General features: G+C 36.8%; 3 protein-coding genes across 3 annotated transcripts; 2 read left to right on the forward strand and 1 right to left on the reverse strand.

Moving 5' to 3' along the window:
- Positions 1 to 4503: 4503 nt before the first annotated feature.
- Positions 4504 to 90583, forward strand: LOC117332244 (solute carrier family 43 member 3-like). Its single transcript, XM_033891129.1, has 7 exons — positions 4504 to 4560; positions 25584 to 25776; positions 26265 to 26429; positions 68905 to 69006; positions 79053 to 79239; positions 89655 to 89781; positions 90407 to 90583. Exons 1-7 carry the CDS (start codon positions 4504 to 4506, stop codon positions 90581 to 90583), a joined length of 1008 nt encoding a protein of 335 aa, XP_033747020.1.
- A 15676-nt stretch (positions 90584 to 106259) lies between these two features.
- Positions 106260 to 115290, forward strand: LOC117333046 (fatty acid-binding protein, brain-like). Its single transcript, XM_033892164.1, has 4 exons — positions 106260 to 106430; positions 109583 to 109770; positions 113472 to 113570; positions 114183 to 115290. Exons 1-4 carry the CDS (start codon positions 106361 to 106363, stop codon positions 114231 to 114233), a joined length of 408 nt encoding a protein of 135 aa, XP_033748055.1. The 5' UTR covers positions 106260 to 106360; the 3' UTR covers positions 114234 to 115290.
- A 3310-nt stretch (positions 115291 to 118600) lies between these two features.
- On the reverse strand, positions 118601 to 120640 carry LOC117332245 (zinc finger MYM-type protein 1-like). The gene has a single exon (XM_033891130.1). The coding sequence runs from the start codon at positions 120638 to 120640 to the stop codon at positions 118601 to 118603; it is 2040 nt and encodes a 679-aa protein (XP_033747021.1).
- Positions 120641 to 130651: the final 10011 nt, after the last annotated feature.

The following is a 130651-nucleotide window of genomic DNA, read 5'->3' on the forward strand; positions in this document are numbered from 1 at the left end:
TCCATCCGCAATTTTTGTCATGGTAAGTTCTCGTACAATATTATCTTTTCTTTAGTAGACATTGCTTGTCTGTTTTCTCTCTTTTTTTCGCTTATCCAGTGGCAACTAATATTGTCTGGCGATATTGAAGTAAATCCTGGTCCTTCGTCTCTGAATTCATCTTCATCATCACTTTTTTCAAATATAAGTGATCAGCTTGATCTTGATCGTAACTTTTCTTTCGTCCATCTCAATGTTCAAAGTCTTAATAACAAAGTCGATATACTTTATACCGAACTTAACAAATACTCTATATTATCATTTACTGAGACTTGGCTAAAAGTCACTGATATCTCTCCGGAACTCAGCTTGCCTGGTTACTCTGACCCATTCTGTTACTGTAGGCCTGACCGTATTGGTGGTGGTATATCGGTCTACGTTAAAGATACGATATCTGCAAAACGAAGGCAAGATCTAGAATTACCAACCATAGAATGTGTATGGTTGGAAATAGTTCTTGGCACAGAGAAGTTTTTGTATGGTACTTTTTATAGACCTCCAAATTCTCCAATTATCACCTGGTCTCACATATCTCACTCTGTTGAACAAGCCTTTAACACGGGTATAACTAACATTGTATTTACAGGTGATTTCAACGCTAACTTGTTGGTCGAAAATCAGTCCTCTCACTTGCGAGATATGCTTATTCTCTATAACTTGTCTCAATTAGTAGAATCCTCAACATTTTTTACTGAATCCTCAAACTCACTTTTAGATATTGTGTGTGTTAGTGATAGTAGCATAATTAGTAAATGTATTGTCGGAGAGAGCTTCCTTGACCAACCGGTTAGATACCATTGTCCTACTTTCTGTTCTTTTAATATAACTAAACCGATCCAGCAAAGTTTTAAGCGTAACATTTGGCTCTTCGATGAGGGAAATTACGATTTATTTAGAGGGAAATTGAATGATTTAAACTGGAATACACTGATCGACGTTGATGATATTGATGATTCGGTCAAAAATTTTACAGTCACATTGCTTGCAATTGCTAAAACATGTATACCTAACAAAATTATCACTGTACGATCTAATGAACCACCCTGGATGTCAAATGAAATCAAAAGATTAATTTGTAAACGCAAACGTGCCCACAAAAGAGCCAAACGTTCTCCAACAGATGCTCACTGGACAAGTTTCCGCCAAATTCGTAATAAATGTATCAATTCTATTAAAAAGGCTAAAGTCGCATATGTCAATAACCTCTGTGAAAACCTTCGGAAACCTTCAAATCTCAGTGTGAAGAAGTGGTGGAAAACTGTATACTCATTATTTCCTAATCGTAAAAACTCTTCAATACCCCCACTTCTTCATAATGACACTTGCATCTCTGACGATTTCGAAAAAGCTTGTTTATTCAACGATTTTTTCTGTTCCCAATCTAATATTGATGATACTAACACTGCTTTGCCTAACATTGACTATGGACATAACTATAATCTATCTAATATTAACATAACTGCTACTGATGTTAAGGATGCAATACTGAATCTTGATTGTTCTAAAGCCATTGGTCCTGATCTTGTAAATGCTAGATTACTCAAGGAATCTGCTGATATTATATGTAAACCTCTTTGTTCTTTATTTAACAAATCTCTCGAATCTGGTATCTTTCCTACAGAATGGAAGTCAGCTAATGTCACGCCTGTGCACAAAAAAGAATGTAAATCCATCTTAACTAATTATAGACCTATTTCATTACTTTCCATTATTGGTAAACTCATGGAAAGATGTGTTTATAAATATGTTTACAATTTCTTACATACTCACTCTCTACTCTCCCCTTTCCAATCTGGATTCAGGCGTTGCGATTCACCCATTAATCAACTACTTGCTATCACTCATGATATTTACTCTGCTTTAGATAATGGTAAAGAAATAAGAATGGTATTTTTTGATGTTAGTAAAGCATTCGATCGTGTTTGGCATAAGGGACTTTTATGTAAATTGTCATGTATTGGGATAAGGGGTTCTCTACTAAATTGGTTCAAAAATTATCTTCTTTATCGAAAACAAAGAGTAGTAATTAATGGTAAATTCTCTAATTGGTCAAATGTAAAAGCCGGAGTTCCCCAAGGTTCAATTCTTGGCCCGTTGTTGTTTTTAATATTCATTAACGATATTGTGGAAGACATAAGAGCTAATATAAAGTTATTTGCAGACGATACATCCTTATACGTCATTGTCGATACAGTTAGAAACACTACAGATATTTTAAATCACGATTTAAATAAGATTCATGAATGGTCATCTAAGTGGTTGGTTAAATTTAATCCTGCAAAAACTGAAACCTTATTAATATCTAAAAAGACAAATAACCCACTACATCCTCCATTAACTATGACTAATACCTTACTTACTGCTGTTACCTCACATAAACATCTTGGTTTATTTCTTTCGGAAAATGGTGGGTGGACGGTTCACATAAATTTTCTAAAATCTAAAATTTCACCCAAATTAAATATGCTACGTAGATTTAAGTTTACTTTAGATCGTGCATCACTTCAAACTCTGTATTTTTCTATGATTCGTCCAATTTTTGAATATGGAGACATAATCTGGGACAATCTCTCCAAAGCCCAATCAGACATATTAGAAGATCTTCAATTAGAAGCAGCAAGGATTGTTACTGGTGGAACTAGACTTACTAGTAGGGTAAAACTTTATCTTGAAACAGGCTGGCTTCCACTAGAACAAAGACGCAAACATCACAAGATTATTCACTTTCATAAAATAGTTCATGGTTTCCTTCCCCAGTATCTTCAAGAATTACTTCCTCATCGAAATAATAATATTCATGATCATAACACTAGATTAGGTAATAATTTCCGTCCACCTCCCGGTCGCACAAGCCTTTTCATGAAATCCTTTCTGCCATCTGTAATTAGTCTTTGGAATGCACTTCCTGATGGAATAAAAACCAGTCCCTCAATAACAAAACTAAAATATCATCTAAACGCACAAAATCTTAAAGTCCCACCATATTTTCTTATCGGCAGTAGATTGGGTCAGATTCACCATGCAAGATTGAGGATGGAGTGCAGTTCACTAAAATATTATTTGTTTCGTAGGAATCTGGTAAATAGTCCACTTTGCTCCTACTGTCAAGTTGATGAAACTAACGAACATTTTTTATTACATTGTAGACTTTTTTCCGACCTTCGAAATCGTTCCCTCTTTGCCCTAAATCATCCTATTTCGACAGAAATATTACTTTTTGGCAGCAACAACTTAACTTTTGACGAAAATTCCTTGATTTTTAAATGTGTGCAACAATTCATTATCAGCTCCAAGAGATTCGATTAATTCCACGTTTCAACTCTGTATTTATCGTTTTCACAGTTGTATCAGCATGCAGTTCTTTTTAAATGAACAATGGTATCGGCAGTCTCCCTCTTTCTCTTTCCCTCTCATCTTATCATTTCCCACTACCTGTCTCTTTCCAATATAGAGTTATTTCAATATTCATATTCATTCTCCCACTTTGTTACCATGCTAAATTGATGAGTCAATAACGGAGACGGATTAATATAAGTTTTTAAAAAACTTGTTTCTGAATCCATTTCATGCTGTATTTTTTTTCTGATTGTGTCTACTTTTCATGTGTTACCAATGAATGAATAAAATAAAGTTTACATTAAATACTCGCTCATTTCCGCAATTTTCAGTTCATATTTTAAACAAAACATTCACTTGACATTAGCTTTTTGTACAGAGGTCATCGAATGACAGGAAAAAATGCTAAAATTGCGTAGATCAGTCCTTTGAAAATGGCGCCTTCTAGTTGACGTTCCGGTAACGTCACAAAGATACGACGTCATGATTATGTTACCAGTTCCCGCGCTTATTAATTCGCTGAGCCTTGTTTTACTGCTTTATGCTAATTTTAACGCAGTCAGAGTTTACTTAGCTGAAGAAGGGAGAGATGTGAATATATCGATTTTATATGTTAAAAAAGGTCACTGACCGACATATTACTGAAGAACATTTTGTTTTCTTTACAGTTTGACATTCGCAATCGGGACATTGGTCATGACATTCTCAAACGCATGTAAGTTAAGTAACTTTATTTACAAAAAAGACAGTTATAGAAATTAGAACATTGTGAAAAATAGTCATTATAAGAAGTTGTTTTTTTACAATTGGTATTACAAAATGTTTAATTATAATGCATGTAACAACTGATACACAGTTGAAATGAAAAGTGAGTGATAACATATATCAGGGATTTAAGGTTTCCATTTTTAAACCACAACATTATGTAGAATCGAATCTTAAACTCTATGGATAATTTACTTCTTGAATTGATAATAAATCGAATCGTTTTCTACCAACTGCTGTTCTATTTCAGCATTCCCCTGGTTAGTGATTCCGGCTTTTAGTTTAATTTCCCTTGCTGGACTGGTGATCCTCCTAACCAACATACAAGTGTCCAATCTCTTTGGATCCCGGCGGAATACCGTAATGGGTTCTCTCATCGGCGCCTACCATTCCAGTGCTATCATTCTGCTGGCTATGAAGGTAATTTCCTTTTTTATACTTCAAAGTGTTAAAATAGGTAAAATCAAACTTCAAAGAATGCCAAGTGCAAAACATACGGTAATCTTTTTAAAGCATATGTCGATAACAAAACCTACAGATCATTGATCATGCCAGTTTCATTAGTTTTCTGATAATAGATGTGTTTGCCAGAGCATATCCGTATAGCTACTACACTTAGACATACAATGTAGTAATATGTCATAGATGATGTTGATGGGAGTCGGGGCATTTTAAGAGACACTTATGATTAACCTGGACCAGTTCATATGTTGTTTGCGATCCGTCAATAGTAAATATCAATTCAAATAACTAAGCAGCATTTTCACCTAATAGTTATCTTAGCTGTTACGTAATATAATAATTTTAATTAATTTTCTCTTTTTTTTTTTTTTTTTTTTTGCAAATTTTCGTTGGTGAAAACGAGGTCACGTGACCACCTACAAGATCGCTGCTTCTAGAAAACATTTTACAAAAATAGTGTATTGCAATGATATTTAAAGGTATTTTTGACATCTAACTCACTATTGCGATTAATGCATCTGGCCCCTGGAAACAAACGTTGCACCGACCTGGACAAAGCGTAAAATAACAGAGATGTCAGACGAAGTTTCTAGGTCTCCAGATCTATCGCAGAGATGTTGACATTTTCGACAATGCAGGCATGGCAACTAAAATGACAAAGCGGACAACTAGTACAACTGTCAGGCCTGACGTCAGAAATATACACAGATATTTTGATAGTTACTCCTTTAAAGTTCAACCGCTCCACAGGCTTTTAACTAAGCATAATGTACGCGAAACGTAGGACCAGTCATAAATGTATAAAAAGGATATCGAGATATTAATCCTGGTTGATATAAAATGAGCAACACAATATCTCAAAAGTAAGTAAAATGGTGGTGCGGCAATGCTAGTCTGGAGTTTTGTATAAGGTAAAGAATAACATTATATTGAATCATTTTAATTTCGCTCGATATCAGAGGTCAACATTTTGTATATGTATCGACCTCATCAAAATGTTATATTTATAACATCCTAGGTCCATATTAATTATGGCCCGCGAAACGCGTTTGTGGGCGTTATTAAATTTGACTCCGTGCCAATATTTTCCGAAGCGTAACTCATTGCTCTGGTGTGCCTTTAAGTATGGAGTGCTTTGTATGTTCACCACCAAAAATATTACCGTTCCCGAAGCGTAACAAAACAAAACCGTTCAGGATACAAAACCTAGTATACGTATTGCTGTTGTGGTGCCTTTTGGTATGAAGTGCTTTGAATAAACTGTATGTGTATTATTCATAACTTTCCAAATTACTGCAAGTGTAAGAATTATACACCTGCTGCCCCCATTACATGATCGTAAGATTGACTAAATTTGAAATCGTATTTTTTCTCCTCTTACTAGCAACTGTATTCTTCGGAATATCTCCTTTGACACTGCCTCACCATTTGCCTTGAGCGTTCGTTCGCCCCAGTGAGGAATGTTTTGAGTTCTGTCTTCTGGCTGAGACACACCATGAGTCTATCAAGACAGCTGCTACTCCTGCTGAGCGCACATACGCACTCACCACACGCATACATGTCGCACGCATGGGAGGCCGTCCTTAAATGACCTTAGATGTTGATAGGACGTTAAACAAAATAAACCAAACCAAACCATCCTGCTGAGCGCGCAGCCTTTTTGGGATTGTGACGTGTGGTACGCTTGTTGTCAGTACAATGTGACCGAGTGGGGCGTAAACTTAAGTGAGGTAGCACTTTAAATTCGGCTACATATCGCGGCCTTCCAAAACACACAAACATTCAGCACACGCATGTATCTCGCATACAGGGGAAGCCGTCCTTAATTGACCTTTGTTATTAAAAATAATTCGTTTTCACTATTATGTCATTTGTACACTTCTGAATACATCCCGTTTGATGTAGGCAACTTAAAAAGCCTGCCTGTTGTGATAGGACCATGAACAAACAAGGTTGTAAATCCCTTAGCTGCCACGTCAAGACATGCAAACATCACCAAAATAAATCCAGAAAAAAATACTCTTTCAGATAAATGAGTGGGCTACATCAATGTTGGGGAAAACAAGATCATTAAAAACCGCAACAACATCGTGTATACAGAGAGTCTGGGGAAGCCTTCATTAGATATGTACCATCCTTTATAATATATTAACTTGCGTCTTGATTTCGATTAGTTCTAGCATATTAGCCAGGACGTAAACTGACTGTCTACATTTGTTAGTCCAAAAAAGGAACCTCGGGTAATTAGTTCATCCGGCTGGAATCATCATGTCCGTCTATTACTGTGTTAATGTAATCTCTTCCCCCTATATATCACCTTGTCTTACTAACGCTATCGGATTTTCCCCTCATCAATCGCGTCCAACTTGAACCAAACAAAGCTTGGAGTTGTTCTTACCATCACGATTTCAGCTATGTCGACTGGTGACCAAAACATTTGGCGATGTCGCATGGTTCTACGAAACTAACACCTTGGAATGTCTGAAATTAAAATCTTATATTGAAAATATCACAATTCCGTGTCCCGAAAACAGGGAAATCGTACTTTAATTTTTATTCAAAGCATTACATAAGCTTAACGAGGAGTTAAATTTCGGGTTCTAATCTATCTGCACGTGGTTTTTTTCCGGAGACGCCAACTTACGGACACGGATGCCAGCTTGTTTCTTGTCATAAACGTATACTTACAAAAAATGTATTAGTATCTTTATTGTTGAGCTATTCAAAACCGGCCTTCGTCCATTGTCCGTCATAGAAAATCTTACAATTCACGATTCGTTGAAAAGTACAGGTAGGGAAAGTGAGCTTATTATGTGACACGGCAATGTTAAATCCCCATAGGTTCGGCCTTAAGATTTTTTCAACAATTAGAGACCACTAACCGATACATTAATTGGTGCAATCAAAGTTGGTTCCCTTGGCTATACATTTAACCCAAATTAATAGATGATGCACTTGCCTAATTAACTAATTACTTCACTAAATAACTAAACTAAGAAGGCTGGCTGTCACAAAACAAATAAAATGTTATTTTTTGGCTTTGACGTATGTCACCCAAATGACTTGTTGAACGAGAGTGGGCATAACATACCACCCTGTAACACTCCAAACCTTAGTACACACACGTGCCTTTCCTAATACATGTACATAACAACCAGTAGCACGCTTACAGTTTTGGTTTGGTTTGGTTTATTATTGTTCAATGTCCTATCAACAGCTAAGGACATTTAACGACGGCCTCCCGTGCGTGTGGGGTGAGTGCGTAAGTGTGTTTTGGGAGGCTATGGTACAAGTTTCAAATAATGCCGACATGTGTAGGCCACGTACATAAATGACTATCACCAAATAAATCTGGCAACAATATACCCAAATCACATTATTCTATTGACATTGATGTTTGTATTTTCTTCAAGTAAATAGCTTCTATGTCCATGAAACATCTTCCATGTATACGACTTGGGCAATTAAAGCTACAATGTGGACATACTTGGCCAAACACATTCTTAGACGAGAAAGCCTTATTAGATTCCTGATTAGGTAGTTCTATGTGTAAAGTAACATAAATCAATCAACTAGGCTAATTGTTCTTGTCTGAAAATTGATTCGGCAGTGGTTATCAGGGCATATAGCGATTTTGAAACGTGGAAGTTTCACGTTAGTTGGTTTTTAGCATAGGTGTCAGTTCCTGTGTACTAATGGAACCAAGCATAAACATTTTATTTCAGTTCACTTTACAATATTTCAATGCAAAACAGATTCGCTCATTGGCCTGTTTTTCTTTTGAAAATTACATAGCAATATTGTCAATCAGTTTAAATTACTTTGCACAAAAATCTTCAGTACTATATTTGAGCATTTTAATACTGTTTGGAAATATTTTTAACATATAATTACGAATCTAATTTTTGACCTTCAGACAATTTCGCTTAATGTAAAAAAGAGCATGTTCTTACTCAAAATCCATCACATCAAAATTGTAACGTCTTGTTTTGCATATAGTATATGTAACATGTTATCGTCATGTCTATGTTATAAGAATTATTATTGAAGCATATCCCCCCCTATAAAAAACATTGTTTTCATTTTTGGCAGAAAAAGAGCGCTATAATCTTGCGTATTTACGTATTTGAACTTAAATGCCTATTTTCAAAGGTAGAATTAACGGAGGCTACCAAAGCACATACAAGCTATCGCATTTGCTTCGTATGTCATTTAAAAACCCTTTCCTTGGTCTGCATCATCCGTACATGAAGTGAAACCAATTTTCTTTAACCGGTGGAATTTTTTTTCACTGAGAGACGGGGCCCAATATTTGTTTCGGTGAAAGCGGGACATAATAACCTTGAGTTGGAATTAAACAAGAAGATACTTGACCAGAAGTTCAGGTCAAGGGTCATGTTTAGGTTTTAGTTTTGTTTCACTAATAAAATAATTGTAAGATTAGGAAGCAAAATTAATGGGAATCATACGACGGAACTGACCCAGGTAATAACTTTTGTTTCACTTTAAAACATTGGGTTAAGACATTATGAAGCAAAGTTAGCTAAGCTAAAGAGTCATCTGGTAAAAGGCCACTGTAGGTTGTAGATCAATGCAATCCAGGAAAAAGTGTTCGAATGTAAACGGTTTATTTCATGCATTATATATGTATGCCCTCTCCTAAGACGGGCATAGATTAATTACTTGTCTATCGATTGTGGCTGATGGCTTCTTGATAATTGCGGAGGTAGATATATATGAGGAATTGGTCGAAATAACATACGCACTCATCACACGCATACATTTTGCACGCACGGGAGGCCGTCCTTAAATGACCTTAGCTGTTAATAGGACGTTAAACAAAATAAACCAAACCAAACCCTGGGTGCAAGGTAATATGAATTTTGTTTACCCGAAGATATCATATTTTCCGAGGGCTTTACCCTGCATCCAGGGCCATAAATTGTTTATTATACCGAAAAATAATCAGTAATGAGTAATAATACTCAAAAATAAACTGAAGATATGAAATATCATTCCTATCACAATTCCCTGTGATCCCGGTCGCTCAATTGATACGATTTCAAGTCAAGGTGTTATTGGCAATGTTTCTTTTAGAAACTCTTTGAAACAGTTGGCGTGTACATTTGTTGATATTTTCGTGTTCTGAGAAATCTATTTCTGCTTCTTTGACAGCACGAAAACGTTTGCGATTCTGTTCGTCCATCATTTGTAAGCAACTGGAAGGGAGACAACTCCTCATAACAGAATGTGGGGGTATAATAATATTGAATGCATGCACTCGCGTGTGAGGAATTTGTGGTACGAGCCCTCAGTGAAAGTACATAAGAGTTGCATCACCTGTGGAAATCCTGACAAAACAGGCTACGAAAGTGGTGCTTGGCCTCGGTAAGAGCGACAAGAAGAAATTTTTTCAAAAAGAAGGTATCAAGACCCCTAATGTCTATATGAGTTCTCTAGAAACTGAACTGTGAATAAACATTTGTAACCGTGTTGTGAACTGTTTTGTGAGAAGAGCGGGGTCGTGTTTCATGACATGAACTATTTAGTACATTGTACAAACAAACTACTGTTACCATGTTAGACAGTTACACGCACACGCTTGTTTACTGGTTGTGTAATTGTTTGATACGCTGTTGTTAATAGTCTTGTTTAATTAAAACTTAATGCCTTTGTTATCACTCAACATCAGTGAAAACACAGATACGAAAGAAAGATATCATAAAAATGTAAATTCTCATTCTCACTTGTTGACCTGTCCGTATTTTAGTTTGCTATGAATTTTCGTTCGAACTGCGGTAAAAAAAAGTTTATTAAATGAAAACGTTTACAGAGTTATAAGTACCTGGAAGCAGATCGCTAAATATGTAATATGATTTCAACTCTTAAAGAGTGTTTTTCTTAAATTACAAAAATATCAAGGTTAGCGATACAGGCCCCATGGGTCACTTATTTAGAATTACTCAGAGATTATTGTTATTAAATCGTTTTATTGGAGTCAATCGTAGGGTCAAACAAAACCAGGTCAGGATGTTCACAGAAATAAACACATTTAACTCAATTTCAGATTTGAAAAGGTAACATTTTAAATCCAATCATTAACATTAAATTAACTGGTTGCAAAATACATTATATTTTTGAAAGTAGCTTGTCATATATAATCTATGTAGAGATTATTGAAAAAGCATTTCATAACCATTTCATAGAGAAAACGCTTAAAACTTTTTTTAAGTCTGAGCATTCAGTCGTAAAATGTTTTGTTACTCTGTAAAAATGCTGCCATATGAGCCTTATTTACGTTCTCGTTATTCCGACATGACCGCTTTCCTGCAGGTAGGGCGTAAAAATCGAGGTGATTGTATTCGGGATCTTCTATAAGTCCTCCGGATGAGGTGTCTACTGGGTGTCTTTGGCAGTATTCTTCAGCGAGGAAGCAAATCGACATCAGTTTCGGGCTATCACAGGGAGACAGACACGAATATACCACAGCCTCTCAAAACATGCACTCACCACCCGCATTCATCGCGTACACTGTTCTAGATTAACCTTAGCTGTCCATAGGACGTTAAGCAATACAAACAAAAACACAAGGAGCTCTTATATTGGACCGGAAGTATATGTATATTGTCTTTATGCTGTGGTAAATTTACATCAGCCTTCCGAATTGTCCATGTAAAAAAGGCATGAAATATCTTACTCTGAATGTTTGCAGAAGCTGTTGAGTCGAATGCCCCAATAGGTGAATGGATGTTCTCGCGGCACAGCCGTACAAGATCAATTTGCAAAATCTACGTCATACACTATCGAAGTAAATACAGTATTATTTTACAATTGGTCAGAACGTGTTTGTTTGCAATTATGCTGTTAAACCTGACAATCGGACTTCAAAATGCAAGACATACAGTATCGAGGTAAATCCAACAGGTTTTACGATTGGGCAGAACGTTTTTGTAACCTTAAAATACAGTGAGACCGATTTAATTAGACATCAATTCTCTCCTTATCTAGCTATTTTTTAAATACAGAGTAATCAAACGCTGATGGTTTATAGCTTGTTAATTTCAACAGATTCTGAAAAGTGTTTGCCTGTAACAGAACAGTTAAATCAATGCAGTCACTTTTTTCATTTTAAACTCCACGAGTGTACAGATATATATCTTCATTTTTACATGTTTCGTTCGTTTAATGTTGTTTCGATTCTGCCTAATCATCATTTTTGGCCACAATGATCTTTATGATGTAGATGATAATCTGAGATTATACTGATAATGACAAACTCACTTGTCCCATTAAAAAACAAAAATGTCCAGCGCCAAACAGGAGCAGCAAAATCTTTACCGATACTTGTTTGTTTAGGTCAGGAGAAAAAACCCAAACCTTTCCTCATAGGGACAGCGCACAAGGTAAGGCCAACAATAGGGCATTGTCGAAAGAAACATTAGGAAGAACAAACGTATAATTGAAAGAAGTGTCGCCTTTTGTTAATCATGCAATGATGGTAGCAGGTACATGTACCATTCTTGTTCTATATAAATACCTGGCAATTGAACATCTATGTGAATATATACAAATACAGGGGGTCATTTTGCAGTTACTATTTATCAAATGATGACCATTTTATGGATAAACCCTTCAGTCCTGCGCAATTATCACTTTACAGGCAAAATGCATTAGGCATATATCCATGAGATATATTTCTTAAGGCGTATGAATTTAAAACTTAGTTCGCTTGTTATATGTCTGAAAAGACGACCTGTCTGATCTATGATATAGAATGATGTACAGAGATTAACATTTGATGTGTTAAGAAATTGATTTCTCCAGAGGAGCCGAACAATCCAGACAGAAACATCAAACTCAGCATTTCGAGCATAAGAGACGTACGTTTATGTCAAGGAAGAAACGATTTGTTATCGTTTTTATGCACTTTGTGTAATTTAGATGTCATTTATTTATTATTTATTATGTCAAAAGTCATGCGAAATACATGCACACCGATATTTTTTTTATACACTTTTATACGCCTGTGAATTTTTGGGAATGTATCTGCTGTATCCTGCATCATTTCGAATGAGGCAACTGATGTGTGAACCCCTGTCGAATAATGGCCAGCTTCAGTATTCCTACCCAAATCCTTCGGAAGAGGGAACAAGATTTTGCATAAATAGTGAGACTGACCCCCTTGTGCAGAAAGAACGGAGCCCAATTGAGGAAATAGATTAAGTTCTTTTAATCGCTACTTGTGACAAAGTACCGAAAATCGCATAAAAAATGTCCAAAGTGCTTCAGATGCATTCACGGGGAGTTTAAAACACATTTTGCATAGGGAGCCTCATGGGTAGAGTAGTCCTTTAGATTGCTCGGGGAAATAAAGCAAATTCTTCAAAATGTTTTCTTCTTCTGTTGGAATGAGACTTTAGTCTGATGCATCCAAAGATGAAGATGAACCAAGTTTATATATATTGTTGGTCTGCCCCCAATGGCCTGAGGGATGGGTCCCAAAAGGAAAATATAGCAAATTCCTGAAATCCTAATTCTTCTGTAGAAATGTTGAGTGTTTTGCCATACAGCGATACAGGCCGTCTGAACCCTCTTGTTTATAGAAAGCGTTATTTGATTTAAAAGGAAATTGCGTTCCTTCTGTTAAATTTCTTTGAACCAATAATGCATTCCTGTTAAAAATTTTCAGTAAAGGAATGTGGATGAAGCCGGGACCTGGACTCGTGTCCCGTAGTAAATCCTTTCCGTCATAAATTATTGAGGCAGTTTTACGTATTGCGCCCGTTGTAGCATCTCAACGCTGGTGAACTCTGAACTATATCATCGATAATTGCCTATGAAACATTATGATTCCTCATTTATAAACATTTGTACTTAAATTACCCCTCATTTGAAATGTTTACAACCCGAAAAGACCCATGCAGGGGCTGTGCATATAATTGTTTACGTTTCGTAGTATAGCAGGAATCATTTCTCTATTGAGGTTCGACCAAACACGTGATGGTCATCATACATTGTTACGATATGTTTGTTTGAGGCACGAGATTTTCTTGTAGGGCACTAGGGAGTAGTGAACACGTGTATAGGGTGGTCTTTCTAGCATCGGAAATAACAGCATGCGGGCAATTTTATTTCAAAATTTTGATTTTGTTAAGAGCAGAGTAAACTGTTGTTCTGTGTCTTGGTTGACAGATCAATGGGGATTTTCTAAGCGTAAAACAAAAGAATTATTGTACATTTCATTATACATTGTTATACATGTAGATAACAATACCTTCTTCATAAGGTTTTCCAGAGCTTTTGCCTATCAGCTTTTTCTCTGGTTGGTAACCCTGAACATGAGAACATATTGATAGTTGGCATTGCAAGAGGAAAAAGACTTGTATGATAATGGCGAAATGGTTGACGGCTATACCTGAAATGGTGAAGGATTCAACACCGCTCCATCGAGGCGTTCAGTGATAGAGACATCATATTATAGTCGTTTATAGTGTCAAGATAAGCAGTCAGGTGGGAATATTGTCCAGTATGGGTCAGATAGATTATGCCTGCCATATATTTCGGTATGTCGTAAGGGACGACTTACTTACACCCCCCCCCCCCCCCCCCCCCCCCCCCCCCCACCCCCACCCCCCACCCCCCTCCACGGTGTGGTTTTTCTGTTGTGTTCTGTTAAGGGGTCATTGATTGTAGTGCATTGGGAATTGTCTGCCTCTATTACAACACTTCGAATCTGGAATCTATTATTTCTCTACTCGATGCTGCGTTGCTGTCCCTTGTAATCTTTCTTTAGGTGTCTCCTTTACACCCACCCTCATACGATCCTGGCTGTTGCGAGGGCGTTGAACACCTACAAAAAGCAAACAAAACCATCCGAACAGCCTTTTGCATTTCCAGGGTCTAATACCTTGTTGAAGTGTTGTGTTCATATTACGCGCACGCGAGAAGAGTTATTGTTCCAAGGCAAAGACAAACAAAAGATATTTGTCTGCCTTAGTCAGGAGACAGAAATCAGAACGTTCATTCGTGACCAAAGGCCTCCACATAATCACCACGCTCATGCATCCCGCAGACAGGTGAGGCCGTCCTCAATTCCATAGCTGTTGAACGGACGTAAATAGCCCAACTGGGAATATATGAGGTATCAATAAAGGAACAAAAAACACACAAGCACATGTCTTACAACTATAACACTTAGCTGTATTTCACGAAAGGAAGCCCCTCCTTTTTGTTATTCCTGTGGTCAAACTTTTTGAAGTCAATAATTTTGTGATTTTATGTTTTGACAGTCACGAAAATTAATTAAGGAATTGGGGTTAGGATTGAGAATAATATCAGAAAATATGTATGTAGGCATGAGGTATAACATTTCCACGCCCTTCCTGCGGAGCGAGCAATACGGTAATCAAAAGGGACTACCCGAAATGACCTTTATAGGTCGTTGGACAATAACGAGCAGAAAGATGTGATTCATATCTAAGTATGGACTCGCCTTTGAAGTACAAGACCAAGATTAATATAACGGGTCATTATTGTCTGATAATCTGAAACAATGTATAATTTCGCTTGAAGTTAATTAGTATCGCCTCGCGACGAGTAGGAAGGCGGATGTTGGGACAGGCTTTTGCGTACGTTACTAAACTGACTTCATTAATGTTCCCATTGTAATTTGAAACTTAATAGACTTATTTACAACCATCTTTCATACAAGTTCAATCGCCCAGGGACAAAAAATAGGTCACTGTCGCTTTAAATAGTTTTGGCGTCTTTGCTCTACCGACCTCGTTAATGATTTAATTTTCCTAAAACGTATGCCTTTACAACCATTATATATTTTACGGGATGTTCGCGCACCGGGGAGGCCGTCTTTTAGCAATACTTAGTCTTCTTATCGGTAGTAGACATTCCTAATGTTGGATGACTTGATCGTATTGAAGTACGAAATCAGTTTTATAATGTGTATTTGACAGATAAATAGAAGTATTCTGTATGATTGATATCATTTCGTGACACAGCATGTTGACGATGGCATGTAATACGTGTTATAACTATTGTTTAGCACATGGTATACTGTGCCGCCTGTCATTCATTGTCTTCCGAATCTTAAACTATTCTTCATATCGAAATATTGACACGTCAAAGTGGGTGGAAAAGGGGCATGGGATCCATATAAATACACAAAATCGCACGACACAAAAGAAGTCGAAACCTGCTATATGCGTTTACTGATCCTTCTGGACATATATAGGGAAATCTCATTTTTGACTATTATTTGTTTGATTTCTATTGGAATTCATTCTAATTTGGTTAACATTATCAGCTTTGGATGGCAGTTTGATGGTATGCACATGTTGGCCCTGACTGACCCCCAGGGGCTGATGGGCGGGGCTAAAAAGGGTCAAATAGACTGAAATTTCAAAGATCTTCTTCTCAAGACCCAATTAAGACAGAATCAAATACTCTTCATAGGTGGAAGGGTCTTATAGTGCTTTACTAATGTAATGAACTCCATGACCCTGGGGTCACAAGTTTGCCCCTGGGGAGGGGGTAGATTTTACTATAGTTTATATAGGGAAATCACATTTCTGACTATTATTTGTTTGATTTCTATCGGAATTCTTTCTAACTTTGTTAACATTATCAGCATTGGATGACAGTTTATTGGTATACACCTGTTGGCCCTGACTGACCCCTAGGGGCTGAATGGTGGGCTCAAAAAGGGTCAATTAAATTAACTGAAATATTCAAATCTCAGGTGACCGTTAAGGCCCATGGGCCTCTTGTTTATTATTCCAATCTATTCCTAGGTGTACCGATAACTTTTCATTTTTACACCTTTCTCGCCATTTTCTGGCCATAAAGACCTGTATAATGTTGATGAGCCATTAAGAATACAATACTTCTCGGTTATTACAGTTTCCCTCATATTTCATAATTATGATTATTCCATCACCAGTCATTTGGTATGTTGACGATGGCATGTAATACGTGTTATAACTATTGTTTAGCACATGGTATACTGTGCCGCCTGTCATTCATTGTCGTCCGAATCTTAAACTATTCTTCATATCGAAATATTGACACGTCAAACAAAGTGGGTGGAAAAGGAGCATGGAATCCATATAAATACACAAAATCGCACGACACAAAACGAAGTCGAAACCTGCTATATGCGTTTACTGATCCTTCTGGACATTTATGACGATACCCATGTCCGCTCTAGTGACGTCTTGTAGTATGTCAGCGAATTATAACGAGACATGGTGACTAAATCTTTCCCAATAGTTGTTACACAAATCTGCTTAATAGGAATCAAATCACGAAAACCACCGAACCTGTTTTCGGATATTTTATTCATCTCAATTAATTCAGTCTGCTTCTTTTGTCATTCATTAAACATATCCACACCATTCTATTTGTAATTTACGTATTAGTCGTAATAGATGTGACTGGATGATCCTCCAATGAATATCTTTTCCAGAAAGTTGTCTCGGTAATTAACATAACCGGTCTGAAAATTCTTTCAAAACTGTTAGCATTTGCAAATATTGAACGATCTGAAAGCTGTTGGTCTAACTATAGGCACATTTTTTTAGGTCACCTGAGACAAAGTCTCAAGTGACCTACATTGTATTTTAATCCCCTTTTGCCCGTTGTCGTGCGTCGTGCGTCGTCCGTTTCGACTTCTTCTCCAAAACCCCTAAACCAAATTCAATGAAATTTGGCGGGAACCTTCTATGGCTAAAGGTCAACCAAAATTGTGAATTATATGGTCCCCCACCCCCAAGGGGCCTGAGGGGCGGGGCTAAAAAGGTTCAAATTGACTTAATTGACTTGACCAAATCTCCGATATAGTGGAATCAAACACTCTTCATAGATGGAAGGGTCTTAAGGTGCTTTACCTAAATTGTGAATTTCATTACCCAGGGGTCTCGGGTTTGCCCTTGGGGAGGGGATAAACTTTACTATAGTTTATATAGGGAAATCACATTTTCGACTATTATTTGTTGGATTTCAATTGGAATTCATTCTAACATTGTTAACATTATCAGCTTGTGATGGCAGTTTGATACGTGTAGTTTACACATATTGGCCCTGACTGACCCCCAGGGGCTAATGGGCGGGGCTAAAAAGAGTCAAATTGACTGAAATTTCAAAAATCTTCTTCTCTAATCTCAGATATGATGGAATCAAAAACTCTTCATAGATGGAAGGGTCTTAAGGTGCTTTACAAAAATTGTGAATTTCCTGACCCTGGGGCCTTACGTTTGCCCCTGGGGAGGGGGTAAACTTTAATATAGTTTATATAGGGAAATCATATTTTTGACTATTATTTGTTTGATTTCTATTGGAATTCATTCTGATTTGGTTAACATTATCAGCTTGTGATGGCAGTTTGATGGTATACACATGTTGGCCCTGACTGACCACAGGGGCTGATGGGCGGGGCTAAAAAGGGTCAAATCGACTAAAACTTCAAAAATCTACTTCTCTACTCTCAGACATAGTGGACCCAAACACTCTTCATAGATGGAAGGGTCTTAATGTGCTTTACCAAAATTGTGAATTTCATGACCCTGGGGTCTCAGGTTTTCCCCTGGGGAGGGGGTAAACTTTACTATAGTTTATATAGGGAAATCACATTTTTGACTATTATTTGTTGGAATTCTATTGCAATTCATTCTAACTTTGTTAACATTATCAGCTTGTGATGGCAGCTTGATGGTTTACACATATTGGCCCTGACTGACCCCCAGGGGCTAATGGGCGGGGCTAAAAAGGGTCAAATTGACTGAAATTTAAAAAAATCTTCTTCTCTTATCTCAGATATGATGGAATCAAATACTCTTCATAGATTGAAGGGTCTTAAGGTGCTTTACCAAAATTGTGAATTTCCTGACCCTGGGGTCTCACATTTGCCCCTGTGGAGGGGGTAAAATTTACTATAGTTTATATAGGGAAATCTCCTTTTTGACTATCATTTCTTTGATTTCTATTGGAATTCATTCTAATTTGGTTAACATTATCAGCTTTGGATGGCAGTTTGATGGTATGCACATGTTGGCCCTGACTGACCCCCAGGGGCTGATGGGCGGGGCTAAAAAGGGTCAAATAGACTGAAATGTTAAAGATCTTCTTCTCAATACCCAATTAGGACATAATTAAATACTCTTCATAGGTGGAAGGGTCTTATAGTGCTTTACTAATGTAATGAACTTCATGACCCTGGGGTCACAAGTTTGCCCCTGGGGAGGGGGTATATTTTACTATAGTTTATATAGGGAAATCACATTTTTGACTATTATTTGTTTGATTTTTATCGGAATTCATTCTAACTTTGTTAACATTATCAGCATTGGATGACAGCTTAATGGTATACACCTGTTGGCCCTGACTGACCCCTAGGGGCTGATTGGTGGGTTCAAAAAGGGTCAATTAAATTAACTGAAATATTCAAATCTCAGGTGACCGTTAAGGCCCATGGACCTCTTGCAATCTATTCCTAGGTGTACCGATAAATATTTACATTTTTACACCTTTCTCGCCATTTTCTGGCAATAAAGACCTGTATAATGTTGATGAGCCATTAAGAATACAATACTTCTCGGTTATTACAGTTTCCCTCATATTTCATATATCCTGATTCTCGTTTCACCTTATTTATTTGCCCTAAAGTCACAGGGTCTACAATATTTATGCGAGAAATATATGTCCAGTTCACAGAAATTAAGTGAATTCTAGAATATCTGGTACTACTTTGTTTTCATTCTTATCATCATAGATAAACCGTCAACGTATTATTATCGTATTGATAATAAATAAATCGCCCTTATGAACATCTGGCTTCTCCCGTAAGGTTTCCAACACTTCTCGGTCGGATCTAATAAGAATAATGCTTCAAGATAAATCCAAATGAAAGGTCAGTGACCAAGTATCTCGCTGAACGGGTTTTCTCTATCGACTTGGCTATACTTTCTCTGACAATCAGATGTGGACGGACGGACGAAGGTTTAGTCTTTTAAACCTGGGCTGGGTGTGATACATGCGTGCAATGTTCGTGTGATATTGTTGATATGGTGCCGACTTAAATTTGGAAATATAGTATAACTTGTCAAAACTGGCCCCTGTCTTATCCGGATCCCTGTCTAGTCCGGCTTTATTTTGTTATCCTGGCATTTCCCCTATTAAATCATATAAGTTAAACTTGTATAATCCGGAACCTGTCTATTCTAAAAACTGGTGTTGTTTAACTGACCATGATATAAGTGTACCTCTAAAATCGACCTGCTCAAATCGGCCGTCATGTTGTGAGTAACGACCATGTCGCTGATTGATGTGTGATTTACCTGTACTTTTAATTGGCATCTCGTGGTGGTTGACAACTATTCACCACTTCGAAATGATTACCGTCACATATATTGTGAAATAGCCTACTTTTCAAATATATTCTTGGAAAATAAAGCACGTGCGTGCCTTTGGAGCGTCCAGTTGATACAGACCTAAGAATGCCCGGATGTTGGTACTGGGGATGACTCAGAATATGCAAACAGTTTTTGGTTACATGCCATGTGTGCCTCGCATTGACAGAAACTGAACCCACTTACTCTAGTGACTAGGAAAACGATTTGGTCAATGACTAATTAGATGGTAAAATCCTTATGGAAACATACCGACAACGACGACATTGCCGATTAATACACTGCAATTAAAGTTCCCGCACGGACATAGCCGAGATGTGTTCTCGCAGCTTCATTTGTTGTTATCGTTTGCAATGAATAAAGAGATTGTTATTTCCGATCTGTGTCGGACTTAAAAAAAACCTTTCTTTTTAATATGCACTTGTAGATAAAACACAAGATTGTGAAACGGCTGACTTCTCCTCGGCTGTAGTGAGTAACTGAATAGCTTGGGTGTACATTTTCTTTGTTACATTTTACATTTTTTTTTAATGTCTCAGATGTTTATTATTACCGATCGCTATAAACCGGATACCTGTGTAAATCGACCAAATAGTCTGGCTCCAGTGACATCCAGTTTAGAAAGGTTATACTTTAATACCACGAAACGAGCCTTCAACGACGGTTGTAAAGAGAGCTTACTTTTTGATGACAGTTGCTGTATGTAAAGCAGGAAATAATCACTCGTCTGGAACACTTTATCTCACCTTCAGATTTGCTTTTAGTTCACGATGTCCTTCTGTATGTTTGCTTTCATTTTTTATTTGTTAGCGTACCTGCTCCAATGAAAATTGAGCTTATACCTTGGTGCGGCGTTAACTTTTCCCTTAAAACAACATCTCAAGATACCCGATATTGCGCATGCTGGAGTGACGGACTTCCAAGTTCAAATAAATGACCTTGGCTACATTAAAAGTACAAAAAGGGTCAAATATGATAAAAAAAAAAAAAAACTTTAAATAATTTGCAATAACCAGGAGACCCAGGGTCCTGATATTTGGCGAGTATTATGCTGAAATAAGGGCTACCTGTATTTTTGTTAGTTTTCTTGTAAAAAATATAGTCTTAATAATACATATAAATATATGATCACAACGTAAATTTAATAGGAAAACCTATAAGAATTTGTAATCATGTTAATATCGTAGGCCACTTAATCAGACAATACAATTGTCCTACGCATTTGAAATACTCTCACAAAAGTGCCAACAATTGTGTCAATTAGTTCAGTATTGGTATACAACATGTCGCAAATATTATCCAATTCGCACTTAAAACCAAACAAAATTAATGATTTGCAATTTATTTCACATTTCCTTTATGTAACATAATTCGTTGACGAAAGGCAAGTTAAGCCCTGCAAGGAGGCTACCTCATTGAAGCATATTGCTGGAGATCTTCTGAAGGGTCAAGATGAACTTAAGGCATGGCGTTTCGTGAGTAAACATTTACTTTCAAATCGCTACTCCTCCTTAACGCCAAGGTGCATTTCAACTGCAATTGGTTTGAAACATCAATGGAGGAGGCAAATTATAATGTACCACTGAGGCTCGTTCAATCCATGAGGACAGTGGGACAGGGCAGAACATTTTGTTTAAAGTGCTACTGCTTAACGCATTATAAGATTACAATTAAATTTGATCAGAAACATCATACAGGAAGGTAATCTTGATTTATATAAATGAGGGTAATCTGACCCTTATGAGTAGAAAAGGGAGCCTGGCCGAAATTTGTTTTAAAGCGCTACTCGTCCTTAGTGGCTTAATGGATTACAACCAAATTTTGTCGGAAACATCAGAGAAGGATAACAAATAAGGCTGGTGTGACCCCTTTGGATCAAGGGGTGCGTCTGAGCTCTTAGGTTTTCTCAAATGGCCTTGTTATAGACGTTCGTACGTCTTGAATAGAGGACAGGGTCTAAGGCCTTCCTCAAATTGACTAATGTTGGGGGGGGGGGGGGGGGGGGGCAAAAAGGAGTCCAATTGAATAAATTTTCAAAAAGCTTCTTCCTAAGACTCAAATAAGATAGAATCAACAACTCTTCATAATTGGAATTGTTATCAATTAATTGATCAAAACTGCCCTGCATGTAGGGCGTAAGAATTGTACCTGCTGCCCCCATTGCATGATCGTAAGAGGCGACTGAATTTGGGATCTTATCTTTTCTTTTCTTTCTTACAAACTCTCTTCTTCCTAATGTCTCCTTGACAATGCCTCACTTTTGGCATATAGAGCGTTCGCCCCTGTGAGGAAGGCTTTGGGTTCTGTCCCCTGGCCGAGACATACCAGAGTCTTTAAAAATGGTAGTTGTTATTCCTGCTTAGCGCTCAGCATAAAAGGAGTGGGACGACTGGTTCGCCCGTTGTCAGTATAATGTGACTGGGTGGGGTGTGCTGCTGGGTGTCTTCGGCAGTATGCTCCAGTGAGGTAGCACTATAAATCGGCAAAAGTTCCGGCCTATCACAAGGAGACTTAACACGAACATACCGCAGCCTCCCAAAACACACATACGCACTCACCACAGGCATGCATGTCGCTCGCACGGGAGGCCGTCCTTAAATGACCTTAGCTGTTAATAGGACGTTAAACCAATAAAACCAAAACCAAACCAAACTTGATCAAAATGTTGAATTTCGTGACCCTGTGGAGGAAATGAACTAGTTTATATAGGCAAATCACATTTTAAAGTATCATCCTGTTTTATATTGGAGTTCATTTTAACATTCTACAAGTTTACAGTTTGATGGTATGCATATGTTTGCCTGACTGACCAACAGAGATCGATTGGCCGGGCAAAATGGGTCAAATAGACTGAACTATTTCAGAATTTGCTTACCATTAAGGCCCATGGACCTCTTGTAATAAATTGGCATTATAAAGGCTTTAAGTTTGTCAAATAATAATAACAACCATCATTTGGTAATCTTATTAGGTAATGCGAGGTAAACAAGAGCCAATCTTGCCGCTATGTATTTTATCTCGCAGACAGCAGCAGGTATCAAATTTAAGGTCTTCGGTCTCAGAGCAGACTCATTAATTGTTGACGCCAAGCTCTAGACTTGATTTGATATTGGCTTTTAGATACTTGCACCACATGCCTGGCTTATATGTCAATGTAGAATAAACGGACACCTTTTCCAATGCCAAACTCAGTTATAATTAATCGTATACAATATATCTGTATTTTCAGAACAACAATAAACTTCCGTAATGAAATATCAACACAGTATAAAATACACGGGAATTATCTTTCATACAACAGCATGCTGATCTTTGTAACATGATATTGATCATTCTTTGTCACGTAAATGGAAACACTGAGGTATATTGCACTGGCAAAGCTGCATGTAACCTGCAACCCGATGAAGTTAGGCTCTCTTTGCGCGATATGAAACACCCCTATGTATGATTAAAGGGCCATTCCTTCGTTTGAACGCCAGATGTGTGTTTACACAGTAATTTATAAGATTTATAAAGAAGCTAACATTCATATTTATGGAATACGTATCATATTTGTACAGAAAATCTGCATAGCCTTGCCTTTTGCCTTGTAAATGAAGGAAATGGCTAAAGATGAGACAAATAAATAGTATGCCGGTACTTGTTAAATCATTTATTGTGGTTCAATGAGGTAATATTTAGTTATAGTGTCCGTTATTTGTCAGAACTTTCCAGAAGCAATGCGAATTCTTCGTTCGACTCGACTGACGCGGCCTCCTTCGCACTCTTCCATCTTTCAAACTGGTTGCCAATATTTATACGATATTTTATGACGTTTGCCATCTTGTCGTGTCCTCATTTTCTCGTCGAATGACCTAATAGCTAGTCGCTAACTTGGGGAGCCGTGTATGCCATTTTCGTTTCTGTTTGTGAATGTGTCTGCGCATGCCCGTATTGATAGTCGTTGACGGCGATTAATTTTCGCACTTCGGGTCGAAGTGACATTCTCAACTACTTTTATTTTAAAGAACATTGGGTTAACTTCAGGCTTTGAGTGTTGTATTACGGTAAAGTTTATAACTTTTACTTGTTACGAAAAAAATGAAAAAAATGTCCGTTTAATTTTGATTGATAGCATAAACTCATTTCAAAAACGGAATGCCCATTTAAAGCGATTCGAAATTAAATAGGGAAGAACATTGATTTGGTTTTGTTTCAGGCTAATGTGATTCCATGTTTGCCAGATGTTAACAAACAACAATGTCCACGTATTCGTCGTTTTGTTACACTATACTCACTGAATGCTTACTTTTTAACGTCCCCGTGATTTATAAATTGTTAATCTCAGTATTACATATAAAGATGTGATAATATTTAATTATTGAAAATAGAAATAACTGAACGATTTAGTCATCCAATTTCAAGAAAAGAATATGTCCGAAATATTGCAAATGTTTACCTTAATGTCATAGTCAAGGCATCGCAATGTGATCAGTGTGATAAATGTGTGTTTGTTCATGGAGAGGGATATTCCAACCACAATGTACGAAGCTTGCCAAGTGCTGGCAAGTAGAGAGCCAAATTCTCTAACTAAGGTCAAAATATCCACATTCACGGGACAAACTCATGTTTATTTTTCTGAAATATTTTCAAATAAACAACTTTAAATCACAAAAAAAATCTAATTATCTAACAAAACACTATGTGTGAGAAGGGGCAATCATCTTTTACAACAATTGAATGACATCACGAAATAATTCGATGATCATCATGACGCATGTCGCAACACTTATTCAGTAAAGTGTCAGCTGTCTTTCCCTACCCCGTCTGAGATAGAAACATCTCTTTACAGGTGATCGACCTGTAAAGTGTTACGATTACATGAAACCAAAATCAGCCAAATACACTATTTAATGGTACGGGCTAGTCCTGTTGGCTCTTGACAGTATAATGTGACCGGGTCAGGTATCCTGCTGGGTATCTTTGGCAGTGTGCTTCAGTGAGGTAACACTTTAAAGTCGGCATCAGCTCCACACTATCACAATGAGACAAACACGAATATATGGCAGCCTCCCAAACAGACACCAAGACTTAAGGCAGGAATCTCGGACGGAGAGTAGGATATTCTCCTTTACTGACCATAACTCGTGATCGGAAATTAAACAACACAAAATCTCAGGATCTCATATTTTCTTTTACTTCTTAATATCTCCCTTGATACTGATTTTCTTTTGGCCTTTATTTGAAATTAAACCACCGTGATGAAGGTTCCTGCCGGAGGCATTCACATAGCTACTCCCTGTTTAACATTAATATTTTAGATTTTTGAAATGAATTCGAGCGCCTTTTGGCAGTATTTGATCGAATTTGGTGTCGCGCTGATTAATTCCAGTAGGATGTCAGTTGGCTCTGTACGTGTAGACAGTTTGGTTTGATTTGGTTTATTTTGTTAAACGTCCTATTAACAGCTAAGGTCATTTAAGGACGGCCTCCCGTGCGTGCGACATACACATTGTGTTATGGAATATGAAACAAAACTAATATCGTTCAATGATTTTTCTTTTCTATTTATTTTTGTTTCAGGAAACTCATTCGAGTCATATGGAGACGCAAACAAGCTTCATGTTTCTGACAATAGGGGTTGTTCCGATACTCGTTTCAACAATAGCTTTTCTACCCAAGTCACGGATTCCATGGCCACTTCCTGCAGGCTACGGAAAGCAAGGTGAAGCCTGGAAGGATTCCTCAGGATCAAGGAGAACAACAAATGGACAAGGTAGTATTACTCTCGATGTCAATACAAGATGAATATCCGGGATACGTATGTTCATTTTTAAAATTGCTTTACTCCTGTGTCACAATTAGCTAGTTTTTTGCCGGTTGTTAAAGGGACAAATTATTAACGGATACGTTTTCCATTTTCCCAAAACACGTAGTTTTATATCAACCGATACAATCCATTTAATACTTGAGCGACAAGAATGACAAACGCATGTATTTCCCGTGAAACATATTAGGCCTCTTCAATGCAAACATATATTTTAATTAATAGAAGATTCCTGGCTGAGCCGTCAATACTGAAAATCAAAAAGGTCCATTAAGCTGCTACGGCAGGAAAAATAGCAACGACAGAAAAAGTTTAAACCATCTTACTCTCTTATATGAAACCTGCATTCGAATCGATATTAAAAAAACTTTCTTAAATGGATTCGTCTCTTACATGACCAAGATTAAATGAAAACATCACTTCGGTTTTTTTATCAGGTCCTAGCAAATCCAGTTGTAGTTTTGCCACCTTCAGGATCATTGCCTGCTCCAGTGTCTACATATGGTCTGTCATATGGTTCGCGATTTACAACCTCCGCTCATTTACATACGATGGCAATGTCAGACTGATGCTGATAAGATATGGCGTTGCCAAAGAAAACGGTAAGTCAGCAACAATCAATATAAGTCAATATGACATACATTTCTCGTTTTATTTTGTGAACGAATCCCTTGAAGACTTTGGAAGCTGAGGGCGTAAGAATTGTACCTGCTGCCCCCATTGCATGATCGTAAGAGGCGACTAAATTTGGGATCTTATCTTTTCTGTTCTTTCTGAACAACTTTCTTTTTCCTAATGTCCCCCTTGACAATGCCTCACCTTTGGCCTTTAGTTGAGCGTTCGCCGCTGTGAGGAAGACTTTAGGTTCTGTCCCCTAGCCGAGACATACTAGAGTCATTAAAAATGGTAGTTGTTACTCCTTCTTAGCGCTCAGCATATTAGGAGTGGGACGACTGGTTCGCCCGTTGTCAGTATATTGTGACCGGGTGGGATGTCCTGCTTGGTGTCTTCGACAGTATGCTTCAGTGAGGTAGCACTATAAATCGGCAAAAGTTCCGGTTACATTATACTGACAAGGGGCGAACCAGTCGTCCCACTCCTAATATGCTGAGCGTTAAGCAGGAGCAGCAACTACCATTTTTAAAGACTGGTATGTCTCGGCAGAACCCAAAGCCTTCCTCACAGCGGCGAACGCTCAACTAAAGGCCAAAAGTGAGGCATTGTCAAAGGAGACATTAAGGAAGAAGAAAGTTGTTCAGAAAGAAGAGAAAAGATAAGATCCCAAATTTAGTCGCTTTTCTTACGATCATGCAATGGGGGCAGCAGGTACAATTCCTACGCTCTACCTGTAGTAGCCAAGACATTCGCTCTTCGAATGTAGCGTTTGGTATCGAGATATCAGGCATTGGAATTGATGTATGATGCCGGTAACTGAGAATGTCCAAATCGCTATGATGCGGGTATCTGCGGATGATGATGAGGGTAACTAGTTTATATAAATTCATTTAAATCGAAAAAAAAATTAAGAATCGATGTATGATTCAGTAAAATACTGGCTTAAAAATACTTTCAGAGAAAAAACATTTTTGATTTTTTACTCATACTGTCTCGTGACTTTCACTACATACATGTACATGTACCTTCGTAATTACGGCAGTCGTGGTTGCTAAGATAATATATTTCCAGTTAATCTACGTAAAGACACCAGTATTGTAAACAACATTTAAAAAAAAACTCAGTAGTTTTGTTTAATACATTAAACGTTGACAATAAATTGATATATTTACAATCGACAATATCCATCTATTAACAATGGTTGTCAAGCACAGCGGGTATTGACACAGATTAAGTGGTAACGTGGTCGAATGTACTATACGAACTAAACGCTTCAGCCATTTGTTGCTAGCTCACCTCGTGCAGAAGTTAAATATTCACTCATTTCCGCAATGTTCAGTTTAGTTTTTGACAAAATACTCACTTGGCCATAAGCTTTTGTAGAGATCATCGGGTAACAGGAGAAAATGCTAAAATTGCCTTGATCAGTTCTTTTCAAAATGGCGCCGTCTAGTTGACGTTCCGGTAACGTCACAAAGAGACGACGTCGTAATTATGTTACTAATTCTCGCGCTTATTCCTCAGCTGAGCCTTTGTTCACTGCGTTTACAATAATTTTAACGCAGCCGGGGTTTATTAAGTGTGGGAAAACAGGTCAATATGGCCTTACTATTACTTTTCAGTATCAGTGGTTATACCGTTATCACTGTGGGTCCCTTTAATTGCAACCAAATGGTACGGTAGGGCTATATATTCCGCGTATATTTCCGGTTGTGTATAAGTCGCTATCACCGGTGCTGTCTAGGTTTACAGGGGTGTTTACTTTGGAGACGACCGGATCTTGGTGAGTTGCCGGAAGAGGTTCCGACCTCACTACGCATATGCCATAGATTTGTCCAATCAGAATGGGTATGCGATGCAGGGTTGCATGTAGGACCAGGGGGCTGGGGTATATTTGGTTTATTTTGTTTAACGTCCTATTAACATCTAAGGTCATTTAAGGACGGCCTCCCGTGCGTGCGACATGTATGAGTGTGGTGAGTGCGTATGTGTGTTTTGGGAGGCTGCGGTATGTTCGTGTTAAGTCTCCTTGTGATAGGCCGGAACTTTTGCCGATTTAAAGTGCTATCTCACTGAAGCATACTGCCGAAGACACCCAGCAGCACACCCCACCCGGTCACATTATACTGACAACGGGCCAACCAGTCGTCCCACTCCAAATATGCCGAGCGCTAAGCAGGAGTAGCAACTACCATTTTTAAAGACTGTGGTATGTCTCGGCTAGGGGACAGAACCCACAACCTTCCTCACAGCGGCGAACGCTCAACTAAAGGCCAAAAGTGAGGCATTGTCAAGGGAGACATTAGGAAGAAGAAAGTTATCAGGAAAGAAGAGAAAAGATAAGATCCCAAGTTTAGTCGCCTCTTACGATCATGCAATGGGGGCAGCAGGTACAATTCTTACGCCCTACCTGCAGGGTACGGCTGGGGTATAAAAGGGGCTGCACAGTGATACAAGGGGACTTGCATGGCCGGTAATAACCCCTCAGGAGAGGATGCCCTCTCTATCAGGCACTGACAACAGTTGCCACTCAGTGCTGCTATCACCACGCGTACATTGCGTACGCACGTTAGGGCACTTACGGTGTGTATACGTAGGGAGTGGGGCTGGTGCATTGTTAGCGGGGAAGTAGGAGAATGATGATAAAACACAATGGTGCAGAGTTCCTTCTTACGTTTATTCCATATGTATATATAGTCTCAGTGGGACACCTTAAAACAGTAGAAACAAATACTATAATTTTACAGTAGATATGGACACCATAGTCCCCTGGCCGAGACATACCAGAGTCTTTAAAAATGGTAGTTGCTGCTCCTGCTTAGCGCTCAGCATATTAGGAGTGGGACGACTGGTTCGCCCGTTGTCAGTATAATGTGACCGGGTGGGGTGTGCTGCTGGGTGTCTTCGGCAGTATGCTTCAGTGAGGTAGCACTATAAATCGGCAAAAGTTCCGGTCTATCACAAGGAGACTTAACACGAACATACCGCAGCCTCCCAAAACACACATACGCACTCGCTACACGCATGCATGTCGCACGCACGGGAGGCCGTCCTTAAATGACCTTAGCTGTTAATAGGACGTTAAACAAAATAAACCAAACCAAACCAAATCATCCCGAATTACATCGATAATAATATGGATGATAGACAAAATGACCTTATAGATAATTTGACATATATTAATAACAACACTTACTCTATCAATGTGACAGATGTTGAGTCCAAATACAAATTCCGTCCTTTTTTGACAATAAACCTGACAAAATGAAAAGACCACCATATACCACTATACTTTATACAGTGACAAATATATATATACTGTATATCTATAAAATACTTCATAGATAATTGATATACAACTTAAAAGTGCTATATTGGATGCATGACCTGAAGTTAGGAATAATTAGGAATAATTAAGAATTATTTTCAATATGGCCGCCAGGCCCAACACCTTACATATTTTTACAGATAGAGTTAATACTGAACCTAATTAGGGGATAGTATGTTGTTTTGAGTGGCTATACTGGCGATTAGAACATGAAATTTGGTTTGAACTCGAGACCGATAGGTCGAGAGTTTAAACCAAATTTCATGTTCTAATCGTCAGTATAGCCACGAAAAACAACGTACTATCCCCATTCTAACACGTTTACTATCGCATATATTTAGATACATTGTTTTACATCGCTACAAGTACGCTGTTAAGTACTCTGTGACCTCCGCTAGTTACGTGTCATACTGTGGCGGATTGACCAATCAGAGAGAAGCTTTCAAAGTCGGTCAATTGGCCACGCCCATACTGGCGAGAGTTCGATCTGTATGTTGACGAAGCGGTGTATTTGGATTGTTGTGAAAGTCCTGTTACAGAAGATTTAACGACATATTTGGATTTATGCAGTATGCATAACGACATGGGCGTTTTGACAAAGTCAGAGTTGATGTGTTTCTATAGGCTCAATCGTTATGTGAAAGTTATGTGCACTTGTTCCATTTCATTTCGGATTTTACTTGACCTTAGATGCTTACACACGGACGAAATGAACGTTTCAATCGATAAATGACGGTAAGAATGAAGTTAACGATTTTTGTTAAATTTATTAAGTTAATTCATTCTATTCGATTTCTTCACTTTCGATTCCAATATCACGGGTCATCAATCATAAATGGTGCAGAGTGTTGAATTTCGCTACGAGTCGAACTTGACGCCATATTGTTTTGATTAGAAACGGGGCGTGGCTTAACACGATATGTCATGGTTCTATCGCAGATTAGAAGTCGGTCCGCAACCAATCAAAAAACGCGTTGCAAACGAATCGTGTTAGAATGACAATTAATTACCAGGTAATATGTAATTGGCTACAATTGTATATACAAATACAATTTCTAATTGAATAACAATACTTAAAACTAAATTAAAGAATTGTATGCATGTAATTAAAAATACCTTATCATGGCTCTTTGTATCCCCTGGTGGCCTCACTATTGCTATACACATTGTTTAAAATATTATATGAAAAATGTATCAAAATATTGATTTTGATTTCGAAGACTTGATTTCTCCGCCAAATACACCCCCTCAAGGTTGAATGACGTCCCGGAATTCTACTTTATTTCTGCTGCTACAAGAAAATAAAATCATGCTTATCAAACTGCTATTTCATACTAAATGAAAAACAACTTACCCGCTACTAAACACCCGGTCTAGAGTCCGAACATTGGCCAGGCTACCATTGTTCATCAACCTTTCGAGGATCTCTGCCGTTTGCTTCCACTCGGGCTCCAAAACCTGCTGAGCCAAGACATAACGGTAAAAACAACTATACGATCACACAATTGGGATCTATCTCTCCGACGCTGGTCGGGATTGACGCTTCCCGGAGGGAACCCTATTACAATAAACAAAAGAAGGGAGATATGTAAATATATTGAGATAACTATTGATACGGTTACTCAGAATGCCATAGTAAGCTGAAAAACATTAATAATTTACAGCAGTTAATACTCACCATTTCCACCCTCCGCCATATTGGATACGCGTAACTACAGTTACCCGTATCCGGTTATCCCCCATGACATTGGAGAACCCAACAATAAGACCCGCTGTATCCCACTGCATGTTGATTGTAGAAGGCGACTTAAAGTTGAACTACAGATATCGGTGATTTTCTTTTGTGTCCTCTACTTAGGAGACATTGAAAAGACCAAAATAGATCTTCAGACCCCATGGCAACACCTGGTATCTTGAATCTTTCTCTCCATTCCCCACTGATCTGTTCAACGATGCTTTGTTTCCATGCTCTTGGTATCTCCTTGATACCTTCCTTATATGAGCCTGGCTGTTGCGAGAACGTTAGCCCATCAAACACAATCTTGTGTATGGACAGACGAGAAAAACGTATGGTTAGCCCTTCCTGTTGATCACATATATAATTTGGTACAAGAGTGAGAATAAATATAACTTTTTTCATAATTCTGAACTAACTTTAAGTTATCAAATAACATTAAGGTCCGGAATATCACAAGGTGGTTAGTTTAGTCTTGTCCTCTGTGTTATAATATAATAAATCTTATATGGTCATATGGTACATGGTACATTACATGTTTATAAGACATTTTACGTGTATATGTTCATAAGATGTTATATATGCTTATAAGTTATCTTATATAGTTGAAGAGATATCAGGCCCTGCAGATAGGGCGTAAGAATTGTACCTGCTGCCCCCATTGCATGATCGTAAGAGGCGACTAAATTTGGGATCTTATCTTTCCTCTTCTTTCTTAACAACTTTCTTCTTCCTAATGTCTCCCTTGACAATGCCTCACTTTTGGTCTTCAGTTGAGCGTTCGCTCCTGTGAGCCCTGTGAAGAAGGCTTTGGGTTCTGTCCCCTAGCCGAGACATACCAGAGTCATTAAAAATGGTAGTTGCTACTCCTGCTTAGCGCTCAGCATTTTGGGAGTGGGACGACTGGTTTGCCCGTTGTCAGTATGTGACCGGGTGTGGTGTCCTGCTGGTTGTATTCGGCAGTATGCTTCAGTGAAGTAGCACTATAAATCGGCAAAAGTTCCGGCCTATCCAAAGGAGACTTAACACGAACATAACGCAGCCTTCCAAAACACATACGCACTCACCCACACATGCATGCCGCAAACACGGGTGGCCGTCCTTAAGTGACCTTAGCTGTTAATAGGACGTTAAACAAATAAAACCAAACCAAACCGAGACATACCAGAGTCTTTAAAATGGTAGTCGCTACTCCTGCTTAGCGCTCAGCATATTTGGAGTGATTTGGTTTGTTTTCGTTTGTTTTTGTTTAACGTCCTATTAACAGCCAGGGTCATTTAAGGACGTGCCAGGTTTTGGAGGTGGAGGAAAGCCGGAGTACCCGGAGAAAAACCACCGGCCTACGGTCAGTACCTGGCATCTGCCTCACGTAGGTTTCGAACTCGCAACCCAGAGGGGAGGGCTCGTGTTAAAGTGTCGGGACACCTTAACCACTCGGCCACCGCGGCCCCTTATTTGGAGTGAGACGACTGGTTCCCCGTTGTCAGTATAATGTGACCGGTCTGGGTGTCTTGCTGGGTGTCTTTGGCAGTATGCTTCAGTGAGGTAGCACTATAAATCGGCAAAAGTTCCGGCCTATCACAAGGAGACGTTTACGAATATACCACAGCCTCCCAAAACGCATACGAACTCACCACAGGCATGCATGTCGCACGCACTGGAGGCCGTCCTTAAATGACCTTAGCTGTAAATAGGACCTTAAACAAAATCAACCAAACACCACCAAACCACAAGGAGGCTGAACACGAAAATACCACAGCCTCCCAGAACACGCATGCATGTAGCACGCACGGGACACCGTCCTTAAACTACCTGAGCTTGTTGATAGGACGCTTAACAAATAAAACCCAGCGAAACATTTGCTACAAATATAACCAAATCCGATATCGAATAGCATATGTTTCTATACACTGTCTCCGCATACATCGTTTGTTCCTGGCCCTGCAGGTAGGGCGTAAGAATTGTACCTGCTGCCCCCATTGCATGATCGTAAGAGGCGACTGAATTTGGGATCTTATCTGTTCTTTTCTTTCTTACAAACTTTCTTCTTCCTAATGTCTCCATTGACAATGCCTCACTTTTGGAGCGTTCGCCCCTGTGAGGAAGGCTTTGGGTTCTGTCCCCTGGCCGAGACATACCAGAGTCTTTAAAAATGGTAGTTGCTACTCCTGCTTAGCGCTCAGCATGAAATGAGTTGGACGAGTGGTTCGCCCGTTGTCAGTATAATGTGACCGGGTGGGGTGTGCTGCTGGGTGTCTTCGGCAGTATGCTCCAGTGAGGTAGCACTATACATTGGCAAAAGTTCCGGCCTATCACAAGGAGACTTAACACGAACATACTGCAGCCTCCCAAAACACACATACGCACTCACCACCTACATGCATGTTGCACGCAGGGGAGGCCGTCCTTAAATGACCTTAGCTGTTAATAGGACGTTAAGCAAAATAAACCAAACCAATCGTTTGTTCCTGTTTTTGAACGCTGCCTTATTTTTAGCCCACCATCATCAGATGGTGGGCTATTCAAATCGCCTTACGTCCGTGGTCCGTGGTCCGTCCGTCCCTCCGTCCGTAAACAATTCTTGTTATCGCTATTTCTGAGAAAGTCCTGAAGGGATCTTTCTCAAATTTCATATTTAGGTTCCCCTTGGTGCCTAGTTATGCATATTGCATTTTGAGACCAATCTGAAAACAACATGGCCGACAGGCAGCCATCTTGGATTTTGACAATTGAAGTTTGTTATCGCTATTTCTCAGAAACTAATAAGGGGATCTTTCTGAAATTTCATATTTAGGTTCCCCTTGGTGCCTAGTTATGCATATTGCATTTTGAGACCAATCTGAAAACAACATCGCCAACAGGCAGCCATCTTGGATTTTGACAATTGAAGTTTGTTATCGCTATTTCTCAGAAAGTACTGAAGGGATCTTTCTGAAATTTCATATAAAGGTTCCTCTTGGTGCCTAGTTATGCATATTGCATTATGAGACCAATTGGAAAACAACATGGCCGACAGGCAGTCATCTTGGATTTTGACAATTGAAGTTTGTTATTGCTATTTCTGAGAAACTTATGAAGGGATCTTTCTGAAATTTCTGATTTAGGTTCCCCTCTGTGCCTAGTTATCCATATTGCATTTTGAGACTATTCGGAAAAAAACATGGCCGACAGGCAGCCATCTTGGATTTTGACAATTGAAGTTTGTTATTGCTATTTCTCAGAAACTAATAAGGGGATCTTTCTGAAATTTCATATGTAGTTCTCCCTTAGTGCCTAGTTATGCATATTGAATTTTGAGACTAATCGGAAAAAAACATGGCCGACAGGCAGCCATCTTGGATTTTGACAATTGAAGTTTGTTATCGCTATTTCTGAGAAAGCCCTGAAGGGATCTTTCTCAAATTTCATATAAAGGTTCCTCTTGGTGCCTAGTTATGCATATTGCATTTTGAGACCAATTGGAAAACAACATCGCCAACAGGCAGCCATCTTGGATTTTGACAATTGAAGTTTGTTATCGCTATTTCTCAGAAACTAATGAAGGGATCTTTCTGAAATTTCATATGTAGTTCCCCTCGGTGCCTTGTTATGCATATTGAATTTTGAGACTAATCGGAAAACAACATGGCCGACAGGCAGCCATCTTGGATTTTGACAATTGAAGTTTGTTATCGCTATTTCTCAGAAAGTACTGAAGGGATCTTTCTGAAATTTCATATAAAGGTTCCTCTTGGTGCCTAGTTATGCATATTGCATTTTGAGACCAATTGGAAAACAACATGGCCGACAGGCAGCCATCTTGGATTTTGACAATTGAAGTTTGTTATTGCTATTTCTGAGAAACTTATGAAGGGATCTTTCTGAAATTTCTGATGTAGGTTCCCCTCTGTGCCTAGTTATCCATATTGCATTTTGAGACTATTCGGAAAAAAACATGGCCGACAGGCAGCCATCTTGGATTTTGACAATTGAAGTTTGTTATCGCTATTTCTGAGAAAGCACTGAAGGGATCTTTCTCAAATTTCATATAAAGGTTCCTCTTGGTGCCTAGTTATGCATATTGCATTTTGAGACCAATTGGAAAACAACATGGCCAACAGGCAGCCATCTTGGATTTTGGCAATTGAAGTTTGTTATCGCTATTTCTCAGAAACTAATGAAGGGATCTTTCTGAAATTTCATTGTAGGTTCCCCTCGGTGCCTTGTTATGCATATTGAATTTTGAGACTAATCGGAAAACAACATGGCCGACAGGCAGCCATCTTGGATTTTGACAATTGAAGTTTGTTATCGCTATTTCTCAGAAAGTACTGAAGGGATCTTTCTCAAATTTCATATGTAGGTTTCCCTCAGTGCGTAGTTATGCATATTGCATTTTGAGACCAATCGAAAAACATCTTGGATTTTGACAATTGAAGATTGTTATCGCTATTTATCAGGAATTGCTGAAAGGATCTTTCTGAATTTCATTTGTAGGTTGCCCTCTGTGTCTAGTTATGCATATTGGATTTTGAGACCAGTCAGAAAACAACCTGGCTGACAGGCAGCCATCTTGTATTTTGAAAATTGAAGTTTGTTATCGCTATTGTACAGAAGGCACTGAAGGGATTTTTCTCAAATTTCATATGTAGGTTCCCCTTGGTCCCTGGTATTGCATTTTGGGACGAATTTGAAAACAACATGGCCGACAGACAGCCATTATCGCTAAATCTTAAATTTTATATATAGGTTCCCCTTGTTTGAAAAGTACTAGAGGGCTGTTTCTGAATTTACACAGATTAGTAAGACTTAGAGGAAGGGAAAAGTAGAGAAAAGATCAATCTGACATGGAACCTATAAAGATCATTCAATGGTGGGCGCCAAGATCCCTCTGGGATCTCTTGTTCAAAACGGTTTCGCTATATTATTAGCGCAAACAATGAGAGGGGTTTCCCGAGTAAATCAAATGATAAAGATGGACATTGAAAATCGATGTGAATATCGGTGTAACACATAAACGTAATTGGAAATGTATAAAACACATACAATCAATAAACAAGAGGCCCAAAGGGCCTTAACGGTCACGTGAGATTTGAAATATTTCGGTCAACTAAATTGACCCTTTTTGGCCCCACCCATCAGTCCTAATGGGGTCAGTCTATGAAGAGTATTTGATTCGAACATATAGTAGATAAGAAGATTTTTGAAATTTCAGTCAATTTGACCCTTTTTGGCCCCTCCCACCAACCCCTGGGGGTCAACCAGGGCCAACATGCACAAAACATCAAACTGTAAGCCCATGCTGATAACTTGAACCAAGTTAGAATGAATTCCAATACAAATCCAACAAATAATAGTCAAAAATGTGATTTCCCTATATAAACTATAGTAAAGTTTACCCCCTCCCCAGGGGCAAACGTGAGACCCCGGGGTCATGAAATTCACAATTTTGGTAAAGCACCTGAAGAGCCTTCCATCTATGAAGAGTATTTGATTCTAACATATCTGAGAGTAGAGAAGAAGATTTTTGAAATTTCAATCAATTTGACCCTTTTTGGCCCCGCCCACCAGCCCCTGGGGGTCAACCAGGGCCAACATGTACATACCATCAAAGTGTCATCCCATGTTGATAATTTGATACAAGTTAGAATGAACTCCAATACAAATCCAACAAATAATAGTCAAAAATGTGATTTCCCTATATAAACTATAGTAAAGTTTACCCCCTCCCCAGGGGCAAACGTGAGACCCAAGGGTAATGAAATTCACAATTTTGGTAAAGCACCTTAAGACCCTTCCATCTATGAAGTGTATTTGATTCTACCATATCTGAGAGTAGAGAAGAAGATTGTTGAAATTTTAGTCAATTTGACCCTTTTTGGCCCTGCCCACCAGCCCCTGGGGGTCAATTAGGGCCAACATGTACAAACCATCAAAGTGTCATCCCATGTTGATAATTTGATACAAGTTAGAATGAATTCCAATACAAATCCAACAAATAATAGTCAAAAATGTGATTTCCCTATATAAACTATAGTAAAGTTTACCCCCTCCCCAAGGGTAAACGTGAGACCCCAGGGTCATGAAATTCACAATTTTGGTAAAGCACCTTAAGACCCTTCCATCTATGAAGAGTGTTTGATTCCACCTTATCTGAGAGTAGAGAAGATTTTTGAAGTTTTAGTCAATTTGACCCTTTTGGCCCCGCCCCTCAGGCCCCTGGGGGATGGGGACCATATAATTCACAATTTTAGTTGAACTTTAGCCATAGAAGCTCCCTGCCAAATTTCATTGAATTTGGTTCAGTGGTTTTGGAGAAGAAGTCGAAAAGGTAAAAAGTTTACGGACGCACGACGCACGACGACGGACAAAAGGCGATTAGAATAGGTCACTTGAGACTTCGTCTCAGGTGACCTAAAAAAGTGATGATTAACTTATTTCCCTTAAACTGTTAAATGTAATGACAAATTCCCATCAAACCAAATGAGAAATTATACAATATCCTTCAACGAGGTTTATAATTTGGCAACTTTGCATGACACAAAGCTTGGCACAAAAGTGAATAGCACACCAAAGGGCCAAAATAGCTTTCAAATAGTTCTCAAGATATAGAGAAAATAAACATCAACTGGCGAAATCCCAAGACGGCTGTCTCGGCCATTTTAGTTTCCATGCCGAACTCAAAATTGAATGGGCACAACTAAGGATTTAGTGGAACATACAGAAATTTTAAAATATCCTTATGTAGATTATTGGAATTAGCAATAACAATGATGTTTACGGACGGACGAAGTGCAGATAATAAAGATTGTTTACAGATGGACGAAGTGCCGATAACAAAGATTGTTTACAGATGAACGGATTGCAATTTGAACATCACAATGGTTGGCTAAAACAGTAATGCAACACGAAACTTGCAATAAACATAATATCACAACCAGGACGTATATCCACGAGCTAGCTCAGTTTAGTATTGTTCCACGTCCTATTAACAGCTGAAGTCATTTAAGGGCGGCCTGTCTTGTGTCCCATATGCATGTAGTGAATGAGTTTGTTTCCTTGTGATAGCGCAGAACTGATGCCATCTTTATAGTGCTACCTCACTGAAACAGACTGCCGAAGAAACCCAGCAGGACATCCCATCCGGTCCCATGATACTAACAACTTAAGTCGCCTTTTGCGATTATGCGATGAGGGCAGCAGTTACAATAGATTCTTACACCCTACCTGCAGGGTATCACCGAGCATGGAACATGTCAATCGTCATATCTCACAAGTAGTTGTTAAGTTATAAATGGTCCATCAACACTATAAACGTCATTTGGGCTAACAAGGCAACATCAAATCAACATGTTTCACAATGTAAATGGTTGTTAATATCCTAAAAGACCGACAATCTGTGGATAGTAAAAAAAAATATCTATGTTGACAGTTTCGAGAATAAGCTACAGACTATAAAGTATATCGCTTTTAGGTTGAAGATCAATACAATCCATATTATTTCCCAAGAGGATCGTGTTGACAAGACATTAATGTCTCGTATATTCTTCAGCAGCTTTCATCACTCAAAACTGGTGTAACAATCGAGAGCATTCTACGTTCTACGTCGGCGTAGAACACATATGAATACATTGCCACAGGGAATGATGATGGAGCAATTTTTTTCAATTTCAAATCCATACGGACTAGTAATTTGTTTCTTAGTATTCATTCTATATAGAGGAATACATACATATTTGCCTGGGTTCAGATGACAGCAGCGACATGTTCCTGCCTGACTTTGATAAGATGCATCTTACCAGTCGTTTGTATCACTACATATTTTCAACGATGCTTACATCAAGGGACTGCAATTGCCAATTTGTTTGGGTGATATGATATTACGCTTTCGTTAGAATTTTCTAAACGTAAAACAATAGTGAATAGTCATATTTCCTCTGAAAATTACTTCTTAAAATCTCAGACATCGTCATTATATAAATATAATATATCAGAACATGAATCATTGAATTTAAATCACTACCTCCGCTAGGGGATCGAACCTGGGACCTCTGGTCTGGCCGCTGAATATTGCGTCGAGTACATGTATTTACATACTCCCCCTCCAGGAAAGAACTCGTCCAGAGGTTAAAGCGATGAGTATCATACCCGAGTCCCTACATGGGCGCCATTGTAACAGAGCGCATGATTAATTAAATTTAAATCACTGCCTCCGCTAGGGATCGAACCCGGGACCTCTGGCTTACTAGTCTTACACTCGACCGATCGAGCTAAAGAGAAGATCCCTCTAGCCGAGCGGTATATTGCGACTAGTATTTACCAGGGTTACAATAATGCATCATCCAAACGCAAATTTATTGTTACCAGTGTCTTCTAGGTGGTTACTGAAGACCTTGAGTTTGCTTTCAAAGCGCGTTTAATCTTGATCGAAAATATCCATAATGTTTTTGTTTAATCGGAACCATTGAGTGGAATTTTCGATTTTGTCATATAGTTTTCTATGTATTTTATGATGCGTTTAGGCTGCCTTTGGATCTATTGTATTGAATATAAACCGAACCCATCGAAAGACTGAAACGATTTTTAAAGATCCAAAAGATATTCGCCAATGATATCAGGTATTGTTATTGCGACTTCATCTCGCTCGCCTTTAGTACTCCCTGAAAGAATCGTGTTGATGCATCTTAAACTTTTCTTATTCAATAACCTACATCAATCAAAACTTAAAATAGTGAAAGCATCCGACATCCAACGAAACCTTGAAAACAAAATCAGCTGTGACAGGTTAGGGAATTCAGGGATGTGCGTTCTGTAACAGCGTTGTAATGTATGAAAACATGGTTGCATCGAATAGTGCGGTGGCAAGTTTTTCAATTTGAAATGCCTACGGAGTAAATTATAGCTACTAGATTTTTTTTTGTATTCATATGTTAGTTAATTAATCTTGGAGTGGGGGGATAGGATTCGGTTATTTATACATTTTATTATATACTCAATGATACACCTTCTTTCCCGAGGGGAAACGCGAAACCACGGGGTAATAAAATAAAAAATGTTTCTAAATAAACCTAAATCCCTCCATTTTTGAAGAGTACTTGATTATTATATTTGATTGATGAAATTTCAGTCAATTTGACCCAGAGGGCAAATTATTCAATCGGTAACCAAGTATGATATTTAAGCATAGTTCGATTTGTTTGACCTTTGGCCATTAAGGTTTTTACATTTCACTGAAATTAATTAAGAGGTTTCGAGGAGAACATTCGAAAATGTAGCTTTAACGGTCGCACGGCGAATGACAAAAGGCAATTATGATATACCAATTGCGACTTCTTTGGGGACGGAGATTTTTTTTGATTGTCTGTCATTTTTATTTTGGGAAATAATTGGTAATATGCATATAATACAGTGTATAAATAACCAAATTATTAATACAAATGATAGGCAATTCAAGAGTTTTAACCTTTCACAGTACTGTAGAAAACAATACCAGTTTTGTTATTCTTCTGCTCAAATAGGCACCTTGCCGTCACATTAATCAACGACGTACATCGAGTCATTTTAAAAGCTTGAATCTATAGAACACTCGTTTATTTTCTTGTTAATGACGCGCAAAAGATGTTTCTATCAGTAACTGTAATTAACAATTATTACGTCGATATATATGAGGACACCGCATGTTAAGTTTATGATTGGACGTGTGGGTTGTTTCTGCAATCTGTTTGTAATTTGAGCGTCTGTATTTTGATTTGTAGATGTTTTTTGTTTTGTCTTTATGTACTCGTAATGGCCAAGGTCATCTGAGTACTTGTCTCTAGAGATACATTAACAGTCAATGGCACCGTATGTGAAATAAGAGTATGGCCAAACACGAAGCGATGATGTCCTCTCCGATGTCTGCTTTACTGCCTATATACTGATATGACGCACTAACAATGCCCCCTTAGTGATCAATATACAACGTATGTCTAACTGCAGCCGTTGCGAGACTACGATTGTTTCGGTAGTGTTATATAAAAATACACTCAAGTCACATAGAGACGGGTATTGGTACCACTAATGGACGCTTTACAGCTTTTATAGTGTTATCAGGCTGAAATGACGCATGGACACAGTATCGTGATATTGCATCAGTTTTATATATTTTTTGTTTTATCTCGGCTAGACGACATGAACCAAAACGTACTTATTAGTTTGGTTAGGTTAAGTATTAGAAACGACTGTTTTTCTAAAGACCAAAACCGATGCAGATTCAAGATTGTTTTGTTCATTGTGCCCTAAGGACAACATACACACATTTTGCCCCACATACAGGGCAGCAGCAGGTCTTGCTAGGACATGTTTGTTAATTTGTTTGATTTCTTTGTTGTTTTACGTAGCATTTACACAATGATATTAGGCAGCTGTTATCATTTAATGTCATTTAAACACCATAATTAGATTAATATATGGCGCCAACATGATAGTGCTATAACACTGAAATATCATTTCGCAGATATTTGTTGTCCTAGTCACATAATCAGTAAAATGGTAGTTTCTGCTCCTGCTTAGCGCTCAACATTATTGGGATTAGAACGACTAGTTCGCCCTTGTCAGTACAATGCGACCGGGTGTGGTGTCCTGCTGGATGCCTTCGACAATATATTTCAGTGAGGTAGCACTATCAAGGTGGCAACAGTTCCAAGCATACCGCAGACTCAAAGCATACAAACATTCACCACACGCATGCATCTCGCAGACAGAGAAGCCCGTCGTTAAATCAATCTAATTAAAATCGTTAAATGACCTAAAGAACCTTTAATTTAATTATTTGGGCAAGTCATTCTCTAGAAAGAGAGCCCATAGCATTCTTTATACTAGCGAATGCTTAACTGCAATGCAAGGACGAAAGACAAGTGATCAAGGTACATGTGTATAAGAGGAAATGGTGAATGTCCAACATTAAGTCGCCTTTTCCGAACATACGTTCGGTGTCAAACCACAAACAGACCAAAACTTGATATTTCACTTTACTTGTTTGTTTTTTAATATCAGTTTATGGTGACAAATAATATTTTTGTTATGTTTTTAACCTTAGCTGTTAATATGATTTTTAAAATCGTTTGTTTTAATTGCTATATTAGACTGGCTATCTGTCTCTAGAATATCCCAGGGAACGGTCCTATCTGCTTGCTGTTTGTCCGGTCACCATGCTGGTGGGCATTCAGCTGGAGATATCAGTCTCTTGGAGAGTTTCAGGTTTATATGCTTATTGACTCATGCTGCTGCCATCTGGTTCATAAATCTGTGGCCTTCTCCCAGTTTGGTGTTTGAGTTGTTTGTATGTATGGAACAGGGGTCTTGATATAAAAGTAAAATTGACCTTTTTGGTTTTGATCGCTATAATATGTCTGATTATAGAAGCAGAGAGAGATAATCAAGTGTTAGAATTTAACTGAGCAATTCTTAACATAAAAATTAGGGGATGTGACCAGTCTATTGCTATTACTGTATAAAGGCAGGTGTAAGGCAAACATGCAAGAATCTTACTTCAACCTCGAATATTACGTGAAAAATGTGAAATTCGTCAGTTGAGAATCGATAGGTATTTATTATCGGCGTTTCTGGATAATCAATAGACATTTAAATCCGTTTGGGTTAATGACTTGTTGTATAAGTTATCGAATCAAGGCTTCTCCGGCAAGATATGGCGCTGACTCTGCAAGCGGTAATTTTGCGAATCCTTTTCAGAGGACGCCTATACATTCCTATGACGTCATACAATGTGTCGGTCCAGACCCAGTGTTATCTGTGTGTTTAGTTTTATAGTTATGATAAACGACCTTGTCACAGCACTTGACCTTGCTATAAATGGTTTGCGTGTAGTCGATTTCCATACACCTGGACTATTTTATGCTAATGATACTCTTGCTTCTGCTGCATATGCTACTCACCTGCAACGCGAACTAGATATCGTATATAGCTACTCATTGAAATTGCAAATGAAATACAACGGTGAAAAAGTGGAGTCGTTATTTTTTTTTAAACATATCTTGGATAGAACAAAATTCAGAGGAAAATCAGTTTTGTTTATAGTGGTTTACTTTTGACTATGATGCTGACACGTGACGAATGTGTACCCCAACATATTGAAAAAGGTTATGATAATCATTAAATTCGATTATAGGATTAGGGATAATTACAATGGTATGTCCTTAGCTCTTAGTGTCACAATTTGTAAGAGCATTTTACTGTAACAACATGGACCGATGCTGAAATACTACAGCGAAAAATGACAAGAATATACGTCAAGGTTGCGTTCGTGTGTAACAATTTAATCTTTAGGATTATGGGATTTAAGCCTATGTAAACTATTGTTTTGGAACGGCTTGTGCATGGAGGTTAAGAAAATCCTTAATGTTCGTATGTGTTATTTCATTGTCGACTAAACCATCACGACAGTCTTTATTCCCGGTATCGTCAGGATCGATAAAAAGTCCAATTCAGCAGCTTCTTTTTGTTTTGTTATGGGTACACTATTGGTTTGGTTTGAGTTGTTTAAACGTCCTATCAACAGATTAGATCATCAAAAGCTTTGCTACAAGTGTTATCTACTTCAACAAAGAAGAAAAGTGGAAATCGTACTAAATGAGAGACGAGAACTCAGTTTTTATTCGATATCCATACCTATATAACGTTTAATCCACTGTAGAAAACGGGTTCTTACCATAGGCGGTGACATTATACCAAATACAGATCTCGTCCATTTCTCAAGACTACTACATAAATATTTTAACGCTGGGGGAGTCAAAGTGATTAGATGGGAATTCGATCTTGTATAAGGCATTACACATTTATTCTACATGATCAGTTCAGTAAATGCAGCTACATGCCTGCTGAATTGTGTCAGTATTCGCTACACTAGACATATTACACTTAAGCCTGTCCATTGCCCTGACGTCTATGGTAAATCAGACATGTGTTGGTAGCCTATCCGTAGCCTATCCGTTATGTTTATTGTAACACTTTTGGAAAGGGATGAAAAATATCGGGTCGGTGTGTATTGTTTTTATTTCTTTCTGGTGACGCAACATTAATTATAGACTACCATAAAGGTTGTTGGTCTTTACCACAATATATAACTAACAATAGCCATTTGTATCTTTTTATAGTATTTCCATATTTTTAAACTGTTTTGTTTTATACTCAATTTGCTCACCATTTTTGGCTTAAATGACCTGTTGATGCACTGATGAGCCATTAAGAATATAATATCAATAATAATGCCGGTAACGCTGCAAGTCAAAATATATATTGCAAATATTCTGAGACCCCCAACAGAGCATATATCATTTGTGTTGCTGTTAAGTAGTTATTAGTAAAACAATAGTCGATCTGCTGCACCCGTTTCAACACTAGTACGTACATCAGTCCAAAAAGGTGTTTTTAGCGAATGATGTGTTGTTTTTCGTGTTATTTCCTTTTAAAACCTTTTTATCTATTGAAGCTAATGATGTTTTTGAGTAAATGGGCTGTAAAAGATATATAATAATATATCATGTACACGTACACTAACCCTTTACGAGAACAAACCTAATTACATTAGAGTGTTACGGAGTGTTAAATCCATTATAATTTTTTTACAATGATGGGAGATAATTAGACCTCTTGAAACCAATGTTGAGAGTTTCCATATGGATACAACGGATGAATACTGTTATGTAGTTTACAAATTTTGCCTAGAGCACTGCCGGTTTCGAATGTGAAAATAGAACTCATTGGTGGTAATTAAACTTCATCAGAGTGCATTTCGGATTATGTGCCACAATGACAAAACAAGTAACTCAAGCTTAATACATTAATTATCACAGATAATTTAAGAAGCAAGACAAGATTGCAGTGCATGGGGCTAAGCTTACTATAATTGAGTCAATTCTGTTGTATTTCGCAAGACATTGCATAACTGTTTATTTCACAATTCTTAAGCACTCGTGCTGGCATTCAACTGAACAAGTCGCTTTTCTGATGCCATCATATGCCATGAAGGGGAAAATTTTGCGCATGTACATCGATCGACCTGTATTACCGACGCTTTTTCAGATGCATGTTTGTATTAGGATTTGCATTGGTGAACGTCTTATCGATAGTTATGGTCATTTGATGACGGCCTCCGTTTTGTGCAAGATGCTTGCGTGTGTTGTGTAGTGGTCATTTAAGATTGCCATCCCGTTTTGCACGATGCACGCGAGTAGCGAGTCTATGTACTGGTCATTTGAAGCAGCATCGCCTGTATGCGAGATGCATGCGTTTGGTGAGCTCGAAAGTGTTCTAGGTGCCTACGATTGCATGTATTGGTGTCATATTCTACATCTGTGCATTGTCTGTCGCCTACAATTGCTTAATTTGATTTGATTAACGGCTTATAGGTAAGAATCATTTAGGACCAAAACCAGATAACACATTCGTCAAAATAAATTTATCAAACTGAAACTGAAAAGGCAAAATTCTAACAGTCGGTCATAGCAAATACACGGCCTATAAAGCATATTTTTATCTCCTAGCAAAATACGTATGTAATCAACGTGATACAGAATGGTATCAGCTAAACAGTCTTTACAAGGAATATTTAAAAAAAAAAAAAAAAAAATACATGTCGTTTAGGTATGAAACATAGGTGTCTACTGTTAATAATTATCAAACAGTGATAAGCGATTTACTCTTTCAACTCCGCATTTTATCCGAAAAGAAATAACTGTTTTTTATTGCGGTTATTAAAATATATTGATTAATCTGGATGATCAATGTTATTGCTATGCTTTCACAACTCGAAAAAGACTCATTGTATTTAATGATCTTAAAAGTCGTAAAGGTGTCCTGTATGTCTGCGCATGCGTGTGGAAGTGTACACTATAGGCTTGAAGGATGTACGCAAATGAAATCTTAAATCCTATAGAGAAAGTTCGGTGTTAATCTCTGACGTTATCACGTCACGTTTTATACCAAGTTTCAACATGTTCGAATAATTATATAGACACGCAAAATGTATTGACGGTGTTATCAAAGTTTAAATTTTATGTAATCAAGAGCGAGGAAGTTCATTCGTTGTTAACCATAATGTTTCCAATATAGATGATTCAGTCGTCTTCCGAGGCCATATAACGTTTAATATCACGGGAATCCCAATAGAATATTTCAAATGAGTCGAGATCAATTGGATTCCATCACCTTAAAAGTGAAATTGAACCGCCTTTGCTCGTGCGGTGAATACCTTTAGGTGACAATGCGTTTCTCGGCGGCTTTAATGGCATTAGGCAGTATAAATAACCTGACACTTCACAGAACAATTCCGTGATTAGATTTTTTAAACAACTCTTTATTTTCCTTTCCCATTACTGATTTTCAGTGAAAACCTTCGGGGGTTGAATTCGATTATTATAACTTCACCTAGAGCTTCCCTTAACATCCCAAAAATTGATTTTTAGAGATGAAAAACCATTAAATGATCTATTCGGATTAAATTATATTGATCAACATCATAAGTACTGACGTATATACGAGTATTCCGCTTGTCATCTGGTATATACGTATGTTAATGCGATGACTTAATGCTGGTAGTTACAGTGACAGATTTATCATCAATTTTGTCAGTATGAGAAGCTGGTGATAAGAAGGAAGACCCAAAATCCCCCATTGCATATAATAAAGATTCCTTATAACACCCATCAGACAACGAGGCCTTAATGGAAAAGTGTATATATATCAGGATCACGCGGCTTCTTCGTTTTGGAGAATCAGTCACTTATTGGCCTGTTGTCAATTTGACATATCAGTGATGTCACTCCAAAGGTTTGTACGGTCTTACCAGTCCTAATATCCAACTTACTCAGTATACGCTCATCACTCGTGATCTGCCATCACTCGCTGGGGAACATATGTCTTACAAATGTCGAGTTCAAATCCTTCAAACTTAGTAACTGAATTCTATGAACTGAATCATTACGCGACAAGGTATAGTCCGTTAAGAAGGAAAGTTTATTATCCATTTGTGATGCACAAGCAATATAATTTATAGTTTAAGTTTATTTATAAATGATATATATTTTTTCTTAAATGAAATATGAGATGGACAAAAAAATACCTTAAGAGTTGATAGAAAGCCGAAACCCGTAGGCTATGTTTGTCATACTACAATCTCTTAAGGTAAAAAAATAAATCCATATATATCGAAAATATAAACTATTATGCATTATATTTTTTACACCAAAACATGCCAGCTAATTAACTGCTCATGACGGCCGTGTTTTGTCCATATGTACATGTATATACTGTAGATACAAACGAAATGCATTTCTTGATATTGTGAAGGTTGATATCCAAGTTCTTTTGTATAAAGGTTTATTTGTGTCACGTTTCTTCCTAGTATTGCTACCCTCTGCTATACAGATTATAGCTCTGTAGTATGACTTATTCGTTCATTGTCCAAATCATATGTAACAATCGAATCCCCTATATCGTTTGGCCATTATTTATGAGCAAAAACCTTGGCATTCTTGTTTTTGTGTTTTGCACTGAATATACAATGCGCTAACTTACGTGATACTGCTGTTACCGAAAATGTATTAATTGTTTGTTATAACATATGTGCAAACATAACAATAGATGCAATTTTGTAAGATATTCGGTCTAAGGTTTCAAGACGCTGCTATTTTTAATCCTCATCTTAGTTAATATTGAACATGTTGTTTTGTCTTAAGGCTATAAATGATGTATTATTATTAGTTTGCCTAATGGCGACATCGATCTCGTTATTAACTAAAACGGGATATAAAAAAACCTTCTTATACAGAGATGAAAGAGTCGATTTATAGAAGCCAATCCATTGTTCGCTGTCACATCAAACGATATAGTTTACTGTACTTGATAACAATGATGTTCCACAGGCTAATATATCTGCATTTCCAGCGAGATGTTTTATTCGTACTACAAGACATTCATTTTCTTATTCCTTGGGGAAAACTATATGCTTTTGCGATCGTTTTATTATTTCGTTTTTGGAACGTCTTTTTTTACAATTTTTGTTCGCCGAAAATATCTTTGATTGTCAAACAATACAAAACCGAAAGCCATTATTAATCTTGAACACGAATGTTTTGTCTCGTAACACTCATTGTAAACATTTCAAACAACAGCTACAAAACATGTTTCGCACTTAATGCTTGTCGTTTAGTTTGCGATGGTTGTACAGCAGGTAGGGCGTAAGAATTGTACCTGTGTCCCCGTTGCGTAATGAAAACGTATCGTTCTTCAGTGAAAATTATACAATAATACAAGATATCAAGCTTACGACCGTCATTAAATGACCATTGATGTTGATAGGACATTAAACAATACAAAACCAAGACCTCAAAGTTACGACCGCCATTAATTAATAAATGACCATTGATGTTGATATGACGTTAAACAATACCAAACCTCGTGGTCACGACCGTCCTTCAATAACTAATGTTGTTGATAGGACATTAAACAATACAAAACCAAGACCTCGAAATTACGACCGTCATTAATTAATAAATGACCATTGATGTTGATAGGACGTTAAACAATACAAAACCTCGTGGTCACGACCGTCCTTCAATAACCATAGCTGATGATAGGACGTTCAACAATACAAAACCAAGTGATTCCCTTTTTACTTTTTATATGGTTAGTTTGAGTTTGTTTTTCTTTTTGTGAATGGCGTTACACTGTACATGTCTCATGAACATAACAGCCACTATACCCAAGTAAATTTTAAAAGGGTCCTTGAAAAGGATCACTTGAACCATCTTCAGAAAATTCAATGAAATCGAGTACAGTCAGTTGGCGGAACAAGAAAGCAGTAAATGTAGGTAGGTGCATGCAGCATCATAGAAACGGTTAAGAACAAAACATTCCCATTTTCGCCATGCTCGTGTGACCAACACACATGTACTGGCATTATATGATTGAATGCCCGTTTAAAGCTGACAGTGCAAGTTAAAAAGCATCCAATTGAGATTTAAAAAAAAAATAACACATGTACAGATTTCCAAAAATCGTTTTCGAGACATCCCCCAGTTATAGTAGTGTCGTATCTAAGGACGGGCAGACATTTTTCTTTTTCGTTATGCATGTATACGAACCGCTATAAAAGCGCGTGCGTTCATTGAGACAAGGATCAGTCTATCGATACATGCGCAAAGCGACACATCTCTCCATTATTATATAGTATACGTTCTCAATACACACGCCAACGGGTTTTTGTTTTCATTGTACGCAATTGTAGAACTTGGATATGGAATTAAAAGAGGTAATTATATATATATATAAATTTTATTTTACAATAAAAGAAAGAAAAGAAAATTTTGACAATACAATAAATTTTGGCCTAAAAAAAACCATGCACCTAATAAAATTATAAACAGAGTATATATGAGTAAACTCCTACCTGAGTCTTTACAACTGTTACAGTATTATATCCATAGTTTCCATCGATGTTTTCCTTGTCTTCGTATTATTTGTGCACGTGTCATAACGCAAGTAAAGCGTGACAAAACTGCACTATTGCACTACAACAGCCCTAGTGTAGTGTAGATAATATGAATATATCCGAGGAGTTCCGAGTGCTAGACGCGAGTAAAAACTGGAACTCCTCAGACTGTTTACGTCTTATTGAAATGGCTGCACCCACGAAAAACACGTGAGAAAATGGATATAGTATTTCGGATTAATTCGTTATGCATTTTCAGCATTTATTTGGAGATTTTATTTTGAACAAGATTTGAAAGATAAACTGAGAGACACTGACCATCTTTCTGCTCAGGTTACAGGTAAGTGCTTCGTCTGTTTATATGGTGTCGTTCGCGAATACAGTTGTAGGTCACGTGGTGTACAGATGTAGTGTAGGTGATACAGGTGTGTCACAGTGAACACTTGAGGTTAGAGTGAATGCGAGTGTGACGAAGCACGTTCTTTTTATAGCAGCGGCGGCTTGGTTGTATCCATGCATAACAAAAAAGAAAAATGTCTGCCCGTCCTTAGATACGACACTACCATAACTGGGGAATGTCTCGGAAACGATTTTTGGAAATCTTTACATGTATTATTTTTTTTAAATCTCAATTAGATGCTTTTTAACTTGCACTGTCAGCTTTAAGGTCAGTTGAGTGAAGACTCATTAAAATAACTACAGTAAATATTCACGGATTTTCATGATTATTTCATGCAGCCTTATTTCATTTAGCGCTCTAACGAGTTTAACAATCGGGTTAATTAAATTGTAACTTAAAGAGTTATGGGCCTTGTAAACACGAAAACTTAAATAAATATCAATGAAATTTAGTTTTCACTTTTATATCACTCTGGAAGTTGTTTCAAACTAACATGGATACACTTGTCCAAAACGATACAAATCCTAACAACATTCTCCAGTTGAGTGGACTGCGCCTGACCCTCCATGTCCTAGGAAGAGGGAATGAACAAGAAGCCGAGCAGTCCTACTTTTGCTTGCAGTTATTGAAACTGATCGACCTGGAGCGACTGGTGAAAAATCAAAAATTGTCGGAATTGCACCTGGTTTTAATGATTTTCTTCCTGGCGTAAAACCGATTGATTGAAGCAGACGACGATCATGTGTAAAACTGTCTTCTTCAAAATGTCTCTCGCACAATCTACTATGGTCACTAGGAGAAAAGTTTGCTCTCTTCAGTTTCGTAATCCATATATTCCGCAGTTTTTTGTCTCGTGGAAAAGCAAATAAACTAATCTTCTGTCCGCGGTTACTGCTGTTATTGCAGTTGATGGCCGCACACTGCACCATTTTGACAGACGTTTGTTTACATCGCCTGACAGGTGGCGCGGAAGCGTTTGTCATCAATGACGTCACAGTCAGGGGAGATAAATCGGATAATACTTTGAGATTTACGAGATTGACTTGACAACGGTGTTTTTTAATAAAAGCAATTAACATGACTAACATTTTTTTTTTTTTTACATTTTACATATTGTTGACTCCTTAGAATTCGCCCTCGTATGATCCTGTAATATATATTGATGTCTCCTTCGAATTCGCCCTCGTATGATCCTGTAATATATATTGGTGTCTTTGAGTCCGCCCTCGTATGACCCTGTAATATGTTGTATCACCTTTAAAGCCGTCCTCGTACATAGCGTTGTCAACTTTGACACTGCCTTTATGAACCCGTATGTTGGTATCTCCATCACATCCGATCTCATATATCATTGTGTTAGTATTAACTAAGCCATTAGCTGTTTATCTGATACCCGTTGTCCTCATCTGACCCTGTATGTTGGTGTTACCTCGACACCATCGTCCTCTTTAGACCATGTTGGTGTTTATTTGATACCCGTTGTCCTCATGTTACCCTGTATGTTGGTGTTACCTCGACACCATCGTCCTCTTTAGACCATGTTGGTGTTAATTTGATACCCGTTGTCCTCATGTTACCCTGTATGTCGGTGTTACCTCGACACTATCGTCCTCTTTAGACCATGTTGGTGTTTATTTTATACCCGTTGTCCCCATGTTACCCTGTATGCTGATGTTACCTCGACACCATCGTCCTCTTTAGACCATGTTGGTGTTTATTTGATATGTTACCCTGTATGTTGGTGTTACCTCGACACCATCGTCCTCTTTAGACCATGTTGGTGTTTATTTGATACCCGTTGTCCCCATGTTACCCTGTATGTTGGTGTTACCTCGACACCATCGTCCTCTTTAGATCATGTTGGTGTTTATTTGATACCCGTTGTCCCCATGTTACCCTGTATGTCGGTGTTACCTCGACACCATCGTCCTCTTTAGATCATGTTGGTGTTTATTTGATACCCGTTGTCCTCATGTTACCCTGTATGTCGGTGTTACCTCGACACCATCGTCCTCTTTAGACCATGTTGGTGTTTATTTGATACCCGTTGTCCCCATGTTACCCTGTATGCTGGTGTTACCTCGACACTATCATCCTCTTTAGACCATGTTGGTGTTAATTTGATACCCGTTGTCCCCATGTTACCCTGTATGTTGGTGTTACCTCGACACCATTGTCCTCTTTAGATCATGTTGGTGTTTATTTGATACCCGTTGTCCCCATGTTACCCTGTATGTCGGTGTTACCTCGACACCATCGTCCTCTTTAGACCATGTTGGTGTTTATTTGATACCCATTGTCCCCATGTTACCCTGTATGTTGGTGTTACCTCGACACCATCGTCCTCTTTAGACCATGTTGGTGTTTATTTGATACCCATTGTCCCCATGTTACCCTGTATGTTGGTGTTACCTCGACACTATCGTCCTCTTTAGACCATGTTGGTGTTTATTTGATACCCGTTGTCCCCATGTTACCCTGTATGTTGGTATTACCTCGACACCATCGTCCTCTTTAGACCATGTTGGTGTTTATTTGATACCTGTTGTCCTCGTGTTACCCTGTATGTCGGTGTTACCTCGACACTATCGTCCTCTTTAGACCATGTTGCTGTTTATTTGATACCCGTTGTCCCCATGTTACCCTGTATGTTGGTGTTACCTCGACACCATCGTCCTCTTTAGACCATGTTGGTGTTTATTTGATACCCGTTGTCCCCATGTTACCCTGTATGTTGGTGTTACCTCGACACCATCGTCCTCTTTAGACCATGTTGGTGTTTATTTGATACCCGTTGTCCTCATGTTACCCTGTATGCTGGTGTCTTTATACGTCTCGGTACATTGCGATAACGTAGAACAGTTAAAAATAAAACATATTATTATACCTCGTGTTTATAACAGTGCCAGTGATTAGCCGAAACGCATCACGTGGAAGGGGGAAAAACATCATATCTCCCTGAGGCGCGTGAACCAGGGAGACAGATATCATATCTCCCTGGACCGCGTGCCCCCATGGCGACCCCCACATTCTGTTGCGAGGAGTTGTCTCCCTTACAGTTATTTACAAATGGCAGACAAACAGAAACGTAAACGTTTTCGTGCAGTCGAGGAAGAAGAAATAGATAAAATTCTGCAAAACAAGATTGCTCAGAACACGAAAATATCAACAAATGTACAGGCCAACTGTTTCCAAGAGTTTCTAAAAGAAACTGTCAATAACACATTGACTTGGAATCGTATCAATTGAGCGACCGGGATATCACAGGGGTGTGATAACAGTTTATTTTTGAGTATCATCATTACTGATTATTTTTCGGTATAATAAACAATTTATGGCCCTGGATGCAGGGTAATACAAATAACAAACCTTCATATTACCCTGCATCCAGAGCCATAAATGCATATTGTTAAAATGTAATAAATAGAGAATATTACAAAAAAAATCCATATCACATGCCATATCAGCCACCGACCAATATCAGACCTCGGGCTAAAGCCCTCAGTCTGATATTTGGTCCTCGGGCTGATATGGTTGTATTCTGTTTATCATATACTTCAATACTGAAAGTAATTACGTCAACACCAAAAGTTCAACTCAACATATTTTTTATTAAACAAAATATGTTTTTAATTGGATGACATGACTTTTTTGCTTTTATCATACAATACAATAAACTATATGTAAGGACATGTACAGACTCATCAACAAAAGTACGAGGAAACTCCTCCTCCGATCTGTCATTTGGTTCATTTGTAGCTTCACTGGACATGTTCCGTTTATATATTAAATAATCAAGTTCCATTATGCGATCTGCAAATGAGTTTAGGACCTTTTCTCCCTCACTTTCTCAGGTCGACATAATGACAGCTGAGTTGTGCGCGTCTCTATGTACACACTGTCGTCTGCGGCGTGCTACATCCTAGAGGCGTTCTGAACTTAAACAGTAAAGAGGAATTCCGAAAATCGTGATATGCATTTTCCGACCGGCGGTCTGATATGGGCCTCGTGAATTTAGCCGTATTACACAGGGCGGGAATGCAGTATGTAGTAGGAAGTATATGATAAATGATTATAGACGTAAAACAAACCCTTAAAATGTGTATGTATTGTCAACAATTCAAACCGTGTTTGGTTACACAAGTATCCACTTGTAAGAATCGTACCTGCTGCCCCAATTGCATGATAGTAAGAGGCGACTGAATTTTGAATCTTACATATTTTCTTATTTCTAAAGAACTTTCTTCTTCGTACTATCACCCATGACGCTTCCTCACTTTTGGCCTTAGTTGAGCGTTCGTCCCTCTGAGGAAGACTTTTTGGTTCTGTTTCCTAGCCAAGACATACCAGAGTCTGTAAAAATGGTAGTTGCTACTCTGTTTAACGCTCAGCATATAAGCAGTGGGATAACTGGTTCGCCTGTTGTCAATATAAAGTGACTGGGTAGAAGTTAGAATGTCCTGCAGAGTGTCTTCAGCAATATTTTTCAGTGATATAGCACTATAAATCGGCGAAAGTTCCGGACTATCACAAGGAGACTTAACACGAACATACCACAGCCTATCAAATTACACACAACACGCATGCATGTCGCACGCACGGGAGGTCGTCCTTGAATTACCTTAGCTATTAGGAGAACGTTAAACAATAATCCAAACCAAATTACAGATTATTTATCATTCATTTGACCACAAAAAACTACCAATCTTGAACATTGAAGGGTTTTATCAAATAAGTCCTTAAATGGCCTATAGCATGTGGTGTCCAAGGGGCAGTACTAAAAAAGATATTATTTAACATAACATCTCCAAAACTTCAATGGTGACGGATACATAGAGACAAGTATTATCTGTGGTATGCTGAAGCGGTAATAAGTATCATTGATAATTCAGCTCCTTTATCTACAATATTGATTACCATTTAACAGCATATTGTACAAAAAGAATGTTATTAATTATCTGCAGGATTTTTTTGATTTACGAGGTACAAAACTCTTAAGACTATATTGATTTTGCTAATGAGCAGGCAATATGACTTTACACAAGAGGATCAAGACATTGTACAGGCGGCAGTTATTAACTATGATTGTTCAATCAGATCACGCAGTCATACACTTTACGTGGGATGAATCATCGAAACCATTACAGTAATCGCAGTTGGTTAGTTCTCGGGATACAATGCAATTGTACAATGATGTGCGATTTCACATCAAGTTTACTTCAACTCGCTCGCTAATACTGTTCGGGGATAAAGATATAAAGGGCTTTACAATGAATGTACATCATGACCACTAGAGATGACACCAATACCACATGTAGAGCAGAAACGGGGATTTACTAAAGTGACCTGTACTCAAGTAAACAAACACCACATAAAGTCAGTCTTATCTTCTGTCTAACTACTTTTATACACATTTGTAATTAATATGGTTTAAGTTTAAAATTAAAATCGTTTGAAAAAAACACTACATTGTCTGAGATAAAACGTTACTATGGACTGAGATAAAACGTTACTATGGACTGAGATAAAACGTAACTATGGACTGAGAAAACGTAACTATGGTCTGAGATAAAACGTTACTATGGCGTGAGATAAAACGTAACTATGGACTGAGATAAAACGTAACTATGGTCTGAGATTAAAGGTTTTATGGTGTGAGATACAACGTTACTATGGTCTGAGATAAAACATTACTATGGTCTGAGACAAAACGTAACTATGGACTGAGATAAAACGTAACTATGGACTGAGATAAAACGTAACTATGGTCTGAGATTAAAGGTTTTATGGTGTGAGATACAACGTTACTATGGTCTGAGATAAAACATTACTATGGTCTGAGACAAAACGTTACTATGGTCTGAGATAAAACGTAACTATGGTCTGAGATAAAACGTAACTATGGACTGAGATAAAACGTTACTATGGTCTGAGATAAAACGTTACTATGGACTGAGATAAAACGTAACTATGGACTGAGATAAAACGTAACTATGGACTGAGATAAAACGTTAATATGGTCTGAGATAAAACGTAACTATGGTCTGAGATAAACGTATCTATGGACTGAGATAAAACGTTACTATGGACTGAGATAAAACGTTACTATGGACTGAGATAAAACGTAACTATGGTCTGAGATAATACGTAACTATGGTCTGAGATAATACGTAACTATGGTCTGAGATAAAACATTACTATGGACTGAGATAAAACGTAACTATGGTCCGAGATAAAACGTTACTATGGTCTGAGATAATACGTAACTATGGTCTGAGATAAAACGTAACTATGGACTGAGATAAAACGTAACTATGGTCTGAGATAAAACGTTACTATGGACTGAGATAAAACGTTACTATGGTCTGAGACAAAACGTTACTATGGTCTGAGATAAAACGTCACAATGGTCTGAGATAAAACGTTACTATGGTCTGAGACAAAACGTTACTATGGACTGAGATAAAACGTTACTATGGTCTGAGACAAAACGTTACTATGGTGTGAGATAAAACGTAACTATGGACTGAGATAAAACGTTACTATGGTCTGAGACAAAACGTTACTATGGTGTGAGATAAAACGTAACTATCGACTGAGATAAAACGTAACTATGGTCTGAGATAAAACGTTACAATGGTCTGAGATAAAACATAACAATTGTCTAATATGAAACGTTACAACGGTCTGATATAAAACGTCACAATGGTCTGAGATAAAACGTCACACAATGGTCTGAGATAAAACGTTACAGTGGTCTGAGATAAAACATTATAATGCTCTGAGATAAAAACGTCACAATAGTCTTAGATATAACATCACAATGGTCCGAGATAAAACATCACAATGCTCTGAGATAAAAGGTTACAATGGTCCGAGATAAAACATTATAATGGTCCGAGATAAAACGTCACAATGGTCTGAGATAAAACGTCATAATGATCCGAGATAAAACATTATAATGGTCGGAGATAAAAGGTTACAATGGTCTGAGATAAAAGGTTACAATGGTCTGAGATAAAAACATTACAATGGTCTGAGATAAAAACATTACAATGGTCTGAGATAAAAGGTTACAATGGTCTGAGATACAAACTTTACAATGGTCCGAGATAAAACGTCACAATGGTCTGAACGAACAGGTTACAATGGTCTGTGATAAAAACGTTACAATGGTCTGAGATAAAACGCCACGATGGTCTGATATAAAACGTCACTATGGTCTGAGATAAAAGGTTACAATGATCTGAGATAAAGAGTCACAATAGTCTTAGATAAAAGGTCTCAATGATCCGAGATATAACATCACAATGGTCTGAGATAAAAGGTTACAATGGTCCGAGATAAAACATTATAATGGTATGAGATAAAACGTCACAATGATCCGAGATAAAACTTTTTTTTTTTTAACAAATTTTTTATTCAATTTTAATTTTATCAACAACACATTACAAATACAATACATGTCCATTCAAACTTACAAGCATACATCATATTCATTTAGATATAATGTGATATATATTCATACATGTAGCCATTCTATATGTCTTTACTCACTCACTCACACACATAAAGACACCAAATCAAACTTACACATTACAAACATACTGGTGGGGGGGGGGGGGGGGGGGGGATTTTCTTTTGCAGCCTCAGACTAATTGTTTGATTACACAGATGGTAAATAGTGTATACAATGTACACGTAAAAGTATAGACCTGAACTTTAAATTGTCAGCACAAAACTGTTACATTAAATAAAACCACATCATAGATATATTAAAATCATTAAAATCATATGTTAAGCCAGTTTTCAAGATTATTTTGTCTTATGCTTAACTATCATCAGCTTATGAGCTTTCAGTTCAAACAGTATATGGTTTTTTAAACTTATCAAATTGATATCTTTTTCTAAACATTTCATTTTAAACAAATATTGTTTAATCAATAGTAAAATAAGGTTATCTAATACCAAATCTGCATCACTGAAACTAAATTTTCCAAGTATAAATTCCTGTTTAATAAAATTGACAAAAAAAGTGTTCAATGGTTTCTGGAAAATTTCTACAGAATGTACATAAATTATCTTGTTTTATACCCATTTTATGTAGAATTGTATTCGTAGTTAAAATTCTATGATTGATTCTGTATTGAAGCCATCTTAGTTTTGTACTATTAGTGGTTTTAAAAACATTTGTATAAACTTCTTTCCATTGGTTTTCCTGGATATTAAAAATTAAGCTCCATTTTCTTTGTGATGTAGGCTTTGTGTGATTATGACACAAGATTCTATAGATGTCATGTGTCCCTTTTTTATTTCTTAGTATAACTTTCAAATTTAAAGGTATGTTTGGTAAACAGATTGCTGAAGAGAAAGTTTCCTGTTTACTATTGATAAAATGTTTTACAGCTCTAATAATACCATGAAATGTTAAAAAGTTGGATCTTATACCATATTTTTGTTGAAATTCTTCAAAATTATAAAATGAGCCATCTTTTTTAACAATATCATATATATACATTACCCCTTTCCTGAACCATTCTTTGCAGAAAGCAGGTTTGTTGTTTATTTTGATGTTATAATTATACCACAAAGGATTTTCCCATATTTTTTCATTGTAAGTATTGGACCCATCTATTGTTATATACCAAGCTTTCAGAACATCTTTCCAAAACAAATTTGTACATTCTTCCAAAGTAATTTTGAGTTTTTGAAGTCCACAATTTGCCAAAGCAAATGTATCCATATATTTATCTGTAATATACATCTAACTAGCATCATCTTTATAAATCCGCCTTACCCATGTTGTCTTAAGACCTGTTATAAAAGATTTTAAATTAATCATCTTTAAACCACCTTCAATATATGACTTAATTATAACATCACTTTTAATTTTGTCTGTTTTACCACACCAAAGAAATTCATATAATATATTGTTGACTTTTTTATATACGATTCGTTTGGGTTCGGGAGAGCTATAAAGAGATGATTGAATTGTGAAATAAGTAGTATTTTTATAATAGTTATTTTCCCTATTGGAGTAAGATTTCCTCGGCTCCACGAGTTAATGAGGGATTTCAGTTTAATAAGTTTCTTGTCAAAATTCAATTTTACTATTTTATGCAAATCAACATCATATTCTATTCCTAAAAGATTAAACTTTGTGCTTCCCCATGAAAGATTGTGTGCTGTTGTATATTTATCATTACTATACTTTTTGCTACCTATCCAAATTACCTGGGTCTTGGTGAAATTCATTTTGAGTCCAGATAAAACATTATAATGGTATGAGATAAAAGGTTACAATGGTCTGAGATAAAACATTACAATAGTCTGAGATAAAAGGTTACAATGGTCTGAGATAAAAACGTTACAATGGTCCGAGATAAAACGTCACAATGGTCTGAACTAACAGGTTACAATGGTCTGTAATAAAAACGTTACAATGGTCTGAGATAAAACGTTACGATGGTCTGATATAAAACGTCACTATGGTCTGAGATAAAAGGTTACAATGGTCTGTGATAAAAACGTTACAATGGTCTGAGATAAAAGGTTACAAAAGCGATTATTTATTGGGCTGCATAGTAGTAGTTCAGCGTGTCAATACGAGCCACAATGCGCTTAATATGTATTTAAACTATGAGTTAACCTCGACATTCAGGGGTTAAATTTGAGCATGTTCAATTCAGTGATTAATTTAATTCGTATTTCAGACTCTTACTTATTTGTCACTAAATCTTTTTTTTTTTGCGCGCGCGTACAGGTTATATTGAAAGTACATGAACTGAGAAAGGAGTGCTTAAGATATATTTGACATAAAAAAGCAACACAAAAAGGATTCCCTTTTTCCTAGCATCATCTATTGCTAGAACGTGATATTGAATCAAACTGGCACACCATTTGCCTTGGGGAATTATAATTCACAAGAAATTCAATAAACTTTGTATTTCTTCCAGTAAAACTTGCCATCGATCACCTGCTCTTTTCTTTTTTCTCATCATCCCGACGTTTGTTAAGGTTGTTTTCAATACAATTACTAATGATAGTGACTTCTGCTTAGCGCTCATTATTTAGGGTGGGGCCAATGGTTTGCCGTTATCTATATAATGTGGCCCGGAGGGGTCTCCTGCTGGGTGTCTGCTGCAAGGCTTCTGTGAGGTATACCTAAATAATCAGTTTCGCCCTATAACACGAGCACAAAACACGCATATACCTTGATACCTTGACCATGATAGGAGTTATACATAACAAAACAAAACACCAGGATTCCTGTATGGCAAAATACTCTTAATTTAAATTATGTTTCAAATATTTTCCTTCTTCTGTACTGCCTCACTTAAAACGGTTTAAACCACAGGCGATCAGTTTCTGCCTTTCTTGGGGAAAAAAACGGATTTTAAAGTGTGTTATACCTATTTGGCCCACTTTCGCCCTCCCTGAGAGTGCAACATCATTAGTTTACACCACAGTAGATCTCATTTGCCAAATTATGTTCCAGACCAAATTTCATCAAGACAAGTAACGATTTAAATGATTTACCCATATTTGCCATATTTGGCCCAGTCCCTCTTGTCCCATGGGAATGAAATGCTCCATTTCTACAGCATTATATTTCCTTTACTCAATTATGTTCCAGCCAAATTTCATCAAAATCCATTCTAATATTCAGGTTTAGTAGGGATTTAAATGATTTAGCTTTTAATTTCCCTATTGGGGCCCGCCCCTCTGGTCACCTGCTCACAAGAAATCCATGAAAATGAAAACAGATTTTGAAAGTGTTTCATTATTGGGCCCCCTTTCGCCCGCCCTAATAGAGCAACATTCTTCATTATACCTCATATTTCATTTGCAAAATCATGGTCCAGAACGAATGTTAAGGATTTAAAGGAAATGTGGACGACATTAAGCCATCGCATCTGCTCACTTGCCCTTCAGGCCTGGTGAAGGGACAGAATCTGTCATATCAATCACACAATGTTAGGTATTCTACACAATGTACATCTCTTGGACATTTGAGTAAATGGATATTTTCTTATAAGACCAAAGAGCCATTTGGGTCATCACATCATAAGGATATCATAACGCCGGCAGTGTATTAACATCTCTTTACAAAATGATTTCAAGATTATATCTCGGGTATAATAAGATATCTTATTAGCACTAAATATGAGGGGGAAAAGCTTTGGATGAAGATGGTTTCAAATAAAAAAAAAATACAAAAGTTTTTCTTCAACTTTATCGACCACACCCGCACTGAAAATCTATGTCCAGTGTGGGTTCAGCTACACCTTTAAAATGAGAATAAAAGTGACAACAGCATTATCAAAGACCACCAAACATGTTCGAATTGGTAGTGTGAACGTCCTATCAAAAACTACCGGAACGGTTTCTTCCGTGTTGGAGCTGCATGCGTGTGGTGATAGTGCGGATGTGTAATTGGAAAATCACTGATTCTTCAGGGGGTCCACTTTTAATCGCCTTCTACGATTAACATGTAGTGGGATATAGTGTGCCTTACTCTAGTGCTCTCTAATACCATCCCCTCCATCCGAACAGAAGCCAATGGAGAAAGTCCCCCATTACATGTGATACATTGAGGTCATCTTTATACCGGCAGAAAATTTCGTCTCGACGAGTGTCTCTTTGGCAAGGAGACAATTTACCAATATAATGTTACCTTAATCGAGTGTTTGTTCTCAACATATTGATTCCATTCATTTTGATATGTCAAATTTACGAATTTAGTTACGAATAGTTTAATATTCGTAAAATAACCTGTTAAATAAAAAGGTGGAAGTCATAATGCCGTTTTTTGCGGTTTGATCTAATTGTCCAAGAACCCTAGCAGAATATGACAATTTGAGTTAAGATTATGTAATAAACATCGTATTTGTTTATATTGTGATGCGAAGACAGAGAGTCAGAGTAGATAATTGCTTTCGGTATATTATATTGTTTGCTTAATATGTTCAAGTATAACGTAGATAACATGGATTTCAGCACAGAATATTGAAACTTGATTTAAGCCGATATCCCAAGGCTACATTTGTCACCAGAGTGGCTGCGGCTGCCTTATGATTGACTTAGAACCATTAGTGTAGAATGATTGAAAGTCATTGTATTTGTACTTAAGACGTAAGAGATCAGCGAAAAATAAAGAAGGCGTTGCCATATTTCTTTCTTTCATGGAATGACAGATTTTTTTCATTATTTTAAAATATTTTAGATGACCTCACGTTAATTTAACGTCAATATGAGATACGTCAGATGGCAAAAAAAGATTAGGAGAAATAATAATAATAATAATAATAATAATAGTGTGAGGGCCATCTTGATCTTCATCGTAAGTGGAGAAATAATGTGACAGCCATGATGATCTGCAAAATCAAAATTTTTCACTTCCGTTTTAGATCAGTGCAAAGATTCCAAAACCTACTGGAATAATTGTAAGAAGTTATGTCCAAAAAAGTCTTCTAGTGTGCCAAGTTTTATAAAAGATCTAGATGGCAATGATATTACTGATGAAAATGAAATAGGAAATTGTTTTAACAAGTATTTTACCAATATAGCAAGCCAATGTGTAAGAGAAGTTGGTGATAATGAATCTTCAGATTTGTTTTTAAAGCTTAAATTATTCACAGAAAGCAAATTGGAAGGTAAGGTTTTTGACATACCAAAAGTTGACATTCCTTTTACTGAAAAGTTTTTATTAAACTTAGATGTCAACAATGCCGCTGGGCTTGATAATATTAGTGCAAAATTTCTGAAATACTGTGCTAAACTTGAATTGTATGTATGTTCATCCAGAACAGTGCATTTTTTTAATAGTTATTTCAGCGGGAGATTTCAAGTTCTAAATTTTAAGAATACACTTAGTGATTATCTCCCCCTTTCAGTTGGGGTCACTCAGGGATCAATATTGGGGCCTTAGTTGTTTATTTTGTATGTAAACGATCTCCCCCTAGTTACTAATCAGAGTGATATATATATGTAGAAATGTAGAAACATTATCATTCACCCACAGAACCACCAAACGTGGAAAATTAAGTTGACAAACACGAGACATACGTTGTCTCGCACCAAGTAGAGAGAGTATGAGTTGCAATTAGTTTACCCTTTCCATCTTAGGATGAGTGATACTACCTTACCCGTTATTACCTACTGGAACACAATGACCAGTCTCGGCGTATATAATGATAATAATGATATTGATAACATTCCTCCGGAGAAAACGTATAATGTGCTTTACAGGTATTTTGTTGTAATACCCATATACCTACATACAATTCTATAGCTTTAACTCATAGTTTTCTGTACCTTTTTCCTATTAGAACTGCCGCAAGTTGAACTCATTGAAAGTTATTGTTTTAATATCATCTAATGAAACAAATATTGAAAAAAGAACAATAGACCGAAATTCTACTTATTATTGAGTACGCCCAAAATTACCTGAATTGCTCCAAATCCTATAACGAATTTCTGATGTAATGAACTATTTCCTCTGGCCCCCCTTTGAATGTCAAATAAAAACAACTTTACTGTATTGATTTTATAAGGTATTGATTTTATAAGGACATTTTCGCAAGTTTTGGACCTCCTGGTTGTGAGATCGTGTCTATCTGATGAAGAATCTCACGAAATCATATTACTTATAAGAACGCCATTGCCTGAGTACGCTTCATATCGATTAATTCCAATTTCCCTGTGTTTTTATTGAATACCTGTTAGTTTCTATGTTATATATCTTTAAGCGGTTTATACCGTTTGTCTGGCCATCGTTATATAATCCGCCACAAACCTAACGCTTTCCTATTTGGCGTTGTAGGAAGCGAAGTGAGTAAGAACTGTTAGTTGGGTTCACAACTGCTCTGACAACACTCAGACAGTAGCCAAATACTTCCGGTATATGTCAGAACAACTATTTATTTGGCGATTTGCGGTACACATACCTAGCTGTCTGCGACTCTGTTATTGTTACAATCACATAGTTCATTTGAAGCAGACAAGAACAAGAAGCAATTACTTCTTTGATGGAAACGTGAGGTTACTGTCAGACAGATACAGTATATTTGGTGTGTAGATTTCAAACCTGTCATGTTGATGTAGTAAGCTTTCTATCTCCATCTTATTTTTACTTTAACAATGCTTTGAATCATTCATTTTTGACTCGTCACTACCGGTCAGGAATTAATCAAAAGTACACATATTGTAAAAAGCACGATATGCTTATGAACACGAAACTGACCAACGAAAGAGACGCTTAAGAAACGGGCTCTGGAAATCTTTTCTATTATCTTAAAAATATTGGAGAATAAATTTTATATTATTCTATAATATGCATTTTATGTTGTTTTTTTTTGTTTGTTTTTTGTATTTATTTAGTTGGAATAATCTCATGGCAATACCTCGTTTCGCCTTACTTTTGACAGCAGGTCGACGCAATGACACAAACTATTTCTTAAATAATTGAGATATAGAGAATAACGCCGAAACGAGGTGGTCCTCGCCCGTCATCGAATGAATCATTCTTACATTACACATACATGTTTACTGAAGCGGGAGAATCAGTCACAGTACATAACATCAGACAAACCATTTGCGATAATTACCAGTAATTGGACTCCAACAAACTTTTTTTACCAAAACATCAAAAGCAAGATTTTAGATTTCTTGAAATCTACTCCGTTTGTGTGATAATGTTTGTACTGGTGTTTACATTTTTGTTTGCTTGGTGCTTCTGTTTTACCTACCTCAACCACCATTTATTGACCATAGTCACCCTATGTCTGTAAATGGAATGGAATGAGTCTTCCGGAGAGTACTCAGAGGTTTATGTTGCTCTCTTTATAACTTTGAAACAATTTCCTGGTTGAATCTTAACTGGACAACCATACTCCTTTTTACAATTTTGGTTTGCATACTCTTCGCTATGGCTATAGTTTTTAACATTTAAAGATAAATGCTAAAAAAATCATCTTTAAGTTATATTTTTCATTTTCTTACCTGTCAAATTAAAAATGAAATAGCATGCTGATTTAGTGATGAATTCATTAGAATTCGAAGCCTAAAACATTTCCCTACTAATTCAGGATGCAATATATATCTTATATATATGAATATGAAGGTTATACGATATAATAATAGTGTGTGAAAAAAAAACAACAACAACAGATGAAAGCAGGTTGGGCTACATACTCATTTTACCTTATGAATATGTTCATTCATATATTTGTAAAAATTGGGAGCTGAATTACCTCCCTGATGTGCAATCTATTATATAGCATCTTAAAACATTGCAACCACGAGGAAGGAAATTCAGACAGGGCTTGAAATAGAAAGAAGTACTTGGTAGTAAAGAACTTATGTCGATCCTGGCGATCCCCAATTGTAGTGACCGTCGTCAGTATTAGGACATGTGATGTTGTGTTTTCCAAAATATTATATCCTACAGCATTGCCTGATAACTGCACAAATAAACGCACAAATAAACCGCTTAACCTTACAATACGCCAATATTAAAAAGCAATGTGTAAATTCAACCAATACAATCTTAAGGTGGCCATCCTGGATAAAATGTTATCGCACACGTTTAATGTTAATTGCATACATATTCCTAGCATATTTGACAATTTAAAAAAAATCCAACAAACTTCATTAAATCCCAATTTCAAATACGTAGTCCCACTTACATTTTGATATTCCATTCATTCTATTATCAATATATCATTATGTAACCATTACTAGATCAAATATTTTGTGCCTCCAACGCTTGGCGAGAAACTCATATTTTTTGTTTCAAAGTGATTAAAATGACTTCGTATTTGTTCTCTCGAATTTCATGATAGAATTGTTTATCACATGCTGTTGCCTTGAATGTGAATTCGTCGTTGCGCATCATTGGATCAGATTACCTTTTTTTCCAAAAAAAAACATTTTCTGGTGTGTGTCGCTTTAATGTGCCATTAAGAAAAAAAAAAGAAAGAAAGAAAAACGTATTGGTCACATATTTTAAACATATCTAAGTTGTTGCTACAACGTTAGGAGTAGACTGGCTACCTGTCTGTAGAATATTAAAATCATAAATTGAATTGAGCGTTATATTTTGGTCTCGAGGATGTGCTCTGAAAGCTCCAAATTAAAGGGAGATAATCTAGTGGAGCAATTCTAACAAACATCTTTGGAGTGGGTGGCCAGTCTTCGGAAGGGGTAACACACCACCAATAGAAAATTCAAAACAAGCTAAGGGCTATTTTGGAAACCCACCCTTTACTTTGACTTCTGTTGTTAAATAGAATATATTAGGAAATAAACTTGTCATTTCTCATCAAGGAATAGCTTCTTTTGATGGAAATGCATTCCGTAGGCACCAGGTAACTAAGTAAACTAGTTACAACATACCAACAATTATGGTCATTGAAGAAATCGCGTGGTGAATATCTACGTGTGGGTGTGCTGCGTGGTTTTGGCCATTGGCTCATTTAATTTAGCATTCATATCGATTTGAATCACATGGCGTTGTATAATAAATAAATATATCATTTACATCTGCTAAATGTTACAACACGACAGTTAAACAGTTAAATTATTGGTTTGGGTTTATTTGTTTAACGTCCTATTAACAGCTAAGGTCAAAATGAGGGATATGTTGCTATGTCTTTTTAAACCATGTAACTATGCTATTAAACAATGCTTCATTACGAAGACGTAAAATGGGAAGCAAGCAAAAGGATTTCTGCTGACGGTTCAGCACTATTGCATTATAATGTGTTTTGTGAGTTCCTTCTACATAAGTAACATATAGTTTGAGTTTGATGGGCTTTTTCTTCGAATGGCATATTAATCTGGTGTTGTTTGGCCCTAAATGACTCCTATCCCCGAGGAGCTGCAAAGTAGTACATTGCCTGGCATTATATACATATTTCAAGTAATTAAACTTATGTAACCATATGTTTTTTAGAACACGAATTCCTGATATATAGAGAATATTACATGGTAAAATCCATATAACATGCCATCAGCCCGAAGACCCAATATCAGACCGAGGTTTGGTTTGGTTTGGTTTGGTTTATTTTGTTTAACGTCCTATTAACATCTAAGGTCATTTAAGGACGGCCTCCCGTGCGTGCGACATGCATGCGTGTGGCGAGTGCGTATGTGTGTTTTGGGAGGCTGCGGTATGTTCTTGTTAGGTCTCCTTGTGATATGCCGGGACTTTTGCCGATTTATAGTGCTACCTCACTAGAGCATACTGCAGGCTTTTGCAGGAGGTCTGTGATATTGGTCGAGGGTTGATATGGCATGTGATATGGATTTTACCATGTTTTATTCTGTTTATCATATACTTCAATACTGAATGTAAGTACGTCAACACCAAAAGTTCAACTCAACTTATTCTTCATTAAACAAAATATGTTTTTAATTGGATGACATGTCTTTTTTGCTTTTATCATACAATACAATAAACGATATGTAAGGACATGTACAGAGCAATGAAATGGAACCCACAACAAACAATTTACAATTACCAGTAATTATATATAAATAACTTATTAAAATGTATGACACTCAAGTTCAAAAGTGATGTTTTGCTTAAGCTACAGATATACAAATACATTTGTATGTATATTAACCAGATTTACCAAGTGTCAGGTTGCCTACACAGATAAACATGATAATTTGCTTGTTAAAAATAACAACTGTTCAATCACATGCTCATTGTACATGTTCAATCAGAATCAGAATCTATTACACACACCCTTTTCCTTTTGGTTCCAATGTTAATGATGAAATTGCCATTAATGGTGGCACCAGAGAACATGCTGCTACCCGCTGACTGGATTCCTCTGGTCGACATAATGACAGCTGAGCTGTGCGCGTCTCTAATGTAAACACTGTCGACTACTACATGATACATACTAGAGGCGTTCTGAACTTAAACAGTGAAGAGGAGTTCCGAAAATCGTGATATGCATTTTCCGACCGGCGGTCTTATATGGGCCACGTGAATTTAGCCGTATTACACAGGGCGGGAATGCAGTATTTAGTAGGAAGTATATGATAAATAATATTTGATAACGACATATCTTATTTTACAGAAGTGGCACATTCACATCAACTCGTCGGTATCCTAAATTAGACATGCTATTGGTACAACATCAACTCCACCATCCGTTTTTGTTTTGTACATTTTATCTGCACTATATTAACCCACCTTTTATGCGTACTTTACATAGAGACATTGTCTTCATGATTTGACCCCAACGGATTTAATGTTACATATACCCCGTTGTGAAATTCCTTATCCTCCAGTTCAATATTCGTTTGCCATAAATGACCATGGCTGTCGACGAACCGTTAAACACGATCAAACAATCAATCAAACCGCAAGCACTTGCTTGTGTGTGATTTCAGAGTATTAGCAGAAGAAACCATTGTAACTAAACTAAGCCCAGAAAGCAGCTTGTCTTCCATTATTTCCTATATAACTTTTATTTACAGTTGGTCTTGAACCAGGTTTTGTTTCATATTTTCAGTTTACACTTACACAGAATTATATGCGCTGCTGCAGCTCACCGCCTTACCATTTGGACCGTGTATTGGTGCTATTTTGGATTGGCGTAGGAAGTCTACAGCATGTGAGTATAAAAGCAGTATTTCTTCTATTTATTCGAAAACATGGCATATTCATTAATTTTTCCAGTTATCGAATTGCCTTCATTGTTTAGGCCGCTGTAACGTTACATTATATATTCTAACACAACAATAATAATGCGAGAGACATACACTGTAGTGGCATGGCTATAAGATTGTATGAGCGTCCTGGACGCTAAACGAGGAGGTGAAACGGTATCCTACGACGTCCCAGACGTATTAAGAGGTCCTTTTCACATGAAAAGCCGAAGACATCTCCTCGTGGTGATGGCACCAGTCGCGAGCCGGCGAACGTCTTTCAGACGTTTTCTATGAGGCGATTAATGTGTGGAATGCCACAAAGTCGCTTTGCGGTGCAGCAGTAACCGTTGAAGTGTCATTCTGTATAAGATTTCGAATGTATTGAGAGGTTGAATAACTAAGAGCCGACATCGTTTACGTAAAAGTTTCAATCACTCACTCTCCCAGTTTGTAGGTAGGCGACTAGCAATAGATTGAAATGGAATGCAGTAGACTACTTATAAGTATATTTTATTTGATTATTAATTTACATGTCAAATACGAATTTATAGATGAAATATAAGCTATGTATCAATTTATATCAACAGAATAGGTATAATCACTATAAACCAATCAGACGGGTGTTTAAGTCACCAATTGAAATCCTGCAATATTTCTGTTCATGCTCAAACGATAGCATGAACTTTGCTGCAATTATTGCCAATTTTAATCTTTTAACAGTTATGGTTCATCTGGTAGCAAATTCATATTACATTATTGTAGCCCAACCTGCCATTAGAATATGTGGTCAAATGTTTTGCTCCTGATTCCTGCGTTTTTATGCAGACGTGTTTTTTTAGGTCATTTAACCTACCTGTATAGTTGTTGTGGCGTAGCGTAAACTTTCCATGCGTCCTCTCGAGTTGCATCACTGTGATTCAGCCTTAACATGTCCGAAATGATCACGCTTAACACTCGTTTGGCTGTCATGGCCGCCATCTTTAAAAAACTTAATTTCTTAAGTTTTACAGGTCGCTGAGCTTATAATTGGGGAGAATAATCAGGAAAAGAAGCAGACAAAGAGTTTTTATTTTTCTGCTTCAAGACAATCACGGCGGTCATTTTGTAAATAGTAAATTGATTGCGCAATCATTGTTTTTTTGGAAAAGAAAACTATTTTTATTTTCCACTCAAGTCCTACCGTTGGGATTCAGCTCAATCCTATCTGAAATGAGTGTTATTTTCCGGGTAAGTCAGAAATCAGAAATAGATGAAATGGCCAACGTTACCACTAAACGTGCTAATGCTAAAGACAGATTACCGTTAAGAACTATTCGCTTCTTCGGCATATTTATTTTGTTCACGTTTTTTGGGTTGTTTTTCTTCGTTTGCGTTCTCTTAACAGGAAATCAAACGGAAACCATTAAAAATCTATATACAGTTGAGTGTAGACTAAAGGTTACACCCAAGTGCACTCCGAGTGCACTCCATTTGGACTTGGAGTGCACTCCGTTTGGACTCCAGGTAAACTTGGAGTGCACTCCAAGTGGACTCCGAGTCTACCTGGAGTCCTATAAGACACCATGTCTGCCCCGGGTCTATAATCAGACTATATTATCATATATAAATACTTTGATGCTTTTAATATAATTTATATATAAATAAATAGATTATTACAAATCACTTTTGTTCTGTTAATATTACTATTAACATTTGTTTAGTCTACTAGGAATATTTATTTTATTGTTAATACATGGTAATAATGCCTACATGTTAAATTTTATTTATTAAGATCCATAAAAGACAGTTATATATTTTATGCTATAATCAGGTTTCTATGAAAGTTAATTGCTCATTATTTCATATTTTATTAACGAGTAAGTAAATCGTATTTCATTTTATTAAGGAATTGGAAATTATTTCAATTAGAATATTTATTACAGTAACTGTACATATATCATGACTGTAAAGGAAGTTTAGATAATGTATCTATATTATGTTATTGATTATTCAAAATATTAAAAGTTTACAGTATTTAATGAATTATGTTTTTCTAATAAAACATTCTCTACATATATGTACTCAGTTCAGGCAAATAATTATCAAATAAACATAATCATTTTAGTTTATATAGGATATATATTTAAATGTATCATTAGAAAAATATACATTTACATCTGTACATATTTACGAACATTAACTGGTTAAATTAATGTTCTGACATAATGTACACACAGGTACATGTATGTAGTGCTGGACTACCCGTAATGAATGACAGTATCTGTTTAATTGCTATTATTATTGGTCATGCATGACTGACTCTGGCCTGACACACCTGAGAACTGTGCCAGGTGAGTTTTAGGAGCCAGCTACAGGTACTGCCCTGGGTTCACAGAAATATCTGTCAATTTTGTCGAAGCTGTGCAAAGCAGGGTGTGTTATACCCTCAGGCCAATTAACAGAACAGTAAGATTATCTCCTGACTTGAAGGAAAGGATTGTAGATCTCCATCTGAGAGGCCTTCATCAGACCAAAATTACATGTATAAACGAAATACCAGTGCAATTAAGGTGGAAATGTCAAGATAAGCTGTAAAACCATTAACAGATTGGTTAACAGGTTTAAGAAGACCAACTATTGAAATGAAGTCATTCTATACTGAAATAAGAAAGTAAAATAAGCTGTTTCATATTACATTTTAACCTGTCGACTAAACCGTAAGTCATTGAGACCAAACATATTTGCCGGTTTATGGAGGTGTCCGGTATGTAGAGGTACAATGTTGAGTGATATATATATAAGTTCAGAAAAATTAATGCAAATCAAATTAAGAAATGATGTAGTTCTTATCTTGTTATATTAAAAATTAATTGTAAAGAAAGAGATTAAAGAAAATTAAAAATCAGTGTAATTCCGAATGGTATAATAAATGTAAATTCACCATTTCCCAGAACCAACCTACAGCCTTATACCCATAATTAGTTCATATTGTTCTCGTCTAGGAAATAAGATTATAGAGCCTGAGGTACAATTTGCCTCAGGGCAGTTGGACACAGCAACCTATATACCATTTACCTGTAAAACTGACCTGTTGGAACTACATCGTTTTCTATTCCCATTCAGTCAATATCTATCATAATATGTGTCACTCATACATTTTGAATTGAAATGACCTGCCAAACATTTTACGTAACAGATACAGGTCATGAATGTACAATGGTTGTTCAAGTTAAATGTTCAAACTTAAAAAAAAATGACATAAGGCCAGCTGCAGCTGGTGTATGGAATGTTTGATAAGAATTTACTTAACTCAAACATGAAAATTATATTAATCTATGTTGAATTACATATTGCCTTCTTATACCCTATACATACTTCCATTATAATATCAAAGACAAAGTAATAGTACCAGTTTGAAATAAAATATCTTTTTTTTTCAAATATTTCTTTTTTAAATAATGACTTATAACTGTTGTAAAAATACTGTAATAGGAATGGACAATCATATCATTTCAAAAGTGTCAGATATAGACAGTCACAAGTCTGTACCTATATTCTATATGAGTTCTATATGACCTTGGTATATACATGTAGGTTAGCCTGAGTTTCCTCTGGCCCTGACACCATATACACCAGATATGGTGTCAGGGCCAGAGGAAACTGGGGCTAGGTAAAGGTAAGGTGTGATGACCAGTTTCCATCTAACAATTAAGGGGGTCTTTATCTAGTTAGATGACCATGTGTACACCTGTCCAGATCTTCACACCTTACGAGGTAAACTGGGAGGAAGGGGTCATTATTGGGGTCAGTGTAAGTCTGTCTTTCTCCACACCCCTGTAATCACGCTTGATATACAGGTAAATATTGACCTGGAAGTTGGGGGGGGGGGAGGGGGGGGGGGGAGGAGATTGTATCTTATATAACTGTTAAAAGAACTCCATGTATGACCAGGATTTAATGAGCCAGGTATAACAAAAAAAGGTGGTTTACCAAATGGAAATTTAAGACTGATGTTAAACTGTATATCAAAATTAGACATTTGATCCGGAATATGCTATCAAGGTGATAAAAAACAACAACTTTTTTTTGTAATGTATGTTAAGATAAATATAAACTGTTGGAAGAAAAGAATTTGAAACATTAAAACCGGTAGTACTTCGAGTACAAGATATTTCCAGTACACAATCAGACTTTCCATTTTGAGAGACCACAAACAACTTGCCAAATACATTTTTGTTTATTACCAATTTCTATTCATTTACGTGGCTTGTTAAAACTCTTCGAATCAAAGGAATGCTATCATATGATACATTTTTCAACGAAGTGCCAGATCTATTCATTTATATAGTGTTTACCGACCAATTGTTGTTTCATAGACTTTAGTGTTAACGTTTGGCAGTATTAAAGTTAAAAATATTAAAATCATTAAAATTCTTTGATTACAAAAGTTAAGGGTCTCATATATCATTTAATCAAACAAAAGTTGGGTCCTTCCCCTCAAACGTTTTGCAGGGTAGCCATTTTTGAAACTGAGTGAATTCCGCAGTTAAAATTTTAAGAAATCTAAAATTCCCCCCTTTTAATTTGATGATCTGAACTTTCGAAAACAATGTTCAATCTGACACACCAAATTCAAATCAACATAACCAATTATTTTAGAACTTAATAATATACTTGCCAATCAGTGGCTGCCAAACATTTTATCCATGGCTCAAACGCATTCCCCACACGCACGGGAGGCCGTCCTAAATGACCTTAGCTGTTGAAAGGACGTTAAACAAATAAAGCCAAACCAAACCAAACCCTGGCTCAACTGTATATGCACAGAGGAAAGTTTAAAAGTCTATTTTTCAATTGGTTTGTTGTTCCCTATAACGCTACCGTCTAAGCATTATACTCCATACTGATTTGCATGGGTTATAGACCATACATGTCCACGTCCTATCGTATACGAAAACAATGATAAATAAAATGAAATATTAATATTGACTGTACACACGTGAATTTAATATAAACAAATAATGTAAATCACGCTTAACACTTGTTTGGACGAGAAGTAACAGAAAACAATTGTAACGTTTCCACGTTGGTAAATAAGGATGAATACACCACTCAACTTCTTCAATAACTATCCTTTAATGCCACAGCAAGAAATAAACATTACATATTGGCACATTTGCACGATGTGGTATCTGTGTCTGCTCAAACACTTAACATAACGATGAGAAAACATGGCATATTCATTAATTTTTCCAGTTATCGAATTGCCTTCATTGTTTAGGCCGCTGTAACGTTACATTATATATTCTAACACAACAATACTAATGCGAGAGACATACACTGTAGTGGCATGGCTATAAGATTGTATGAGCGTCCTGGACGCTAAACGAGGAGGTGAAACGGTATCCTACGACGTCCCAGACGTATTAAGAGGTCCTTTTCACATGAAAAGCCGAGGACATCTCCTCGTGGTGGTCTTTCAGACGTTTTCTATGAGGCGATTAATGTGTGGAATGCCACAAAGTCGCTTTGCGGTGCAGCAGTAACCGTTGAAGTGTCATTCTGTATACATGATGTAAGATTTCGAATGTATTGACAAATTTTATTGAGAGGTTGAATAACTAAGAGCCGACATCGTTTACGTAAAAGTTTCAATCACTCACGCTCCCAGTATGTAGGTAGGCGACTCGTAATAGATTGAAATGGAATGCAGTAGACTACTTATAAGTATATTTTATTTGATTATTAATTTACATGTCAAATACGAATTTATAGATGAAATATAAGCTATGTATCAATTTATATCAACAGAATAGGTATAATCACTATAAACCAATCAGACGGGTGTTTAAGTCACCAATTGAAATCCTGCAATATTTCTGTTCATGCTCAAACGATAGCATGAACTTTGCTGCAATTATTGCCAATTTTAATCTTTTAACAGTTATGGTTCATCTGGTAGCAAATTCATATTACATTATTGTAGCCCAACATGCCATTAGAATATGTGGTCAAATGTTTTGCTCCTGATTCCTGCGTTTTTATGCAGACGTGTTTTTTTAGGTCATTTAACCTACCTGTATAGTTGTTGTGGCGTAGCGTAAACTTTCCATGCGTCTTCTCGAGTTGCATCACTGTGATTCAGCCTTAACATGACCGAAATGATCACGCTTAACACTCGTTTGGCTGTCATGGCCGCAATCTTTAAAAAAATTAATTTCTTAAGTTTTACAGGTCGCTGACCTTATAATTGGGGAGAATAATCAGGAAAAGAAGCAGACAAAGAGTTTTTATTTTTCTGCTTCAAGACAATCACGGCGGTCATTTTGTAAATAGTAAATTTATTGCGCAATCATTGTTTTTTTGGAAAAGAAAACTATTTTTATTTTCCACTCAAGTCCTACCGTTGGGATTCAGCTCAATCCTATCTGAAATGAGTGTTATTTTCCGGGTAAGTCAGAAATCAGAAATAGATGAAATGGCCAACGTTACCACTAAGCGTGCTAATGCTAAAGACAGATTACCGTTAAGAACTATTCGCTTCTTCGGCATATTTATTTTGTTCACGTTTTTTGGGTTGTTTTTCTTCGTTTGCGTTGTCTTAACAGGAAATCAAACGGAAACCATTAAAAATCTATATAGTAGCAAACCTGGAACTATCAGTAGTACCTTTAAAAGTTTACGTATTACAGTTATGAAACTAACTTAACACATAATCGCCTTAAATACCCTACAGTAGTTTAATTGGTAAAACTTCACTTAGTCTGTGCTAAAGTAGACACAAAATAATGATATAAATACACCATGAACTTTAATTCAATTTTGGTTTTCGGGGTAAAACACTAAACAGCGAAGGTAATTGAATATCTAATTAAATTGCATATTTCTGAAGCCATTATTTATTTAAACGTTCGGGTGTAAATATTCGTCTGCATCCTATTCGTTATCGTATATTGTACTGGTTCGACAAATTTGGCTCCCTATAGTATTGAGTAAGTTCTACTCTGTCCCTAGTAAATCGCACTTTAGAAATTCGTTAGTGATATTTCACCCGCGTTACAACTGCAAATACCCCCAGCTTCAATTACCGGCGCCATTTCCTCGGTATCTTTGGTTAGCCCGTTCGTTTGATGAGTCTCTAGGGTGGCCCAGATATCATTTGTCCCTATCTGGTTCGAGGTTATAAAATATAAAGCAAATAAAGGAGAAATCCTATAAGATTGTGCGTAATCCCAATCGACAGTTTGATATTTACGTCTTCCCAACGTCTATGGTACTGAAGACGGCATCTAGGATGATGGTGTCACTTGGGGACCTTTTAAAGTGGTAGCCCGTGTGACAGTGAGCTTGTGACAGTGAGTTAGCGTCATACGACCATGTGTTTCAGTGGGATTACACTGTCTTCAGTACCTTAATTGCGAAGTAATAAATGCAAACAATTTGTAACTTTTCGATAACCTTGATTTCCATGTTCAAAGTAATTTTAATGTTCCTTGTTGTTTTATTATAGAGGACGCCTCCGACATACATTTTGTATAACAATCATATGATATTAGATAGTGTTGTATATAGGTTGAGAAGGAAATCAAATCAATATTAGCGGACAATGTGTACCCTGGTATTTGAGAGATCAGACGGTCCTTTCTTATTTTTGAGGTGTACTCCATTCGGGTACCTTCTTTTTTGGTATATAACGGTCTTTTAACGTAGAACGTGCCATAGCCTGATCATTTAATGAATTATTGGGAAACAGTTAAAAGTTTCGTCCCGAGGTACGGGGAAGCCCTGGGGAGCAGTAATATGATCGTCCCGAGAAAAGCCCTGGAAATGTTCGTCGGAAACCGCAATTGTTTATTAACCAAATACATATTAGTATCAATGCTGCATGTAGCGATGTTAATTTGTTTTAGAATAACGAAACAAGTCAAGTAAAGTAGTTTTGAAATTAGTATTTGTTTCAATGTCAGTATTTTTTTTTTCTTGAAGGCGTATATGTAAATTTAGTGGCACGTTTTTGTCATCACACATTTTTTGAAAATGTTCACTGCACCTTTGTTTACGTTATTTTAACTTGGTGAATCCCTTTAAAAGCAAATCCACTATATCGTCTTCCATTATTTCTTCAAACCTCGTACTTGCCAGTGTGTTGTCTGCGTAATCGACGGCGATTCGCGATCACCTAAAATCCTTAAAAGAGAAATTTCTGCCTATCGAATTTGCGCCGGGTAACAGTTTGCTCTGAAACAGTCAAAATAACTAAGTAGCATCTACAAAGTGTATACGGTAATAATTAAAAAAAAATTCCAGGTTACTGACAATATGCATTCTTATGTGAAGAGTGTTATTTGATAATTCAATCAACTATAAATATCTTAGACGCTAAAGATAATCTTCATTTGTCTAATTACATTTTGGTTAAGTTATTGATCTAACCTATGAAGATGAATGGAGAAAGCGTTCGTTTTAAAATAATCTACATTTTAAAAAAAGTAATAAGGGTTTTTGAAAGTCTTTCCCTATCGGAATGGCGACTTTATTTGTGTGCGGTCCATATCTCGGTTCCTCTCCCGAAAAATAAATCAGTTCCTGATTAAATGCGTTTTCGCCAATACACGTAGGCTTAGCTTGCTATTGCTCTAGTCCCGTGCTGGTTATCAACATTGGAATCTCATTGAAAAGATAACTTGCATCTTATATAGGTCGTGGTTAATTCGATGCATGTTCGATTGTAACGAAATGGTGTGTTACTCGATATCATGTCGGCGATGTTTTTGAATATGTCGATAATTGCTATGTTTATTGAAAGTAATTGTAAACGTATTAAAAGTTATCGGTATTTGCAATCCTGACAGAACAGAACAGAAACGTTAAAAACGGTTGCAGATAAACCCAACAAATATTCATTTCGGGCGGTTAACTGCAGTAAATCTTTCGTTTTGCATTTTATCAACCGACGCGCCATGCGTGCTCACGTTCAGATAACGTTTTCGTTGGCGATATGTACACGTGTATGAACAACAAGTGTTAAGAGATATAGCAAATGCATTTCCGCCATTCAGACCAATAGATCATAAGCTGTATAAGAAATGATCACGGCATTGATCTGTTTTTGAAGAGCATGCGTACAAGAGGATGATGAATTACAACATATACACACAGTAAATTTGACAATAGGCCGATGATTTGTATACATGTTCAGAACACGTCAAAACAACCCACAAGTGTATTGTTTTGTTTTACGGTCAATCGACGATTTGAGTTATTTAGAGTCAAACAACACCACATTAAAGAACATACACAGAAAGAAAACACATTAAACTCTGACTGAAATGTTAAGGTATTAAAATAATCTAAAACTCTCTTAAATCAACTGGTTTCAAAACTCATTGTAATTGGTTGTACTCTAAACATGATTGTACACATGTATACATCCGACTTGTTTGCCATTAGAACACTTACAATTGTATATGTAAATTGTGTGTATAGATTCTTAATAAAAAGTTTAAAATGTATGATAGAACAATAATAAGATGAAACCAAGGAGCGCATGCGCTGAAATTAATTTCATTGACCTTAAACAGGAGGCCAGGAAGTGAATATACGCTTATAAAATGTCGTTAACTGCTATTGCTATTGCTATAGTTCTATTTTATGTAAATGATTAAAAATGAAATACTCACTGGTGAAGATTGTTTTCGTATCAATTGCCATGCTTGACACTTTGGTAAATTCTAATATGTATTGAACTGTTGTCTAGATAACAACTTTTACCAATTCATTCAGAAACGCCGTGCCACAATTAGGAATATTGAAATGTGATGCTTGTATAATTGGACCCACTTCTAGAGACCTTTCCGGTGTAGATAGTGCGCACGAACGTTAGTAAATTGATGCCGATAATATTAGATCGATCCAATATATATTGGTCCTAGCGTGGTGTGGTAGCACGAGCAAATTTCCTCTCTTTAATCATGTTTATTTATATAGCATCGGTATTGAATTACTTCTATCAAATATCTTTCTATTTCAGCTTATGATCCACCGATCCAACAAATGCAGAATATTCTATTTGCATTAGTGTTGACGTTTCTGTTTGCCCTGGCTAACAACATCCTTCCAACCATACCATCACTGTTTTTCCAAGTGTTGGGATTCGTACTGCAGACTGTCGAGAGAGTAGCTGTTGTTACTTGTCTTTGTGCATTCGTATCCCATGTGTAAGTATTGTAATATTGCCTGTACCAAATGTTCGTTCAAACAGCAATGATCTGTATATTGTCCTTACTACAAAGTATTTAAAATTCAGCATATTATCAGTAAATCGGTAGGCATGTGAATATAGTACTTGTTTCTGTTTTTTTCTACTGTTTTACTGTCCAGCACAATAAGAGTCTAACAAAGAGTGAAAAATATCAGAGCATTAAATCGTCAAATATCAGTCAGTATATGTTGCCGGCATGACGAAAGAAGTTATTTGATATAATGCACCAGAGGGACTGCAATGACAGAGGTATTTGTGACGGCATATCAGTGAAATAGTACTTCAAACAGGGTTACAAGTCGGCGTTATCTCAAAAGGAAATATGTTGAAAGGGAGATGGTAGTAAGTTTGTTAGCTATGAATTCTTAACGAAGAATCAACACTTTTTAATAAGAATTAGGTAATTAGGACCAAATAATGGTGAGTAAAAATGGGCTAAACAAACGAAACAACATCAAACAAATGAAACAGGATATGAGGAAAAACCAATCAGCAACATATCGGTAAAGATGTTTGCCTTTCTTTGAATCCAGATACCGCTAACGAAGGCGACTAGAACCGATTATGCAGTTAAGAGTGTAAAATACATTTTTTTCCACAGAAAGGTTTTTTAGAAGCAGATGTTTAAGATTGTTAAAATAATTGTTTGATAGTTTGAAAATTCCGGGAAATCAAAATTATGACTTAAATGGGGCACCAATCTAGCTAATAAATAGGATAATGGATAGCGCCTTTGTCTAAAATACTGATTAGATTACATATTTTGCAAGAAATTATACATGAACACACACACCCACACCCTCACACACACACACACACACACTCTCTCTCTCTCACTTTCTCGTTTGTATTCTCTCTCTCTCTCTCTCTCTCTCTCTCTCTCTCTCACTTTCTCGTTTCTATTAGTTATTAGTTGATTAGTGGAAATATAAATGGATGACGAAAAAATATCAGTGTAACCTTCACTCTAAAATCAATCACATTTAAATCTTGTTTTGACCATGCATGTGACATCACTCACAGTAATGATATTACAGTCTCTTGTCAGTAACGGATGCAGTTTGTCCTGTCGTTCCTGGCAGTTGACAAGTTATTTTCACCATCTGGCCTTTGAGTTTAAAACAAAAAATCTATAATTGCCAAGAAGTTGGGATTGCATGACTATCACAGTAGCTTTAAAACTTGATATGGATTCCATGTTCCGAAATAAATATTCAAGTCCTAGCTGAATTATTGATTCAGGATTTCTGTTAAATAAATTATTGTTATCTTGAACTACCAACCATTCGAAAATAATGATACATTATCTGCAACAGTATCATCTACTACAATGTACATAAGCCTTGTTTACGAGGAATACCACTTACCCAAACAGTATCGCACGTAGAGTGGTCTGGACCTCAAATAGGACAAAAAATGTATTTGTCCCCGGGAATTTCGCCAATCATGAAAAGCTTTCAAAATAGATTTTTAAAAACAGAATCGAGACTATTGTTCTGAGCCATTTTTTACTAATGAACGTCGAGTAACTATGGCATCGTTAATGATGAGAGTTTATTGAAAAGAGCTGTAATAAGATTAGCCTTAAGCGGATTCGGCGAATGTGAGAATTGTGTGCATCTTATGACAATCATAGTGCAAGATTTGTGTACTCAACGCTTTCATTATGGAAAGCGTTTGCATTTTTTTTTTCTTCTGAACGCTGTTAAGATAATCCATATCTGAATTATTGAAGCACTAGATTGTGATCTCCTTAAGCCTGGGGAATTCTCTGAGCTGATCAATAAACCGTGTACCCAGTAATTTGAGTGTTGTGAAAAGAACACGCCTTCTGTGTACTCGATGAATGTTGCGGGAGGCGACATAGTTAAGGAACCTCTGCTGAATAGAAAATCTTATTTCTACTCTCTTTCTGCAGAACAATTTTCTGTTCCTATTACATAATTGTGTTCTTTACTTCATTCCTTTTTAGTTTCTTATATTCTACCGATGTACTCTCATATTACGTATTTGAGGTCAAATGTAGTCACAACTGTTATGCTGATACAAAATAAGTATGGACATATAAACGAAGCCTTTCTCAAAATCGATGGTAATGTTTTACAGCAAATTAGCACAAGGACATCTTAAAGTGTCATCACACTGGAACATCTGCACATGGTAGCGTAGCATCACTCCCTGGTGACACATCGACAACTTAACTGCAAAGCTGAACGTTAAACTAAACGGGGCAATTAATAGTTTACTATTTTTATAGTATCCATAAGATGCAGTGCTTCTCTCACAAGGACAAACGCGAACAAAAGGCTAAATGTAAAGAAATGCAAAGATGGATATTTTGGATAACTTAATTTGAAATCTTTATTTCTTTTCTTTTTTCTAAACAACAGGTTTTGTTCAAATCCCCTTTATACTGTCGCACTCTTGCCTTCAGTTGTGTCCTCGTCCCGTTGGGGAATATTTTGCTTCTCTCCAAGACTATGCCATACGAAATATCTGCCCCATCTGTGTATAGTAAGATGGAGATTACCACGCTAGATCCCAGGGTTCGATTTCTACCTTGTGTAAGAGCGGGAAAGAATATGCCGGCTGTATCTCACTGCAGGTCGTAAGAGGCAGGGTCGGGGTGGTTTTGCCTTTGTTTTCTGTTCAGGGGACATGTGAGAGCCCAAGATAAGGTTCGCTGATTCCTACTGCAAATTGATCATTTGGTTTGGTTGGTTGATTGTTTAACGTCCTATCGATAGCTAAGCAAGAGGCGACAAAGTAGGCCACCTGAAGAATCGGTAATTTTCTTCTTTGTCTTCTATCGCTATCTACATTTTTGTATATCGAAGAGATCAAAATTAATCTTATGCCCCCATTGCAAATCATGTGACTCAGGGTCCTTTAAAAAGTAAAATCGGGCATAAAACTTCGAATCAGAACACAACTTTTAGTTGTTTTAACGTTTGGTTCGTACAAGTTGATTGAACTTAATGTAGATAATTGTACCTTCTGTCCCTATTTGATGATTGGTAAAAGCGACTACATTTGGGATCTTACATGTACAGTACTTCACTCTTCCAAAATATCATCATCAGCCTCACATTTGTATTTTTCGTCACCCTAGTGTGACCATGGCATATTGGTCCGCACTTCGTCACCCTAGTGTGACCATGGCATATTGGTCCGCACTTCGTCACCTTAGTGTGACCAGGGCATATTGGTCCGCACTTTGTCATTCTAGTGTGACCAGGGCATATTGGTCCGCACTTTGTAAACCTAATATTACTAGGGCCTATTGGTCCGCACTTTGTCATTCTAGTATGACCAGGTCATATTGGTCCGCACTTCGTCACCCTAGTATGACCAGGGCATATTGGTCCACACTTTGTCACCCCTGTATTACTAGGGCAGATTAGTCCGCACTTTGTCACCCTAGTATTACTAGGGCATATTGGTCCGCACTTTGTCACCCTAGTATGACCACGGCCTATTGGTCCGCACTTTTTGTCACCCTAGTATGACCAGAGGAGACGAGTGCCCGCGTTATTAGGTACAATGATATTACCTCGGGACAAAAATGCATGTACTAGTTAGCTGATATAATGGATAAGGAGATATATTACTGATGTGCCTGCGACATGACAGTTTGGCAATAACACATACATATATCAGGGATATACGAACGGTACCGTTCAACCGCCCGTCTGTCCGAGGCAGTTTCTGTGATATATTTGTAGTGAAAATAAGCTGTTCCAAATAATTGAGCGTCTCTTGGCAAAATCACATTTCTTTTTCTCCGCATTATGTTTAATAGGCAAACGTTCTAAAATTGTTGTTTCTCGTTCAAACAGACATTCTTACCCGATATTCCTGTATAGCTGTAGAAAGGTATCTTGAGCGGCCGAACATTCAAAATCAGAATGTCGTATGTCGAGCCGCTTAACATTCAAAAGTTCCCTCGTTGGCTAGTAAAACACAAGATATGATTTTTTTTAATGTTGAATGTCGTATGTTGAGCTAATTTCACACAGCCAAGGACATTAGTTTTATAGCCAAAATTATAGACTACGATAGGAATCTATGGATGCTCTCTTCACATGATATCAAGCTGATGTCAGCAAGTAAACTTGGAGAAAAACATCAAGCAAAATAGGGCTACAGTATATAAATAAGAAATATTTTAAAGTATGAGTTGATTGAGTTGATTGATCACGCCTAATAGGCTAAAATGAAGAAAAAAATAACAAGTTTGTTTTACATCCATTTCCTTGTAACGCCCATTTTAGATGTGCAAAACATGTTAACTTCTCTTAGATCAGCAGGCTTTCAATGCATTCTATTGATGCATAATGGTTTACTACGTATATCGTTTGTATAAGCCTGCATATGTACAGAAGCGTCTGCTTTAAAACACATTATGCGTTCCTAATCATTAAATATGTGTTGCCATCGTTATGAATTTACCGTTTCAACTCTACAGTTATATATATAATTTTATGATTAATAACTGAAATGAAATCGACAAGGCAAACCTTTGAAAATCCAATTGTTTATACACTTGTTTCACTTGGCGATAATTACATCTGTCGTCAACTAATGGAAAACCGGTGTCTTTCATATCAGAAATAGAACAATAATGCCATATAATTGGTTGTGACTAATAACGTACGGAGACCATATATGTATTCAAGGTGGATAGGATAATTAGTGTGGCGGTGAGACTTTCGAGCGATTTTCCCTTTGTAAGACATAATGCAGAGGAAAGCACTCGACTCTATCTTTGTAACAGTCACATGAATTCCTCTGGGGCGGTTTTCCTTTTTAAAATTGTGATTGGGGGTTGACGACTCTAGGTATGTATGTAGATTCACACTATGACAAGTTATGCTTTATCGCAGCACTCCAGTGATAACACACCACGACATTGCCTGTACCATCAATGAAAGTGGCACTTTTCAGCTGCGCGAACGGTTTAAACCAATTATATTTTACCATATATAACGAGTCAGACAAAATAAAAGAAAGACAATACTAAATAGTGATGGCTTGCTAGGATTAACGTTCCGGGTCATATGAGTACGGGTGTAAGGGGGACGGGAACAGCACGGGTCGTATGAATGGGTAAGTCAAGGAGACACTAACAACTACGGTTATATGAAGACGATAGTTATAAAGGAGACTACAACCACCAAGATGATATGAGTGTAGGTGTCAAGGAGACTGTCTGCAACATCATTGGGCTAAGGGAAATTGATTTATAAACAGTCGGTATAGGACACCTGAGGAGTAGCCACATAGGAAAATGTAACTGATTATTTAAAAAAAAACTTTATTGAGTAGATATGACAGTATTGTGTCTTATTTAAGGTCACAATATTGGAGATACGAGTGCCCTTTAGCAGACATTATGTATGTCCACTCGTCCGTCCATCCGTCTGTCCTTCCGTCTGTCCATCGAAAAATGTAATTCCCGGCTGTTAATTGTAGTATCTATTTGCTGATTTACATGAAAGTTGGTAAGATGTTCAATACATTCTGACGTCAAATATCAAGGGCATTAGACTAAAAGGTCGACACCAAGTTTTGTTTTCATTTCACTGGGTCAAAGGTCATTTGGTTCGAGTGGGAAGTGTTTTGATATAACCACTGAAATATCCAGGTAAACGATACAGGCCCTCTGGGTCCTTGTTTTCAACTACTGTAGTGTCATGAGTGAACTCGTGTGTTCATTGCAGTATGCATCGATGGTAAGGGATCGATATGCGTAATATAGAAATATTACTGATGTCACATGTACATGTACAATGAATTTATTTAACGTATTTATATAACGAAAAATCAAACAAACAAAAAAACAGCTAAATACTGTGAACGTTTAATACCTTGCGGTTGACACATTGACATGAAGTAAACATTTTATGTTTGGATGTACATATTTATAGTTTAAATTTGGAAAAATCAAATAAGAATTTAGGTTCGATCATGAAAGTCAGCATCGATTTGTTATAAGATTTCTAACCACTATTATTGGTATTGGTAATGATGTGTTACCGATGGGACGTAATCAAGTCAGTGGTTTACATCATTTACAACACCGCGATTTTTTCAAGTCACCTACACGTGTATGCTAAAAGAAATGTCAGTAAATTTTGCCGACAAAGTTTTAGGCACATTTTTAAAGAACGGATAACAGGTGGCGGTAAAACTGCTACTAAAATTAATTAGAGAGATACCGACGGGGATGAATGAATCCTCAGTCGATCGATATGTGAAGGTAAGGTAGTCCATAAAGACTACAATTTTATTTAGGAAATCAAAGTTCCTATTTCTTTCCTCACTGCTAAGTCTTTCTGTGCTTTGTCTGTCTCTAAAGGTGTCTCCTTGACACCCGTCCTTATATGACCCTGGCATTTGAGAAGATATGAAAATCACAAAAAAGTCGCGTCGCCTCTGATGCTCTCTACCGTCATTCCATCGAATTCTTGCCAATAGGCGGCGGAAAATATTGTCAGTAATATCTACCGTTCGACTGTACCACAATCTAATTAAAATTAGATTTGTAATCTCCACTCCGCTAAAATACTCCACGATACACTGCAACACAAGATCTATCGATGCCCTATAAGAGGTCATCTGAGGCATGACCTTTGAACTCAGCCAATCAACACAATTTCATAGGCGGTGTGATTTCATTCTTCGGAATATAAATACTTACACAACGTCTCCGAGGTAGTCCGACGGTCGATAGCAAACGGTTAACAATTTGCAACGGTAAACAACATGGCTTCGCCCACTCCGGCTCACAAAGAAACCTCAACGAATTGATGATTTAACAAACATGTGCTGTCCGCTTGTTTTTTCCATCGTCTTACGAGAGACAGTTAAGGCAACAGCGTCGTGAAAAATAGTTTGAAAGGGAATATGATTACAACGTGTACGGTAATGATTTTCGAAATTCAGCTGGCAACACAATCCGTCCTGTCGACGAGATATTGTTTAATCGTTTATGTTCATCTTTCAATATAACGTCCAGGGGATTAATAATACATGTTTTTGTTGTATTTTAATTACCGTGACCATTAACATAATGCAGTTAGAAATATTACGTACATGTACATGTATTTCAAATCAAGCGCTGAATTGAGTCGTAAATACTAACGCGACGCAACCGAAGGCTCTTTTTGTCATTGGTTGATTAATGACGTCATTAACCAGTTTTCATTGGCTTATATTTGAAGCTCAAATGTCATGCCGAGATGACCACCTACGGGGTATCGTTAGATCTTGTATTGAAGTGTTTCGTAGAGTATTGTAGAGGAGCGGAAATTACAAGTCTAATTTTAACTAGATTGGACTGTACCATAGAATTCCTACCGAACACCGAGTACAGTCGATAAGACGAAACCTATCAGTGGGCGGAATCATGTAGGCGGTAACCTAAAGTATGAAGGATTCAAACGCACTCTTGACCAATGTTCGGTATCATTTATTTGTATTAATGTTGTTAGCACACCAATTAGATATGATATATTCACAACCAGTTCATTAAGTAGGCTTGCAATGTATTTCGTCTTCTTCTCTTATTTCCTTAAAGTGACTTCAATTGGATATATACCAATTCAGATCAAGATACACTGGTGTGTGCAGTCTTTACTTTACACTAGTGGTGTATGCATTAGCAATGTGGTAGTATTAAAAAGTTACAAAATATTATTTTTTCTGAGGCTACACATGTTTAACCATAGCTAACCTACTATATGGTATTCCTGTTTTCATTGTGAGTATTTTACAGTTAGGTTTCTCCCATTAGGGCACATACAGGGTGTTTGTTAATATCCTTATAAGTTCAGTTCAATGATTCAGAAACAAAATGTGTTTCCTAAAAGAATCGGGGTTTAGTATATTATATAAACAACAAAACATGTTCGTTATCATTTATTTTTATTAATGTTCTTACCACACCAATCAGCTGTGATCTATTTACAACCAGTTCATTAAGTTGGCGTTCAATGTATTTCGTCTTCTGTTTTTCTTCTTTTCTTAGGGTGACTTTAATTGGATATATACCTATTCAGATCAAGATACACTGGTGTGTGCACAGTCTTTACTTTACACTAGTGTTGTATGCATTAGCAATGTGGTAGTATTAAAAAGTTACAAAGCTGTATTTTCTTAAGGCTACACATGTTTAACCATAGCTTACCTACTATATGGTATTTCTGTTTTCATTTTGAGTATTTTACAGTTAGGTTTCTCCCATTAGGGCACATACAGGGTGTTTGTTAATATCCTTATAAAGTGGAAACCGCTTATGTAAGGCCGCAATCAACTCATTTCTCGTTTCATTTCTGTGTACAGCCGAGACATACCAGAGTTTGGTTTGGTTTGGTTTGGTTTATTTTGTTTAACGTCCTATTAACATCTAAGTTCATTTAAGGACGGCCTCCCGTGCGTGCGACATGTATGCGTGTGGTGAGTGCGTATGTGTGTTTTGGGAGGCTGCGGTATGTTCGTGTTAAGTCTCCTTGTGATAGGCCGGAATTTTTGCCGATTTAAAGTGCTATCTCACTGAAGCATACAGTGTACTGCCGAAGACACCTAGCAGCACATCCCACCCGGTCACATTATACTGACAACGGGCCAACCAGTCGTCCCACTCAAAATATGCTGAGCGCTAAGCAGGAGTAGCAACTACCATTTTTAAAGACTCTGGTATGTCTCGGCTAGGGGACAGAACCCAAAACCTTCCTCACAGCGGCGAACGCTCAACTAAAGGCAAAAAGTGAGGCATTGTCAAGGGAGACATTAGGAAGAAGAAAGTTGTTAAGAAAGAAGAGAAAAGATAAGATCCCAAGTTTAGTCGCCTCTTACGATCATGCAATGGGGGCAGCAGGTACAATTCTTACGCCCTACCTGCAGGGCATACATACCAGAGTCTTTAAAAATGGTAGTTGCTACTCCTGCTTAGCGCTCATCATATTTGGAGTGGGACGGGTGGGGTGTGCTGCTGGGTGTCTTCGGCAGTATGCTTCAGTGAGGTAGCACTATAAATCGGCAAAAGTTCCGGCCTATCACAAGGAGACTTAACACGAACCTACCGCAGCCTCCCAAAACACACATACGCTCTCACCACACGCATGCATGTCGCACGCACGGGAGGCCGTCCTTAAATGACCTTAGCTGTTAATAGGACGTTAAACAAAATAAACCAAACCAAATTATGTGTACTGATGAATTCCTTTAATATTGGCGTCTTCTCTCATGATCGAAGTTTTCTTGCGTAGATGATTATCAGAATTGTTTAAATGAATTACCCTACCTTTTGTTGCTCATCGTTACAAAGTAGTTAGTCTTTAATTGAAAAACGGGTAAGGGAAGGTTAGAATAATCACATCGATCCAACGGAAACCAAAGTAATGAAAATTGATATTTATAGAAAAGGGATAGAACAACTATAGCATTTAAATGACTATATGTTTTTGTCATCCTCCACATAGAGAGAAAAATTACAAAAGCAGTGTTAAACTGGTGTGCAGTGATTTGTCTCTACTATTGAACTATCCTTAACGTTGTATGAAAGGAAGTCTAATGTCAGCCTCCGATAACAATGTATAAATCATCTGGAGCCACAGCAGGCGTCGCGGAGACACGTTCTATACACATAGCATATGTAGTGGCGGCACATTCTAAAATTAATCGTGTGTGTTGGCGTCACTGGGGATCTTGGTGGAGTAATTTACCAGCTCACCAGCAATACCTTTATACCAACATGAACACAAATGCAAGATGCATGGGACAAGCTTTTGATTAAATGCTTCAGGGATTTTATTATATTTATGTTTTTCTTTGATATTCTTCTAGTCCAATACATATTAAAATAAATTCTTGAGAAGATATATATGATTGTGTAAGAAAACAAATCGTGCCAGGGACAAGTCGGTATCCCTATGTTGTGTTTTTCTTTGATATTCTTCTAGTCCAATACATATTAAAATAAATTCTTGAGAAGATATATATGATTGTGTAAGAAAACAAATCGTGCCAGGGACAAGTCGGTATCCCTATGTTGATCAATTTGTGGCAATGCTTTCGAGGTGAAATACATTCAATAATGTTTTGGCCTTTTGCAAATGTCCATGGAATGCTCGTTGTCACTGGTGATTTGTAATTAAGACGTCCGGGAGGCTTTGTGAGCGATGATAATGACATCCCCTGTTCCATTAAATGTTTCATAGGTCAAGATCTGGTTGATTGCCATTATTTGAATACATAGCTTCCTTAAATTAGTCCTGGAAAACTACTCACTTTCGAGTTCAAAATTGGCATGACCCGATATTAGTTTTGAAAATATCTAACTAACGATTGCTATTTTCTCTTCCACAGAAATTTTCCTATAGAACATTTTGGGAAGCTTATTGGTCTGCACTTCGCTGTAGCAAGCGCCGTTAGTTTTCTTCGGTTTCCATTCCAGTCCTTCATTACCAGTTCGCTACATGGAGATCCATTTTATGTAAGTACTAAGGAAGACGATGGCCACACTACTCGTATATTAATTGGCCATGCGGTATATTTATGTTATCAGAGCTCAGTCCTTAGTTATATACAAACGGCATGTGCGAGTTAAGATATCCGTACTAGAAAACGGAACGCACTCAGTCTTTCTTGGACACTATTGATGAGTATTTAGTTTATAATAATATACTCGCGAGTCCCAGAAACAAACCTTTTGTCTTAGCGTCAGTATATGTGTACTATAAGTCACGTTTCTGGAAATCGCGAGAGCGAGGCTCGCCAGGGCGTGTCTAAATTCCGGAGGCGGCGGACCTGATATCCGGACTTATACATGTCCTCACACAACATTATCAATCATTTCCCGCCATCAATTAAACACAATTAGATACAATTTATAGGACTATAAGTTACTTCCTCGTGTTAGAGTTTTAAGGCGCACAATTTTAAAGTAATTGTATTTCTCCTTCTGTAAAACACCATACACAATGAAACTAACAATGAAATGTGTGTTCGCCGGAATAGAAATGACCATATAGCAGTGCAGGACAATTATACATGTCAACACAGACGGCAGTATTTTTTTGTAGAATTCTGATTAAATGTAATTTCTGTTTGTATTTCAGATAAACCTTCTACTCCTCGTGCTTCTGTTGGTGTCGTGTGGTCACCCGATCAACGTGTGGTACCACTGCAGATTGGGTCTCATCCGGGACACCAGTAACTCAGAACGAGACCGGACCTCGGCAAACGAGCAACTCGTCTCGGAGGATCTCGTCATAGCAGCGGAAGGTACACCTTAGTTTCTTGGCCTAGAAACTGCCAGCGCTGGGATTACTCATTTCCGCTACATAATAATGTCCATACGATACTTATTTACCCCTTATTTGTGATCTTCGTAGAAAGTCGTCATGGTTGCCAGGCTATTGTTCCCTAGTCATTTTAAATTGAAATCGATCAAACGCCGACTTCGCTGAGATTATGTACTCTTTGCACGTCATGAATATTAGAATAAGAAAAGTGATTGCGTGTCAGCATGTTAGGATTAAGATCAGGACAATCATGGCCTTCGGTATTGAATACACGTAATATAAATAGAATGTGATTTTCTGTCAGGAGGACTGAATGTTAAGAGTTCTTATTATTACAGAAATATGCGCGAGTTTGACAAATGTTTATCATGTTTACATGGACATGTGAGGATGAAATCACGCACACTTTTGAAAGTAAACAAATACAAATAGACACACTGTACCTGTTATATTTTTGTATATATTTTCGAAAAGTAATATAATTTGTATAATATAAGCGGCTCATGTTTCTTGAAACTCAAGAGACATTTCTAGATTTGTCTTCAAATTATTGCAGTAACCGTTAGTACGTTACTGATATACATTGTATATTGTAATGTTGAAAAGGATCTGTGGAATGGTACATGTATATAAATTCCAAACGCATTGTACATTTTGTATTACGAGTATAAAGGGGGATAAATATATCCCTTAGCCTTTTACACGGTTTAAAGAAAGACGCCGTGGAAATGAGGTTACTTAGGAGGTAAGCAGGATCGGCGTTATTGATTTGGATCCCTCTCCTATGCGAGATAGGCGCCCGCATAAACCGTTGGCTTTCCCTTGAAACTAAATTGGCCAGACTTGTGTGTCTTCCTGTGGCTTTACATCAATGTCTCGCGAACAGGATATTAGGACGATCAATGCTGTGTACAAATTCCGAAATCCACATCAATTATTGTTAATCCTGGAATATTAACATTAATTGTTTTAAGATTTGTAAAAATCTTTTGATTGCGATTTAAATCATTTGTTCTGGTAGGAAAACACCAAACCTAACTACCGTACAATTATATCTTTGAGTTTGATTTTTAAGAAGAACTCTCATCCCTCTCTCCATAACCTACTTCTTATGATTTATATTAGAGCAAAGAATGTTGATTTGTTTCTATTTAACCGCAGACAAAGGAGGTTAATTCAGAAATGTATGTTAAAAAACACGTGATTAATGGGTTGTAAAATACTATTTGATAGACGTGAAATCGTGATATGAATTATATTTTTATTTAATTTCAACACAGAAGTTTTGTGTGTATACTGTATATTATAAAATAAAACAAAACAAACACGTGTAACAAAGTAGTGATATTATTACCCATACCGGAGTAAAGGCATGGCACATTATTATGCCGTTTTTTATAAGAAAATTCCATATACCTAAACGGTTTCTAGCGCCACATATCATATAAAATGGCTTATAACACTTTGGTGTTTTTGTGGAAACGTAATTGTCGAATTTATAAGCGTTGTGTCGTGGGTTTATTGTTAAATATATATCAGGGTTGAATAGGCGTGTATAGAAGTTTGTCATATCGACGTTATTTCATCAATGCTGCAAAGTATGTCAGTCCTCGAGTTTACTGCAACTTTTATGATATCTGAAAGTAATGAGAGATTTGGTCATGGGGGTTTCTGAAAACTGTAATCAATCTTTGATAACAGTTTTTCGTTTCAGAGAATACACCATTACATGTATTAGAGATCAAGTATAATGTGGGTTTCTCACGACACCTTATCAGCGGTGTATAGTGTGATAAAGTGTGATGTCGGTTTTACAAGACACCTTATCAGCGGTATATAGTGTAATACAGTGTGATGTTGGTTTTACACGACACCTTATCAGCGTGGTATAGTGTAATACAGTGTGATGTGGGTTTTACACGACACCTTATCAGCGGTGTATAGTGTGACCCAGTGTGATGTGGGTTTCTCACGACACCTTATCAGCGTGGTATAGTGTAATACAGTGTGATGTGGGTTTTACACGACACCTTATCAGCGGTGTACAGTGTGATGTGGGTTACCCACGACACCTTATCAGCGTGGTATAGTGTGATACAGTGTGATGTGGGTTTTACACGACACCTTATCAGCGGTGTATAGTGTAATACAGTGTGATGTGGGTTTTACACGACACCTTATCAGCGGTGTATAGTGTGATGGTGTGTGATGTGGGTTTCTCACGACACCTTATCAGCGGTGTATAGTGTAATACAGTGTGATGTCGGTTTTACACGACACCTTATCAGCGGTGTATAGTGTGATACAGTGTGATGTGGGTTTTACACGACACCTTATCAGCGTGGTATAGTGTGATGTCGGTTTCCCACGACACCTTATCAGCGGTGTATAGTGTGATGGTGTGTGATGTGGGTTTCTCACGACACCTTATCAGCGTGGTATAGTGTAATACAGTGTGATGTCGGTTTTACACGAAACCTTATCAGCGGCGTATAGTGTGACACAGTGTGATGTAGGTTTCCCACGATACCTTATCAGCGGTATATAGTGCGACGCAAAGTAGGGACAGATATAATGACTGTATCCCAGTAACAATCGATACTATTCGACAGCACCTGTCATAGTACTTGACATGCCAGATTTTGTTTTTTGTTTTTGTTTTACGACCCTCGACAATCAGAGTCATTGAGAGGCTATGTTCTATCAGAGTTTGTAGTGATCATATTATGAGTAAAAGGTTGCTTTAGTAAGCGTATATTATTCAGCGAAGATTGATTCATAATTATTTCTTCTTTTATGTTATCTGTGTAAAGTATTAACCAATTTGTATTTAACCGAATGAGAGCTATCCATGGGATTGCTTTTTGTTGAAATGCTCAATTTGTCTGTTTTATATATGATATTACATGTATTTAATATACTCAGATTGTACGATATAAGTATTATAGAAACTTGTTATATATAAAACGTGAATATGATATACATGTGTTTTCATGAAGATTTGTATTTGAATGGTTGATTTTAAACTGATGTATTAAGAATTTATTAGAGTAAGCAGGAATCAATGTTCTGTAAATTAATGTGGACGAGTGTGTTACATATTGAATAGAGCAGGCCAGTAGTATATTAGGAGCATTTGACATGTAGTACTAGCTAATTGCAGAATGCGGGATGCATCTTAAACTGGTTTCGGGGGACCCCCAATGGCCTCAGCCTACAAAGAACATTTTGCTTTGATCAATTAATATATATCAATGTATGTGAAGTCATTCTAAATATGTAAATTCTATATATAACAAGGGATGTCTCTAATTCTAACGGTAGATTGATATCACTATAGATCCCATGACTATTTTTAAATACACCCGACACCCTGCAATTTGCTGGTATTTGTAAAAAATTTACAAGGTGTGATACGTCCCTACTGTACTACATATCGAGCAGGTTTTTAAAATGGAGACCGGTAAAAGTATCATGTTAGCTTAAACGCTTCCTTTGTTATAGTTTCTTTGTTTTGATATCATGTTGTGTGTAATTGGTTGACCTCTAATCATTGTATCTTACTTTTGTAGTTACATTTTCCTGTCCAGATAAGATAACTCTAGAACATTATTTATGCGCTCGTAAATATGGTTAAGTAACAGTAATGAACTTTGCAAAATAATTCGTGATTATTTTTTTTTTTTTTTCCAAAAAATACTTCTCAACTACATTATACATGTATATCAAGCACAATTTACAGATGTTCGTTTGTTATTGTTTCTGACCGTGTGTTGCATTAATTGTTGTAACTTCATTTCAAGGCCACCAAAATACAAACTTTCTCGAATCAAACCCATAGCCTTTAATGTTGATAAATTGATACACTGTAACAATTTGATTTCTTTAAACATGACAGTTCATGAAGGTATATCCTATTGGGCATTTTTGTGATATTAGCAGATACAAGATATTAAAAATCAATGTTTCGCTCTTTTTGCTGATTGCTTCGTTTTTATTTCCCTTTCAGTTAATGATCGATCAATGATCCGTCAGTCCTCGTGTGAGAAATGGTGATGCTGATTGTTTAATTGTGGTTATCATCACCTTATACTGATCTTCCTTTGTCGGGCACTGACTTAAGACATAACGACACACGCCCTGTTTTAGCATGCATGTATAACGACTTTCGTTGCAAATAAAGTTTAGACCAAATCTTTCTAGTTGTGTTCCTTGTCGTTAATGGATTCTGACTGAGATAATGTCCAGTTTTAAAGGCTTCTGCCAATTTTGGGTATCAGAAGTAAATGTTTTCCGTTGTATCTCTGTATCTTGGCTGATATCAATATAAACAGTTTCTTCAGTGTACGTTTTTGTGATTTAGCTGTCGATAAGACGATAAACAATACAACCAAACCAGCGTTGATGTTCAATGCATTACATCACGGTCAAACGTACACTTCAAAAGACCGAGTTGGTGGATTTGTATCCATTTCTTTCTTTCCTGTCTATTTGACCTTTAGTTTTGGTCTTCTGTTAGGTTCTGACACACCCAACAGACAACATTTACTGTTTCGATTAAGGTGGACCCGTAACAATCAATTATACCCACACACGATGGTTCTAGCCTAGGAAACAAACGGCCTGATGTATCGACTGTATGTTAACAGATGACTTGATGTTAAACTCGACCGACTCGGTTATCTGTTTTGTTCCCGGTCGTGTCATAGAAGAAACGAAATATATGCATAATATTCTCAGGACATTTTTTTATCCTATAAATTCTCCAGGATTTTCCGAGGTAGTCATTCATTCTATCATCTTGCCCTGACTTTCTGTTTCACATAAAATGTCACTTCCTGTTATGACAAAACATATAATGTGGGAAAGTCCGCATCTAGTTAATTGTGTAATGGCGTGTACAGATAAAATACGTGACGAATTACGTCGCCTTCCATGGTGAAATATTTGCAAAAGTGTTATTTGTTTTTATAACACAATACATAAACAACACAATTACACTTCATATTCCCACTGATCATTAATACATAGAGATTTCCCAACGAGTGGAGATTGCTTATCATTTTATCCAACACGAGTTAGTTAATTTTCTAATTTTGAGAAGACACGAGCGTTAGCGAGATACGAGTCGGGTAACTTGTTTATCCCATAACTTCTTTACTTACAAATGTAAACTTGTCAAATTCAAATTTTCCCAACGTAGCAACTAAATTCTGGGAACCAAATCACTACGCAGCAAAATAAAGTTCGTTATGAACGAAAGCTTAACATCTATTTTAGATGCACGACTCATATCTTCTGTACTATATTTGTAAATGATATAATTTTACAAAACGATATATTAGTTTGGCAATCCTTGTGTCTGTGTGATTTATTAATAGGTAACTTGTTAAAATGACTCCGCTCAAATATATATTCGAAGACGACACCGTTATTGCGAAGTCGAACGTCACGGCTATTGTCAGATTCGATTATCGGCCTTTTTCTGGATTTCGTAGGTATGATATTGCTGGTTAATGTGATGTTTGTTTGTTGTTGTTTTTTTTGTACAATATCCGTATCTGTACTGAATGGCACCGAACTACTAATGTACCAGGAAAAGGGAAGATCTAGGCTTAGGCCTACGTTAGTGGCCGCGACCGTTTCATTCAAATGACTACGTTTGAACAGCGATTTAACCATTTTGTATTACATTTGTTCATTGTTTTGATAATTCATTCATGGCTATCGGTGTCCACTGCATATCGAAAATCAAGGGGGTGGTGGGGTGTCAGTTTTGGTTCGCTGTAATCGATTCAATATCTGGCTTCTGTGCGTCGTCTATTTACCAACATCAAATAATATTTCGTACGACTTAAACCCCATATTAACCGACATTTCCATGAAGACACCCCTCTCATCCAGTTATGCTAATGTTGACTACTGGCAAATCCACAAAACGTGTCCATGTTGATCTAGTGAGAGTAGTAAAATGAGTGCTCGGTGAAAGGCCAGAGTTTAGCCAGTCATATTTGTTGGGGTCACAAATGACCAATCGGGGGCTTAGAAAGTGGTTACACACCGCGGTGTGTAAACAAAAACAATAACACACTGCTACGAATTTTAGCATGTGCCATATCAGTTGTGAAACAAGTGTAGTTATAGGATAAAATAGTTATGGGATAAATAGCGCTATCATCATCATAATAAACATTACGTCAGCTTTGCAGTAACGAAGTCCACTCCATTGTCATCGTTGTCATTTCTAACTTTCATATGATGTTTAATTCCATGCTTTATCGAATCTTAACAGTTAAAAATATATTTTGTAATAGGAAAAAGTAGTGTGCACCACCCGCGCTACCAACTGACCTAAATAAAATCCTCCCTGGTGCGAAGCTAGAAGGCGATCGCATCACTATGAACACTATTTACAATTAGAATCTGCCGCAATACTACCTCTCCCTTTTTCAAATATGACCCCCCCCCCCCCCCCAATTGGTTGGTTGATTGGTGAATCCTTAAAATTCTTAGATGGTTAGTTTGTTGTCTGTTTCTATAGGTCAGTCTGCTTCGTCGTGCGTCAGGGTATCACTCTCAAGTCCCCCTGCAGTGGGTTACCGTGTTTATATATCTGTTTGCAAACCCAAATTCATGACATAGGAAATCTCTCGGTCTCTATTGATATATATATCTTAATTAGCTGGACATGGCTGGTGGCTAGTTATATTGCATTTATATCACCCCCAGATCATTACTCTCCCATCAAGCTATCGTCATTAATTTCTAGCCTCGGATATAACCATTAATTGGATATTTGCTTTGGTTTGGTTTATTTTGTTTAATGTCCTATTAACAGCTAAGGTCATTTAAGGACGGCCTCCACTGCGTGCAACATGCATGCGTGTGGTGAGTGCGTATGTGTGTTTGGGAGGCTGCGGTATGTTCGTGTTGAGTCTCCTTGTGATAGGCCGGAACTTTTGCCGATTTATAGTGCTATCTCACTGAAGCATACTGCCGAAGACACCCAGGAGGACACCCCACCCGGTCACATTATACTGACAACGAGCGAACCAGTCGTCCCACTCCCAATATGCTGAGCGCTAAGCAGGAGTAGCAACTACCCTTTTTAAAGACTCTGGTATGTCTCGGCTAGGGGACAGAACCCAAAGCCTTCATCACAGGGCGCGAACGCTCAACTAAAGGCCAAAAGTGAGGCATTGTCAAGGGAGACATTAGGAAGAAGAAAATTGTTAAGAAAGAAGAGAAAAGATAAGATCCCAAATTTAGTCGCCTCTTACGATCATGCAATGGAGGCAGCAGGTACAATTCTTACGCCCTACCTGCAGGGCAGAATATAAATAATTATCCATCAAGAAATAAACTATACGTAGTAGAATTGTTTTCACAAGTCAGATTTATATCAAGTAAATCCCTGAACACTTATTTTAATTTCCTGATCTTATATAAATGCACTAGTCATTTTGTAACAGGAGACGATCTATCGTCTTACGAAGCTCAGCATTATACACATTATATTTTAATGCATACACTTTTTTATATCGGTATATATTGTTTATATGCTTTTCAAGCTGCAGCCGTTGTGGAGTTATCCTATTGTTATCCTATTGTTATCTCAAACAAAAACACAATAAACATGCAGTGACGCTTGTGAGAACAGTTCCAACTAAAGGAATATACAAGCAATCAACCTTTTAATGCCAAGCGTTTTATGATTGAGTGCTCCGACTGCAAACAAACTCGTAAGATCTTTTATAACGTTACGTTCTTAAAATGTTTTGGTTTTTTTCGAAACAATTTTTCTGCATTGCTTATTTTTTATTATCTAAGTAGAATATAACTTTACCATCAATCGAAACCCGTCCTTTTAATATCATTGTTTTTTTTCCGGTGTATGTTCTTCTGAAAAGTTGATGGGCCGAGCAGATTTTGATAATAATAACGTCCTTCTAATCTGTTGACGTTTGCCCTTAAATGACTCGAATTGTCGATTGGCCGTAAATCATACCATAGAATCGTCTTTTTACAAGAACATCAAAAATGGAAACTTAATACACTATTCTGTCCCTATTCAATGATTATTTACAAATGTATTTTGTTTGTTAGTCCGGGATATTTCTGGAGTTCGCGATAAACACACCCGATGGTCCACACACACCATTCACATGGTCTAGTTGTAGATTCCACAAGCCTGTTACCCAACAAGGGACATAACTTGCACAGACTTGACGATTTTTTTATCATCAATCGTAACAGCTGTTTCTTCATCAACGTGAAAAAAGGTTTCCCTGTTGATCAAAACATCTCCATAATTCCTAAGCTACCACAACTGGTAATAATATCAAGCAGATGACATCCCCAGAGATAACATGTACAATTGTAGATATCCATGATTCTGACGCACCATTGTAATATTCAAGGTTTTTAGATCTCAATTCAGATGTGAACATGATGATTATGATAATTGGGTCGTCATACACAAATTATGGCGTCATTTAGGCGTGGACGAAATGTCCTTGCGGGGTCCACAATATATCAAGCTAATATTTAAAAGACATATTATAGACTGCAAGTGCTTCAAGTGATTGTCTTTTAACCTTGGGACTGATGTAACTGTTCTTTTGTCAAAAAACTAATACAGGCATTGCTCTTTCTCTCTATCTATCTATCAAGTAATGAAAACGGCCTTTTCTGTTCTTGAAACTGTATCTATAAAACGTTACAAAACAAACAAATTCCTGAAGCACAGCACAGGTTATATCGGCCCCATCGGTAAACACTTGTCAAAGTAATGCCGATCTATAAAAATGAAGCTCGGTTGGTCAAAATCGAACGGCAAAATAGAAAGAAGACCATTTATGTTAGACTTTGCTATGTATGTACCCTGACCTAATTCTTAAATCATATTAATCGCATCGTCAATTTTCGTATATTGAACGGAACAAAATTCTTGCTCAATGTAAGAATTAACCAGTTCACCTCGGGGGTATGAAAAGTAGTGAATGACCCTGAAATTGACATCCAAAATATTGATTAAATGTATTTTGTTGGGCGGACACGTTCATTTTCAGCATCAACATTGATTCATGATAAATTATCACCATAACGACTGAGGGTACCGTGATCTCCTGAATCTAAATTCAAAGTTCTAGTTCACCGACCCTCCGGGAGTCCCATTTCTCTCGTCGGTTTCACATCGTGGATATATTTGAGTACTTCTGTTGCCGTATTGTTGTATTTGATTGATACAACAAAATGCTGCCGTTATGAACGATCAAATTTCCCTCTGAAGTGTCCTGAATCAATTCACGTACCGTTTTCAAAAGCAGCGACAAATCAACAAGTTCTCCCTTCCATTTGGGGTCTGAGCCCTCCGCAGAAAATGAACTCGAGATCATAGGCCTTGCACTCGCCTTCTGCGCCTTTTGGTAAAACTTGCCATTTTCCGTTTCGCTGTAGGTCTCATAGCATCAAACATGCAAACAACCAACTAATTTTTCGAGCACTAAACTATACTTGCTCTGCCTCGTGTTTGCGGCAAATACAAAAAGGTGAGAAGACAAAAAGGTGTACGCTGCCTCACTTAAATTATACTGTAACCACTCAGATTTGAAGCGCTATACGGAACCAAAGCAATAGGCTTGAGGCCAAGGTCATGAGGATCTTGAAAGACAAAGCTTTGAGCAGTATATCTGGGTTTTTGTTTATTCTTTTATTCGCTAATACATAAGTTATACGATATGCACAGTGCGCAGTTTACATGTTTTAGTGTCAAATCCTTCGAAAATGTGTTTTCGAGCTTTTGGAAAATGAACAATGACTAGACCGCATGGCATGTATTAACCACGCGCCAAGTATACTATACGTGTACTTAGCAGATTGTGTAGGTAATCGTGTGCGTGGTGAACTTTTAAAACATAGGTAAAACTGGAGTGAGTGATTCGAGTTACAGTGGCACTAAAACAACTGAGGAAAGACTGTAGTATATGCTATGTACATGGACATTAATCAGGGTGGGAATCTTTCGATTTTTTTCAAGGTCAGACGCGGCTGTCGTAAAGGCGGCCCCTTATGTATTATTTTGTTTACTAAAATACATGTATTAGGATAAACAATATTATAAAAGACATAAATGTTTATGATGTTCCAATGCTTCTTTTTCGATGTGTGGATGACAATTATTTAATTCTTGATGTTAATGAAATTTCAATGCAGGAATCGATTGTCGAACTAAATTTATTTGCTAAAATCTCTAGTTTGAAAATCAACATAAACAAAAAGTAATTAAGATTGGCAGAAATATAGTAATGACAACTTCTTACCTTATTAAAATTTACATTGGGGAGAAAAAAATAACATTGCTATAAATAGATTTCAGTATGGACGTAAATGGAATACCTAAACCAAACTTTGATAGAAAGTAGATTAAGCTTAAGTCTTTAATTTATGTTTGGGAATAGAAGAATTTTAATTTCGAAAGGTAAGATACAAATTTACAGGTTCCTTTTTAATTTCATAATTGCATCACTTATTCATTAGATCTCCAAATCTTAGTACCATAGTTCAATTGAATACAACTATCTATAACTGTTTATGGAATGGCGAAACTACATGTATTAAAGCCACATACTCACGAAGAATCATATATCAATGTTTACCTTTTGAGCTTTTTACAGTTTTCGGACTTGATACATGCTGTAAATCACTTATATTTCGCGTGGGATTTATTTTAACACACTATCGTAAATCAGAAACTAAAAGAAAATGTGAATTTATTAAAGTATACGGGGCATTCCAAAAAATAATAACTGTGGCTGCCGGGACCAAGTTTCTCTGAAAATAAGTCCCACAATGTAACGGCGAGTTTTACAGACCATACAAAATGGCGGAACGCCAAAAGCGTGGACCTAGGAATACGCAGACAGATTCTGCCAAAAATAGACGCAAACGTTAGTGGAATCGGCAAATCTGAGTATTGAACTTAGCGAGAAAAGAAAAGGGAATAGACTCGAATTCCGATTTTGCCGAACGTCTATTGGATTGCTGGTTAGCTTTTGAACATTATCAACTTCACCGATCTAAAATTTTATCGATGTTTTGTTGTATGCATATTGGTACATTTTAAAATTAAGTATTTAAATGTAAACTATGTTTATTTTGTTCAGTTATTATGCGAATATTCTGTTAATATGTTTAAATTAAAGCATTATTAGGCAAAGTTCACGTATGCTCGAGATGTAAACAGCAGCCCTGTGTACAGTTTATTTGCAGCGCACGTTGTTATAGCCTCATTCTCGGCTCCGTGACAAATCTCGCGATAGATATAAATGCGGCGAGTTATTTTTATACGCTGATGTCTCAAAGACTCCCCCGGTCAAGTGTCCAGGCCAGTGGTCATTTTAATGTTAGGAGAGCATGAATGACTATCTTGGATTGCCATTAATACATGTGTGCAACTAGAATTTTAGATTGTTTGTGAGTACATCGTATGTGGCTTTAGGTGAAAGGGAATATTGTAACTAAACGTTATTCTGAAGGTTACTACAAAATGATGCTAATGTTTGTATTGACACAGTTAAACTAGGAGGGCTTAAAAGATATGTTAACACTTAATTCATTAGTAAATGGCAAGCTCTTTTACCTGTTAGATAAATATAGATCATATTGTCGTAAAAGTGATAAATTACCATGTGTCAATAACGTTGTACGAACAAATTATGGTATGATGTTTTAGAGAATAGCAAAAGGCTTTTGAATTCTAATTTCAGTACAAAACAAAAACATGTCTCTCTACTATAAATCCCATTATGGTATAAGCATAGGTACGACGGCCCATATAGCCTGGACAATATACACATAAGCAATCGATGTTTGTCCAAGGTTTCCAGAAAAACGTGGTCGAAAAACTGCATATGCTGTTGTTTTTTGCCCAGTGTCGGACCGATTTTCTGGTTAGATTTTGCTTTGCTTTTTGTTTATTTTGCCAACGCAGTGTTGGCCCATAACCGCCTTGGCACTTTTCGAGCTTTGCTCTGGTAATTAACACACCATTTGATAATTTCCGACTGTCCGATGAAGCACAGGTGGCCCATTGCTCAAGACAACCCACTTGACCATGTAAGCTTATATAGGTGTTATGTGTGGGTAAAACCATAAGGTACAAAGGTTAAGAGGAGGAGACATACATATAGCCGGATTCAAAGAATGAAAGGTTAGACAACCTTGATTGTCGATTACAGGAAAACACTACGTGCAGTCAAAACAGACGAAGAATTGAATGGTGCATCCATGATCTCAGTGGGCCACCTGTGCTTCATCAGGCTGTCGGGATTTATCAAATGGTACTTAGCAAAGCTCGAAAAGTGCCAAGGCGGCTACGGGCCAACACTGCGTTGTCAAAATAAACAAAAAGCAAAGCAAAATATGATGATGAAATTTGTCCGACACTGGGCAAAAAACAACTGCGTATGCAGTTTTTCGACAAACGCATTTTAGAAAACTGCGGACAAACATTAAGTGCTTGTGCGTATTTTGTATAGGCGTATATGGGCCGTCGTATATACATATGTAGGTGACTATCGGTGGACATTCTATTATACCAAGTAGCTCCTTACCCTTATCAAAGACTGCTTTATTGAACATGCGTACACAGGGAAATACGGTTTCATAGACATGTGATAATAAATAAGTTGGAATTTAAAGTAAGACGAAATCAAATACAAGAGTTGTACACAATTATAAATCGAGACGCTGCGATAGCGCGCGAGACAGCATGATCCGCAATAACAACGTTGCAAGCTAAAGTTGTAATTTCCTTCTCAATATTCGGAGATTTAACGCGAACGAATCTCGGCAAACGTGTTCAGCATAACTTTAATACTTAAGGAAACAGTAGTATGGCTATGTCGTGGTATTCTTCATAATGTCTAAATGCGGTACTGAAAATTGAAACACGGCAAAAGAGAAAATGAGCATCCTTATATTTGAATATATATTATATAATCTGACCAATAATAGTTGTTATATCAATTGTTATTCAAATTAATATCTGAAACTACGCAGCTTACAATATATAAAGCATGATCCTAAACCGTCAGCGTGCAGCAATAATCAGCTAGAAGGCAAAGGCGCGTAGGATGTTTTACTGCTCACACTGGAAGATTACAATTAGTAATGATATAATACATTTTGTATGTACCGTTGGTGCTGACGGCTTATACAGTCTATTCTTCATTATTACATTACATTACTAATGCGGCTTTTTTTTGTTTTTCTGTAAAGGAATTATTCCATATATCTTTTAAATTGTCCCATTGCGACACTAACAATGTGATAGCTAATGTCGGCTTATTGGGTAGACGATAAGCACGCGGCATGTTTCACTACCAATCAGACGGCTGTGAGTCAGACTGTGTAATCTATGTCCACCCAGGTGTACACGTCTACGTACTTTCCGGAGTAAATGTTAATACTGTGATGTTTATGACATTTATCACAGGACCCATTGAACCCTACTCACATCCATCAGTTTATAGGGACACACAAGGGTGAGCTGTACTATGTGTTCACGATAATTCGTAGGTCGCACGTGGCCGCTATATCTCACTACATAATAAACCGGCTCACACATTGAGTTTGAATTAAGTCCAATATTTGTCTATGGATACTCGATAGTTCAAGTTTTTTATTATGATTTGTTACCAAATAGAGAATTTCTGACAAATCATTTCAGACTTATAATTGTGATTGCTTGTTGCGTTTTCAATATTGTATTGGCTTAATCTATATAACAATATTACAAAAATATATACATTGTACGTGTAAGTGGTGGTATTTACTAGTTTTAAGTTGTTAGACAAGGCCACTCTATTAACCCGGGTATTCAATCCATGTCCGCGTATGTATATGGATTGAAGTTGAAATATTGTGAAATTAAAATAGAATACTGTTTAAACCTCAAACTACAAAGGCAGTAACAGAATGCTGTTGACAGGACATTCAAACAATACCAAACCAAACCTTTTTCTGTTCCGAGATAAACTTGTTTGCAACTACGCGTCCTACCTAGCAACGAAGAATAATAAAGTATGCATTCGGTTTAATATCGGGCATTCAAACAGAATTACAGTAATATTTTGGTTTAAAAGCAAGTTTTGTACTATTGCAATAAGCGCTTGAAGTTTGTTCTTTTTATTTGTTTTCATTTTATTAATATATAAGTACTTCAGTTTCGCGAGGATACCGTATGCTACGAGGAGAACTTTATATTTCATCTAGATTATTTAACAGAAAACATATAAGATATATTACCAGTATTTTAGCTACATGTAAGGTATGCTTGTTATCATTAATGACATTACAATGTCCTTTAGTCAGCAGATCTAGCAGTTATCACAAAACATCAAGGTAGCATCAATGACTCACTGAAGGAAGTGTCGCACGGATACTGTAAAATGTGTAAACCAGTGATCCATTGTGTATTATAGCGTAAATCTCACATCAACTTGTCTTTAGGGCTCCCTGTACGTCGACCAAGGACATATGTAAGAATAAACGTAATAGATAGATCACATATCAATGCTCCTTGATACACAAATTGAAGTGTAATAAAATAGGTTAATTGTCTTTACACATTGGCTAGGTTACACATGTACATGTGTAAGGATTGTTCATGATGATGTCTGTCTTTCCAGAGCTGCAATACAGGTAATGCTTTACCACACAAATTCGCCTTATTTTTAGCCCACCAGGGTAAGGCGTTTGGCTATTCAAATTGCTCTACGTCCGTTCTCCCTCCGTAAGCAATCCTAGTTACTGCCCGCCTATTCTTGAAAAGAACAAGACGAGTCTTTTCAAACTCCACATGTAGTTTTCTCTCAGTCTCTAGTTGTGTCCATTGTGCTTATTTATTTTCGAAATGGTCGACAGACAACAATGTTAAATTTTGATAGTTGAATACAATTATCACTATTTCTAGAGAAATCATTGGGGAACAATTCTTAGATTTCACATGTAGGTTCGCCCTTAGAACCCTAATTATGCCAATTGGAATGCATTTGATCAGGACAGGAATAATGGCCAACTGGCATCATTGTTGGATTTTTGTGGTTGCTGTTTGTTATCGCTATTTCTCGTTAAGTACCGGAAATATTGGTTATTTTTGATCCCTAATTGTGCCTGATAAATCTGGAGATTGTTCCACAAAACGAAAATGTCATAGGATGCACTATATTTAAGACCTAATCTTTTCAATTCTGTCTTAAAACTATTCATCCTATGGTCAACTTTGACGCCATTTCATCCAATGCGTCGTTTTATTTACGTAAAATACTTGTCATCATAATCGAATTATTCTTTATATATTCTGCTTCCAGGCCTTTAATGGGATTCAAAGATAATTTCATTTTCACTAGGCCACACTTTGTGTGGAACAAGAGGTCACATTAATGCAATCGATACGCATATAACGAAATGCAGTGCAATCATTGTGTCTATTATGACAATTGATTGCCTAAAGAATCGTCAGAGGTAATCATACTCGCATGTACAAGCATGATCTCAAGGCGAAAGGTCAAGGTTTTCTGTTTACCTTTCCTACGAGCGGGGCTTTTTTGATTGGCCAACATTCAATCACGTGAAAAAGCCTATGTTTGACAGAATTGCGATAAACTTTTTTTACTGTGTGTGTGATAAAAGAGCTGGATAAGACGTAGAGAAAAGTATACCTGATCCCGAGTCACAGCAGTACATAGTGGTAACAGATACACAATGGCGGCTCTCAACGGGAAATGGAAGCTAATGAACGTTGACAACTTTGCTCCCTATCTTGATGCCATAGGTCTGTATAATCACCACAGCAACATTTGTGTATTTGGATATCATTTTACTATTTGAATCGGCTTATTTAGGGGAAAATACGTTATTTTATTATTTCTGTAAGTGGAGTGTAGTGATTTTATGAATTGCGAAACTGTGAGCTTCCTTTTCGTAAATGGCAATCTTGGACTTGGTTTGCTGCAACACTTGGAAATAGTGCTTCAGTTTTTTTTTTGGGTTTTTTTTTGTGTAAATTGTATGAATCCATCTTCTAAATGGAACGGTTTATATTATATAAGATACCTTTGCAGATTACGTGTAGTTAATACATTGATGTAAAACGTTAACATTATTTGGATACCTGCTAATAGTTCTGGTGTGGTCTAGACTTGGTTTACCTTCGTAGATAAGTTATATATCCTCTACTTTTGATATTTTGCTACCTTTTTTCAGGTTCAAAATAATTTTGTTTATCAAAAGCAAGCATGGAATAAAGTACATGTATGCATTTGTGTCCTCACGCAGGAGACTCATTCAACACACATCTCTCTATTTTCTTTTTGTATATCTACTGTTTACTTGTAAATATTTAGATCGACACATGTACATACGTACGTACCTCTCAGCTTTGCTTAGCTGTTAATAGGACGTTAAACAAATTAAACCAAACCAAACCAAACCTCTCAGCTACAGTTAGAATCCAGACAGTATATGTGGCTGATGAGGTTGCCTCACCTAACTGTATTGCTTTTATCTTCCTGTAGTGAGAGGTACATGTAATTACGCTAAAATGACAAATATTTGTATGACAATGGTTTATGTACATGTAACTGCAATTCATCTCACATTTTAATTTTGTACAAACCTAATTTAAACACGTGATGCAAATATATCACAACGTTCCATACTATTCATTCATTTTGTAAAACATATATCGTAAGAGTTCTATAATACATTTTTTATATATGACTTCACACACACACACATCCATATCTACATACACACATACATTCATGTGTACACACGCACGTACTCGCACGCTTACACACATGCTTTTATAAATAGTTATATGTTATGTTTACTTGCTTTTTAATCACATTACAACCGTATATTTTTTAGGATTGTATACTTATAGAATGCTACAAGTCTACCGCATTATATAAACAATTCCATCGTCTACCATACATAAACCCAGCCGATACACTGGCCCCGTTACTGTTCCGGTTTTATATATTTTTGGATAAGCTTTTATTACGATGTCATAATTTGTTGCATATATCTGCCAATATTTCATTTGATATCAGCTTCTTTTTTTTCGATTTCATCATTAGTTGTAATGAGTATTTTGTGAACATTTTGCCCTTTGAAATATTTTGTGAGCATCAGGGATTTTACGTTGGTACTTTTTGGTACTCGTTTCGTTCTTTCCATATTACCCATTTAAATGTGTACAGTATCAAATTGCAAACCGTTCGGTTTTTTTCTCTCCATTTTTGGCGCCATCATTGTGAAAACCGACATTCATTATAAGTTTACTATATATAGTTAATAGTCTAATAATAGTTTTTCAAGTTCCGTTATAATTTTTCTAGTAATATTACAATAGTAGAGTAAATGATACTGATCTTCGATTTCAGTTTTACATAAATGACATTTCCCGATCTGTTCTGTTCATTTTTGTTTATTCTGCTTTCCGTATAAACTATGTTATGTGTACTTTTCCATTGGAATTCTTGACCTTTTCTGTCACATGGGTTTGATTTGATATTTCTCCATATCCAGCCCCAATTTAATAGTTCAATAAACTCACATTCCCATTTTGTTTGGCATTTTGAATGTATCTTTTGGTGCAAGAAATTATGAAGTAAAGTGAGCTTTAATTTCTTTGTGTCTAGAACCTGTTTTTCGGTTTGTATACACAGACTTGAGTCAGTTTGCAATCCACTTGATTGTTCTTTTATACTTAATCGTATTTTTTCTTTTAGTGCTTCAGGTAAATCCCAGAGTACGTTTCGTTTATCATGTGTGACTCCCTCAACAAACTGAGATAAAAGACTGGTATTCAACTTAAATGACCTCGTGGACGTGTATATACATTATATGAGAGGTTTATGCCTTTGCAGTATTTAGGAACATTATAAGACATGCCAATCATAGTTGACCACTGCAAAAAAATCGTTCAAATGAGAAGATCTTGGAGTTTTAAAATAGATAGTCAAAAACTACATACAATGTATCCCTGACGTCTATATATCAGTGTGAGGTGTCATGCTACATGATCATGTATACAACAATGTATAACATTTTTGTGTGGTGAAATTGTAAAGGCGTTTTTTATGGATCCTATTGTTTTATCCTCATATTTCCTGACTTGTTCCAAAATCCATCAATTTTCAATGGTGCAGTTGTGCAGTTTTCCCCCTGTATTTGTTGCTATAATTAATTGCAATCTATAGTCTTTTCCAAAAAAAGGCGAATGGCTCGATAATTACATAGTTGTGAACTATACAGGAACATATTTCATAAAATGAAGTTGTGTCATGAGACGGAAGCATACTCTATTACTGGAAAGTACAACAAAAACCACACCTCTGAGCACTGCAAGAACCACTGAAAGTCGTAAATAAACAGAGAATTATCCACCTGAAATTATTCTAGTATTCCAGCCAAACAAGTTCCAACAAACTGTTGATAAAATAAGTAGTTGATTTTGATAAGAATTTCTTGTCACAATTTTTATCTAAAATAAACATAGCTTATCGTAAAATGTGGTTTTCAGAGTGAGTTCAAATTAATGTTTCTATGATAAAGAAGGCTTATCAGAATTCGTGTTATGACACTTCCCGTGACTAATCAACCACAAAGAAACCAGTATTCAAACTCGGAATCGATATAACGAGGACAGAATAAAAACAAAAATACAGATCAACATGGACATCCTTAAAATAAGACCAAGTGTTCCGTAGGGATAAGCGTCCTCTGTTACATCGAGGATACCCGCCATACAAATATAAGTCACGGCGACACCCGCCATACAAATATAGGTCACGGCGACACCCGCCATACAAATATAGGTCATCGTACTTTCATTTCTTACATCAGGTATGAATATTACATATCAATGTATTATTGCTTACGAGCATCGTCAGTAAACTACTGATATACTTCCACTAGGTGTAACAGGGGAGGATAAACAGAAGGGACTGCAGGGACTATCTGCCGATAACAACATCGTACAGGAAATTTCTATAGACGGCACCTCAATAACTATCAAAACTATAACACCTATCGGAAGTACTGAGATAAAAGCCACAGCCGGCAAGGAGGCGGACCAGGACTCGATAGACGGGCGGAATCTTAAGGTAAAGTCATGCTATTTTATGATACTACGTTTATTCATATTTTACTTTAACCACTGGGGTGTTTGGCATAGGCGTTGTTTTTTATAAGGCTATAAGAAATGTCCTCATCCGATATTGCACGATGTCTCCGATCTACGTTATAAACAGATATTTTGCGAAGGAAGTATTTCACACGAATATCTGTACAGAGTCACTCTCGATCTTAACCGACATCGGAAGTGGCCAGTTAGGCAGCATCCAATAATGATAGATTAGATATGACAATTAAGTTCGCAATATTAATTATATCAATAATGTTGTATCATTCTTCTACTGTATTTCTTCTACACACATATTGAATCAATTTAATGAGGATTAATTGATATCGTCGTTACAGTTAGTTTGGTTTTCGATATCACAACTATCTGCTTATTTACCTGGGTATGGTAACTGTTCACGTTTAAATTGTCTGTTTTCCTTTCTATACAGTCAGGGCTCTTACAAGACCGCTTTTAGAAATACAGTTTGTGGGTTTTTTTTCGAGTTATTCTGGTGTCGTATCGGGATTGCTGTTATCGGCTGCGGTAATGTCCTAATCTAACCAGATGTCCCGTATAATATATGGGTATTGACGTGGATACAGTCAGACAAAAGGTAACATAACAATAGACTTGTCTACCCTCTTAACCGATAAAACGAGACTCAGACCATAAAAATGTCACCAATTTATACCTGTACTTTGTCGTTTATCAGTGTCAAACATTGGTAACCTATCTAACCATGTACTCAAGCGGTTTATTCCTACTACCTGGCACTTATAAATGTGATATGGGGGCTATCAGTGTATATGAAATTTGACATTATATGGTATTGTTATGTATTACAGATCGATTTAAAATTTATTACGTTAGTTTAATCTTTGTACACGATCTACGGCTATCTACATATGTATACCTCACACTCGAACACATACAAACAATTTATCAATGCAATCATCTATCTAGAGTCCCTGTCGGTTCTCCAGAGTATAAGAAACATAAAAAAAACCTGATGTTTAATTCGCTCTCAGTCATAAAATGTGTGAATTGTAATGGATTTCTGGATCTATAGGAGAGATATATATCTAACAGTGTTTCAGTAATACCAAATATATTTCACGAGTGTGGATATTTGGTATTGCTAGACACAGTTAAACATTCTGTTTATTACATTTTTTTCGAAGAACAATCTCACCTGTATGATAACTAGGCCTATTTTGAAGGTTTGCATGCGTCTGCCACTTTCATGTCTAGAAAATATAGTCCAAAGTACAGAAAATCCGAACAAAATATTAAAACTGATCAAACATTTTTCAATCAGTTGTTTTATTTAATAGATATTCAAGTTTATATTCTTTAGAAAAGCTGTAATACTCTCAAAATATAATTATTTCATAACATTCCCGTCTGAAACAACCCAGATTACTACGTGTTGAGCGCTCAATCCAAAATGGCGTGTCTAGTAGATTACTCCGATTCTTTTAGATTTTCATCCGTCTGACTTTGAACCTGGATTGGTCAAATCAGAAAAATTCTCTAGTGAAAAATATGAAAAATGTGTTACTTTTCATTGTTAAAAAATAGCACTTTTATACAGTGAATGTCTTCGACAGTATTCTTCAGTGAGGTAGCACTATAAATCGGCAAAAGTTCCGGCCTATCACAAGGAGACTTAACACGAACATACCGCAGCCTCCCAAAACACACATACGCACTCACCACACGCATGCATGTCGCACGCACGGGAGGCCGTCCTTGAATGACCTTGGCTGTTGATAGGACATTGAACAAAATAAACCAAACCAAACAGTGAATACTTTTTTTTTTAATTTCACTGGTAAAAATGTAATAAATAAATGATGTTGAATGGTTTCCTGTTGAATACACAGGGGCTTGGCACGATTTTCCAAATGATGGTCCATATATATATATATATACAATGTATGTATTAGACACTATAATACATATATATATGGACCATCATTTGGAAAATCGTGCCAAGCCCCTGTGGTTGAATATAACATTTATCAGACAGAAGACACTCTGAACAAGGAACACAGATTAATAGAATCTTTCACCCCCGTGGGGGTGAGAAAGGGGAATCTCAACCAGAGGGGAAGATTCTTATGTTGCCAACCACGAGGGTTGCGGAGTGTTTGGCAGCTTAATTATCTTACCCCGAGGGTTGAGATTCCCCTGTCTCACTTCCATGAAATGTTGACGGGACGTGATTGAATTGTCGAGTTGACGTCATTGTACTGTTATCGTGACGTCATGGTATTGTTGACGTGACGAAATACAATTGTTGAGAACGTGAGAAGAGCACGTGTAGCTTGTCTTTTCCCTATGTGAGATAAGAAAATCAGAAAATCTCACCCCGGTAAAACTGCGGATATCCCTGTCCAGGATAAGAGAAACAATTTCTTCACTACTAATGTCTTTTAATTCTTCCTAAACTTACACGTAAATGGCGAATCGTGGCCAAAAACTTCAACCACGTGACAGCTAAAGAGTTGGGGGAAACTGGGAACAGGATATTCCTCCAGACTCAAAAGCTGATACTATAATGTGATGTAAAATTATACTTTCAAAAAAAGCAGAGCAATCTGTTGTCTACCAGATAAATACCGCCAGTACCTCTGCATGCAGTGGTCAAAGTCTTGACGAATTGGAGAACGTGCCTGCAATATAAAACAGAATAGCCCAAAGCAGAAAACGTGTGAAAATGGGGAGGGATGGTGGGGATTTGCCTTTCTCAGTAGCTTTTCTACTGGATATCCAGTGCAAAGGGGGATTAACTCCAAGATTATGGGAGGTAACTTGGTTTGGTTTGTTTGGTTTGTTTTTGTTTAACGTCCTAACGCCATGGTCATTTAAGGATGTGCCAGGTTTTGGAGGTAGAGGAAAGCCGAAGTACCCGGAGAAAAACCACCGGCCTACGGTCAGTACCTGGCAACTGCCCCACGTAGGTTTCGAACTCGCAACCCAGAGTAAATGATAAAGTGTCGGGACACTTAAACCACTCGGCCAACGCGGCCCCTTGGTAACTTGGTACACTGCACAAAGCAATGAAGAGAAATACTGCATGTAGTCGTATAATTCATGTGCATACTAGAAAAAGGAATTTTCAGAAATACAGCTAAATTACCTATTTACTATATTCGCTTCGATTCGAAATATCAGTAAGTTTCAATAAGGTGAATTCAAAGGTTAGCTTTGCTTGGTCAAAAAAGATAATATTTTCACTGCAAAATCTTATATTTTCACTGCTCATCCTGAAGTGAAAATAGAAGTTTTATCTGTTTGATATTTTTTTTATTTTACTTGCAAAGAGGCAATAAATGTAAAAAAAAAAAAAACGTAACTGAAGTGTCCCGACACTTTAACACTAGCCCTCCACCTCTGGGTTGCGAGTTCGAAACCTACGTGAGACAGTTGCCAGGTACTGACCGTAGCTAGGCCGGTGGTTTTTCTCCTGGTACTCCGGCTTTCCTCCACCTCCAAAACCTGGCACGTCCTTAAATGACCCTGGCTGTTAATAGGACGTTAAACAAAAACAAACCAAACCAAACTGAAGTGATAACTACTGCATTATAGTATTCGTCACACGTTTGTATTAGTGTACCTGTGTAGTTGCCATTACAATCCTAGGCCTGCAGGCAATTTCTAATCTATCATTGGCAGGTGATATTTACCATCGACGGAGACAAACTGGTGGAGAGTCAGACTGGGGCCTACACGTCCACCAACACCCGGTCAGTGAGCGGGTCAGATATGACAATGGTACGTTTAAAGCATAATGGACTCGATGGTGTAAATTGGTACACCGAAATGACCTGTGCTAATGAGAAAATTAACTACGGAATTAGTCTGGCATCGCTAATATTGAAATTATCCTCTCCAGACTGAACCAATATACATATATTGTACTTCTCATTATTTACGATATATGAATGATTTATCAAATTAACAATGTACATTTGTAGGACATAAGTATATGGTATCTAGTTTTTATAGTCAGACAGTCAAATGCATAACCACAGTGTATGTATGTTTTTGGGGGGAAAGAAATAAAAAAAAAAACGTTGAGCTTGTAGCAGACAAACCATCGATCGATATTGAATGCGCCATTATACAATGCAAATAAGGACATTTAAATGTAAGCTTTGGGTTGTTTATATATAAGTACCGATTACTGTAGTAAGGATTCAATCGTCTGCATTCAAATTTTTCGGGGCAATATCGAAACATTCAAATTCGATAAATCGTTCAAGTTTATTCATCTTAGTTCAGGACTATACTGTCTGTTTCATTTCTAACTATTATGTATATCTACATAAGTTTCAGAATAAATTGATATTTTTCATATTGAATCACTTTATTTCATTTTTTCAGACGATGACGTCAGGGGACGTGACCTCTACCCGGAAATACCAAAAGCAATGAGACTTTGAAACCAATGTACAACAGTGCAGCTAAAAATGTGCGATAGTGTTTGCCACGTTATTGTAGATAACCAGAACATTTGGCTCTTGCTTAACTAGTTTTATGATAATATGGCTTTGTCCGGCCGTCCGGCGTAAACTTTTTTGTCCGAAAATCTCTTTCTGCATTAATTAACCGATCTCTTTGCAACATAATTTGCATTTTAATCATGTTATGTAGTCGTGATGCACTGGAAAGATTTTATATTCAACTCTTTTTGCCAAAGTTACTTCACTTTGTTTATTTTGGTATTTGATTTTTGTCCAGAGATCTACATTTTTTACCGATTACTTTGAGACGTAGGCCTTATGACCATAACATGTACTTGAGTTTTCCTGAGAGGCATTTTTATTTGACCAACTTTGTAAACTTTATTTAGTTTGTTTATATCAGTGTTTGATTTTTGTCACGTGAATCTACATTTTAAAATTTGGTAGAGTTTATAATCAATATATCAACACGTGTTTATTGAGCTGGAGCTAGACAAGTTTAGTATTTTCCTGATTACTGGCTTTCCTCTAACTATTAGAAAATGAAAAATTGTAATGAAAATAAAGGTGACGATTACAGTATGTCACCTATTACCACTAGTAAGGTGATGTAAACTGTATTTCAATGCAAGTCAGTATATACATGTATACATCGTATCACTATATGGTATTAGACAGGAGTATGTAGTGCCGCACCGCTTGTTTGTTTCAATATTTGTTAGAAAAAACTTTTATGTGTGCGTGTGTTTGTCTGCTTGCGATAATACTTGACAATTTATTACCCTTGAGGCAGTGCATGTACCAAGACGTTTATTTCTTGAACTGGAGATTTAGCAAGTGTAACGTTAAACTAGAATTTGAATCTTGATAATATTGAACTGGTAACTAACAATTCCCAGTCTTCTCTTTTTCAAATTCTATCGTTAACATTGCAGTACAGTAGCATGTCCATTAACTGTTAGTTTGCGTTTGTGTTTCAAGTTTGTTATTCGTGCAATAAATAGTTCTTATCGAACTGAGAACTTGCCTACAGTTTCGAGATTGTTTATGAATACATCGAGAAATTATCGATAGTGTGGACAAGTGTTGTTAACACTTTTTGAACAATTACAAGTAAAGGGAACACAAGAGAATGCCGTCATGATAAAAAAAGTACAAACTCAGAAAAGGTGAATGAGTAATGACAGGTTTTCAAAGTGACAACAAGGTCAGTGAAACCTATATCAACATCATCTAACAAGGTCAGTGAAACCTATATCAACATCATCTAACAAGTCGAGATATTTTATTATAGTAATTTAGAATTGAACCTGCCTATTATCAAATAAAAACATATTTATGAAGAACCCTTCAGTGTTATTACGCCCTTAATTACTCCAATTGTCAACGGACCATAAACAACACAAATCTAATTTCTCCTAGAAGATCATTAACATTCCATTTTTAATAAAGCATGGCGAGAAGACATCATCAATAATCCTCCGTTGTCACCACCCTAGTTCTCATGTTGAGAATGTGACCTAAATCTCGGATTTGACCTTGATTTGTATGTGTCGTTGGTGAAGCTAAAGACGCTAAGTCTACCTGAACACCTGGTCTCAATCTCCGTGTACCTTTTTTCACGAGTGTCCATACAAATCTATATTTTGTTTATGTTTATGTCCTCGTTTAATCGGTTTTGATTTTGAATTATGGTTTCGTTATTATGTCGGCGTTCTCTGTGGTTTTCGTGTGCCTCAGCCTACCGTTCGATTTCCTGTCTCTGCTGTTATCTTTGATTTATTTGACGGTGTGTCTTCCAATATAACTGTCCTCAGTTACCGCTTAATGAAGCGATGATATTGAGGTCAGGAGCAGGCGTGGACTGGCGAGATGGCGGTATGTAATATATAAAGGTTAAACAACGAGTATTTACTGTATATGATGTTTATTTACTCGGGGTTGGTTTTAAAATGTTACACAAGATACGAGCTTTAACCCTTCTTATTTTGTCTAAATCAGCCATGTTGGCAATATTGACAGAAGATAACACAAACAACAGAATACATGACTCAAAACACACGAGGAAAAAAAGCAGTTCCGGTCAAAGTTTAAAAGACCAGAGGGCCATATATCACTAGTGAATAATATATCGGTCCAACAGTCAGCACGCTTATGTAGTATCTGAGAGAGGAATAACACATCGTATTGTGGTAGTAATAGAATAACACATCGCATCACTACATATATTGTTTTCCATCAAACTATATGAGTTGTCTCCCTTCCACCACAAACTTTTGACTTAGTGGACCGTGAAGGGTGCCAGAAGATTTCATTGTGACGTCTGCATATTGACCGTCTGTCTTCCGATGAAAAGTTTTGTTCATGGAAAAGGTTTGGGTAACCCATGTTTACAAAATCTAAACAAGTGTTATAATTTGCGTTTCGTGTAAGTGATACAATTATAGCCAGTTATTATCTTTGTGAATTTCCCGTATACTTTCATAAATACACATTTTCCTCCAGTTTTTGATTCACGATAATTTGTTAGGTATATATTAAGTCTGAAAACTGTAAAGAGGTCAAAATGTAAACATTTATGTATATATCTTTGGGAGTATGGAGCTTTAAGATCACGAGTCTAGCTGAGACAGTTTATATTGTATGAATCTGCCGCAATAACTTAATGATAGGCTTAACACATTTGGGCTATTCTTTAATTGTTAAATTACATGTGCATGAGTTTGTAGACCAGTAGGACAGACAACAAACTAACCATCCAGGAATTCGAGGGATTCAGCAATAAACAATCAGCAAACCAATTTGATTACAGTGGCTTTTTACAAACAAAACAAACACAACAGTTAAGCAATGTTATTACATTTAAACGACAATTGTGTGTTAAAGTAACGCTCTTAATGTTAATCATTAAATTCAAAAGTTACAAAAATGATTCATATGCGATTCCGCATGCGCATTAAGATATTGTAAGGAAGGAAAGAAAACATTTAACACATTCAAAGCATTTACTTGGAAGGAAATTGGATGTCCAAGCCAGATATACAGCTGCTGTCTGACAAGTTAATTTAGGCAATAGAATGTCTCAAAAAGGACAAGTCACGTGATTACCCGGCTACCTTCTATCCAAAAAGGAAATGGCTGAAGCCGCCAAATCGGATGATGATCGGCGAAGTTTTGAATTATAAACTTTTGTCTCTTTTTCATATTTTAGTGTTATACATTTGTAGATAGTCTTATTTCAAATATTCCAATAACAACCCGAACTAAATCTAGCCAGTGAGTCTTTAAAAAATGCCTACCATCGAGGATGTCGGTGTACACTAGCTAGTAAAATTGGTCCTGGTAATCGTACACACTGATGTAGATGTCGTATCATAGGTCATGTTTCTGTTCTACTACAGGCCTTAGTTATTTGAAGATGACCCAATCTAATTAAAATCTAGATGGTCATTATCACTACGTTACATGAACATCTAACAACATCCCATAAGGGGTCACGTTCTGATGACCTCTGAGATGTGTGTATTTCACTTTCAGGGCGAATTGGCATTTTGTCGATGTCATCGAGGCAAGACATTTCGTCACAGCATGCATCTGAAGCAAACCATATCGGCACAGTTTATAGCTATATAGTTTATGGGACGAAATGACTTGAAACAAATTGACAGATTATACAAGCTATGCACTCTAGTCATGCTAATTCGGACATATAAAATTCACTTCCAAGATTCTGGAAGTAGTCATTTGATTACCTAATCAAAAAGGTCACCCTGACGTGACCCCTATTGGGATGTTGTTAGATGTTCATGTAACGTAGTCAGGGGCGTAACTGGCGAGTCCAGGGCAGCGCCCTGGTAGGGGGCCCAGGGGGGCGAAGCCCCCCGGCGGAAAATCATTATAGCAACTTTGTGATCATTAAGGAAGCTTTCCAGAGAGTAATTTGCTTTATTTCACAGATGTATTTTAACATGTAATTAATTCTATTATTGACGCTCTAGTTTACATTATAAGTCTGGAATACCATCCACTTATATTTTATTGTAAAACACTTCGCTTTGACAAAACATCACTCGACTGAAAACAGGAATAAGCTGATATATAGTATATTTGATACAATGCCAAAAGTTGCACCTCTCTTCAAAAGATTCATCATCTCTTTATTTATTTACTGGTGTTTTTTTAATGATTGTGCTCCGAAATAATTCCGACTGTATATTTGAATTACATATGAAACTGTCTGATAGTTCGCGTCGATGTAATGGACTTTACAACATTATTTTCACTTTTCTGTACAGTCTATGTACTGGTTTGATCTATTTCTGCGACAAGGAGTTATCTTTAAAAAAAATCCATTGTCCGGCCTTTTTTCCCAGCAAACTTATCGAGAATATCTTCGATATCCAATTGCATATGTCTGTACGAATGCAACATGGCTAGTCCAGAGAGGCGGGTAGTCGACATTGTCGACCTGAGGTACGTTTTCACGCGCCGCATCACACTAAAGGATCTTTCTGCCGAAGCAGTTGATACGGGCATCGTCAGCAGAATGACCAAGCATGTGAAAATGTCTGGGTATAACTCGCGGTTTGTTGCCAAGATTGTGGTGAGAAGGTCGACGGGTTTGGGATCATCTGCTACGGACCACTTTGTTCTCCATCGTGAGATCTCTCTACGAAACAATTCCCTGTCACCGCTTAGGTCAGTCTTATACCCCTCGTAGATCTCATCTACGTGTCCTGCTGTCAACTGTCCCAGTAAGCTCGGTATGAGATATTGTGCGAGGAACCGATAATTTGCTGACAGCAGGCGATCTTGCAATTCCATGGTCAGATGATCCATAAATGGTATGTATAACGCCCGTTTCCAATACTCAGAGACTGTCTCCGCAGGTTGGTTAGGTCTGTGTTCTTGTCTGCCGCCGATTCGCGGTCGTGACGGACGAACGTCATGTGGACTGGCGAGGTCAATTGCCTTTTGGTATAGGGCGTCCCAAACATCATCATCCATGCGCTCTGCCCTAAGCTGTGCAATCAACACGCTGGCTTCCTTCGAGGCTTCCACCAGATCGCACTCTTTGCCTTGCAACAATTTGTTGAGTGGTAGAATGCTTTGGATAACAAACTCGACGGCTACTAGCGAGATGATGAAGTCGAATTTTAGGATACTACAGCGGTAGCTTCTGGCTTTTGAGTCGCCCTCGTGCTCAAGTACTTCCAACGAATCAACGATTGTCGAGAAGGCTGACTTGAAGGTGTATAGCGCGTCCGCTCTACTGGCCCATCTGGTTTCGCACAAGTTTTGGAGTTTGGTGCGCTTTGCCATCTCCTCTTTAGCTACGGCATCGTTTTGCAGAGTTTCTTGGAATGCCAAAAGCCTCTTCGCTGAATAATTGAAAGAAAAGCCAATTTGCTGGACAGTATCAAACATATTCCGCACGAGAACTTCCCTACATGCATGTACAATTGCCAGATTCAACGAGTGTGCTTTACAGTGGATGTATATGGCTTCGGGAACTACCTCCTTAATCCTAGCCTGGACACCCCTGTGACGCCCTGACATATTACTAGCCCCATCGTATCCCTGTCCCCTCATTTTATGAATGTTCAATCCAGCATTCCTTTGTCCGTCAATGAATTTCGTCGCAAGTGCCTCGCCAGTTGTTGATTCTGCTGTGACAAAACCGATGAAATCCTCTCGTACCATCTTATCAGACTCGGAATAAAAGCGCACCACCATGGCGATCTGTTCCATTGTAGAAGCATCTGTTGCTTCGTCGGCTAGAAAAGAATAGCACACAGCGTTGTTGCACTTTTCAACTATGTGTTCGCGAATAGCCTGTTCACACAGTCCTATTATTTCATTTTGTATTGCCGGGGATGTGTATTTGGGTGAAGATATGCTCTCTAAATGTGCCTTCAAAATAGGATCCCTTACTGCACGATCTTTCAAGAGCACCATAAAATTACTGTTTTCGTCATCGTGGCTCCTGAGGGATATATTCTGTCTGCCGCAAAGCATGATGACTTCAATAATGGCTTGAAGGGAATGTCGATTCCTCTTGACAAGAGCAGCATGACCGCTATCCAGCTGACTGAGAACACTAGGTTCTTTACCATTATGGATTCTCATGAACTGATCTGCACTGTTACAGGCTCCGTCATGACATTTACTTATGATATGCCTTTTGATGTATTTCCCCAAATTTGACCATTTCGTCACGGCAGTTGATACTAACGTTTTCTCTCTTGCGTCGACATTGCGAGAGCCAAACAGGAAGCATGGTGCACAGTATACTGAGTCTTCGGACACTGAATACCGAAGCCAATTATAATTTTTCAACCAATCCACGTTGAACTGTCTACGAACACCGTACTCCATTCTAGAAAAGAAACACACTTCCGTTTCACTGGGATATGAAATGATTTAGAAAGACAGACCATGCGTTCCTTCTGCGAATTCGTACCAGTAATACTACATTGGTGGCACCGTCTAATGGAACACAATCGGATCTCAAATAGTTTCTCCTAAGATGGCGACGCCGATGAAAGCTATGCTTCAAATATAAAAACGTGATATTTTTCTTATTAACCTAGCAAAAATTGTAAATTGTTTCATCGGCAATTTAAAGTAGGGCTGTCACAGGTACTGAATTTTGGCCCATGGTACCCGAATTTTAGTACCCCACCCGTACCCGGGTACTCGACAAACATAAATCATATAGTTGTAAGTTAGCTTTCTTTACGTTTAACTTGTTTGTTGTGTGGGGTGACAGGCTTACCGAGGGAGAGTCAAGGCATTGAGTGGAGTATGCTTCAAGAACGATATTGTGGTATCAATTTTTATGCACCAGTCAACAATTTTATAGCTGTATTAATTAGAAAAACACAATATCTAACAAGCTGATATAATGAGTGGGATTTTGTACTACTTTAATAGAAGTTTTACATCGACACAGTCGTGTGACAACATTTTTCCTATTTTGACAGGTACCCCGTCCCGGGTACACATTTTCGGACCCGGTTACTTCTCCAACCCGGGTACTCGTGTCGTGTTCTTTATGCGCTGTAGGTGTCAATGTAATGTCAAAGAGCACATCTTAAATTTGTTTATAATTGTGAATGTATTACTAAACGTACATCGAACATCGGCCTGGCGATTATAATTTATATACGTGTACGATGTTTCTTTAGTACCTGTACAATCCCAGTTGAATCGTTTTTAATCGTTTTCCCTTTTTTGTTTGCATGTTGTTTGCATACATTCATATTATGATAGCATTCATGGCCAGAAACATGCCGATTTGAATCTTATATCTAAAAACAATGCAAAATTTGGTTGGTTATAAAATATTAAACTGACACATGTGATTATAAACCATGAATCCTGCTTGTTCATGCAGGGGTGGCAATCTACTTGTACGTCAACACCTGATATACATGTATCTCTCCACTTCGGTATATGCGATTGTCAAATGAATTTAATATTCACATCAAACATGTTACAATACTAGTGTTAAAATGACAACACTCACGGAGCCCAGACAAACATACATGTAGAATATCCACGTATCATAACATTCCTTTCGTACTATGATTTCTTAGATTACCCGGTGCATTTTCTCTGTAAATATATGCAACGGGTAATCTGTGAAATCAAACATTGTGCGAAAGAAACATAAGTTAACGTTAGTGCTATGGGTTTGTCTGAGTGACAATGTTGTTTTAACATATAATTATAATACATATGTATATCAAGTAGGCTTAATGAGCACAAACACAACATAGAGTATACTGTAGTATATAGAGACCCTTTTAATTCGATACCAGTGTCCTAAATAATTAAGGCAGTTACAGTAGAGAGAAAATTCCTGAAACTTTCATTTTTTAGCTTTCTGAAATGGATGTCCTTTTAGAGGGCACTGGATTCACCACTGATTCGAATTATGGAATAGTGGACTGCTGGCGTTAGGAGTGTTTTAGGATACAGTGCGAGATAAATTGTGAAGTAGGCCTATACGTGATTTTGGTTCCGTTAGGTCTACATCGAGGTATTTTTGAGCAGGTATAAATATTAGACTTGCTCAAGTTCACAGATAGGAAAATACCAGCCTGGCAGTCAGTGTAGTTTAAATTATGCTCTGATTCTATAGAATACCACGTTTCTTATATAGATCGTCTAATAGAAAAAAATTACTACGTACGACATACAAGAAAAATTGTATTAACTAACCTTGTCGGAAAGATGTATGATTTGGTCCATTCCATATCATTTTGCAATATTAGTGCTTTGGTATGGTCATCACAGGCCCCTGTAGGCACCACAGTAATGTCAGGATACTTATAATACAAAGAAGTTGAAACATCCTTCACCTCAGGCACTGTAGGGATTTCATCGCTAGACCTAGAAGGAACCTGCGATTCTGTTTGAATCTTTGGCGCGAAGAAAACTTTAATCTTTGTCTGCGCCATGTTTAAACCGGAAATGGTGTCTTACCATAGCCCAATCACTACCAGAGTTATCGTTCCTTACACTTTCAAGTGAGTATTAGGAACGATAACTCAGGTAGAGATTGATCAGACAGTTCATATGTATACGGCAGAGATTATTTTCATTTTGTTTATTTTAACTTGTTTCTCGCTATTCATTACAGTCATTTATTATTCTACTTTTCATAAAGTATTCATCTTACCATTTAAATTAACAAAAGTTGTTTTCTTGAAAAAATTGAGTGGATTCACCTGCGTACCTGCGTACAGGCAGTTACGCGCCTGGTAGTGAGAATGACCATCTAGATTTTAATTAGATTGAAGATGACCTTAACCATATCAACCATGCAATACAAAAATGCTATGTCATCAAATATATACGCAATTGACGTTTAAATAACAATCGATATATCCCATGAAGCCAATTAACATTTAGTCTCCAGGCTTCACGTTTTTATCTGACTTTGCAGGTGAAAGGTATTTTTACTGTGCATGTGTCTGCTTTCAAAATCCTCCTCATCTTGAACATAAACTTTATTATGTTTTCAAATAGCCAACCTCCTTCATGGTCACCCAGCCCTAATACAGGTCTTTACTGCTGCTGAGACACAATAAAAAACATTGTCACGAGTGTCATGAAAAACAAGTGTTGTAATGAATGGCAAACAGTCTTGTCTGCTGTGATATTGATACTTTACAACAGATTTTTAGGTTGTAATTACTTTGATTACATGAATGAAATTACCTAAAACACGCATCAATTTTCTCACGATTTGACCTTATTTGGATAACATATGCTGTCTCAATTACGCAGATCGATCTTTGTCTGCTACGATCGGAAAGGAATTAAATTTCAGCTCAACTTAATGCACGTAAAAGGCTGGCGTACTGGTCCTTTTAGGACTCGCCGTGAGTGGGGCCGAAAGTGGGAAATAGGATTTACCAATTCTCAAAAGACTGAAGGGACGTAGTGAACCAATAATTAGCTCAGTTTTTTCGATGATTATTTTCCAGGTCAGCTATTCAGAAAATCAGAAATAGTATAAAAAGTAACAGCAAACCTCAATGACTACACACAACGAATAATCTATAGATACAGTATCAGTTATATATACAGCATCAGTTATAGATACAGCATCAGTTATGTATACAGCATCAGTTATAGATACAGCATCAGTTATATATACAGCATCAGTTATAGATACATCACCAGTAATATATACAGCATCAGTTATGTATACAGCATCAGTTATAGATACAGCATCAGTAATATATACAGCATCAGTAATATATACAGCATCAGTTATAGATACAGCATCAGTTATAGATACATCATCAGTAATATATACAGCATCAGTTATAGATACAGCATCAGTTATATATATCATCAGTTATAGATACAGCATCAGTTATAGATACAGTATCAGTTATAGATACAGCATCCGTTATAGATACAGCATCAGTTATATATACATCATCAGTTGTAGATACAGTATCAGTTATAGATACATCATCAGTTATAGATACAGCATCAGTTATAGATACAGTATCAGTTATATATACAGTATCAGTTATAGATACAGCATCAGTTATATATACATCATCAGTTATAGATACATCATCAGTTATAGATACACCATCAGTTATAGATACAGTATCAGTTATAGATACATCATCAGTTATAGATACAGCATCAGTTATAGATACAGCATCAGTTATATATACATCATCAGTTTTAGATACAGCATCAGTTATAGATACAGCATCAGTTATAGATACAGTATCAGTTATAGATACAGCATCAGTTATATATACATCATCAGTTATAGATACATCATCAGTTATAGATACAGCATCAGTTATAGATACAGCATCAGTTATAGATACAGCATCAGTTATAGATACAGTATTAGTTATAGATACAGCATCAGTTATAGATACAGCATCAGTTATAGATACAGCATCAGTAATATACACAGCATCAGTTATAGATACAGCATCAGTAATATATACAGCATCAGTTATGTATACAGCATCAGTTATAGATACAGCATCAGTTATAGATACAGTATCAGTTATATATACAGTATTAGTTATAGATACAACATCAGTTATAGATACATCATCAGTTATAGATACAGCATCAGTTATAGATACAACATCAGTTATATATACATCATCAGTTATAGATACAGCATCAGTTATAGATACAGCATCAGTTATAAATGCATCATCGGTTATAGATAGAGCATCAGTTATATTTACATCATCAGTTATAGATACAGCATCAGTTATAGATACAACATCAGCTATATATACATCATCAGTTATAGATACAGCATCAGTTATATATACAGCATCAGTTATAAATGCATCATCAGTTATAGATAGAGCATCAGTTATATTTACATCATCAGTTATAGATACAGCATCAGTTATAGATACAGCATCAGTTATAGATACAGTATCAGTTATAGATACAGCATCAGTTATAGATACAGAATCAGTTATAGATACAGCATCAGTTATATATACATCATCAGTTATAGATACAGCATCAGTTATAGATACAGCATCAGTTATATATACAACATCAGTTATATATACAGCATCAGTTATAGATACATCATCAGTAATAGATACAGCATCAGTTATAGATACAGCATCAGTTATAGATACAACATCAGTTATATATACAGCATCAGTTATAGATACAGCATCAGTAATATATACAGCATCAGTTATAGATACAGCATCAGTTATAGATACAACATCAGTTATATATACAGCATCAGTTATAGATACATCATCAGTAATAGATACAGCATCAGTTATAGATACAGCATCAGTTATATATACATCATCAGTTATAGATACAGCATCAGTTATAGATACAGCATCAGTTATAGAAACATCATCAGTTATAGATACAGCATCAGTTATATATACATCATCAGTTATAGATACAGTATCAGTTATAGATACAGTATCAGTTATAGATACAGCATGAGTTATAGATACAGTATCAGTAATAGATAGAGTATCAGTTATAGATACAGTATCAGTTATAGATACAGTATCAGTTATATATACAGCATCAGTTATAGATACATCATCAGTAATAGATACAGCATCAGTTATAGATACAGCATCAGTTATATATACATCATCAGTTATAGATACAGCATCAGTTATAGATACAGCATCAGTTATAGAAACATCATCAGTTATAGATACAGCATCAGTTATATATACATCATCAGTTATAGATACAGTATCAGTTATAGATACAGCATGAGTTATAGATACAGTATCAGTAATAGATAGAGTATCAGTTATAGATACAGTATCAGTTATAGATACAGTATCAGTTATATATACAGCATCAGTTATAGATACAGCATCAGTAATATATACAGCATCAGTTATAGATACAGCATCAGTTATATATACATCATCAGTTATAGATACAGTATCAGTTATATATACATCATTAGTTATAGATATAGTATCAGTTATAGATACAGCATGAGTTATAGATACAGTATCAGTAATAGATAGAGTATCAGTTATATATACATCATCAGTTATATATACATCATCAGTTATATATACAGTATCAGTTATATATACAGTATCAGTTATAGATACAGTATCAGTTATAGATACAACATCAGTTATAGATACAGTATCAGTTATAGATACAGTATAAGTTATAGATACAGCATCAGTTATAGATACAGCATCAGTTATAGATACAGTATCAGTTATAGATACAGCATCAGTTATATATACATCATCAGTTATAGATACAGTATCAGTTATAGATACAGTATCAGTTATAGATACAGCATCAGTTATAGATACAGTATCAGTTATAGATACAGCATCAGTTATATATACATCATCAGTTATAGATACAGTATCAGTTATATATACAGTATCAGTTATATATACAGTATCAGTTATAGATACAGTATCAGTTATAGATACAGCATCAGTTATGTATACAGCATCAGTTATAGATACAGCATCAGTTATAGATACAGCATCAGTTATATATACAGCATCAGTTATAGATACAGCATCAATTATAGATACATCATCAGTTATAAATGCATCATCAGTTATAGATACAGTATCAGTTATGTATACAGCATCAGTTATAGATACAGCATCAGTAATATATACAGCATCAGTTATATATACAGCATCAGTTATAGATACAGCATCAATTATAGATACATCATCAGTTATAAATGCATCATCAGTTATAGATACAGTATCAGTTATATATACATCATCAGTTATAGATACAGCATCAGTAATATAAACAGCATCAGTTATATATACAGCATCAGTTATAGATACAGCATCAGTTATGTATACAGCATCAGTTATAGATACAGCATCAGTTATAGATACAGCATCAGTTATAGATACAGTATCAGTTATATATACAGCATCAGTTATAGATACAGCATCAATTATAGATACATCATCAGTTATAAATGCATCATCAGTTATAGATACAGCATCAGTTATATATACAGCATCAGTTATAGATACAGCATCAATTATAGATACATCATCAGTTATAAATGCATCATCAGTTATATATACAGTATCAGTTATGTATACAGCATCAGTTATAGATACAGCATCAGTTATAGATACAGTATCAGTTATAGATACAGCATCAGTTATAGATACAGCATCAGTTATAGATACTGCATCAGTTATAGATACAGCATCAGTTATAGATACAGTATCAGTTATGTATACAGCATCAGTTATAGATACAGCATCAGTTATAGATACTGCATCAGTTATAGATACAGTATCAGTTATAGATACAGCATCAGTTATAGATACAGCATCAGTTATAGATACAGCATCAGTTATATTTACATCATCAGTTATAGATACAGTATCAGCTATAGATACAGCATCAGTTATAGATACAGCATCAATTATAGATACATCATCAGTTATAGATACAGCATCAGTTATATATACATCATCAGTTATAAATGCATCATCAGTTATAGATACAGCATCAGTTATATTTACATCATCAGTTATAGATACAGCATCAGTTATAGATACAGCATCAGTTATATATACAGCATCAGTTATAAATGCATCATCAGTTATAGATACAGCATCAGTTATATTTACATCATCAGTTATAGATACAGCATCAGTTATAGATACAGCATCAGTTATAGATACAGTATCAGTTATAGATACAGTATCAGTTATAATTACAGCATCAGTTATAGATACAGTATCAGCTATAGATACAGCATCAGTTATAGATACAGCATCAGTTATAGATACAGTATCAGTTATATATACAGCATCAGTTATAGATACATCATCAGTAATAGATACAGCTTCAGTTATAGATACAACATCAGTTATATATACAGCATCAGTTATAGATACATCATCAGTTATATATACAGCATCAGTTATAGATACAGCATCAGTTATAGATACATCAGTTATATATACAGCATCAGTTATAGATACATCATCAGTTATAGATACATCATCAGTTATAGATACATCATCAGTTATAGATAAGCATCAGTTATAGATACAGCATTAGTTATAGATACAACATCAGTTATATATACAGCATCAGTTATAGATACAGCATCAGTTATAGATACAACATCAGTTATATATACAGCATCAGTTATAGATACATCATCAGTAATAGATACAGCTTCAGTTATAGATACAACATCAGTTATATATACAGCATCAGTTATAGATACATCATCAGTTATATATACAGCATCAGTTATAGATACAGCATCAGTTATAGATACATCAGTTATATATACAGCATCAGTTATAGATACATCATCAGTTATAGATACATCATCAGTTATAGATACATCATCAGTTATAGATAAGCATCAGTTATAGATACAGCATTAGTTATAGATACAGCATCAGTTATAGATACAGCATCAGTTTTGCATCCAAATAACGAATATAAAACTGTATCATACATTTGTTTCGACTTTTCCTGACTTGTCAATTATGTAAGGGTAAAAATATGCGGACTTTCATCAATTAGAAAAAAGGTAAGCTTTATTTTCAATTGGGCACAAGAACGTTATCTTCGCTGGGAACGAGGTTAAAAAGGTCGACTTGTCACAATCTAGAGCCTACTCATACCGGCTGTAGGTAGTTAATACGGGGTTTGACCAATGCCATGAAACTAACAGCTGTAGGTAGTTGAAACGGGGGTTTGACCAATGCCATGAAACTAACATCATTGCAAGGAAACATGTGGCCAGGATACATACTGTATTAGTTAATGTGGCCAGGATACATACTGTATTAGTTAATGTGGCCAGGATACGTACTGTATTAGTTAATGTGGCCAGGATACGTACTGTATTAGTTAATGTGGCCAGGATACATACTGTATTAGTTAATGTGGCCAGGATACATACTGTATCAGCTCATAAGGCCGGGATACATACTGTATCAGCTAAAGTTGCCAGAATGCATACTGTCTCAGCTCAGGTATCCAGGATACATACTGTCTCAGCTCAGGTAGCCGGGATACATACTGTCTCAGCTCAGGTATCCAGGATACATACTGTATCAGCTCAGGTAGCCGGGATACATACTGTATCAGCTCAGGTAGCCGGGATACATACTGTATCGGCTCAGGAAGCCGGGATACATACTGTATCAGCTCAGGTAGCCGGGATACATACTGTATCAGCTCAGGTAGCCGGGATACATACTGTATTGGCTCAGGTAGCCGGGATACATACTGTATCAGCTCAGGTAGCCGGGATACATACTGTATCAGCTCATGTGGCCAGGATACATACTGTATCAGCTCAGGTAGCCGGGATACATACTGTATCAGCTCTGGTAGCCAGGATACGTACTGTATAAGTTAATGTGGCCAGAATACATACTGTATCAGCTCATTAGGCCAGGATACATACTGTATCAGCTCAGGTAGCCGGGATACATACTGTATCAGCTCATAAGGCTGACGGTCTTACTACACGGGCTGACGGTCTCCGGAAATAAAGGTAGCAAATTACAGTAGGACAGACTTGCCATGGGTGATTTTGTTGTTACTTCCGTATTATGATATGCATAAAAATATAAAAAATATACACTTTGATTGGTATATTCATTATGAAGTAGTAGATACAGGCTTCACATCCGTCAAAAAAAATAATAGATGAATAAATTAGTTCCGAATTTTATATTTCCGGATTTTCCGAAAGTGTGTTTTACATCGGCAATTTAGTTTTGCCTACAGCGAAAAACGGTGCCTCACAAAAAAGGTAAAATTGCGGAAAAAGTGAATGTACAACATATGTCAAAACAAGATTAATTCTGTCTTTGAGATAGAGATACTTAATTTCAAATAGGTTTCAGATAAAAAAAAAATGTGTAGATCGAGAATTGTGTCATTTTGGGTCAAATGTCATGATATTTTGCAATTTTAAAGTTTTTTTTTTAAGTGGTTACCATGGTATTCACAGGTCTGAAAAACATAGAAAAATAAGTTTACTTATCCGTCTCAGCTGTATGAAAATTGTAAATATTCTATAAATTACAAATATATAGACTTTATTATAGGTAATGTGTAGGGTTAACTGGCTATTTTTACATATCTAAAACATGTGCCGTATTGTTCAGAATTTGGCTTTTTCACTATACACTGCTACCAAAGGTGTAAGAATCATCAAACAACATATATGGCCTTCATAGATGACCAGTAGTATACTGTGATGAAGGTCCAATAGGTTTGTTCATATGTTTAAACATTGTCAGGTTTCTTCAAATTAATGACCTTGGTCTACTTTCAAAGTCACAGAGATCAAATGTTCTAAAAATAGCCTGT

The sequence above is a fragment of the Pecten maximus genome, chromosome 8, assembly GCF_902652985.1.
Source record: "Pecten maximus chromosome 8, xPecMax1.1, whole genome shotgun sequence".
Lineage (NCBI taxonomy): Eukaryota > Metazoa > Mollusca > Bivalvia > Pectinida > Pectinidae > Pecten > Pecten maximus.

Bases quoted from the DNA above. Each gene is read 5' to 3' on its own strand.
- LOC117332244 (XM_033891129.1), top strand. From the start codon at position 4,504: ATGGGTTCTCTCATCGGCGCCTACCATTCCAGTGCTATCATTCTGCTG. The intron at 25,777-26,264 runs GTAGTATTACTC...TTTTTTTATCAG, and splicing joins GAGAACAACAAATGGACAAG to GTCCTAGCAAATCCAGTTGT. The intron at 26,430-68,904 runs GTAAGTCAGCAA...TCATATTTTCAG, and splicing joins TGGCGTTGCCAAAGAAAACG to TTTACACTTACACAGAATTA.
- LOC117333046 (XM_033892164.1), top strand. From the start codon at position 106,361: ATGGCGGCTCTCAACGGGAAATGGAAGCTAATGAACGTTGACAACTTT. The intron at 109,771-113,471 runs GTAAAGTCATGC...TATCATTGGCAG, and splicing joins TAGACGGGCGGAATCTTAAG to GTGATATTTACCATCGACGG. The intron at 113,571-114,182 runs GTACGTTTAAAG...TCATTTTTTCAG, and splicing joins GCGGGTCAGATATGACAATG to ACGATGACGTCAGGGGACGT.
- LOC117332245 (XM_033891130.1), bottom strand. From the start codon at position 120,640: ATGGAGTACGGTGTTCGTAGACAGTTCAACGTGGATTGGTTGAAAAAT.